Genomic DNA, 144179 nt, shown 5'->3' with positions numbered 1-144179 from the left:
ATCCTTTGCCTTTGCCTTTGCCAATTTCCCTAGCCATAACAAAGCAAATGAACACACACACAAGGAGGTTTTGCCCAGTATTCAACTTCGAATATGTGTCTTTTGACCAGGGCTTTTACATTCCTTGGCTTGGGTTTGTTTAGGGATTGTCTAAAAGGCCTCTTCCAATGACCTTTGAGAACCAATTCTTTACCCTTCCATGCTTATGCACTTCTAGTGTCTTCATTTTTGTGATGGATTGACTTTTCACCCTTTGATTTTTTATCGATAAACCCAAATACAGAAGATTACTGATGATTCCTTGCATTTCTAAGTGAATGAAAAAACTCTTTTCTTGGACCCTCAACATCTCTTTCCACTTCATGTTCTGACTTACCCTTTGGTGAAACAAAATGTTATTGTGGAGTATTTCCAACTTTCAGAGACATGAAATTCTCTTTTTTCTTTAGATCTTTGTTCCTCCTTTCAAGCTTGGAGCTCAAGTTCCTCTGTTATATCTAGGGGTCCTTCTAATTCCATTTGATTTACATATTCTTGCCTCCTATGAACATTTTCCTTTGCTGCTTCCTGAGTTATATCTCCTTCTTCGAGACCATCATCCAAAGAGGCGAATGGGTTCACTAATCTGGGATTTTTATAAGAGTTTGCTTCTCTATCCTACTAGATTGGATTTACTAGATTTTTGCCCAAGGAGGCGTGAGGCTCTCTAGACTCGAGGGCCTAACCTTTCTGAGATGCTTGTCGATTCACACCCTTTCTCTTCCTCTGAGTTTGCCATTGTCGTTCATCTTCTTAGATATTTACAATTTTGGCTTTTTTTGGGTAATTTCTTGCAAAGTGACCATAATCACAATAATGCCTACACTTGAACGAGATTTGATCATAATATATAGGTTGGATAGATGGTCAGCTACCTAGAGAGAGTTGGAATGCTTTATGAATACCTTTCTCTAAATCAACTTCAACACAAATCCTAACACGAGCATACATTGAATCTTTAATCGTTTCCCTATCTATATATTTTCCCAAAGCATTTCCAACATTTCTCAAGGTATCTTCGTCCTAATAGTGAAGAGGGAGATGGGGAAATTTGACCCAAAGTGGAACAATAGATGAGACATCATTATTCGAGTTAAAATCCAATGTCCATCTATCCAAATGCAACCTTCAGTTCCCATAAATATGATCCATTTTGAAAGTTCAAATCCTTATATTATTTGTGCTAAAAAAGGAAAGTGAAGAAGCATTTCCCATGAAAATCGCATTCAATATGTTCCCTTAACCAAGGGCTTCTAGTTATTGTCCACCCATTGCTTAAGGGAAATAGCGAATGACCAAATTCTTATAAATTTCCTACCAAGCCCTTTTCAACAAAAGTTAGAGTTGTAACTCTAGATCTATTGGGATTTACCTGAACCTTCGAAATACATCCCAATCTCTTCACAAATTTCTCATTCATGGTTTAAATCCCTTTCAATCCATTCTGAAGCAGTGCATTGGAGGTAATTGATGTAGGAGAAGATGTGGTGTGTCATTGTAGAGATTCTCAACAAGAGGGTGGGGGGACTGACCCCTTGCAGCAGTTGTCATTATGAAAAATCCTATTTCTCATCTTGTGTCTTTAGAATCGAGGCACACTTCATATATCTCGATTCATCATCAACGATGGAGTCAAACCTATATTTCCCTGTGAGATAGAACCACACGTGAAATTAAATAACATACCACTTCATTGTAAAATTTTACTCATGGGTATCTAGCTCAGCATAACTACAACATGACTATGGAAGTGCATTAAACTTGGATGAGAACAAGGGTGTGATGACCGAAGTTGTGATGAGTCTACTAGGACGAGATGGGAAGATATAGTCATGGACATCGAGTTGGATAGATGAAGCATGCAGGTTTCTTGCAAGGACATTATGCAGGAGCACTCATAGAGATGCCACTTATGGGCATCCAGGGAGAAGTGCCAAGGTAGGGATGTTTTGTGGATGGACTTGTTGATGCAACATGGAGACATTTTACAAATGATCCGATGGGGATGTTGTGCACATTTGTACAATAAGGACATGGTTGGTTTATGAGCAACCTATGAGAGTATTCATACGACCAAGAGGACAGATCCAACTTGTGATGGTACTTGAGACCGACACAAGTGTTCTTACTGAAGTGTTGGATGGAGATGGTTCATGGGAGATCATGATGACTTGAGAGAGTTGCAGCTAATGGAGACTTCATATTATGGTGGTCTTGGAGTATCTAGTTCATTGAGGAGCTGAGGTCAAAGGTGTACTTGACTTTGATGCAGTATGGGATGCATACCTTGGACACATTATGGGGTGCGTTCGTGAGGAGTGACTTTATGGATACGATAGAGATGAGACACTTTGGAGTTAGATGGAATTGCAGCAATGGAAATGCCTTGGTGGGAGCACTTGGGCATGGGTTGAGTTGATGAGACTTAACCACTTTTAATGAACATGATAGTTGATTGGTCTATGACCATGGGCAACACATGGATGAGATGACGAGGCAGGATTAGACTTGCCACTTTGACATTATTGATGGATGGCATATTGCATATGAGATGGAGGTATCTTCATGGACCTCGATATGGCACATTGAGAGTTGGGTTGATGGGAGGAGCTCTTATCGATTTGAGGAGAAGGGTCTCTCACACATGGATGATGATGCTTAAAGGGATGTAGTTGGTTGGTACATCACCACAGACAACACATGGACATTAGCATTGGTGACAACATGTTACAAACAAGATGGAGACTACTTCATGGACCTAGACATGGCTTACTTTACATTTGGATAGAGATAGGATGGATTATTGATCAAGTTGATGTTGTGACAAGATGTTAGAGAAACAACCAATGATAGCATGAGGAGGTGCATTCTCATGGATTGGATGATGGTTGGACTAGCCATCCAACTAGTTTGAGTCATGGGGGTTGACAGTGTACTGAGATATGTTTGAGTTGAGTTGGAGTGTCATGGCAACAATTTACATGATGACGATACATGATGAGTCGACACGATATAGGTTACATGGTAGCATGTAGCTTGAGTTGGAGGGACCAACCTTCCACGATGGGACAACATGTGGAGATTGTGACAAATGTGGTTGATGAACATAGGTTGAGGATACTTGTTCGTTTATGGAGTCATGAGCGTTGATGTAGGTTTATGGGATGGAGAGTAGAGTTGGAAAGGATGGACATTGGATGTTGGAGCTAGCAACACTTTGTGATGTTTTGATGATGATGGTGTTGTTGAGGACGACAACCTTATTTAGAGTGGGGGAGGATGTTAGGACTCTGAGTCAAGATTTGTGCGACCGAGTTGTAGCAGGCATTCCCATGTGCGACGAGCGCCCATGTTGATCAACTCAGGTGGAGAGTGCGTGGTGGAAACGACTTGGAGGACATTTGGTTAAGTGCGATGGGTGAATACACTTATAGTGGGCGCGCCCGTGTTGGGCGAGCACCCACCCATTGCGATGGGCGAATACACTTATAGTGGGCGCGCCCGTGTTGGGTGAGCACCCACCCATTGCGATGGGCGACCGGTGGGAAAAGTGCGATGGGTGATCGTGGAGGCTAGTAGTAGAGCGATCGACAGGTAGAGTGATGGGTGAGTCGAGTTGAGTGTGCGAAGATGGGTGGAAAATCAGATAAGTGTTGGAGCCGACCCATGGGTGCAATGATGCACATGGAGGGATGCGACAGTTCGTTGAAATGGGGTGTGTCGACTTTATATGGCAGGTCGGCCGGGCATACATAATGATAGAGTTGACCCTTGCTTGCCCAAGAGAAATGACCGTTGGGTGAATTATCTTGGTGGACGCACATATAAATAAAAGGTATGGCGTGGAGTTAAGGGACATCATCCACTCATTCGAAGATAAGAAGAACAAGTGCGAAAACAGAAGAAGGGACCCACATAGCGAAGGGGTTGAACATGAGGGCGGAGGCAATGAAGTCTGAGTTCGGGTAGCCATTGGCAGGTAGGCTGCAACAGGGCACGGGCAGGTAGTGTCGCAGGCACTGACCTAGGCAATGTGCTCGCCCAACCAAAAATGCTGCCAAACAGAGTGAACAGAATGTTGCACGATGACAGTTTGGGTGTGGGCACAACTGAACGAGTTGGACACAATAGTTGAATAATGAAGGGGGCGTAGTTGAATGGATGACCTAGGAAAAACTGAATGAAGTGTTGGGCATGGTCAAATGGAGAAGTTGGGCACGACTGAACGACATGGGTAGGGCTGAACGATTGAGCTGGGCACGTCTTAACGGTGAAGTGTTGCACAACTTTAGGAAACACTATATTGGGGTTTCCGATAGATATAGTGCAGACGAGTGGCCGTGCTGCACAACCCAAGTACGACTGTCGGGTGAACTTGAAGGTGTTCAAGTGGCTGCACGGACTTGGAAAACACTTGTAAAATATTGTACTTATACATTATTGAAGTTTATTATAAAACTGTTGGGCATACTTTATGGAAGTTTCCCCTCCCAAGTATATGTGTATACTTGTGTTGTGATTTCCACTACATATTGATGAAAGAATAATTGAAGAAGATAATTGTTGATAAGTTATTTCCACTACATTTTTAAGAACACTTATTGGAATATTGGCTAAGTGTTGTAGTAGTCGTAGACCATGTACTCAAGTATTGGTGAAAATAAAAAGTACGGCAATGCCACACTCGCTTATATGTGATTGAAAGACTACCACTAGGACAGGGGCGTGACAAATGGTATCTGATCCGTTTTCAAAAAGTGGGCTTTGTTGACTGAAGTTGAAGTTTAGGAGAGGCAGAGGCACAGTAGGGTGAGGGCCAATCTGAATGACAAGACATGGCAAGTTGGGAAGAATGCCATGGGAGGCTCTTGTTGACCTTATACAAGTTGAGGTTTATGAAAGAAGAGAACCCACAGATTCAGGGTGAACTTCAAGTCTTGGAAAGGAATGTGGAAGAAGAGCTTCTTCAACTTGGTTGGGCAATGGGGCAAGAAGAAGTTGCAGATTGCGATTAGGAAGAAGAAGCTATGATATATGAGGAAGAGGATGTTGCAGGTGTGTCAATAATGGAGGAGGAACTTGATGAGATGACACTTGACCAAGTTGAACCAGGATTGTAGATATTGCAGACATCGATGGTAGGAGGCACTCGCATGGAGGGACCTCATGATGAAGTAAGTACTGCTATTACTTGTGTTTCAATGGATCTTTTAGAGGATGGGCCATATGTAGGGATGGGAAAAGGAAGTTTGTCAATGCGATGGACAACCTTACCATGGATGACTACGATGAGACCTTGTGTATTGGAGAAGCAAGGAGCATTGGTTGTTGCAGGACTTGATGGGGCAATTTGTGACCTTATGGAAAAAGGTACAAATGCCCGTGACAAGGGAGGAACATGATGAGTTTTGCGATGGATGATTCATGCCTAGCCATGTGGAGAAATAACTAAGTGCCCGGCATGACTCAGGGACAGATTGAAGGAAGGGCACACCGAATTTATGATGATATGATACTTGGGTGGACTTCTTCATGGCTGAGACCAAGAGGCAGCCTTGGTGGACCTTTAGTGGGAGGCAATGATGATGGAAGGAACCTGTGATATGATGTGATATGAGGTTTGAGTGACCAAATGCAATAAACCTGGATGAGAACAATGGTGTGATGATCGAAGTTGTGATGAGTCTACTAGGATGAGATGGGAAACTAGAGTCATCGACATCGAGTTGGATAAATGGAGCATGGCGGGCTTCTTGCAGGGCGTTGATGGTGCTAGACTCTCCAACATGTCAAGGGGATATCCCCAGTAAGAAATACCAATTATACCTCATACCATTTGGTGTAGGAGTCACAACAGTGGGTCGCAAGGTAATGTCTTGACCGCAATGTTGCACAGAGGCAATTAATATAACTCTGTCAGTAGCAAGGGTGTGAATGATGCAGTGAGTCAAGGAATGAGTATGAGAGGTTCCAAAACTTCAAAGGGAGAGGAAGGTGAAGGTGAGTTCCAGGTTGAAAGGAATTAGTCCCAACTAGGCTAGGAACACACAACACAAAGGACATGCACAACTTCCAGCAGAGCAGTCGACACGGATGCGACAGCCACAACATACAAGGTAAGATAACATGAACATCACTCAGAGTGTAGTCCGAGACGAGTGTGACAGTTGATATAACAAGGTTAAGAGAAAGGTATATCTGATGTCCCACAGAGAAGTCGACATGGATAGTGACAACATTAACAACATATGCAACACAATAACAACAAGATTCATATAATTGCATACAAATCATTTCATATACGAGTACATAAGTTAAACAACATATACCATTAAGGCAACTGGAGCAATCCCACTACAATAACAACATATGCATGAAAATGTGTTGGCTTTTATTAAGAAGTGAGTCACAATCATACAATACACCATGTAAACCTGCTAGCCCCATCATTGGAATGTTACAGCCACTTCTGCCTACTCCTCCAAAGAGATGTACTAGCTCTATGCAGTGGAGAAGCTAAGGCGCGTTACAATACTATCCAAGCCTTCTTCAAGATAGTCTTAGTAGAAGCTTGGATGACCAAAAGCCTATACAATGAGTTATGAGGGACTATTTATAGCAAAGGGTGGGGTGACCCTTGACATTCCCCTTTGTGACAGTTCAACTACCCTTATGACTCTTCACCTACTATATTACTGTTACATCCAACTGTTGACATTCGACTTACACTTGTCATGACTCAACATTACAATGCACATGTACTCATGTGAGACAACATGGCTTGAGCAAGGCTTGCAAGACATCACTGACACTCGGTCTGCTATGGTGAGACCAACTCTTTAACATGCTTGAGATCGTGAAGCTGGTGAGATGATGCCAAGCTTGGTCATCCGTGATGGTGTGCATGCACCTCATGTTGACATCTCGCTGAAGCGAACTCTTGCCTCCGTCGCAGTCGGTGCATTGGTTCGACCCCTTCATCCAACTCGTCTGCTAACATGCGCATGGTCTTCTTGGGTACAGTTAAACCAACAACACACTGATGCATAGTGTCTACGCTGATTTTCAAGTGTGTATTGGTGGTCATGCACATCAACTTGCCGAAGTGCATGTTCATCCCCAGTTGGACTTGCTTCTTATCTTTGCCTTGGTGAGTGTGTTGAATGGGTTGGATTTCATGCGTGCGCTCAACGACATGCATGCTATTGGATCCTTTACATGCAGTCAACAACACTGCTCACCATTTTTGCTCTGTGTCAGCTGTTGGGATGGATCCTTAACCTGTACTTGCGCAGTTTCATCCGTCAGTGCATGTTGCGCCCACTGCTGTTCCTATTCCTGTTGCAACTCATTAGATTGTATGTGCAGCTTCATGTTCTTCCTGAGTTGCTGCTTCAGCACATGCAACTCCTTCTTTGTTCCATATTTTGTCTTTGCATGATCTTCATGTCGCATTGTCACTTCATAGCCTGAGTCTCCAAAGTTGCTTTCATTATCAGTGGATCTACTTGATCTTGCAACTTTGCTCCGCCTCTATGTTGTTAACAACCTTCCTCTTGCATTCGCTATGTTCGCTGCATTCGGTATGTTGCCTTTAGTTGTTGTTCATGATGTTGCTCATTGTGATGTTGTTGTTTGATGTCCTTGTCCACGAACAACTTGATGTCTTCATGAGTAGGTAAGCCCATGGACACTTGATCGACTGCATCCCCAAGCGTGCTCTAAACAGTGTCTTCGTCTCTGCTCTCTTGGAAACCATTATACCTATACTACTGAGAGGCAAATGAACACCTGTGATACCTAGAGACATGGCAACACTCATAGCAAGCAAGCTGTCAGTCAAAAACCAAAATGAACATGAGAACTGACTTGCAACATACTTGTGTGAATGATCATGAAGGTTGCGCGATTTCAACCGAGAGGTTGGGAGACCAACCGCCAAGACCGCACAAGGCACAGTCCGGGCTACTGGGAGACTGACTGACTGTTGGAACTGCAAAATGTGCAATCCATTTGAGCAGTTAGTTGTTGGGATTACGCAATGCACGATTCTCGCTAGGAAAGACTGTTGGCCCAAGGACAAATTTGCGCAAATTTTTGGGCCAAGTAGCCACTAACCTCCAGAAATGCGCAATTCAGTCCAGGAGGCCAATGCTGGGCCAGAATGTGCAAATCTGGAGAGGAAGGTGAGCCTTCCTTCTCCAGATTGCATAATGCAGCCTTGGTGAAGGCAGAGACCGGGCCAAGGTTGGCCCGACTCATCGACGGGAAATTGAAATCAAGTAAGTCAATGAAATGCATTGCGACACTAAGTGATAAACAGTGCATGCAAAACATGAATGGAGGATTGAGCAAATAAATCAACGTGCATGTGGGTGAGGTCGTACGCCGGTTGGGCGAACGTCTGTGCAAAACAGTTTCATGCATGCGACAACAGTGAGATAGCAACGAAAATTGAAACAGAGCTATGAGAAGCTAGTATACATGTAAATGACAGCAAGCATTGAAAGAAATCAAGCAAACAGTACGCATACAAGCAAAAACACAAAAAGCGACAAAAATGCAACATAAGGCATGGGAAGTGAGCTTACCCCAAGACAACTGAGCTGAATGTGCTGACTGCTCCTAGATGTGATGTGGGATGTTAGAGCTGCAAGGTTGATGTGAGGAATGAGCTCTGTAGTGTCTGGTTGTTGAGTTTTGATGACATCGAGGTTGTGACATGCATACCACAAATCTAGGGGAAGCGACACTTGGAGGGAGGTTTCTGAATTGTTCCTTGCATGTAACTTCCAACTGCTAAACATAGATCCCTGAAACAAGGGATGCATTTGCATGCTGCCTTGGGAGAAACAACCCATGCATGCAAGTCTATTTTTCTCAGTCCCGGAGGGAACCGGTCAACTCAGCTGCACATGTAAGAGACTGCTTGATTGCTAGAGAAAAATGTGCATTTCTAGTTGTAAGTTGGGCTGACTACCCAAGGGGATTGCACAATTTCTGGGCCCGACAGTTGACTGCTGCTTAGATAGGCACAAATCCTAGGCTAAATGATCTGGAATTTATCTAGGACAAAGAATTGAAGGTATTATAGACTCATGTGCATGGATGTGCCTATGTTACTTTATGCAATGGATCGATAAGATTGTGAAATACATAGACACTGAAGTAGTTAGAGAAAACATAACAAGAAAACATGTAAACACAACAAGTTTAATAAGGAGTTCACCCCACACTCCTGGGCTACGTCTCCTGGTCCAGCCTTCAGTGGTGGCCTCTCTATTATGTTTTCAAAGCAGAGTTTTTACAACAGTGAGCTCAATTTGAGTCTCACTCAACAAATATAAATCAATAGGACTGGACTTGGATCCCCCAAGTCTATGGAGTACATAGACTCTTCTTAATGAAACTCAACCTCTATTGGTCACAGTAGTATGAGCCCAATCTGAGACTCATACATGACAGGCTTATACAGAGGAGTTCGCTTGAACCTCTTAAGCCTTCTCTGGAGCACACACACTCTTTGACTCTCTCTGGCTCTGTCTCAATGTTGCCTTTTCTCTACAGGTCAGCTCGACTTACTTTCTTTGTTCTCTGCTCTTAGCTTTATGCGTCTAACTAACTCCTCTGCTTCTTTATCAGTTCGTGGCTTTAAATCCAATATACTTTCTGACTGTTCGTTTCCGCTTCCTGGATTTCTGGTTCTCCTGCCTCTATCCGTTTGAATTCCTCTATTCTGCGTCATCATCATTACTGTGTAACGCCTTTCAGGGAGGTGGCCACCTGTTTCATAATGAACTGAGTGTCAGTTCTCTTGGAAATGTTTGAACTGTGGCTATTTCTGTTTAACTCCCAGAATGCCCGCGAACATGATTCTTCTGCCAATTCATCATTCATGCCGGACTTCAAACTTTATACAACTCAGCCTGTTTACCCCATTGAATCCGGTCATCCTTCGAATTGCATTTTCGCCATCTCCGTCCATATCGGTGAGTAAGTATCCTGACGTTTACTCGTTTGATGTGAGCGGTTTTCTCTCTCTTCTACCGTACGCATGGCACCTAGTGTGTGGCATCGGGCGGGACTCAGTTGAAACCGTTTACCACTCGAAGCCCTTCCGATATCCTGCCAATTTTTGTGTGGGACCCGCCTCTGACGGAATCGGCAAATTTTGTACAGTTTTTTGACGTTACTGGTCCAGGTCGCTTGGGGCTTTTTCTTCTCTAAGGGGTTTGCCCGACGATATGTGGTTAGCGACTTGTCGCTAATCACATATCAGAAACCTCCCCCGTTTCTCAAAAAGACCTCCCATTTCGCTATTTCATGACAGCGCACATTACCATGGGCCAACGGTTTGCACGCTTGACCGAGGATCCTCGTTGCTCCGCGCTGCTCAAAAATTGCAACTACTCTAAGGGTACTTTTTGATAAGCTCGACCTTTGTAAGTCTCTGAAACTTTTGCATGAATTTTACAGAGTTATGAAAACTTAGAGAGTGTTTTAAGATCCAATTCAGATCACGACCTTCCCACTGAAAAATCTTTTGGACCACCAAAAGTTGGTTTTTAAGCATCAATCAAATGAGGGTATAGATTCCTCGCTTGCTCAATCTCTATCCATATTACACTGCTTGGTTTTGAACCTTTGAGTCCAATCCTGAGGTACTCAACATCCCCTCTGCGGTAGTTCTCACCTTTCTATCTAGAACTGTATCTTCCTGCAACTCATTGAAATATTCAGGCAACAGATCATCAATAGAAGGCAATTGACTCTGCTCTTCAGGATCTTCAATCAATGAGGGTTCAAATAGTCTCAAGCTATATGCATTAACAACTGAGTAGATGTGCATGTAAGCTAGTAAATCAAGGCGAAAAACATTCTCACCAATCTTCGCAAGTATCTTGAAAGGTTCATACCTTATTGGCTTCAGCTTCTTACCTTCACCTTGCATTCTGTCCTTGCTGATATACAGCCAAAATTTTTCACCAACTTGGAAACTATGCTCAATCCGATGCTTATCATGCCTTGCCTTGTACTTGGCTTGGCTCTTTTCCAGTTGTTCCTGTACTGCCTGGTGAATCTCTTGGATTTGTTCAATGAACTTGGTTACCTTGTCCACATTACTATGTCCATCAATTGCTATGTCTTTACCAAAGACAAAATCCAAGGGAGACCTTCGTGTGAAACCAAAACAGGTCTCAAAAGGAGATCTTTGTGTAGAATAATGTTTAGCTCGGTTGTAAGCATGTTGCACATAGCACAAATGTTCATCCCAAAGCTTGGGATGCTTGCTGCAATAGCCTCTGAGCAAGTAGATCACTGTCATGTTGACCACCTCTATTTGGCCATCTATTTGCGGATGAAAAGTTGTGCTCTTCTTTAGTTTGGTGTGCATCAATTCCCACAAACTCGACAAAAATTTCCCAAGAAATCAGGTATCTCTATCAGATATAATGGAAGTGGGTAATCCAAAATGAACCCATACATGCTGGAAGAACAACTTTGTAGTTTGTTCAACTATAATCTGTTTGTTACAAGGTATTAAAATACACATCTTGTTTAACATATCCACAACAACATATAAATAGTCATGACCTTTTCTAGATCTAGGCAATCCTCCAACAAAGTCCATGGAAACACTTTCCCAAGGATGAGAGGGAACTGGTAGTGGAATGTACAAGCCTAGTTTTCTATTGCTGGGCTTGCTTTTAGTACACATAGTACACCCTCTTACATATCTAGAAACTATCTTATTCATTTTTGGCCAATAACAAAATCTTTGCAGCTGTGCAACTGTTTTACTTACACCAAAGTGACCTGATATTAGAAAGTGTGTGCTTCTCGAATTATCTTTACTCTTTCAGTTTGTGGAATGCATAACTTCCCAAAATGATACAAGAGTCGGTCCTTAACATGATAATCCAATTCTTCTACTTGTTTTGCCATGACTTAAAGTTGCGTACATATTTAAAATCTATATCTTGAGCATACTGTTCAATGTAGCTTTCATGTAATACTGAATTATGCTTAAGTATAGTAGATGCATTTATGATTGGTCTGGACAACATATCTGCAACTTTATTGTGTATGCCCTTTTTATATCTGATGACTAGATGAAATTGTTGTAGAAAACCCATCCACCTATAGTGTCTTGATTGCTGCAACTTAGTTTGTGAGTGCAAATATTGAAGTGGTCGATGATCAGTATGTATAATTGTCTCTTTGCCCATTAGGTAATGTTTCCATTTTTCACACTCTATACTAATGCATACAATTCTTTATCATATGTGGGATAAGTTACTACTATAGAATTAAATGTCTTAGAATGATAACATATGGGTTTATCGTGCTGCATCAACACTGCTCCCATGGCATAGTCACTGGCATCCATTTCAATCTCAAATGGTCTTTGAAGATCAGGCAGTGCTAGTACTAATCTTTTCTTTCAAGGTGTCGAAGGCTTTCTGCTGTTTGCCTCCCCACTGAAACACCTTGTTCAATCTTGTTAGAGCATGTAAGGGAGCTGCAATTAAGGAAAAGTTAGAAATATACTTTCTTCAATATTGTGCTGCTCCTAGGAAGCTTCTAACTTCTGTAGCAGATTTGGGTTTAGGCCAATTTACAATGACTGCAACCTTGGAGGGATCTATCTTCAATTCACCACCCCCTACAATATGACCCAAATAATTCAAAGATGTTTTGCCAAATTCACATTTTGAGAGCTTAACATGAAGATGTTCTCTTTTCAAAACATCAAGAGTTTGCTTAACATGCTTTAAATGTTCTTCCCATGTTTTACAAAATATAAGAATGTCATCCAAATATATAATGACAAAATCATCAATAAAAGGTCTGAGTACATCATTCATTACTCTCATGAAAGTAGCAGGAGCATTAGTTAAGCCAAAAGGCATACCCAATCACTCATACAATCCTTGCTTTGTTTTGAAAGCAGTCTTCCATGCATCTTGTTCTGCAACTCTGACCTAGTGATAGCCACTATGCAAGTCTAACTTGGAAAAATAAACAACTTCTTTCAACTGATCTAATAGATCATCTATGCGAGGAAGGGGATAACGATTTTTTATCGTTATCTTATTCAGTGTTCGGTAATCAATGCACATTCTCCATGAGACATCTTTCTTTCTCACCAAGACAATTGGAGACCCACATGGTGATGTGCTAGGTCTTATGAACCCTTTCTCGAGCAGCTCTTGTACCTGCTTCTTGATTTTTGCATTCTCTAAAGCGGACAACATTTTATACCTATGACTGCAATTGTTGTTTCATCTCCTGAGTCTGACCCCAAATCTTTTTGAATAGCTACAACAGTCTTCTTCTTTTTGCCATCGTACTTCTTGGGTTTCAGTTCCAGATGCAGAATCTGGCATTGTTCATCATCATGCCCATCCTTCTTATAGTGAGTGCATGAAGACTTGGTCTTTTGTACAGTATTTGTCTTCCTCTCTTTCCATTTCCGTTTTCTCTTTTCCTTATTCTTGCTTGCAGTGGGTTTTGATGATCACCCAACTTTTGGGTTCACATTCTTACCTCTAGCCTCTAGATGTGTAGCCTGAATAGATACCTCATCTATGCTAGTGGGATTAAACATGAGAATAGTGTGCCTTAAGTAGCTGTGTAGACCACCTATATACTTCAGCAGAGTTTCAGGTGAGTCTAAAGAAATTCCTAGAATCAAAACTCTTTTCCTAAATTCTTGAGTGTAGCCTTGTACACTTTGTCCTTTTGATTGTCGAAGAGTTTGCCAACTCATCATCGCTTGCTGTATATAGGCTAGTGGATAGAATTGCTTTTTAATTACAGAAAAAAATTCACTCCAGACAGAAAGAATTTTACCATGCTTCTTCATGTCAGCTTGTGTCCTGCCTTCCAACCATACCAAGGCAGTGCCTCCAAGGCGTAGGCTGACCAGCTGAATCTTGCTCTTGTCTGAGTCGACGCTCTGCACTCTGCAATACACATCAATCTGTCTAATCCAATTATCCAACTTCTCTGCATTCAACTCTTCATCATATATTGGCAAATCAAATTTAACATGTAATTTAATCAAAGATGTTTTCTTTTTATTTTCAAGGCTACTAGGAGGTGTGGGAAGTTTTTTAATTTCCCTTTGCCTTTAGAGTGGTCATGGAGGAGAGATTCTTCTACTCCTTTATCTGGTTTGGAGTTTTACAAATCTTCATCTCTACCTTTCTTAAATTCCCTATACATTTCCTCTACCATGGCTTTCATGGTCAGGAAACCACCCATGAACTAGGAGTCTGATTCCAAGGGACCTTCTTCTGACATTTTCCTCTTAGGATAGACTCTTCCAATTTCTGGGTTAATTTCAACCAACTCTCCTTCTCCTGATTTAAGCTTTGATCTAGTTAGCATTCAACAACAGAATCCAGCACAAGCTTGTCTAACCTTAGTAACCTAGAGCTCTGATACCACTTGATCTGGAATTTATCCAGGACAAAGAATTAAAGGTATTATAGACTCATGTGCATGGACGTGCCTATGTTACTTTATGCAATGGATCGATAAGATTGTGAAATACATAGATACTGAAGCAGTTAGAGAAAACATAACAGAAAACATGTAAAAACAACAAGTTTTATAAGGAGTTCACCCAAAACTCCTGGGCTACGTCTCCTGGTCCAGCCTTCAGTGGTGGCCTCTCTATTATGTTTCCAAAGCAGAGTTTTTACAATAGTGAGCTCAATTTGAGTCTCACTCAACATATATAAATAAGTAGGAATGGACTTGGATCCCCCAAGTCTCTGGAGTACACAGACTCTTCTTAATGAAACTCGACCTCTATTGGTCACAGTGGTATGAGCCCAATCTAAGACTCATACATCACAGGCTTATACAGAGGAGTTCACTTGAACCTCTCAAGCCTTCTATGGAGCACACAAACTCTCTGACTCTCTCTGGCTTTGTCTCGATGCTGCCTTTGCTCTATAGGTTAGCTCGACTTACTTTCTCTGTTCTCTGCTCTTAGATTTATGCGTTTAACTAACTCCTCCGCTTCTTTATCAGTTCGTGGCTTTAAAGCCAATTTGCTTTCTGACTGTTTATTTCCGCTTCCTAGCGTTTTGGTTCTCCTGCCTCTATCCGTTTGAATTCCTCTGTTCTGCATCATCATCATTACTGTGTAACACCTCTCAGGGAGGTGGCCACCTGTTTCATAACGAACTGAGTGTCAGTTCTCTTGGAAATGTTTGAATTGCCATTATTTCCGTTTAACTCCCAGAGTGCCCGCGAACATGATTCTTCTGGCAATTCATCGTTCATGCCAGACTTCAAACTTTATACAACTCGGCTTGTTTACCCTGTTGAATCTGGTCATCCGTCAGATTGCATTTTGTCGTCGATCTGGAGCCTCTAGATCCTACGGTCTCCGTCCATATCGGGCAGGTAAGTAGCCTAACGTTTACCTGTCCGATGTGAGAGGTTTTCTCTCTCTTCCGCCGGACGCGTGGCACCTAGTGTGTGGCATCGGGCGGGACTCGGTTGAAACTGCTTACCGTTCGAAGCCCTTCTGATATCTTGTCAGTTTTTGTGTGGGACTCGACTCTGACGGAATCAGCGAATTCCATACGGTTTTTTGACTTTACGGGTCTAGGTTGCTCGGGGCTTTTTCTTCTGTGAGGGGTTTTCTCGGCGATATGCGGTTATCGACTTATTGCTAATCACATATTAGAAACCTCCCCCATTTCTCAAAAAGACCTCCCACTTCACTGTTTCGTGATAGCGCGCGTTACCATGGGCCAACAGTCTACGCGCTTGACCGAGGGTCCTCGTTGCTCCGTGCTGCTCACAAATTGCAACTATTCTGAGGGTATTTTCTGATAAACTCAACCTTTATAAGTCTCTGAAACTTTGGCATGAATTTTACAAAGTTATGAAAACTTAGAGAGTGTTTTAGGATCCGATTCGGATCACTAAACATCCTGTTGATGGGAAAATTGCGCAAATCCTGTTGGGAGGGTTGGCTCGCAGGATTATGCAATCTTGGAGCCTAGCAGGTTGTCAGAGGGAATTGCGCAAATCCTAGAGGGAAGGTTGGTTTCCCTCCAGAAATGCGCAAATTTCACTGGGAAGCTGCTCAGCATGCAGCTGGACCAAGTCTGGGTAAGCAGCTCGTGAGGGGAATGGATCGACTGTGATCGAGACGCTGCTTTTGTGCGAGGAAAACACTGAAGCTTGAGTACTTGATGAAGCAAAACAAAGTGTTGTGTAAGGTTGGTAGGGGGGGCTCCAAAACAAGATAAGGAAAAAATTTGGAGGGTGGTTGTAGTCGCTACAACACAGGGACATTATGCAGGAGCACTCATAGATAAAAGTGCATCCAGGGAGAAGTTCCAAGGTAAGGATGTTGTGTGGATGGACTCGCTAATGCGACATGGAGACATTTTATAGATGAGCCAATGTGGATCTTGTGCACATTTGTATAACAAGGCCATGGTTGGTTTATGAGAATCCTATGAGAGTATTCATACGACCCAGAGGACAAATGCAACTTGCAATGACACTTGAGACTAAGATAAGTGTGCTTACCGAATTGTTGGACGAAGATGGTTCATGGCAGATCGTGATGACTTTAGAGAGTTGGAGCTGATGGAGGCTTCATATTATGGTGGTCTTGGAGTATCTGGCTCGTTGAGGAGTTGAGGTCAGAGGTGTACTTGACTTTGATGCAGTATGGGATGCATAACTTGGACACATTATGGGGTGTGTTCCTGAGGAGTGACTTGATGGATACGATAAAGACGAGACAATTTGGAGTTACATGGAGTTGCAACAATGGAGATGCCTTGGTGGGAGCACTTGGGCATGGGTTGAGTTGATGAGACTTAACCACTTTTGATGGACATGATCGCTGATTAGTCTATGACAATGGGCAGCACATGGACGAGATGATGAGGCAGGTTTAGACTTGCCCCTTTGACATTATTGATGGATGACATATTGCAGATGAGATGGAGGTTTCTTCATGGACCTGGATATGGCACATTGAGAGTTGGGTTGATGGGAGGAGCTCTTAACCGATTTGAGGAGAAGGGCCTCTCACACATGGATGATGATGCTTAGATGGATGTAGCTGGTTGGTACATCACCACCATACATGGACATTAGCATTGATGACAACATGTTACAAATGAGATGGAGACTACTTCATGGACCTGGACATGGCTTACTTTACATTTGGATAGAGATGGGATGGATTCTTGATCGAGTTGATGTTGTGACAAGATACTAGAGAAACAAACAATGATGGTATGGGGAGGTGCATTCTCATGGATTGGATTATGGTTGGATTGGCAATCCAACTAGTTCGAGTCATGGGGGTCGACAGTGATATGTTTGAATTGAGTTGGAGTATCATGGCAACAATTCACACGATGACGATACATGATGAGTCGACACGATATAGGTTGCAATGGTAGCATGTAGCTTGAGTTGGAGAGACTAACCTTCCATGATGGGATAACAGGTGGAGACTGTGACAAGTGTGGTTGATGATCATGGATTGAGGATACTTTCTCATTTATGGAGTCATGAGCCTTGATGTAGGTTTATGCGATGGAGAGCAGTGTTGGGCAGCATGGACATTGGATGTTGGAACTAGCGACAATTTGCGATGTTTTGATGATGATGGTGTTGTCAAGGACGATAACCTTATTTAGAGCAGGGGAGGATGTTAGGACTCCGAGTTAGGATTCGTGTGACCAAGTTGTAACAGGCACACCCATGTGCGACGGGCACCTGTGTTGACCGACTTGGGTGGAGAGTGTGTTGTGGAAACGACTTGGAGTATGTTCGGTTAAGTGCGATGGGTGAACACATTTATAGCGGGCACGCCTGTGTTGGGCAAGCGACCACCCGTTGCGAGGGACAACCGATGGGAAAAGTGTGACGGGTGACCGTGGAGGTGAGTCGTAGAGAAACTGATGGCCAGTGCATAGGTGAGTTGAGTTGCGTGTGCGAAGACGAGTGGAAAATCAGCTAAGTGTTGGAGCCGACCCATGGGTGCGACGACACACACGAAGGGATGCCACAGTTCACTGAAATGTGGTTTGTTAACTTTATATAGGAGATCGGTCGGGCATACATAACGATAGAGTTGACCCTTGTTATGCCCAAGGGACATGACCCTTGGGTGAATTACCTTGGTGGACATACGTATAAATAAAAGGTATGGCATGGAGCTAAGGGATATCATCCACTCATTTGAAGACAAGAAGAACAAGTGAGAAAACAAAAGAAGGGAGCCGCATAGTGAAGGGTTCGAACAAGAGGGTGGAGGCAACAAAGTCTGAGTTTGGGTAACCGTAGGCATGTAGGCAGTTCCGCAAGAATTGGCTTGGGAAATGCGCCCACCCGACAGGCAAGGCTACACGACAAAGAATAGAATGTTGCACGATGACAGTTCAGGTGTGGGCGCAACTGAACGAGTTGGACACAACTATCGAACAACGAAGTAAGCGTAGTTGAATGGACGACCCGGGAAAAGCTGAACAAAGTGTTGGGCATGGTTGAACGTAGAAGTTGTTACGATTGAACGACTTAGGCAGGATTGAACAGTGGAGCTTGGCACGTCTGAACAGTGAAGTGTTGCACGGCTTTGGGCAACACTATTTTGGGGTTTCCTACAGAGATAATGCGTACAAGTGGAAGTGCTACATGACCTAGGCACAATTGTCGGGTGAACTTGGCAAGGTGTTCAGGTGGCTGCACGAACTTGGAAAAGACTTGTAAAATATTCTACTTATCATTATTGAAGTTTATTATAAAACTATTGGGCAGACTTTACGAGAGTTGCCCCTCCCAAGTACATGTGTATACTTGTGTTGTGATTTCTGCTACATATTGATGAAAGAATAATTGAAGAAGATAATTGTTAATAAGTTATTTCCGCTGCATTTTTAAGAACACTTATTGGAAAATTGACTAAGTGTTGAAGTAGTCGTAGACCATGTATTCAAGTATTGGTGAAAATAAAAAGTACGGCGGTTCTGTACCCACCTATGTGTGGTTGAAAGACTACCACTAGAATAGGGGTGTGACAAATGGTATCAGATCTATTTTGTAGAAAGTGGGTTTTGTTGGTTGAAGTTTAGCATAGGCAGAGGCATGACAGGGTCAGGACCAAGCTGAATGACGAAACATGGCAAGTTGGGAAGAATGCCATGGGAGGCTCTTGCTGACCTTATAAAAGATGAGGCGTATGAAAGAAGAGAACCCATAGATTCGGGTTGAACTTGAAGTCTTAGAAAGGAATTTGGAAGAAGAGCTTCTTCGACTTGGTTGGGCAATGGAGCAGGATGAAGCTGCGGATTGCGATGAGGAAGAAGAAGCTGTGATATATGAGGAAGAGGATGTTGCAGGTGTGTTAATGATGTAGGAGGAACTTGATGAGATGACACTTGACCAAGTTGAACCAGGATCGTACATATTGTGAACATCGATGATAGGAGGCACTTGCATGGAGGGACCTCGTGATGAAATAAGTATTGATATTACTTTTGTTTCATTGGATCTTTTGGAGGATGGGCCATATGTAGGGATGGGCAAAGGAAGTTTGTCAATGCGATAGACAACCTTACCATGGATGACTACGATGAGACCTTGTGTATTGGAGAAGCACAAAGCATTGGTTGTTGCAAGACTTGTTGGGGCAATTTGTGACCTTATGGCAGAAGGTGCAAATGCCTATGACAAGGGAGGAATGTGATGAATTTTCCGATGGATGATTCATGCTTAGCTATGTGGAGAATTAGCTAAGTGCCCGACATGACTCATGGACATATTGAAGGAAGGGCACACTAGAGTTATGATGATATGATACTTGGGTGGACTTCTTCATGGCAGAGACCAAGAGGCAGTCTTAATGGACCTTTAGTGGGAGGCAACGATGATGGAAGGAACCTGTTATATGATGTGATATGAGGTTTTAGTGACTGAGTGCACTAAACTTGGATGCGAACAAGGGTGTGATGACCAAAGTTGTGATGAGTTTGCTAGGACGAGATGGGTAGCTGGAGTCATGGACATTGAGTTGGATAGATGGAGCATGCCAGACTTCTTGCAGGGACATTATGCGGGAGAACTCATGGATATGTCACTTATGGGCATCTAGGGAGAAGTGCCAAGGCATGGATGTTATGGGATGGACTCGTTAATGCGACATGGATACCTTTTACAAATGAGCTGATGGGGATGTTGTGCACATTTGTACAACAAGGCCATGGTTGGTTTATGAGCAGCCTATGAGAGTATTGATATGACCGAGAGGACATAGGCAACTTGCGATTGCACTTGAGACCAAGACAAGTGTGCTTACCAAAGTGTTGGATGGAGATGATTCATGGGAGCTCATGATGACTTGAGAGAGTTGCAGTTGATGGAGACTTCATATTATGGTGGTCTTGGAGTATATGGTTCGTTGAGGAGCTGAGGTCAGAGGTGTACTTAACTTTGATGCAGTATGGGATGGATACCTTAGACACATTATGGGGTGTGTTTGTGAGAGTGACTTGATGGATACGATAAAGACGAGACAATTTAGAGTTAGATGGAGTTACAGTGATGGAGATGCCTTGGTGGGAGCACTTGGGCATGGGTTGAGTTGATGAGACTTAACAATTTTTGATGGATATGATGGTTGATTGGTTTATGATCATGGGAAACACATGGACGAGATGATGAGGCAGGTTTAGAATTGCCACTTTGACATTATTGATGGATGACATATTGTAGATGAGATGGAGGTATCTTCATGAACATGGATATGGCAGATTGAGAGTTGGGTTGATGGGAGGAGCTCTTAACCGATTTAAGTAGAAGGGCCTCTCACACATGGATGATGATTCTTAGAGGGATGTAGCTGGTTGGTACATCACCATGGACAACACATGGACATTAGCATTGGTGACAACATGTTACAGACGAGATGGAGACTACTTCATGGACCTGGGTATGGCTTACTTTACGTTTGGATAGAGATAGGATGGATTCTTGATCGAGTTGATGTTGTGACGGGAGGCATGAGGAGATGAATTATCATGGATTGGATGATGGTTGGACTGACCATCCAACTAGTTCGAGTCATGGGGGTCGACAATGTACTGAGATATGTTTGAGTTGAGTTGGAGTATCATGGCAACAGTTCACATGATGACGATACATGATGAGTCAACACGATATAGGTTGTAGTTGTAGCATGTAGCTTTAGTTGGAGGGACTAACTTTCCATGACGGGACAACATGTGGAGATTGTGACAGATGTGGTTGATAATCTTGGATTGAGGAGACTTTCTTGTTTATGGAGTCATCAACCTTGATGGAGGTTTATGCGATGGAGAGCAGAGTTGGGCAGCATGGACATTGGATGTTGGAACTAGCGACACTTTGCGATGTTTTGATGATGGTGGTGTTGTTGAGGACGACAACCTTATTTAGAGTGGGGGAGGATGTTAGGACTCCAAGTTGGGATTCGTGCGACTGAGTTGTAGCAGGGGCGATCATGTGTGACGGGCGCCTGTGTTGAGCGACTTAGGTGGAGACCACGTGGTGTAAACGACTTGGAGGACGCTCGGTTAAGTGCGATGGGTGAACACACTTATAACGGGCGTGCCCATGTTGGGTGAGCGTCCACCCATTGCGATGGGCAACCAGTGGGAAAAGTGCAACGGGTGATCGTGGAGGTGATTCGTAGAGCAATAGGTGGGCAGTGCGATGGGCGAACACACTTATAACAAGCGCGCCCATGTTGGGTGAGCGTCCAACCATTGCGATGGGTGACCAGTGGGGAAAGTACGACGGGTGTGAAATTAGCTAAGTATTGGAGCCGACCCATGGGTGCGACGACGCACACAAAGGGACGTGACAATTAGTTGAAATGGGGTGTGTTGACTTTATATGGCATGTCGGCTGCGCATACATAATGATAGAGTCGACCCTTGTTATGCCCAAGAGACACAACCCTTGGATGAATTACCTTGGTGGACACATGTATAAATAAAGGTATGGTGTGGAGCTAAGGGACATCATTCACTTGTTCGAAGACAAGAAGAACAAGTGCGAAAACAAAAGAAGGGAGCCGCATAATGAAGGGGTCGAACAAGAGGCTGGACCGTAGGGCGGAGGCAACGAAGTTTGAGTTCGGGTAGCTGCAGCAAGGCATGGGCAGGCAGTGCCGTAGGCACTAGTCTGGGCAATGCGCCCGTCCAACGGGCAAGGGTGCATGACAGAGTGAATGGAGCGTTGCACGACGACAGTTCGGGTGTGGGCGCAATTGAACGAGTTGGACATGATGGCTGAACAACGAAGTGGGCGCAGTTGAATGGATGACCTGGGTGCAACTGAACGAAGTGTTGGGCATGGTTGAAATGAGAAGTTGGGCACAACTGAACGACTTGGGAAGTGCTGAATGGTGGAGATGAGCACGTTTGAACGGTGAAGTGTTGCATGACTTTGGGCAACACTATTTTGGGGTTTTTGACAGAGATAATGTGGACGAGTTGTAGTGTTGTACTATCCGGGCACGACTACCGAGTGAACTTGACAAAGTGTGCAGGTGGCTGCATGGACTTGGAAAAGACTTGTAAAATATTGTACTTATACATTATTGAAGTTTATATAAAACTGTTGGACAACCTTTACGAGAGTTGCCCCTCCCAAGTATATGTGTATACTTGTGTTCTGATTTCCGCGTCATATTGATAAAGAATAATTGAAAAAGATAATTGTTGATAAGTTATTTCCTCTTTATTGTTAAAAACATTTATTGGAAAATTTACCAAAGGTTAAAGGAGGCGTAGAACGTGTACTCAAGTTATATGGTGCCGCCGCACCGGCCAGCCTATGTGTAGTTGAAACACTGCCACTAAAATAAGAGCGTGACATGGGGTGTTCAATTAATTTGTAAGGGTTTCAAGACTAGCAAAATAGCAAACAATCAATGATTGAAAATTTACAAAAAGGCCATATCTATCGAGCATTGAGCTGTATTGGACTTCCGCCATTTAACGTCCTCACACAAGTAAATGGTCATCGAAAAAACCCCACTTTCAAAGGTTTACATCCTATATAGACTGAAGGGTCATTCTCCTCTGAATTCTGGGCTTGTATCAGAAAGTACGCTAAGACTCAAAGACGAAGTAAAGGAAACAAAATCAGTGTTTTAAATATTTGAAGTATCGACGGCAATGGCTGCACTAACCGGGAGACTTAGAGGAAGCAAGATCACATATTGGAAGCTCGAAAAGTCCATGTTGGTATTGTCCAATCGCCACGGTAGAGCTGAGATCCCTGCCTGCCTTTCTGCAGTTTCAGAACAGTCATCCTTTACTGCTGAGTCTCAAGGTACAACCGATTTATCCAAAACCAGAAGGACTGCTCTTTGAAAGCCTTAAATATTCATTTTAAAACTACGGTTTTATTAAAAAACATGTAATGCACAGTGCCCAGTTTTGATATTAACTTTCTTTAAACGCCCTGTAATATCTATTTGGCTTTAGGAGGTAAAGTGTATCTTCCCACTGGAAACATAGGCCATATGTAGAGGTATTGATTTTAATCCCGCATTTGAGAAATTATCCAACGGGCTATTAGTGAGACATGGGTTTTACCATTTTCACGATTTTAATCCTGCTACGTATTGTGCTACGGAAGAAATATGGGTTTTCGTGATTTTAATCCTGTCATGAACGGCTGATTTGGGTTCAGAGAAGGAGAAATGGAGGTGGTCAGGACTATTGCTATTCATACCAGGAGTTGCTACTTTTGGACTGGGCACATGGCAGCTTTTCAGACGCCTGAAGAAGGTATGAATAGAGTTGGGTATCGTTTGTTATGGAGGAATTGATGCGATTTGGTATACTCGTTTTTAGGGTTGCATTTGCCAAATGTTGACTGTGGGTTTGGTTTCGTGCCGATTATCTTGTTAATGCATAAAATCTAGGCTTATACTGTATCTGACCATGGGGAGCTGATATGAACACAGCAGAATAAACGAGAGAACCGAATGACAAGAGAAGTGTGCCTCGAAACTGCATGCTTCTCTTGTTTGTTCTTCTGTGTGGGATTCAGGGCCTCAATCATATTGGAAGTTGGAACATGAGTAATTATTTCAGTGCTAATGTATAAAGCTTTGGAATTTTGACGGACGCTAGTAAATGCATTCATTTCATGCTAATTTTGCAACAGATGGAGCTGATTGAACACAGACAAAAAAGGCTGGAGCAAGATCCCGTTCTTGTAACTAGTGTGTTGCCAGAAGCTTCCGATAGCCAATCAAAGGAAAAAATAAGCTCTTTAGAGTTCAGGAAGGTGGTCTGTGAAGGTGTTTATGATGAAAGTAAATCAATTTATATTGGTCCTCGTTCAAGGAGTGTCTCTGGCGTTACAGAGAATGGGTATTATGTCGTGACACCACTAATGCCTGTGCAACAGAATGGAAGGTAGGTAATATCATCTACTGGATATACAACGTTCACTTTATTTTATAAGGTTCTCATGCTGGACTTTTGATAATAGCTTTCTATTTCAAGATATTCACAGACCGGCAAAGCTACCTTCTGATTTGTCCGTGTCGTTGCTTCCTCTAGAAGAACACAATCATATGGAATTGGACTCTGTTATCGCTGATTTGTGTATATCTATCAAGTTGCATTTGACTTGAAAATATGGAAACTTTCCAAATCTGTTATGAATATTTTGCATAAATGTAGCAATGTGTATATTTTGAGCCCACCGGCAGGGCTTTTATACTTACATTATTCTGTAACAGTAACAAGCAGTACTTCTGGAGTTTTGATTTCTAGTGTCTGCTCAAGGCTCCGATAAAGGGTTTCCTCTTACCATACGAAGACTGATTTTTGTACTTTACAAACAACTGATGTTTTCAAATTTCTATTACTGCATGAGTAATATTCTCTTGATGTGTTTTCTCATTGTATGGCATTTTGATGTGTTTTCTTGGATGAATTATGCTTTTGGAATATTCACCAATACTTAGAGAGAGGGGGGGGGGGGGGGTTAATCAATATTGGGCACTTTTTACCATTTTAATCATATCATGTAAACATTAACAGTTAACAACACCATCCAACAAGGCATAACATCATACATAGTACACAAGAGATTTTTACGTGGAAACCCAAATAGGAGAAGCACCAACTTCCATGATTCTCCGGCACCAACTGGAAGGAGGCACCAACCCCCTAATTTTATCAGCTCCAATTGAAAGGATGCACCAACACCTTGCAAGCACCATCTTGTTGCATCAACACTAACCTGCCCTAGCACCACCCCGCCACCCTTAAGTGTTCTCAGGCACCAACCTAAAAGATACTTTCAATCTCCGCCTTGCACCACTCGAACACCCTAAAGATAAAAGGATATGATAGATCACATTGGTCACCCTGGTCAGTCACTGCACTTGATCACTGCGATCACTCCACTGTCACTGCTGCCATTTAAACCCTAGCAGCAGTACTACAAGCCACTTTATGTCTGCTCAAGAATCGATGTCTCTGTCAAAACTAGTTAGTAGCAACAACATACACATAACTGACAAACCTTCAGCAGCAGGATATATACGTCATTGTCAACTCTAGGCCCTTAAACAGTCATACATGTACTAGCATCAGATAATACAAACCCCCTTCGCTCACCAAACAACTGCTCAACATTGACACAGTCAAACCCTAGCAGACCTCAACTCAGCCATACATGGTATCAAGTGCATCAGTAGTAGTACATGGCAGCTACATAAAAGCTCTGCAATCCAAACTCACTGACAACTACATCAGAATTCTGACCAACAGCATACATAGCATCAGCATTGCTGCCATACACATTCACAAGCTATGACCAACAATTTATATAAGACTCAGATTTACATCCTTATTCGGCCATACAAACACTAGCAGCCACAGTTAGGCATTCAATCAAGGTCTGGCTTCTCTCTAAAAGACTGTGGAACACTCAGAAACCATCCAGACATCAGCATGTCCAATCAATATCAATCCAGAACAATTCTTGATTTTATCTTTATGAATAACAAAATTTAAAACTCCCTTCGGCTTCACTTGAACATCCCAATATAGGCTAAAGTCATTAGACCCTGTAATATATAAAGGCTTCTCCCAAGAGGTATGTACATTTACATCTCCCAATTTTCATACTTCCGATCTTTCCCATTGTACAACAGAAAATTTCGGGGACTCTCCCAGCTGAGATGCTGCATTGTGCAGCAAATAACTCCTAACTTACGGTTTCTTGAATCTGTTACAAAAGGATCCTCTATACCACGCCTCCTTGAATACAGTTGCTCTATTCCGCTTGTAGAGAAAACCTGAAAGAACTCCCCTGAACAAAACTAGAGCCGTGTCGTTTCGCCTCCTTTTGCGACCAAGCAAAAGACAAGTGCCTATGCACAGAACTTGTCCAGACTCAAGTGTAATCAGAATTTGAACTGCAATCACATAATCTACAAACCATACCCTAAATCAGAATGATTGTTTTGTTCACCATAGAGCTGACACTTTATATGTTATGCTTCAATCCATCAATGAACTTGTTTCGTATGCTAATTTACCGTCGCCTCAGCCCTTTAACAAAACAGATACAGTTACTCTGAACTCCAAGCTTGCAGACTAACCTACGATCATAGTCGACATCACAAGATCCACTAGCATTCACTCATTGGTTACGATTCTGATTGCACCAGCATACTTTCTAGGCCTTTACACTCAGCATGTGTATTTATATTGCACTGAATCCAGATTTCAGATCATGCCACCACACTTAGACTCAGATCGATCCACAAATAACGAGCATTTCATTGCTTAGATCGCTTTACTCAATGCAAATCATAGATCACCAAAATCAAACACTCTCAGATGCCTCTCATTGCATTTGCGCACTAGGTCAAAAATCACACTAATCGACATCTTCACATATCTCAAAACGTACAATCTCCATCATGCTACGATCTACCTTGGCCAGAACAAATTGATCTGGACATCTAGCACATACTTGCTCAGATGATACACACTTAAGATTGTTGTTAGGAAATCAGATCTTAACCACTCATATATACTAGTTTGGGTGTCCTCTTTTTGGGGCCGACTTGCCCTATTTTAAATATTAATCCTTGATAATTGGGGGCAGACCTTATCTTTTTAATGGAATATTTTATAAATTTTAATTCTTCATTTTAGGGCCGAGCTGTCCTTGCAATATTGGATTAAAATTTTATACCACTTTTTGGGACTGAGTATAGTGTTGCCTTTACCACGCATTTGGGGCCTTTGGTCATGACTTTGGGGCTTCAACTTTAGGAGGTCAACCGTGAGGAGCCACATGGCGTGCCACCTACCCTCAGGAAACTGCATGATGAGCACAATCAATTGATGGTGGTCTTGCGTGCAAAATCACTGTCCTTCACATTCATTTGCCTTAGCAAGAGTGGGGCATCTAGACTTGGGCTTCCTTTCATCTTCCAGTGCTTCTTGTCCATTGGCACTTCCAATTATTGTAATCCACATATATTAAAAGCGTTCATGTCAAAGCTTCTTCAAGGCATTGTCAAGACTTGCAAGTCAGATTTCGTTTAGATTTTGTTGTGGTACATTTTTGTTTTGTTGATGTTTTGCTTGTTTGTCCTCTAATTTTTTAAGTTGTTACTTTGGTCTTCCAATTGTAATTTTTGGGTACATTGGATTATGGCGCCTTGTTTGGTTCTTGGCTTGCAAGTCGAATTTTGTTTTCTTCGATTCTTGAGCTACATGTTCTTTATTGACATTTGCCACTTCTTTTGTGAAGTGATTGTCCCTTATCCCAAGGGAATTTAGTTTGCTCAAGTTTCACCATAATTTGATTTATTTGTTCAAGTATATTCATAGCTATTTTTGTTGTTGCTACCATGATTGCTAAAGCTTTTGAAATAACAACTTCATTTTTCTTGATCTTAGCAAGAACCCAAACTTTTGATACCATCTAATAACCCTTTTTTTATGTTATTCCTTGTATCTCTTTAATTCTTGTATGTTGGTAATGTATTCTCTCCTTGCACTCTATTTCTGCTGTTGTTACCATGTTTGCTAAAGCTTCTGAAATAACAGATTCATTATTCTCGATCCTAACAACAACCCAAACTTTTGATAGCATCTAATAACTCTCTCTCTTTCTCTCTTTTTAAATATTACTCCTTATATCTCTTCCAGATGGGGCTATGGTTGCCTTGTTACACTCAAATGTACGGGGCTTCCAGATGGGGCTATGGTTGTTAATTTTAGTTAACAATGGTATGTTCTATGCTTAGCACAATTACTCTAGTGTCCTTTAAGCAACTTAATAACAATTTCCAATAGCAATCACATTAACCATAAAACACATTGACAATAATTGTAGATAGAACAAGAATAAAAGAATGCAAAAGACAAGCTAAGACAAGAGGACACCAAATTTGGCATATGCTAGGAAAAACCCCAAGATGGGGAAACTTTGATCAATTCTTCTTATTATTATATCAAATGTTCAACAGAGAGAGAGTACAGAAGTAGAAATTGACTTTCCAAATCATAGTCAAAATAACCCAATCAAATTTGTAGTCAATAGCAGTCAAATTCTACGCTAACTAGATAGTCAATGTAGGTCAACGCAACAACAAATCATCCTTTATGCAGCTTGGTCATACCTAACCAAACTCGACCTTCTAAGGTGGTCAAAGTCAGCCCAAAACAGTCATGAAAACAACGATCAAACTTGGTCAAACTCTGCGGTCAACTTTTTGGTCAGGCCTGTTGTCAACCCCGCGATGGGTCTGTGGTCAAAGTCAACATAATGCCTTGGTTCTTGTGCCAATAAATGCGTCTTGCCAAAACTGAAATTCTGACCCAAAAATCACAGTCAAATGTGGTCAAAACACCCTTGGTCAACACTGGTCAAACCTGCAACATACTTTGAAATTTCGGTCCTGTAATTCATCTTTTCGCTGCCACATGTGTGAGGAAAAGAGATGCTCAATAAGGTGTACGAACCAATCAAATGAGGAGGGAGAAGAATGTGTGAGATGAGATGATGCCAAATGAGGCTTGAGGTCTCTCATATATACAAGTCGTTGAGGGTGAAGTGACTTGTCTCTTCGGTTTCATTTGCCTACATGATGATGTGGCTGACCTTGACAATTTGCACATGTGTGGGCATAAATTCAAAAACACATTTATGCTTATCCAAATTTAATGATCTTTAAGCCGATTTTGGTCCTCTTGAATAATCGTCTCCATCAAATGAGTCGTCCAAAGTGGAATTTGGTCCTCGTTGCCAATTTTAACACTCCCTCTCAATTAGGGAGAATTCCACCTGCCAATATCTAACCATTGATCATCATGCTATCCTGTCATCATGTACCATCTTTGCATCTCATCTCAACTCTGCTGAACACTCATGTAATAATGAAGAAGAATTGATCGAGAGGGAGTCACAAGACCTTACCACTCTCCACTGACAAAAGTCAGTCGAGGGATAGAACCCCAATAGGACTTTATCCTAGATCAAGTTGTTGAACAACATGCTTCTTAGACATAGGGAGTACGACAATACACGATGCATCCATCTATAGTGCTATGGTCCCTATCCACTTTTCCCAACTCATTGGCCAGATGAGAGGTACTTCCCATGAGTCCTAGACTACATGGGTAGGATGTATGCTGGGGCATCCGCATGAGAAGGTGAACCACTCATCCTACTCATATGCCATAGGAGAAGGTGAACCACTCATCCTATATTGTCATCAATTGTAGGGGAAGGTGAACCACTCACCCTACACACGTGTCATCAATCATAGGGAAAGGTGAACCACTCACCCCACACACATGTCAACCATCATTTGGTATCACAGGGGAAGGTGAACCACTCACCTTGTACAAAGCGCACCTATAGGGGAAGGTGAACCACTCAGCCTATGGTTGCTCATAGCTCCAAGAAGTACCCCAAGTCCCCAAGAGCTCCCAAAGTTAAGTGTCCAACTCAAGTGGGACCCTCATGAGAGGGTCCTTCTACGACTCCAAGTCTCTCTCATAAGGCTAATAATTTGACCTTCCCGAAGGGCTTTGTGAGAATGTCAACAATCTACTCATTAGTCCTGATGTGTTGGAGCCTTATTGCTCCGTGTTGTACCATATCCCGAATAAAGTGGTACCTGATGTCAATATGCTTGGAGCAGTTGTGGAACACGAGATTCTTTGAAAGGCGAAGCCCCCTCTTGTTGTCGCAATAGATCACGGTGGTATCCAACACGTGCTCAAATAGCTCACCGAAGAGCTTCCTCAACTGAACAACTTCACAACAGGCCATACTAGCAGCAATATATTCAGCCTCAATGGTGCTTAAAGCAACTAATTTATGCTTCCTGCACATCCATGAAATTGAAACAGAGCCCAATGAGAAGTAGCATCATGACATGCTCTTTCATTGCCAACCCATTCAACATCAAAATATCCATGTAACCTCAACTTCCTGACAATGTATCTCAACTCATAGTTGATTGTGCCACGAAGATATCTCAAGAGATTCTTAGCAGTAATCCAATGTATGTGATGATGCTCAACCATAAATTGACTCAAAGTATTTACAATGAAGCATATGTTCGATTAGGAGTTTACCAAGAACATCAAGCCCCCCACAAGTTGTCGATACTTAGAAGGGTTTGCCAATTCGGGCCCAACAACGCTTCCACATAGCTTTTTGAAATTGAGTTCCATTGGAGTAGACACAGACTTGCAATCCACCATCCCACATCTCTCTAGCAGCTTCACAATGTATTTTCCTTAAGAAAGGAAAATCTCACTCGACTTTTGCTAGACCTCCAGGCCTAGGAAGTAGTGCATCAGTCTTAGGTCTTTCATCTTGAACTCAGAAGTCAACTCCCTCTTGCATTGATAAATGAGAGGGTCTGCACCAGTCAGAAAGAGATCATCAACATAAAGGACCAAAATGAGAGGCATATCTTTTTCAACCTTGAAGTATAGGTTAGGATCAACATAGCTCTTTGTAAATCCCAACTTCATGAGATAACTGTCAATCCTCTCATACCAAGACCTAGGGGCTTGTTTCAACTGATAGAGAGCTTTCTTCAACCTGCATACATGTTTCCTTCGATCTTGAACCTCAAACCCTTGAGGTTGCTCCAAGTAGGCTTCCTCTTTGAGCGAGCCATGTAAGAAGCCAGTTTTGATGTCCATTTGATGTAGGCTCCATCTTTGGTTGGAAGCGAGAGCAATGATAGAGGTATATCGGGCAACTGGTGCAAATATCTTGTCATAGTCCACTCCTTCCTTTTGAGAGAAGCCTTGAACAATGAACTTGGCCTTATATTTTTCAACACTCCCATCAGCGCCATGTTTAATTTTGTAAAGCCATTTAGAAGTGACCACACACTTGTCCTTGGGTCTAGGCACCATCTCCTAGACACCATTCTTCATGATGGACTCATACTCCTCATTCATCACATCTTTCTAAACATGGTGTTTTGCGGCTTCCTCAAACGTGCATGGTTCTACTTGAACAATATTACTCGTAGCATCCAAATAACCTTGATACTTGTTCGACTTCTTACTTTCACGAAATGTCCCTCTTGGAGCAATATGTCTTTCAACATCTTCGAAAGTATCTTTGAGCCATAGTGGACGTTTCCTTGAGGTAGAGGTATCACTAGGAGGTGGATCAATAGGATCCATCGGGCCTTTAACATCAGGCATATGCTTATCTGTCAGAGGTTCATCTTGTTTTTCGGCAGCATCATCATCGTCCTTCCTTGGGATAGGGAGATCTCTAGCTTTCCCAAGGGCAGTGTCTTCATCAAAGGTGACATCATGACTTACTTCCACATCTCTTTGACCAGGCACATAGATTTTATATGCCTTTGAATTTTCACTATAGATGGCGAATATTTCTTTCTTTCGAAAAGCTTCCAACTTATTCCTTTTCTCTTTAGCACGTGTAAATACACGGAACACCCAAATATTCTAAAATGAGAAACATCAGGTTTCTTATCAGTGAAGACTTACTCGGGTGTTTTGACATCCAAGGCTTGATGCGGGCTCCAATGTTGAACATATACGACAGTGTTGGCATCTTCTCCCCATAAGAACTTTGGTAGGCCTTGAACATGGAGCATAGCATAGGTGGCTTCTATGATTGTTCGATTTTTCTTTTCAACGACGTCATTTTGCTTAGGAGTGTATGGGACAATTATCTCCCTCTTAATGTCAGCATCTCTGCAAAAGTCGTTGAATTAATTTGATTCATATTTGGTTCCATTGTTCGGTCCTCAATATCTTGATCTTCTTCCCTGTTTGATTTTCCACCAATGCTTTGAAATAATGGAACCATTTGAACACTTCATTCTTCCTCTTCAAGAAATAGACCCATGTTTGGCGAGAGTAGTCATCCACAAAGATTGCATAATATGAGTATCCTCCCAACAATGTTACAGGCAACATATTAGATAGGTCAGAATGGACCAATTGAAGAATATTAGTTGTGTTGCTCTCACTAGATGGGAATGGTCCCTTTGTATGTTTCCCAGCTGCACAACCCTGACAAACACCTTCATGGTTCATGTTAAACTCGAGCATACCTGTGACCATCTTCCTTACCCCAAGTAAGGCTTTGTAATGTAAGTGGGCAAATCTCCGGTGCCATAGCTCAGATTGAAAAGAATTATCACTTGCCAAAGCTCCCAAAGGACTTCCTCCAACTTGATAGAGACCATCAACCCTAAATCCAAGAGTAAATGCATTTTTAGGGTTTCTTTGCCAAATACGTACTTTTCCATCAACGAATGCTACCTTGAAGACTTTATCTTCTATCGCAGGAATAGAGACCAAGTTCTTCTTCAAATCAAGCGCATACAATACTTCTTGAAGATGAATTGTTTGACCTTGATTCAAGTGAAGTGTGACAATACCTATCCCTTTCACGGGTTAGGTGGCATTATCTCCAAGTATGATCGTCAAATTAGTCTTCTTTTCAACCAAATTTGAGAGAGCCTCCTTGTACCCAGTGAAGTGCCTTGATGTTCTACTATCAATCAACCAATGATCCAACGTATCCAGAGGAGAGGTAGTAGATAGAGCAGAAATAAGATAAAGTTCATCTTGTTTTTCTACAACATTACTTTCATCATATCTGGCATTTCTTGTCCTCTTGGGAGGTCGACCATTTCCATTTCAAGCAACGAGAGCATTCCTTTTTCCTTTTTTGTTGAACCTGTTGTTCTTTTGATTTCCATTGCCTTTGAAATTATTGTGTTTGTTGTTGTCATCATCCCTTGGAGTATTCTTCTTGTGAGGACACTCTCTAGCATAGTGGCCGAACTTGTTGCAATTGTAGCACCTTCCGTTTCTTCCTTTCTTGAATCTTTGACCTTGTCTCCTTGGACCAACGTTATTCTTCCTCTTTGCATGAGTGGAGAAAGCAATAGGTTCATTTCAATTTGAGGGCTTGTCTCTCTCCATCATCCTAGTCTCCTCTTGAGTGCATCTAGCCAATAATTCATCGAAACCAGGTATCTTGTCATTGTTGAGAATAGTGGTGACAAATACATCCCAAGGTCTTGAAAGACCTCCAAGTGCAATGAGAGTGAGCTCCTTGTTAGCAATAACTTCTCCAATAGATAGTATTTCATTCTTGATTTGAGTTATTCTCATGAAGTATGATTGGATAGACTCCCCTTTATCCATCTTGATATCCTTTAACTTGTTTTTGAGAAAGAGGATTTGATTTGCATTGTTCACTTTGAACATCCCAACCAACTTATCATACATCTCCTTAGATGTTCTCAAATTAGAAATATAGGCAACCAAATGCTTTTGAATGGAGTCAATGATAATTTTCTTAGTTTTGACCTCCTTTTTCTTATACTTTGTCTTAGCAGCAACTGGTGCATTTGAAGGAGGCTCCACCACTTTTCCCTGCACATAGTCCATTGCATCATGCTCTTCCAAACTCAAATCCAAAGTAATCTTCCATGCATGATACTCAGATTTGTCATTGAGCTTATCATCAGTTTTGAAGTAAGATGTAGAAGTCATTGAATCTTGTCCTTTACCAACAGATTTCTTTTCGTGATTGCTTTTCTCTCTCTTGCTTGGGCTTTGTCTTCACCTGGGCTTTGATACCATGATAATTTTAGTTAACAATGGTATGTTCTATGCTTAGCACAATTACTTCAATGTTCTTTAAGCAGCCCAATGACAATTTCCAATTTAGATTTCCAATAACAGTCACAATAACCATAAATCACCTTGACAATAACTGTAGATAGAACATGAATAATAAAATGTAGAAGACAATCCAAGACAAGAGGACACCAGATTTGGCGAATGCCAGGGAAAGACCCTTTGATCAATTTTTCTTCTTATTATATCAAATGTTCACCAGAGAGAGAGAGTACAAAATTCAAAATTGACTTGCCAAATCACACTCAAAACAGCCCTGTCAAATCTGCAGTCAACAATAGTCAAATTGTGCCATAACCAGAAAGTCAATGTAGGTCAATGCAGCAGCAAATCATCCTTTATGCAGCTTGGTCATACCCAGTCAAACTCTGCTTTCTACAGTGGTCAAAGTCAGCCCAAAACAGTCATGAAAACAATGATCAAACTTGGTCAATCTCTGCGGTCAACCCTGCGATTGGTCTGCAGTCAAAGTCAACAGAATGCCTCGGTTCCTGTGCCAATAAATGTGTGCTGCAAAAAACGAAATTCTGGCCCAAAAATCACAGTCAAAACATCCCTGGTCAATGCTGGTCAAACCTGCAACAAATTGTGAAATTTTGGCCCTGTAATTCGTCTTTCTGCTGCCACACGTGTGAGGAAAAGAGATGCCCAATAAGCTGTACGAACCAATCAGATGAGGAGAGAGAAGAATGTGTGAGATGAGATGATGTCAAATGAGGCTTGAGGTCTTTCATATTTATACAAGTCGTTGAGGGTGAAGTGACATGTCTCTGGGGCTTCATGAGCCGACATGATGATGTGGCCGACCTTGACAATTTGCACATGTGTGGTCATAAATTCAAAAACACGTTTCTGCTTATCCAAATTTAATGATCTTTAGGTCGATTTTGGTCCTCTCGAAAAGAAGAATTCAATGAACAATAATCATCTCCATCAAATGAGCTGTCCACAGTGGAATTTGGCTCTAGTTGCCAATTTTAACAGGTTGCTTTGTTACACTCAGAATCTCAGATGTACAGATTACCACATGTGGGTTGTAAAGTACTCCTATTGACACATAATTCTTGCATAGGAGCAATCAATGACACCAATGAAAGATTTAATTTCGAAAAATAACTTTGATTTATCTTGCTTCTTGGCCATTGAACCAGCAAACATAGTCTTTTTTCTGGCTCATCGACATGCTTAGCCAACTTTATCTTCTTATCCCTTTCAGAACTGGACTTTACACGATCCATTTTGGATCAAGATTGCTCATATCTGCTTGTTAGAGTATGAAAGGGCAAAAGTTGTATATCCAATAAAACTTGTAAACAAATTTTAGGGAATCTTTATGGTTACATGGTTCTATTTGTGTAACTTTCTGGCCTTGCAGGACAAAGAGGAACAATGGAATTCAGGAATCACAGGTTCTTTAATATAATATACAGATTATTGAGTGTTTTAACTGAAGAATTTCTAAGTAGATATAATGATAAATAACTTTATAAGATCTAGTTGTCAAAACGAACTGTTGATATTAAGAAGTTTTTCTAAACACAATGGCAATAGAATGCTATGTCTTCTATGGTAGTTTTAAATCTGGTCATTTTCCGTATATATAAATGGTTGCTGTATTTTCAGAACTGAGTTATAAAGAAGCCCTGTGCTAGTGTGCAGATACCTGTACTGGTTAATCGAGGATGGGTTCCACGCAGTTGGCGAAATAAATCTTCTGAAAACTCACTTAAAGCCACGTCACATGAGAATATGACCTCATCAGAGAAGGATAAATCTAAAGGAGGCCCTTGGTGGAAATTTTGGTTAAAAGAACCTGCTAATGTGAAGGTCTGTCCCTTGGACATCATTCTGGGCAAAAGTTTTCAATGTTTACCTAGTTTATCAAGCACAATATACTTACATATACTGATATAAAGGGTTTTATTTGAGAGTTGGTATAGTCTATGCTACTTCGATTTTCCTTGTCCATACGAGTCTTTGGATTAATGCTGACCATCTTTGAAAAATTGTAGATTAGGTTATAGGAGTAGGAGCTTCTTATTGTTGTTTCTGAATTCTAACTATTTATGCCCACCTTTCCAAATTAGGATGTGGATTCTTATTTTAAAATGGTGAAAGTCATCGGGGTGGTACGTGGAAGTGAAAACCCAAACATTTTCATGCCTCTGAATGATCCTATTTCTGGCCAGTGGTTTTATGTGGATGTGCCTGCTATAGCTCGGGCAGTTGGACTTCCTGAGAATGCACTTTATGTAGAAGAAATTGAGGAAGCACATACTGCTAGCAACCCATATCCTCTTCCCAAGGATGCTAGTACTTTTGTTCGGTACTCAGTTATGCCGCAGGATCACCTGAACTATGCACTGACCTGGTATGTTTTGAAAAATTTTAGTTCTTCCGAAGACTCATTCCTCTTACAATTTTTTTTAATATCTTGGATATAAATTACTAAGAGCTAGTCCTTTAGATATGTTCTTAGATCTTTACTTGTTGCTGGTAGCATAGCTATTGGAACTACTTCTGCACTCCTGTCTTTTGTTTTACGCTGGTGTTAATTTTTGTTTCTCTGAGCTTGTTCTTCATTGATTTTCTTCATCTCCTAAAATTAGGGTTTCCTGTTGTTTAGGAGCATATATTTTTAGACTATGGTTGGATTAGTGCTTAACCTTTGTTTATTTCATTTTTCTATTTTTAGGAATTCTATTTTTAGACTGTAGTTGACTGTTTGACTAGTGATTAGTAGTGTTTTAAAAACTGGCCTGGTCTGAACTGGAACCGGTGAAACCGGCCAGTTGGACAGGGCACAGAAGCTGCCAGTTTGTACCAGTTTGGTACCAAACCAGCCCCAACTGGCTGATCTTGATTTGAATTGGTCAGGTTGATCCAGGGTGCACTACAGGATTGTAGAAGATTTTGAATACTTGTTCAATGTTCTGTTGTGAAGAATTATTACACCAGCAAATAATGGAGAAATATCAACAATACAATACAGTCACTAGCTCAAGTCATTTTTATTAATTAGGCCAATATCTACATGTGTTCGAGAGCCAATGCTTGAATAAATCATTATCTTCAATTTCTTAACAACCTGTTCCTAAATCTCTCAACTATAATTTCTCTATCTTGAGCCAATGCTTGAATAAATCATTATCTTCAATTTCTTAACAACCTGTTCCTAAATCTCTCAACTATAATTTCTCTATCTCAAATTAAACATTCGATATATAACACAACTAACAGTAATTAAATTTGGAATATGACAACTGAATCATTATTCCAACATTTCTCCCCCATAATGATCACTAAGAAAAATTCCAAGATCATCTTTGAATTTGCTGAACTTATTCTTTGGTAGTGCTTTTGGTAAACCGTAAAGTTATCTGCAACCTGTTCTTCTGTTCCGCAATACATGATCTTGATCACACCTTGTTGAATCAAATCTTGAACAAAATGATATTGAATATCAATGTGCTTGGTTTTCTTTTGAAAAAGTTGGACTCTTGGTCATTTGAATAGCAATTTGACTGTCACAAATTAACTGAGGGGGTTGCTTTTGCTGCTCAAGTAGATCCTCCAAAATTATCCTTAACCACACTAAGTCACAAGTTGCTATTGCTGCTGCTTTATACCCTGTTTCTGCTGTGAAGAGAGAAGCTGTAGGTTGCTTTTTAATACTCCAAAAGTAAATACTGCTAAACCCATGTTGAATGAACACCTTGAAGTTGATTTCCTGTCATCCATGCAACATGCCCAATTCGAGTCTGGATAACCAATCAACTTGAAATCCTCTGTAGATCTGTATACTAAACCATAGCCAATAGTACCATGCAGATATCTCAATATTCTCTTAACTGCTTTGCAATGCAATTCTCAGGATTTTGACATGAATCTTGATACTATATTAACTGCAAATGATATATCTGGACAAGTTGTTGTTAGGTAAATCGTACTTCCAACCAATTAAAAATATAGAGTAGCATCAGCTGGATTGGAGTCATCATTTTTGTATAACTTTAACGTGAATTTCAAAAGAGTTGTGGAGTATACAGGCTCAGTAAATAACAATAATATATATATATATATATATATATATATATATATATATATATATATATTTTATTAATAAATTGAAGGATGATGGTTTACACTGAGGGTCCCTGGCTTATATATTGCCATGGGTACCCTTTCGAGAAAGGGCATGATCTTATGATGGTGCCCTTGCGTCTTAATCGACCTAAAATTACCCTAATTAATTTTTACATAACATTTCCCTCCTTTTGAAAAGAGGCTTTGTTCTCAAAGCATATGTAACGTCGGTTGTTTTTGGCAAAATGCTTCTGTCTCCCAAGAGGCTTCTTCTTTTGGCAAATTCTTCCACTTGATCGGGTATTCTTTAATTACTCGAGATCGTAACTTCCTTTCTCGGGTGGTAACAATTCCTTCTGGATCTAAATGAACTTGCCTTCATCATCTAATATGGGAAGCATTGTCTGTGTTGATTGGTGTTTGCCCAATGCCTTTTTAAGATAAGATACATGTAAAATGTTGTGAATTCAACTATTATCCAAGAGGCTTACGCTGTATGCCACTTGGATGATCTTTTTGTGATTCTAATATGGTCCATAAAACTTTGGTGCCAATTTGTTTTTTCCTTTTTGTTTTAGGGGTAATTGCTTGTAAGGCTGAAGTTTAACAAATACCCATTCTCCAACTTCAAATTCTCTCTCTGTTCTGTGTTGGTCGACCTGCTGCTTCCTCCGATTTATTGCAATACTTAGATTTTCTTTTAATGTTTGAATTTTTTTTTTGGGTTTCTTCTAATTGCTCCTTAACTGTTGGAACTTTTGTCTTGGAAATGGCCAAATCCTTCCATTTAGGAGGTTCATATCCGTACAGAGCTTGAAATGGGGTCATCTTTGCGGAAGTGTGATAAGTTGAATTGTACCACCATTCAACGAGATGTAACCACTAAGCCCACTTATTTTGTTTCTCTGTTGCATAACAACGAAGGTAAGCTTCTAAGCACTTATTGACAGTTTCTGTTTGACCGTTTGATTGAGGGTGATATGCAAAACTCATGTCGAGGTATGTTCATTATGTTTGAAAATCTCCTTCAAAAATTCCCTTTAAACTTGCCATCTCTATCACTAACAATGACTTTAGGAAATCCATGTAGTTTGTAGATATTCTTGCAAAATATCTCGACGATCTCTTTTGCTGAATCTGATTTCTTCATTCCTATGAAGTGTGCATACTTTGTGAGTTTGTCTACTACCACAAGAATTTTATCTTTTCCGTTTGACATGGGTAATCCTTCAATAAAATCCATTTATATTCCTTCCCATTTTTGGTTTGGAATATCTAAAGGGTGGAGCAGACTTGGGGTCATAATGTTCTCACTTTTATTTCGCTGACATTGATCACATTCTGCTACATATTTTTGAATATCATTTTTCATTTCCTTCTAGAAAAATGATTGACGTGCATTATAGTAGGTTTTAAAGAAACTTACATGTCTGACTAACAGTGAATCATGGGACTCTTTTAGAACCTTGACTTTAAATTTGGAATTTGGACTTAGGTAAATCCTTCCCTTGTTCCACTTTTGTTGTTCTTCAGAGAGCGTTTTTTGTTGCAGGAGGTACTGGACACTGTTATGCTCTGTTTGTATGGAGAACTTACTTCCTAAAAGATGTTGCCTCCACTTGGCTAGTGCATGCATAATAGCGAGCATTTATTTGTTGTATGTAGACTTAAGACGTTCTCGCTTATTGAGCTTCCTGCTTTTGAAAGCTATTGGATGACCATCTTGCATCAATATTGGTCCTATACCAAAACCTAAAGCATCACATTCAATTATAAATGGTTTTGAAAAATCATGAGTTGCTAATACAGGTGCATTAGACATAATTTCTTTTAAGTCTTCGAAACACTTTTCTGCTTCATCATCCCAACGAAATGAATTTTTCTTTAGAAGGTTTGTCAGAGGTGCAACTACATGGGCATAATTTTTAATAAACCTTCGATAGTACCCAGTTAACCCTAAGAAACCCCTTAACTTGGATATGTTAATTGGTTTGGGCCACTCTCTTATAGTCTTGATTTTATTAGGATCTACTTTCACCCCTTCCTTGGATATTATATGTTCGAGATACTCTACTTCCTCTTTCCCGAAAGTGCACTTGGATTTCTTGGCATAAAATTGATGCTCTTCTAATACAGTGAGAACTTGCTCTAAATGTTGTAGATGCTCCTTCCATGTTTTACTATAAATTAGAATATCATCGAAGAACACTAACACAAACTTCCTTAGATATGGATGAAATATCTCATTCATGGTGGCTTGGAATGTTGTTGGAGCATTAGTTAGACCAAAAGGCATTACCTTAAACTCATAGTGACCTTCATGTGTACGGAACACAATTTTTGCTATGTCTTCCAACCTTATCCTTATTTGGTAGTACCCTGATCTCAAATCTAATTTTGAGAAGTATTTAGCTCCATGTAGTTCATCCAACATTTCATCGATAAACGGAATTGGAAACTTGTTCTTAATCGTTATCTTGTTTAGCCCTCGGTAATCTACGCATAGCCTAAACGATCCATCTTTTTTTCGAACTAATACAACTGGAGCAACATATGGACTTCTACTTTTTGTGATAATGCCACAGTTTAAAAGATCCTGTACTAATCTTTCAATTTCGGTTTTTTGATGATATGTGGATATCAATACGGTTTGATGTTGATGGGATTTGATCTTGATTTGACTTCGATTGTATGCTCGGTTTTTTGATGATATGTGGATATGGATACGGTTTGATGTCGATGGGATTTGATCTTGATTAGACTTCGATTGTATACTCGATTTCTCTTTTAGGAGAAACTTCATTGGAAGGTCTTGGAACACCTTCTCGTTCTTTTGAATTAGTTCTTGAACTTCAGGTGACTCTTCGTTAATCATATTTGAAGTTAGCATTTCTAATTGATGACACTACACCAAATACGCTGGTGCTCCCTTCTGAATCATTTTCATCATCTGGGATGATGATACAATTTGATTCTCAGGGGGCTGGAACCCATATAACCTCTATTCTTGCCCTTCCCATTTAAATTTTATAAATTGTTTTTGATGGTTGGCAGAGTAAGTGCCTAGGGTTTGTAGCCATTAGATAGCTAGGACCACATCCACTCCTAATGGTACAATGTAGAACGAAGATCCTAGATTATAGTCTTGAATCTGTAATTTAACTTTATGGCATTTCTTTACTTTTTCAATTTTCTTACCATCAGCTACCATAACCTTCATGTTGGGCATGGGAAATGTGAAAATGTTGAGTCTTTTCGCCATGGTTGAGTCCAAAAAGTTGTGGGTGCTACCGGTATCGATCAGAACCATTATATTGCTCTTCTTGATATGTCCTTTTAACTTTAATGTCTGGGTCTGTGATATACTTGTCATGGCCGATAATGACACTTGTAGAATACTTGTTATTTGGTTATGGAGAAAAGTGGAGAATCTTCAATTCCTTCTACGTCTGATTCTTCATTGTCTGAATCATTGGTTGCTTCACATGCATACATGTTCTTGGTTTCTTTTCCTTTGGCACATCTATATTTAAGGTCCTATTTTTCGCCACAACGTCTGCACTTACCTTATTTCATTCTTTGCATTTCCAAATTAGTTTTGTCTCCTTCACGAAGATGTGGTGGAACATATTTTGTATTATTCGTGTTCGCAACTTGGGGAAATCTTCGTTTCGAAAATACTCTTCCAACCTTTGGCCACTGCATCTTTTCGTGCTTCTTTTCAACAACTTTTGCTTTATGTCTTGCCTCTTCTATAGAAGTGATGTCATGAAGCTCAAGCTCAGCTTGGAGATGGGGTTTGAGTTCCGTGATGTATGACAGAATGAGACGAGTTTTTGATAATCTAGGTACTCGTGTAGCTAAGGTTTCCCATTCCCAAGTGTATTCATCCACATCTCCTTTTTGTTGCAGTCTGGTGAGTGCTGAAAAGAATTCTTCTTCTTTGACACCTTGGAACCTCTTAAAGAATGCATTTTTGAATTTCTTCCCACTGATAGCAAGTGTCGTCTTCTTCCACCACATATACCAATTATATGCTTTGCCTTCCATTTGCATGGATGCATGCTTGATCTTTCATCATCATTGTCAATACCGTAATCTCGAAATATTCTTGTGCTTTATTGAACCATGCAACACTGCATTTCTCGGTATCGTCAAATTTGGAGAGCTCAAGTTTTGCTCTTCGTTGATATATAACTACTGGTGGAGTGAAGAAAGGGTATTGATTCGGGAACTGCGTATTTGAGTATTGATTCCAGAGCTGCATATTTTGAAAATTCATGTTACTATTTTGTTGATTAGGCATGGGAGATGCCTTTGGAGACTCAGTGTTTGGATGTGAGTATGATGCGTTTGATGTATCTATAAAATTTGGATGTTGAGTAGCTTCATTATTTTGGGGGTATTGGATTAGGAGTGATTTTCAACTTTTCACAAATACAACTCAACATCGCCATTGCTTGATTATGATTTAGATACACCTTATTTGAAAGGATTGCATGATCTTTTTTAAATTCATTATGGTTTTGCTCGAGCTGACTCTCTATTCTCTTTGTTGTATCTTGGAGCTCCTTGATTTCATTGGAATTCTCAAGGCCAATCAATTTTTTACTAAAATCAGCCATCGACATTGATGACGACATTGATCAGGAGGAGGTGGAGTATACTTATCCAACTTAACCTTTTTTCTTAACTTGACCCTAATTTTTTTTAATATATATTAAATATTTTTGATTTAATAATCTAATATATATATTATTGGATATATAGTTAAATTATATAATATTTATATAAACATTAGTTAAATTTAATTAAAATTTATATAATGATTATATAATAAAGTTGTATTCCATAAATTTGAATTAATCGAAATGGTGGTCAATGGATAGACACGACCGGAGGGTCAATGACCACGTCTGTTGGCAATCGGACATGGGGCAGATGAAACTACGACTCAGAATAGCGACGGAACTGACAGTGGACTGATTGTCGGTTGCGGCAAGAGTAGAACAATGATCGGTTGGTGGAGGACAAGAATGATGGGAGGATAATGAACACAAAGCACTGGCAAACAACAAATATATTTGAATGGCAGAAACACAGTCAACGCGGTTCAGAAGGATCGATGATGGTCGACGGTATTTACACATTGAACATAGACAACACAGTTCACACAGGCAGGAGGAACATTGGCTTTGATACCAGATGGAGTATACAGACTCAATAAATAACAATAATACATATATATTTTGTTAATAAATTGAAGGATGATGGTTTACACCGAGAGTCCTTGGCTTATATACTGCCATGGGTACGATCATGCCCCTTCGTCTTAATCGACCTGAAATTACCCTAATTAATTTTTACATAACAATTTGTTGCTAGCTTTTTAACTCAACATGTTGAACTTCTTCAGAATATCCCAAGTTCTTAATGGATTTGAGATATGGGGACCAAGCTTATTGTAGACAAACTAGACTAGGGTAGAGAGAGTACGATGCATCCTTAGATCTAGGTGGATGATTTTGCAGTTCACCATCCAGGTAGAGTTTGGCATCCACCCTTTCTAGCTCAAGCTCATTTTCCATTTGGTTTCTTTCCTTCATAGAATCCAACCTCTTCTTAGAGACTCTGCCATTAGGAGAGAGACGTAACCCTACCTTGCACCTTGCTCCTCAAAGGCTCTTGCTTTATGTCCTCCCTTAGGCCTAGTACGAGGTTGGATTTTAGAGGCTTCTTAACTTCTCTAGTCGATTACTCTCTCCCTAGTGCGCCTTCCCCCATTTGGATTCTCCCTTGGTGCATTAAATCATCTCTTTTGGATTAGGCAGGGACTAAATCAGGCTATCAGAGAGGATATCTACAAATTGTACATTCTAGTCACTTGGACCTTATGTCTAATGAACCTGGACTTGAAGATGTCCTTCTATGTAGAGTAGTAGCACCTTTTGGAGTTATGTTATGACATCATTGTATGCCCCCCTTATATGCGCAAGTGTTGGGTGCTCTTGCTCAGGATCCTTTTGTTGATTTTTCAAGTGCAGCAGATACAAGCACAAATTTCTAAAATACTGATAATTACTTCTAATGATGTAGATCTTCTTTTTAACAATTCCAGTTTATCGTTAAGCAATTACACTTAAGAAATTCAACCATAAAAGTGCAAGGACAATAGAGATTGTTGAAAATTTGGTAGCTATGGTCGGTATTTTCATTGGCAAATCAAAGGAAGAAATCCATATTTTTCATGTCGACCATGTCGGCCTAAAATGCACAAGTCGGCCCCACATGATGAATGGGTTTGGCCCCAAGGTCAAAACCCTCCTCCTAAACCACATATAAATAGAAATTTGTTGGAGCTCATTTGGCATCTCACTCACTCATCACATCTGATCTGAAATTACAAGAAGTTCACACATGTGAAGGAGACAAGGAGTATTTCTGTTTTGCGCTGACCAACCTTCTATTCTTCTGTTTGATTGGCGTTGAATTGGGAGAGTTTGCTTCTATTTGATTGAAATTTTGATTGTTTGAGGAGGCCAAAAAATTGTTGTGATTTGTTGACCTTGTTTGACTGAAGTTTTGCTCTTGTTCTAGCTCGTTGATCGCAAGTTAACCTTGAGATTTTGACTCGTTCGTTGACTATGGTTTTGATTGAATTTCGACCCTCTATTATGAGCTACCTTAGGTTGAAATTCAACCTCTTTGTTACAAATTTGGACTTTGACCAGAGTGGACTATTTTCTCTCTTCGTTGACTGGTTTGACTTGTATAAATTGAGGTTAGAATTTGGAATCTTGTTTGGAATATTTTGATGAACTGAATTCTGTCTCTCATAAGCAAGGACTTGTTGGGTTTTCCACTTGTGGGTTTTGCTCTGGGTGCTAGCCTAAATATTGGTAAAATTTTGTCTCTTATTTTACTGTTTATTGTGATCTCTTTTGCTCTATTGAAGAAAGTGAATGGCTGAAATTTTTCATGTATAACTGCTTAATGATTGGAATACTATAAGAAGACTAATTGTAACATTGGAAGTAGTTATCGGTTTGAAAAATTGTACTAGTCTTGACTGCACTAGAAATTCAACAAAGATTGCAATGCACAAAGAGAATAGAATATTTACCCTGGGAAAACCCACTTGGGGTAAAAACCCAACAACCTTTTCCTTAGAGAACTTATTCAGTTCAAAAAGAGATACACTTAATGCTTCTAGTCAACTATGAGGTCAAATGGACCAACAATGCTATGGTCAAACCTGGCCAAGCAACCCTCTTGTCAAGTCAAAATTTTGCCCTCTTTGATCTGCCTAGGCCAAATTTCGACCTTTGAGAATATGCCCAGAAGCTTAGCCCTGCTGCCCAGAACAATTTGCCTAGAATTTTGGCCTTGTTGCGTAGAAACTACTACCCAAAAGTTCGACTTGTTGTCCAGAAGCTACATAGAATGTCACACGTGTGAAGTCAAGAGAGAGATAGATGCTAGAGATGAACTTGTCCTTCTTTGTTCTACTTCGTCCTTCTTCTTCTTCGCTGAGATGCCCAAAATATTACTTGTCTTGTGTGAGGTCGAATGGTGCCTTGTGGAGGAGGTCGAATGCTCTATATATAGCGTTCTACTTGTTCGAATGGTTGTCTCTTCACTAGGGCCGACTTGTCTTGAGGGAGGGTCATCTTGACAAGTTTGGAGCAAAAAATTCAAAATTTAAATTTCCAAATTTTCTCTTTAAAATCCGACATGAAGAACATGTCTTATAATAATTCTTTCAAGGTCTTAACAATGAAAATGACATGAAGAACATGTCTTACAATTACATTATATATTTCAAGGGCTAAAATATAAATTATGAAGATCGACCACAACTACAAAATTCAACACCCTTTGGGACAACTTTGGGTTGGCCCCCATTGACTCCAAATAGAGACAAATCACCATATACCATGATTTGATAAGATTTGCTAGGTAAGTTAGTTTTAGGAGCTAGAGATGGAGATGCACTTTATTTTTTGATATCCCATATACTATGAGGCCAAAGGATGCTATGTTGAAAATTGACAGCGCAAGGATGAATTTCCTTAAATAAAATATCATTTTTGAGAATTCTGAAATAACTTTCTAAAAATAGAATGTTATGTCTAGCTTCTCAAGTATGACTTTCCAAAAATAGTAAATCACCTTGCATCTTTTGGTAATCAAGTATAGTTGAAGGAAAATCACTTATCATTAATGAATCCTAATAGTTCAATCTCAACTTAATCATCAATATTATTATTATTATCCTTTATTATACTAGGATATTATTATTAAAAGGAATTACAAGTCACCTTACCTTCATCACTTAATCGCTTCACACCTCTCCCTTTGAGGACTCACATGGAACTACGTAACTCTTTCTCTCTTAATGATACATTACACTCTCTTACACACTCATTAAAGACATGGCATATTCCTCTTACACTCATTAAAATCAAGTCATAAAAGATTCCTCTTACACTCTATTTAATGCATATGTTACACTCTCCTTAACTAAGGTATGCATACCTCTCTTAATGGCATAAGTTACTAAGACATGCATACCTCTCTTAATGATATATGCTACTAAGGCATGCGTATCTCTCCTTAATGGCATGAGTTACACTCCCCTTAGTGGTTCCAAGGCATGCGTATTGCTCCTCCTTTATGACAAGAATTCGTTGTTCTTCTTATATATGTGTCTCATGTTTTCTCACCTAACCACTACTACTTGTGCATTGTGAAAGAAGAATTCGAACTTGAGAGAGAGAGACTTAGAGAGACTTGAAGAAGATTGTGAGAGAGAGAGACTTGGAGAGTAAGGGCAGAACACGGTGAGCCAAGGTTGATTCAATGCTTCAGTGTTTTAGTGTTAATTCAATTGAAGGGAAGGTTTATTCAGTTTTGCATCTGCTGCGGCTACCGGTGATCATCATGCTACAACTTGTCTAGATTTGGGTAAACTTACTCATTCTCTTGATCTCTCATTGTACCCTGTATCTCTGTTGAACAATTGATATCTAATAGAAGAAGAATCTAGTTGGGCTTTCCCCTTGTGGGTTTTGCCCTGGACACTGGACCTTCTCATTCTGTTCTTGGCTGTCTTCTATTGTGCATTTGGTTTATGTTCTACCTACAATTGCTTAACTAATATTGCAGCAGAAAGAATTTTTTTGAATAAGTAATTGTTTCAACATAGAACATCAGAATTTCATCATGTTATCACTGCCTCTATAGGGACTTGGGGGGCTCCCTCTTTGCTTTCTTCCAATACCAGGACCAAAATGCTTAGCCCTGTTCATTGGGGAGATCTTCTGCCATAAATCTTAGCTCTTGCATGCCAAGATCCAACCTAGGATGACTAGATTGATCACGTCATACTTACCTATTGATTTTTCATATCAGAGCAACAAACGATAGGTAGAGTTCCACAGTGCACCGGATAACCAAATGGTGGGACCATGGGTTTCTTCTCCTTAGCTTCCCCCTCTTAGAGGCCAACCAATATTATTGAGACCGGCTCACCAGTACCAATTCATACATTAGGGCACACGTACTTAGAGCATTGGAGAAATCACCTCTAGACAGATTAAAAGTACAATATCTCCTGCCCATCAGACTATATACTAGACCAAGAGGAGCAACCATAGATCCATTTGGAATTTCCTTTTTTCGAGTTCGGATGCGAGAAGTATCCCTCACTCGTACATACTCCACCTGATCATACAACTAGAACCCCCGATGGTTCCAGATGACTTCAACAATGAGCAAATACCTTATTCATTGCCCTCTTCCTTGATCATCAAACTTGGGAAAACTTGACATCATTGGCCCCATCGTCTGATCTCTCTCTCACTTATTCTGTCTTGATAGGTTCGTGTGTTGTCCAAACTCACTTGGTGTCTTGTGATCGTGTCACATTTTTATATGTATGTTTTTGATGTTATCCTTGTGTAGTTTTCTTTCTTTATATTGTTTTCTGCATTTCTAGGAGTTGCGTTGGCACTCCCACATTACATTCATATTGGTTGTACTCTTCAATCCCATTGACCTACTTTTGTGGTCGTTCGTTAGAATAATATAATTATATTATCTTTTCTTATCTCTACTTTGGGTCTCATGAATAAATCAACATAGCTGGTAGAAAGTTCAACCAAGGTTCTCAACCATTGAATCCCTCAAACTACATCTACTCCTCTAATAGGAACATCATACACGGGGTTTGATAAGTTATAATGTCCCATACTAAGTTTTATATTATGGCATTTCCCCCCACAATAAATATTGCCCCCATTAGCAACCAATACTTGAAAATTTGTCATGGGATACCATTAACCCACAAAGTTGCCTGCACGGTTGGAGAGTTACGATCCAATTAGCTGTCATGAAGCTAGTTTCAGTGATACCTACATTTGTTTTGATAGTGGTTAGAGTTTATTCCAAAGGCATTTTTACTAGATTTGGAGGAAGATGCTATTTTTTGTAGTTTTCCTATTTTGTAGTAGCATGAGTTCCGAGGCTTGCATGTTAGAAATGATCACGTATTACCGGTCCTAGTGAGCTCATGATGCCAGTGAGATTTTTATAGGTAACGTGTGAGCATTTTCATGGCATAACTAATTTTAGCAATTAGGGTTTCAAGGTTCATGTGTTGGTTTTGAGCATATATATGGGTTCCTTGTAGAAAGGCAAGTTCAATGAGACTGTTTTCATTGACATGCAAGATGTTGCTATTTTTAGATTTGGGCTGCTACTTTTGGCATTGGCTATATTTAACAGTTTTATTTGTGGTAGGGATGGTGTCTGGTCTCATGATTCTAATGTGCAGTAATGAATTGGTTTTGAATTGAGTAAATGGAGGGGTGTTCTCAATATGACACATGTTAGCCATTGGTAGGGTTATCACTTGAGGCAACGCCTAGGTCAAATTTGTATGAGGTATGTCAACTTCCAAAATCTAACTCAACCGCCTTTGCTATATTTGGCATTTTGCTAAGTTTATCTAGCCTAACACATATCCCCTACTCATGGTGTTATGAATATAATTCATAAGAAGTGACATAAATAAAATTAATGTAAATATTAAATAATCAAATATTAGTTATGTTAAATAGTCGTTAAGTTAAGTGAAAAGGCACGAAAGGACACTTGCTTATGTATATATAGGCTGGTCCTCATTGTAAACATTCATCACATATACATTTTATATATATTAATAGATTATTATTATTAAATACCTTGTGTATTTTTACATTCAAGTCTACAAGCTATCAGTTTTTATGCTTCGGTGGTATCATAGCCATGGCACACAATATAATCATGCGGGTCTTTGAATGTTGTTCGCCGCACAATGTGCCATTACGTTCACGTTCTGAATATGTTGAGCAGTTTAGTGAAATTCAAGAAGCATTCCAATGTTTAAAAAAATCATATGCAGAAGTTAAAGCATGTCAAAAGGAAATCAATAATAAGAAAAATGATCTAGATGATGAATCCAATGAAGCTTATACAGATCAAGATGATGATGAGTCCAATGAAGCTTATTCAGATCAAGGTGAGGATTCAGATAAAGATGATCTTGATGTGAATGAGGATGATCTAGAACAAGATAATGATTACGATGAAACTAATCTTGATTTGGATGAGAGTGTTGCAGAAGATTCTCGAGCCAAAGATTCAGAAGAATGCCCCATGTGTCTGCTGGAAGACAGGATTGTGAGGTCGCTAAGCGTGGCTAATGTAGAGAGTGAGGCGCCATAAGCAATAACCTCAAATTAGACAATCTTTGCAAATTACTTGAGCCCGAATGAGAGAGAGGTTTCTAGATCCCAAGCAAGGTCAGATGTTAAGAAATCACAAACAAAAGGTACCTAAAATGGTTAGTTCTCAAAACAATCAAAGAAGTGTATAGTACAAAAATGAAATCTTTTCATTTGAAAGAGGAAAACAACAAGATTTTACTGACCTAACAAAGTTACAGAACTCTAATCAAGATATCATATCTTCAGAAAATGTGGTGAGTTCTAATAGTAAATGCGAATTGGGATTGGCTGTTTTTGATAATGGAGAAAAAGGTGTGGATGCAGAGAGAACCAATGGAAGAAATGAATCCATAGATGATGATGATGGGTATTCCATGGCCGTTGGAGAAGGCAAACAAAGAAACGGTTATTTAGAGCAACTTATAGAGGACGCAAATAAAAAGTGCAATGCAGCTCGATCCCACGTGATCGAAGTACCTGGCAGCGATGAGAAGATAAAAGATGACATTCTCAGGTGGTGTAAGGTGTATTCATCTGCACACAGTGAATGGTGTGTTAGGTTTGAGGTTGAACTCACTGGAAGTCGTTTTGCCTCATTGTTTAAGCGTTGTATTGTTTGCCACAAAGGGCTCCCATTCACTGTCTCTAGGCTGTGTAGTTGTGCTGATGAATTATGCCTGTTCAGCTTCGAAGTTTTAGGGCTAGGAGCTCAGGTACTGCAAGAGCTGGTCTGAATGCCACTAGAATTGATCGATTTAGAAATTTCCCTCGCGTCGGTTGCGGCAAACGACTATCGTGATGTGTTTGAACCATTCCCTCCTTTTATCTTGCATCAAAGGGAGATCCGTCAGTGTTCAGAGGTCTTAAATGATAACGACATTGAAAACCCTAATGACAACCCTACAAGCATTCTAACTCCACATTTTCATTGCTCTGACGTTATTCTATATATTGAAGGATTTCTAACTCTTGAGTTTTATTCAATGATCCCATTGTTTTCTTGGTTAATCCGTAAGATGGGGAAGAGTACCTCTGGATTGGCAATTACTGAGAATACCTCTGCCTCTGTTGTAGAAACAGATTATAATGAAACACATAGTAGACCAAAAATTGAAGACATAGTAGCCAAAGTACAATTGGAGGTGGAAACGTTAGAGAAATCTTCCTTCTTCCAATATTTTAAGCGATAAATGCGACACCCCAAACTGGTTGAACAAATAAAAAGGGTGATAGCCACAGGTCCACAACATTCACAATTACAACTGGTTCTCTATGGCGTTGGAGGGATGGAGCGTGTACCCGGGTGCCCAAGACTAGTGGAAGTTTGCCACACGCAGTTAGCATTTGTTATTTTATTAAGAGACAAATTTCCATGGGTGAGGGATATCGTGGTGTACAATCCATCGGTGCCTCCTGTGCAGCAAAAAGCTATCAATGCCTTGAACTACACTTTTCTGTCTGTTAATGAATATGGGAAACGGACAGTGGAGAGCCCCACCTTATTTTTCATGCCTCACTGCCCAACTGGTTTAGTTAACAATGTGTTGTTAGCAAACTGGACACCTTAGAACTTGCTACAATGTATGCACGCTACACACTGAACGTTTGTGCAGGCCCGTGCTCCCTTGTTCGGATAGCTGTCACGAATGCGTCAAATGGTCAACGAAGCATCGTGACTGTTGTCGATTCGGTGTTGTAGATTCGGTAATGTAGTAAGGCGGAAATACTTATAAGGTAATATACATATAATGTTATATGATAATAAATATATATTATAACTTTATAATGTATATATCTATAATAATAATAATAATAATATTATTGTTATTATTATTTAAAAACAAAAGAAAAAAATTATATATTAAACAAAATTATTATTTAAAAAAATAATAAAAATATATATATATATATATATATTATTATTAAAAAAAATCAATATTAATATAAAAAAAAATAAATTCCAAGGGAATATTATTGATGAGCTACATGACGAAACGATGCCCATATTATATATATCGAGACGACAACATTAAAGCTTTGAGGGCAAAGCTTTCGAAGGAAAGGGCTATGTTATGAATATAATTCATATTCATAACAAGTGACATAAATAAAACTAATGTAAATATTAAATAATCAAATATTAGTTATGTTAAATAGTCATTAAGTTAAGTGAAAAGGCATGTCTAAAAAACATGTCCAGTCACGAAAGGACACTTGCTTAGGTATATATAGGCGGGTCCTCATTGTAAACATTCATCACATATACATTTTATATATATTAATAAATTATTATTACTAAATATCTCGTGTAAGAGCTTAACTTACCTTAGTAAGTAAAGACCAAACATTTTGGCACCGTTGCCGAGAAAGTACACTTAGGCACTCATCTAATGTATATAGATCTAGAAGGATCTAAGGTTCTAATGATAGCCTAGTGAAATGAAATTAACAATGCTCTCTTACAAGAGGTCCTTCCTTGTCTTTTCAAACACTTAAGCATCAATTTAGATGAAAACAAATCTAATGAAATTCTGATTGCCTAGGTAACAAAAACAGAGTATTAATGACTGGTTAAAAATCCTATCATTCCCTTACAAGAACATTGTTCAATAGAATCCTTTCTAATCCTTGGATCATAACAATTCAAAGCAATTTCAACACCTAACTAATCCAAGCAATAAATAAGATAAGTAACATTGCAAACCAATGACAGTTGAATCCCTTACAAGAATCACTTATCTAACTGCAAATTGAATTTAACAATTACAAATCTGAATCACTTGGAAATCAAACCATGAACTATCTTTGAAATTAAAGCCAATAAGCAAATATTGAAATTATGTAACAACAACCATATATGTCAATCTTCAAGATTAGTATTGGTTGAGTCCTTTTACAAGGCTTTTTTCACAACGAATGCAAATCCTTTCCAATTAACAACTTCAATCACATAATCTTCCTTATAGCACATAGAATAACCTCTGAATTTTAAATCTATCTATGCAACTAGTAAAGAACTTGAAGACAGAGTGTACCAGTGTAGTGATGAGGGCCCTTTAACACTTCACAAGCACACTGTAAAACGATTCAGAAGAATATGACTATTGGATGTGAAGCCATAAACTCAATAGTGAAGTCTGTATTAAGTCTGGAATTAAAAATGCATAAACTGTACTTTCATGCGTCCAAAATCTAGTAGAAACATAGTTTTTCCTCCTAGGTTATTTATCACAAATCCTATAACAAAAGAAACTATTCCTGCTCCATATTATCCTAACAGAATTCTATTAATTACATCCAAGAAGGTCGAAATTGGATCAGTTCCTTCATTTATGCAAAAATTCTCAAAATAGAAATTATTTTGTTCACAAAATCTAGAAATTCTGGTGAAGTGGCTAGGTTTGACCAACGTTGAATGGACACCTATTTTCTTCAAATTCGAAAGTGGATAGGTAATCCACCATCCGTGTACATTTAGCTTCATGCCCACAATCTTCAAATTCACCTACTTGTAATGCAACATGTCAAACCATGGAGCAATTACAGGGAGTTACATCTTGTAATTTTCTGGAATATGTCATTTTTAACCCAATAACTTCAAAAATTAATTTCAAGTTAAAAATAATGATAATGACATCATATCATTTAATTTCTAAGGATTATAGCTGGAATATGAAGGTTAGATGGTCAAAAATGATAATCAAAAGAGGATTTTTGAGTGAAATGGACAGTCTTTACTTACTAAGGTCAGGTTGAACTCTGCAAAAAGAACCTCCACTTGTTCCAATGCGGTCACAAAAAGAGAGTCAAATTGATGAACAAGAAAAACCAACACGCAACAAACAAAATGACCCAACACAAAACAATCTAGAACATGGTCAACAAATCAAAACACTACAATCACCTCCGTTTCCAGAACGATTACGTCAACCAAAATTACACACACCGTTGCCACAATTCGATGTTCTTGATGAATTGAGAAATGTGTATGTCAAAATGCCATTACTCTAGGCAATCAAGGATATTCCAATTTATACCAAAGCCATTAAAGAGCTCTGTCTCAAAAAGCCTGCAAAGAAAAGATTTGATCGACAAACAATACATGTTATTGGCAATTTAGCTGGCTTGATGTCAAATATCATTTCCATGGAAAAATACGTTGACCTAGGCATACCTAGAGTCACAACAATTATCAACAAAATTTCAATTCCAAACACTCTGATTGATTTAGGAGCTGCAATAAATGTAATGACATTGGACACAATGAAAATTTTGCAGCTAACAAATTTACAGTCAACCTCGATTGTTTTGGAATTAGCAGATCGCTCTAAAGTCATTCCTGAAGGGATACTGGAAGATATAATTGTTTCACTGGACTCTTGGGAGTATCCAGTTGATTTCTTAGTACTCCAGCCAAAATCAAATTTAGGAGGACACCCACTCATACTTGGCAGACCATGGTTGGCAACTGTTGATGCATTCATTGGGTGTAGATCTGGTAACATGATCATTTCTAGAGGCACGGAGAGAAAACAACTTACCTTGTACCCATCAGCACAAGCTCCAACAGTAACACAAAACCTATGGCTTGATGACAAATACAATGATAAGGAAGAAATATATTCTGTTTTAAGCATCAATCAAATGTATGATATCGGGGAGATTCTACAGAACCGGTAGAAGGGCATTCCAATTTAATTGACAATGTCCTGCACTAAAATAGAGACACACATAGTACTCAGGCTCAGGTAGTTTTCTTATCGCAATTATGATAAAATTGTTTTACAGCATAAGGAAAATGCCGTAATTTTTTTACAATCGTAAATTCTTCTTACAACACAGGGTAACTGGAGGTAAAAAAAATTTCTCTCATGGCAAACAGAACAGAGCTAGAACAATTTGACCCTTCCAAATTCCATAAGGACTGCATAGACATTTTTAGGGCAAAACAATGGCTGACATTCCTAGAAAAATTCAATGGGCACAATGAGCTAACAAGGGCGTTTGCCTCTTCATTCACTAGAGAGAGGGCCATTGTAGGGAACTTGTCTTCTAGGGTCTCAGAAGACACAATTGCTCAAGCAATAGGCATAAGCCCAAAAGAGGAGAAATATTTTAAAACAAAGCAGTTCAAGGAGAAACATGGACACATTTCATATCCAGAACAAGGGTATCATCAGTTAACTGGAAATCAGGGATTCCTAGGAGTTGGCTCATTCATCCATGGGATGAAATAGTTTATGTCATTCAAAAATTAATAACCTGTGAGGGAAGATACAAAATTGTATTTCTTTATCATATCAAACTGTTAATGCATCTATGAGGGGACTGTGTTATAAGTTTGCCTTATTTTCTTTTGCAAAGCTTAACTAAGATGTCTAAGACCATACAAAAACAAAGAAAAAACAAGGATAGGAGTTTATATCATTATGGCTTGGTAAAAATCTTGATTGATTTTGAACTGCAAAAGATAAGTGTGACATGGAAGAAATTCTTGGTGACTAATGAGTTTATAGCAGATGAGGAGCAAGCAAAGCAATGCAATTCACAGGAAGAACAACAAAATTTAAAGGAAGGGCAACAAAATATAGAACTATTGATTGATGTTTGCTATAGAGGAAGACTTTTCATAGTACAGACAAAGTAACTCTGTTCTACCAGCGACAGTATCAAGACAAGAAGAATGGTAAGAGAGGACGCTAAGAAAGTTGAATAGGATAAAATTTTTACTACCTACAAAAGGAAGTCTAGAAAGACTAAGTTTGGCCAGAAAGCAAAAATGGTGGAGGAAGATGACATTCTACAACAACCCCAGTATGATTACATACAAGGATCGGAAATAAAAGACAAGGAAAAGGAACAACAAGAACATAAATTCTCAGGAAAGAAGAAAAGGAAGCTGGAAAGGAAAGTTGAGAAATTATAGTGGCAGCATATGGAATCAGAAGTTTTGGAAAGAGTGGTGAAAAGAGAAAATGAAACACTCAAAATACAAAGCAACAAATTTCACGATGAGAATGAAAAATCGAAAAAGAAGGTTAAGAAACTCAAAGCTTATAAAATGCAAATCTGTAGGAAGGCCTATAAACTTTACAAGCAAAAGAAGGCAATTAAAATCAAGTATCAAATCTTGAAGACAGAGTATGAAGCCCAAATGAACATCAACGCTTTACTTCAGGCAGCAGAGGCAGACGCAGAGGCAGAGGCAGAAGGCATAATTTGATACGTTAGAATTCATTTGCATAAGGGTATGCGAAATCCTGAGTTTGGGGGAATGTTGGTATCAAATTATGACTGTCCATTTCACTTAAAAATCCTCTTTTGAGTATCATTTTTGACCATCTAACCTTCATATTCCAGCTATAATCCTTAGAAACTAAATGATATGATGTCATTATCATTATTTTTAGCTTGAAATTAATTTTTGAAATTATTGTGTTAAAAATGACATTTTTCAGAAAATTACAAGAAGTTGTAACTTCCTGTAATTGCTCCATGGTTTGACATGTTTCATAACAAGTTGGCGAATTTGAATATTGTGGGCATGAAGTTAAATGTACACGGATGGTGGATTACCTACCCACTTTCGAATTTGAAGAAAATAGGTGTCCGGTCAACGCCAGTCAAACCCAACCACTTTAGCAAAATTTCCAGATTTTGTGAACAAAATAATTTCTATTTTGAGAATTTTTGCATAAATGAAGGAATTGATCCAATTTCGACCTTCTTGGATGTAATTAATAAAATTATGTTAGGATAATGTGGAGCAGGAATAGCTTCTTTTGTTATTGGATTTGTGATGAATAACCTAGGAGGAAAAACTATGTTTCTACTAGATTTTGGACGCATGAAAGTACAATTTATGCATTTTTAATTCCAGACTTAATAAAAACTTCACTATCGAGTTTATGCCTTCAGATCCAATAGTCATATTCTTTTGAATCGTTTTACAGTGTGCTTGTGAAGTGTTGAAGGCCCTCATCACTATGCTGATACACTCTGTCTTCACGTTCTTTACTAGTTGCATAGATAGATTTAAAATTCAGAGGTTATTTTATGTGTTGTAAGGAAGGTTATGTGATTGAAGTTGTTTATTGGAAAGGATTTGCATTCGTTGTGAAAAGAGCCTTGTAAAAGGACTCAACCAATACTAATCTTGAAGATTGATATATATTCTCGCTGTTGCATAATTTCGATATTTGCTTATTGACTTTAATTTCAAAGATAGTTCATGGTTTGATTTCCAAGTGATTCAAATTTGGAATTGTTAAATTCAATTTGCAGTTAGATAAGTGATTCTTGTAAGGGATTCAACTGTTATTGGTTTGCAACGTTACTTATCTTATTTATTGCTTGGATTAGTTAGGTGTTGAAATTGCTTTGAATTGTTATGGTCCGAGGATTGGAAAGGATTCTATTGAGCAAGATTCTTGTAAAGGAATGATAGGATGTTTAACCAGTCATTAATACTTTGTTTTTGTTGCCTAGGCAATCAAAATTTCATTAGATTTGTTTTCATCTAAATTGATACTTAAGTGTTTGAAAAGACAAGGAAGGACCTCTTGTAAGAGAGCATTGTTAATTTCATTTCACTAGGCTATCATTAGAACCTTAGATCCTTCTAGATCTATATACATTAGATGAGTGCCTCTAAGTGTACTTTCCCGGGTTGATAAAGGAATTAAGAGCTTAACTTACCTTAGTAAGTAAAGACCAAACATTTTGTTTTACATTCAAGTCTACAAGCTATCAGTGTTTATGCTTCACATGGTGTGAGTTCCAAATTTACTAGTGGTGATCCTCTACAAAACTTGGAAACACTAATTTACCTCGGTATTTGTGCTAACTTTGGACGTATAAAACCTAGTTTGACTTGTGCCTAAGTCAACTACAAACCTAATTTCTTTTGCTATAATAAAAAAACCTAAGTCAACCTCCTTTATAATTGCAATTTTGGTTGAAAGTTTGCATAAGCAACAGTCATTCAATCGAAGTCGATGATGGTTTTATTCTTAGTGGCATGAATTTTGAGGTTGAATTATCCATTGAAGTGCATGCACTTTTGTTTTAAAAGGGGAAATTCAAGGTTGGACTTTGATGATAACCATATATGTGGTTGTAGCAGTGCTATAGTGAGACCATAATGCAAAGGCAAGGCTTGAAGGAAAGAAAGAAATGTAGAAGACCAAGATTAGTTATTTAAGAAGTGTCAACAAATTGATTCTTCAATCTAAGAATTGCCTCTGTATTGGTGCTAGTTATAATTAAATCATCCACTTAGACAACAGCAATGAAAGTATCACCATTAATGTGTATTACATAAAGACTGTGGTTCTCTTGTCTTCTTTGGAGATTGAAAGGGAATAAGTTAAAACTAGGTTCCTCTAGAGAAACTTGATGAGAATCTTGTTCAAGATGATGTTAGAGCCACAAAACATCAAGAAAATTTTGGTGAAAGTTTCATTAAATCCTAATTCTTCAACAAGTACAAGATGGAAGAAGATACTTACAATAAATTAACACATATCATCAAAGAATTATCGATAATTATCCAAGAGAGAGAAGCAACCAACAACATATCCTCCCCAATAAGTTCGCTGCACTAGTGCTCCATAATGCATGGGAGAGATTAGAGAAGTAGTGTGAATTGATATCCAAGTGTGTGACAATGATTCTAAGAGAATTCCACCTCCTTTAATATGAGGGCAACCAATTCGAATTTCTCTCAATTTAGTTTAAAAGCCTTAAAATAATAATTAATTGTAATTACAAGTTGGATAGATCACAAATGGACCCTTGAAGATAGCCAACTCAATGATAAAACTTAAAAATAAGGCTCAACTAACCCACACGTGTGAGCTAGAAACTTTGGGTGATGTCATCCTTAAAAAATGGGTGTCTCTCATCAAAAGCTGCAATGGATGCCTCAAAAGGGTGCATGTCATACCAAAGGTCACATTTCCTCATCAAATGGTGTTCAATCATCTAGCAAGGCTCCCTTATGAAAATGTCATCCATAAACTTACCCACGTCATCAATCTAAGCATCATGAAGGGGATGCCATGGATCTAGTGTATGATTTTATTATTCATAGTGTTGTACCATCCTCGCTAGAAGGTTCCCATGTCATCTTCATCATCAAATCTCCTAAAAAATAGGGCAATGTCCATCAAGTAAGTGAAATACTAGCTTGGGGGCATCTTGTCAACTCTGGGGTACGTTAGCTCTCAAGGCAACATCTTGGCTTTGGAGGGCAGCTTTCAAGGAACTGGAGGGAGAGAAGAGTATCAATTGAGTTGGTATCTGAAGGTCAATGCTCCTCAATAAGTGGTCAACGTCCTATGTCAAAGTGCCTTATGGAGTCATCAAGTGGGGTTAGCAATTTGAATTTATCAAGGGAACAAAATGAGATATGGATATATAACCAAAACATAGAGATACAGTGAAACTTGACTTCTATTAATAAATGGAAAATGTTGAAACTGTATAAATGCAGAATGAAAACAAACTAGCTTGAATGGTGGTAACTTATCTCTGAGAAGAGATGTGATGGCTACATGCCTTCATCAAACTGTTTAACAATGAGGCTTGAAGGCCTTTTTATAAGAAAGAAGGAAAGAGAAACATCAAAACATCCAAAAACTGAACCCTAGGAGATAAAGCGCCAAAGTCTTGTGGGCCTCGATGGGGTAAGTTGGAATGTCAACTTCCTGGGGTTGTAACTGTTGAAGAATGTAACTAGGTTCGGTTTTCCTAATTGTACTTAAAGACAAAATTATTAGAATAATGCTATTTTAGTGTTTAATGCTCATTTATGTAGATAAGATCGTCTGTGATCTTATTAGCAATTTCTTATTAGAAACTTGTTGTTTCTGTAAATACATTTGTATTATTTATTGAGCTTCATTGCTCATTGTAATTCATTCATTGATTATGGTATCAGAGCTTGGGTATTTTTTTTCGAAATAATTCTTCATTGTTTGAAAAATTTCGTGCTTCATTTCGAAATTGCTCTCTAGGAGTCTGAATTTTTTTTACTGGGTGTCACAATTTCTGAGCCGTAATTTTTTTTTTTTTTAATTGGGCGTGATCACAAATGATTTCGATGAGCAGCAGTTGATCCCATGATATGCCATTTCTCTGCTATCATTAATTTAAGGGACGAGGGTAGGGAAAGATTATTGTTGATGAAATTGGGGGTTTGATAGATTTGGATTGATTATATTTGGAATTCGGAGATCTCTGTCTGTGTGTCTGAGTTTGTTGGGTCTCTGTTGTTGCCTGTCTGGTTGATTGATTTAGCAAAAATGTCAAGTGTTTCTGCAGAACAACCAGCGTATTCCATGGGGCCATTGCCCCGGTCGTTTTTCAGTGATCATTCTTCTGGTAGCCATGGCGATGATTTGGTTTCTTTCATGTCCCCTGGTCGCAGTGGTGGGTTGAATTTGAATGAGATTCAGTATTTTTCTTCGTCGCCAACTTCTTCAGATTGCATGAATTCTTCGTCTTCAAGATTCGTAGCAAGTCGCGGATTCGAAGACAACATAAGTGCTTTGAGCTTTCTGGATTTTCCAAACATGAGCTGTGGCTATGAGAGCAATGGAGATGCTGCGGCTTTTGTGCAGAAAGATGCGCGGGGCGAGATGCAGGGAATTCGTCTTAATAACGCATTTGTGGGCTCTAGTTCGCCTCGGCTAGAGGGTGTGTTTTGTGCCCTGCAGAAGTATTTGCCTTCTAATAATGAAGATGAAGAGTCTTTCCCTGCTGTGGATGCTTATTCTTGTGACGAATTCAGAATGTATGAATTTAAGGTCCGGCGCTGTATGAGAGGATGGAGCCATGACTAGACTGAGTGCCCCTTCGCTCACCTTGGTGACAAGGCAAGAAGACGCGATCCTCGATGCTTTCATTATTCTGGAACTGCTTGCCGGGACTTTCGAAAAGGAACCTGCCGTCGTGGGGATCCTTGTGAGTTTGCTCACGGTGTTTTCGAGTGCTGGCTTCATCCTGCTCGATATCGGACCCAACGTTGTAAATATGGACGAAGCTATAAGCGCAGAGTCTGTTTCTTTGCTCATACTTCGTAGCAACTCCGCATGTTGCCAGGGCTTTCATCTCCCAACAACATTCAAAGAAGTAGTACGGCACTGCATGTTGCTTCTGTCGTGAGTTCGAGTTCCCCCGGCAGATATTTGATATCTTCCTCGACTTCAACGTTGGTGGGGCATTCCTAGTCACCTCTGCATCTGTCTCCACCACTGTCTCATCAGAAAGCGAATGTTGCAGAACATTCCGAGCAGAAGGAATCTGCCCTTTACACCTTTATGGCTAAAAGGTCCTTAGATCATGCCCCGTCTTCTGCCTGGTACATTGACTCTGGTGCATCACGTCATTTCTCTCACAGGCGTGACTGGTTTACTGACTTCTCATCTTTCAGTGATTCTGTGGTATTCAGCGGAGGTGAAGAGTACACAGTGGTTGGCAGAGGTACAGTTCAGATCCAGTCTGATGGGCGCACACTCATCTTCCTGAATGTGTACTATGTTCTTGGTATGGAAATTAATCTGCTGTCTGTCAGCCAGATTATGAGGAACTCTCCTCAGCTTGATGTGGTGTTCTGTGCGCACAAGTGCTCCATTATTAACAGGGAATCTCGTCTTACGGATGCTGTTGGCCTAGACGATCATGGCCTATATAGGCTTCTTGACACTGGTGATTCTCCAGAAGTGGCTCTAGCATCTCGTGTTTCTCCCATCAACACTCTGTGGCATCAGAGATATGGGCATCTAAAACATTCAGTATCTCTCACAGCTATCTCGGGAGGGACTTGTGTTAGGGTTACCTAATATTCAGACTCAGCATTTGGGAGTGTGCGGCGCCTGTCAAGCTGGCAAGCAACATCGATCTTCATTCAAGGATGGAGAATCTTGGCGCACATCTAAGGTACTCCAGTTAATTCACGCTGATATTTGTGGTCCTATGAATACATCTTCAGTTACTGGTTGCAAATATTTGTTGCTTATTGTAGATGATTTCAGTAGAAAGATGTGGGTGTACTTTCTAAAACATAAATTTGATGTATTTAGTATCTTTCAGAAGTTTAAGTCCTTAGTTGAAAAAGAGTTGGCTGTAATATCATAACTCTTAGGACAAATAACGGGGGGGGAGGGGGAAGGGGGAATTTTGTTCTTCTGCTTTCTCCAGCTTCTGTGATACCCATGGCATCAAACGCCAATTAACTACACTCTACACTCCTCAGCAGAACAGTGTTATCGAACTTCGCAACAGTATGGTTGTTGAAATGGCTCGTTCCATGCTACAACACAGGAGTGTTCCAAACAAATTTTGGGCTGAAGCAGTGTTTACTACTGTCTATCTTCTTAACCAATGACCTACTCAGGCTATTAAGGGGAAAACTCCAGAAGAGGTTTGGTCTGGCCGTAAACCTAAGATCAGTCACCTCAATGTGTTTGGCTCGGTTGCATATGTTTGGATTCCAGCTGCTAAGCGCTCTAAGTTGGATTCGAAAAGCCAGAAACTCATGATGATAGGGTATAGTGATCACCACAAGGCCTATAGGCTGATAGATATAGACACTGATCGTCTTATCTTCAGTCGGGACGTAGTATTTGATGAAGACAGAGGGTTCTTTCAGTCTCCTTCTGAGCAGTGTTATGAGGATCAGCCTCACAGTGTTCTTCTTCCGTTAGGTCCACCTAATGGGAGTGATGCTGCAGCATCAGTATTTGATGATGCACTACTTGAGTTCCCTCCGGAAAATAATCCTCCTCTCGCTGCTCCTGTTGTTCCTGAGCCTCCTCCACCTACTCCAGATATTGGTTCTTCTACTCTCTGGCCTAAATGGTGGGCTAAAACTATTGGTGATCTCCGGGATAATGAGCTCCTTGAAGGTAGAAATTCCAGAAATAAGAGCAAACAACAACCTACAGTAAATTTTGCTCTTATGGCTAACCTACATAGTGTTTTTGAGCCTCAAACCTATTTAGAGGCTAAAGGTATACCTGAGTGGGAAAAGGCTATGGAAGCTATGCTGTCGCACAGATTGTCTAGGCAGCGCGACAATTCTCAGACCGGGGGCTGTCACCCTGATCCCCAATCTCTCTGTTTAAGCCGTCTCCTTGAAGTAGGCTAAGGGGGGTAGACCCTAAGACCAACTGGGAATCAGCTGGCTTGGGAGACACAGCAGGGGGAAACAAGCACTTGATCAAGTTTAGAATTTGATTAGATCTTTAAATGCTTAAGACCAGTGCCTCATGGAGTTAATGAAAACCAAGTAATTAATTAGCTGCTGCTGCTTATGAAGTAATTTAATGATTGCTTGAAAATATTTACAAAATATCCAACATGTAACGAGCATATTATAATCCAAGCAATGATTAATTTCATCAGATGTAAGATATTCAAGAGATGCACAAAGCTCTAGCAATTAAACTTCAAAGGATCAAAATTCATTATTCAACCTTGAAATTCAAATGCTAAACAGTTCATAAAATGATTCACCACTTTCAGATAGCTAATCTTCAGATAAAATCTAAGTGCATTTAACTATATAAAAATGAGAAATATTAATCCCACATTAAAATTTTTAGCCTTGGCGGAAAAGATACACCAAAATTGTAAATGTGACAAATCTTTGAGTGAATATGCCAAGACTAAATGTGACAAAGTATTTCAATTTTTTTTTTATTTTTAACAAAATAAAAACTAAATTCTAAAATAAAACCAGACAAAAACCTAAAAATATATATATATATATATATATATATATATATATATATATTTTTGTTTTTTGTTTTTTTATTTTATTTTTATTTTTATGATTTCTATATTTTTTAATTTTTTATGATATAAAGTTCTAAATTTAAAATTAAAATATAACAAAACTAAAATTAAAATCTAATCTAAATTAAAGCCTAATAAAAAAACCTAAAAGGGACTCCTTTATGCCTTATACACACACACACACACACACATATATATATATTTTATTATGATTTTTGAAATTTAAAATCAAAATCAAATAAAATTTAAAATCAAGATCAAAATAGAACAAAGCTAAATGAAAACTAAACTAAACTGAATGAAATAGAAAATAAAATAAAATATAATTAAACCTAAACTAAATTTAATTTTAATGAAACAAAAAATATATACACCCTAGCTAAACCAACACTTATAATGAGAATACATATTAACATAACCCTAACCATGAAAACGAAAGAAGAAAAAATCGAATGTTAAAATGCGGTGACCCCAAATCTTACCCACGCATGTCGTTTCACTATTTTTTTGTGTTGTGCGTATGCAGGTGATGGCCAACGGAGGAACAACATGCGGATGAGGAGAACTGAGAGCTGTGGGTTGATTGTTAATGGAGATGCCGCAAAGAAAATGGGAGCGGATCCAAGGAAGTAGCAGGTCAAGAGAGGAGGGCGAGGCAACGTGAGAGAGTTGGGTCTGCGGAAGAAGGTGATGGCAACATGGAGATGGCGCTGCAACAATGAAGGATGGCAGAAGGGTAGAGACACGTGATGGAAAATCTGTGGATAAGGAAGGAGGAGCGAAGAGCTGGGCAGATGCTCAATGGCAGAGACGACTTGGAAATGATTGGATATGGCAGCAGCAGAGGGTTGGTCAGTGAGGAAGGCGTAGTGAGAGCTACGTAGGATGATTGAGGTTGTATGCAGCTAGGTGGAGAGAGGGTTAAATCAATGGTTGCGTTGGTCAGGCAACGATGGATGAGCTTGGGCAACGGATAGGCAACACGCAGGTAAGAGAAATGTGCTGCGTGCTTGAAGGCTCTTTCTTTGCTTTTGCAGGTGGACGGACAGTGGAAGAACGCTGGGAGAGAGGACTGCGATGAAGGCAGTGAGCTTATGTAGGCAACCACGATGAATGAAAGGGAGAAACGCCTGAGCTAGGAGTGGTGGCTGCGAGGTGGAGCAGCGACAATGCTGAGAATCTGCTTGCAGGTTGGACGCAGGGAGCTGAGCAGTTCGTGAGGAATACATGGATCAGGTGGAGAGGCAGCGTAGAGCTGCAATGAAGCCGCAACAGCGTGGTGAGGTGAGTTTGATGGGGCAAACATCCTTGCGGGAAACTGAGGCTGCCAGAGTGTTTGCTGGCAGCAATCAAGCAATCACAGCTTACTAACAAAATTTCAAAAAATTCCTGTAACAAAGAAGCCCTGGAAACCCTTGAATTTCTCTAGAAAACTTAAAACAAATTTTAAATCTTGTGAACCCTTATAATTTTTTTTTGGATTTTCAAACCCTTGAACAACAGAAACGTACACCTGCATAAAACTGGTTCTGAAGAAAATATTCCTACAAGAGATGATCCTGATGCCAGATCTTACCCTCCAAGGCCTAGATCTGGCTTCAAGATTGAACTTGACCTTCAGATCTGCAACCTGCAATGACAAAAACAAACACCCAGAAACAAAATATGCAAAAAACAAAATTAAAAACCCTAAAACCAACTAAATAATTACAGTATTCACGGTTTAAAGGCTCTAAATAGCAAGATTTGTCAGTATGCCACATAAATATATATATATTTTTTAAGATTTTAAGTTCGATATGAGGTGCTTCAAAAAACCCTTCATGCATCCGCAATAGAAATTCTAATGATAAGCCCGGGATCAAAACCAGTGGGGCTCTTCAGAAAATGCAATTCGGGAGTTGGCTAGTTCAGCTGAGAACTTCCCTGAACGCCCAGTAAACTCAAAATCAAGGATTTCCTGCACAACTTAATTCAACCATTAACAAAGAGGGAGAAAACGATATTAAAATCTAGATCTAATGGAGATACCTGCGATCATATTCAGAAATTTAACTACCATTCAAACCCTAGCGACTAAACAAGATACATGTGTATAAAATCACTCTTCATAAAGCTATCATCAATGGCTGAAATTAAAATCATGCACAGAAATAAAACATCTTACAACATTTCCGGAAGAGTAACACCAGCAAGATTTCAACCCCAAAGTCTTTCTTTGTTGCACATGAAAAATGACTACAAGGGAGCTTTCTTTAGCACAAGACTCACAGATCGAATGATCTCAAATGATCCCTGACACCCTATTTAAAGAAAAATTTCCCAATGGCTAGTTCGAGTGATCCATGTTAAAGTGATCTCGACCGTCGATGAGGATCAAGATCTTTTTTAATTTCATCCGTCAAAATTTTAAATGCATTTTAATATATTAATTTTTTTTTTTTGCATTTATTTCCTCACAACTTTGATTTATTATTATTTTATTTAATTTTTAAATTATTATTTTTTTAATTAATTAAGTATTATTATATTTTATTATTATTTTTATTGGATCCTCGAACTTAGCCTTTGGAAAAAATTACCTAGGACATAGGACTTAGGACTTATGTGGGGATAAACATTTTCCAACCCTCAAGACACTTTACATCATGATTTTTACATTTTTACATCTCAAGGGGGAAAACCCATTTGACATAGACCCTCATAGACCACCTGGTTCTGCGACACAAATATAATCTAGCAGATCAAGCAATTTGTAATAACATAACCAAATAGTTAGGATTATTCCAAATCACTTTTACATAGACTTCCCTTGATCTAACACACTAGGACTTCCCTAAGGTTCTAATGACAAAATCCATTCCGGCTTTGGAGTTAGGCTGAAGGAAAATTCTACCGACCATGGGTCAGTGAGACAAAAAACCTTCCGGAACATATATCATCACTAGAAGATTAGGTTTACCTAGGCAAATACATACATGACATAGATTTGCTAAGATTATTTACAATTTACACATGCATATTGGGTTTACAACATAACATGATCGGGCTGATGATGACAGTTGAATGGCACGGACAAGTTGATTAGGTGCTATCCCTTTTGCAATAAAAATGGGGTGTACTGCTATGGGTAGTTGACACGTAGTGGTCAACATCTGGCTCTACTTGAGGACATGTTGCTGCACTATAGGAATGTGAGAATCCAGAATCTGCATCCACCAACACAATAAAACATAAGTAGTGTCCATCCAAAAATCATCATATAACGTTGAGCACAGGAAATATATAAGCTCTTCATTATTAACAATCTAGTAACACGAAAAGTAAATCTAATCCTAAAATAGAAATGAAATGCTGAAAAGACAAGGAGTAGGGTTAGAAATACAGAGGATGCCCCATGGCATCAGATGCTTTCAATATAGTGTACACTGAGCATTTTCCTGCTTTAAGGCAAATCTGTTGGCTGCTTCTCGGATGTGCCATGGCCAATTCTGCATACTGTAGGACTTTTTCATATCCGAGAATCAAGCTACTTATGGCTATCTGATGCGTCAAATCGTCTTCTCGTTCTCTTTCTCTTACGTTTTTTCTTTGCGGAACATTCTGCTTCAAAACCCTCAGATGAAGTATATAAGATATGTGTGAGATGTCTTTCTTCATTTTGCATCTGATCTTTATTGTTTTCAATTTTATTTGGGTCACCTTAAATTAACCACCTTTCAATTGAACCAATGACCTCCTCATAATAAGATGGAGCTTGTTGCAGCGAATAAGAAGACTTCTGATCTGTCGATGTTTCCTGGTTTCTTTCATCCTCTCACCACTTTTGAAATTTCTGTACCTGTATTGTAATGGCATCCATCTGGCTAGAGTGTTCAACCTTCATAGCACTGATTTCTGTGGCATGGTCTTCTTCCATATCTTTTATTACTATATCGTTCTTTTCCTTTATGGTCATCAAGCAATGCTGCATAGAGTTTATCTCTTTGTTATGATTTGCTTTCATGGTAGCCAACTGATTATTATAATCGAATGTCATGATAGTCATTTCTTCATCCATAGTTAATAACTTGTTTTGCATAGAATTAATTTCCCTATCATGATTAGCTTTCATGGTTTCCATTTCCTTATCTCGCTTTTCAAGGTAGGTGTATAAAGTTCTCATATCATTGGCATAATCAGTTACAATTTTTTGTTGATTTATCTCCATATTTTTTACCAGCCACAATAATTCTTCTATAATTTGCTTTTGATTTTCCCTTTCATTGTTGACATGATTTTACAATTTGTCCTTGCTTTTCCACTATCATGGATTTGATCTGCAATAGTATAGGTGGATGGCACATTCTGATATGAAGAATTGTCTTGAAATCTTTCATCGACAGCTGGGCCCTTCATAAGGTTACTTTCATTCTGTTACACAATTTTAGGGGCACAAGGCAAGCTATCTTGATAACCATATCTATCTTTAAAAGCGTTGACAATGTCTTGTAAAGAAGTGAAAGAGTCTTCAGGACAATTATTAAACCAATTCAAAGCATCACCCTCTAAAGAAAAGACAAAAAGACGCATTTTGACATCTTCATGATTATACTCAGGAGGTCTACAATATATGAACATTATATGAGAAAAACTGCATAGATGCTTTCTAACAAAGATTGAATCACCACCCGAGAACAAAGACAATTTAGAAATGGCCATCTCCGAAGAACATCAGTAAAATGACACGGGGTAAACGAATAATCCATGCTAAATAATGAGGGACCAAATGGATGATAGAGAGAGATCTCTGCTCGAGAAGATCAAGAGATGAAAAAGTGGAATCGCCACTTGAACATGAATCTAACTCTAGGATCTAAAAGGCAACAAACAACCAGATATAAGGGAGGCTTTTTGTCTAGGAAAAATAAACGAAAAGAAATTGAGTCGCCACCCAAACAAGAAACGGATTGAGAAATCTAGGTGCTAAAGGTACGATTAAACGATATGAAGAAAGATAGGGTGATGAAAAGATCAAATGACGCCAAAAAATGCTGGCCATTTGAAAGGCTAATGAATGGCGGAAAAGATGAGATGATGCCAAAAAATGTTGACTTTGCCGGCTCAAATGAATGATAGAAAGATGAAAGTTGAATGATGAATGTCGAATAAACCGAGGACAGAAAAAACTTTATCCCCGGCAATGGCGCCGAAAAATTTTGTCACTGCCGGCTCAAATGAAAAGATGAGAAAAGAGAAGGATGATGGGGAAATGTCGTTGAAATGCCGAGAATAATCGATCCCCGGCAGCGGCGCCAAAAAATGTTGTCGCACAGATTGTCTAGGCAGCGTGACAACGCTCAGACCAGGGGCTGTCACCCTGATCCCCGATCTCTTCGTTTACGCTGTCTCCTTGAAGCAGGCTAAGAAGGGTAGACCCTATGGGATAAAGGAAGACCAACTGGGAATCATAGTAGGGGGAAACAAGCACTTGATCAATTTTAGAATTTGATTAGATCTTTAAATGCTCAAGACCAGTGCCTTATGGAGTTAATGAAAACCAAGTAATTAATTAGCTGCTGCTGCTTATGAAGTAATCTAATGATTGCTTGAAAATATTTACAAAATATCCAATATGTAACGAGCATTATATAATCCAAGCAATGATTAATTTCATCAGATGTAAGATATTCAAAAGATGCACAGAGCTCTAGCAATTAAACTTCAAAGGATCAAAATTCATTATTCAACCATGAAATTCAAATGCTAACCAGTTCATAGAATGATTCACCACTTTCAGATAGCTAATCTTCAAATAAAATTTAAGCGCATTTAACTATATAAAAATGACAAATATTAATCGCACATTAAAATTTTTAGCCTTAGCGGAAAAGATACACCAAAATTGTAAATGTGGCAAATCTTTGAGTGAATATGCCAAGACTAAATGTGACAAAATATTTCAAAATTTTTTATTTGAACAAAATAAAAACTAAATTCTAAAATAAAACCAAACCAAAACCTATATATATATATATATATATATATATATATCTATATCTATATATATATATATATATATATATATATATATTTTCTTTTTTTTCTATGATTTTTATATTTTTTATGATGTAAAGTTCTAAATTTAAAATTAAAATATAACAAAACTAAAATTAAAATCTAATCTAAACTAAAGCCTAATAAAAAAACCTAAAAGGGATTCCTTTATGCCTTTTTTTTATATTTATATATATATATATATTTTATTATTATGATTTTTGAAATGTAAAATCAAGATCAAAATAGAACAAAGCTAAATGAAAACTAAACTAAACTAAATGAAATAGAAAATAAAATAAAATATAATTAAACCTAAACTAAATTTAATTTTAATGAAAAAAAATATATACACCCTAGCTAAACCAACGCATATAATGAGGATACATATTAACATAACCCTAACCATGTAAACAAAAGAATAAAAGATCGAATGTTAAAATGTGGTGACCCCAAATCTTACCCATGCATGTCGTTTCACTATTTTTTTGTGTTGTGCGTATGCAGGTGATGGCCAACGAAGGAACAACACGCGGATGAGGAGAATTGAGAGCTGCGAGTTGATTGTTAATGGAGATGTCGCAGAGGAAATGTGAGCGGATCCACGGAAGTAGCAGGTCGAGAGAGGACGGCGAGGCAGCGTGAGAGAGCTAGGTCTGCGGATGAAGGTGATGGCAGCGTGGAGATGGAGCTGCAACAATGAAGGACGAAAGAGGGGTAGAGACGCGTGATGGAAAATCTGTGGATAAGGAAGGAGGAGCGAAGAGCTGGGCAGATGCTCAATGGCAAAGACGGCTTGGAAATGATTGGATATGGCAGCAGTAGAGGGTTGGCCAGTAAGGAAGGCGTAGTGAGAGCTACGTAGGATGATTGAGGTTGTATGCAGCTGCGTGGAGAGAGGGTTAAATCAATGGTTGCGTTGGGCAGGCAACGATGGATGAGCTTGGGCAACGGATAGGAAACGCGCAGGTGAGAGAAATGTGCTGCGTGCTTGAAGGCTCTTTCTTTGCTTTTGCAGGTGGACAGATAGTGGAAGAACGCTGGGAGAAAGGACTGTGATGAAGGCAGTGAGCTTACGTAGGCAGCCACAATGAATGAAAGGGAGAAATGCCTGAGCTAGGAGTGGTGGCTGTGAGGTGGAGCAACGACAATGCTGAGGATCTGCTTGTAGGTTGGACGCAGGGAGCTGAGCAGTGTGTGAGGAATGTGTGGATTAGGTGGAGAGGTAGTGACGTAGCGGAGAGCTGCAATGAAGCCGCAACAGCGTGGTGAGACGAGTTTGATGGGGAAAACGTCCTTGCGGGAAAACTGAGGCTGCTAGAGGGTTTGCTGGCAGCAATCAAGCAATCACATCTTACTAAAAAAATTTCGAAAAAATTCCTATAACAAAGATGCCCTGGAAACCCTTGAATTTCTCCAAAAAACTTAAAACAAATTTTAAATCCTGTGAACCCTTATAAAATTTTTCCGGATTTTCAAACCCTTGAACAACAGAAATGTACACCTACATAAAACTGGTTCTGAAGCAAATATTCCTGCTAGAGATGATCCTGAGGCCAGATTTTACCCTCCAGGGCTTAGATCTGGCTTCAAGGTTGAACCTCACCTCCAAATCTGCAACCTACAATGACAAAAACAAACACCCAGAAACAAAATATGCAAAAAACAAAATTAAAAACCCTAAAACTAGCTAAATAATTATAGTGTTCACGGTTTAAAGGCTCTAAATAGCCAAATTTGTCAGTATGCCACAAAAATATATATATATTTTTTAAGATTTTAAGTTCGATATGAGGTGCTTCAGAAAACCCTTCATGCATCCGCAACAAAAATTCTAATGATAAGCCTGGGATCAAAACCAGCTGGGCTCTTCAGAAAATGCAATCTGGAAGTTCGCTGGTTCAGCCGAGAACTTCCCCGAACGCCCGGTAAACTCAAAATCAAGGATTTCCTGCACAACTTAATTCAACCATTAACAAAGAGGGAGAAAACGATACTAAAATCCAGATCTAATGGAGATACCTGCCATCATATTCAGAAATTTAACTACCATTCAAACCCTAGCGACTAAACAAGATACCTGTGTTTAAAATCACTCTTCATAAAGCTATCATCAATGGCTGAAATTAAAATCATGCACAGAAATAAAACATCTTACAACATTTCCAGAAGAGTAACACTAGCAAGATTTCAACCCCAAAGTCTTTCTTTATTGCACATGAAAAATGACTACAAGAGAGCTTTCTTTAGCACAAGACTCACAGATCGAATGATCTCAAATGACCCCTGACACCCTATTTAAAGAAAAATTTCCCAACGACTAGTTCGAGTGATCCATGTCAAAGTGATCTCGACTGTCTATGAGGATCAAAATCTTTTTTAATCTCATCTGTCGAAATTTTAAATGCATTTTAATATATCAAAAAATTAAAATTTTGCATTTATTTCCTAAAAACTTTGACTTATTATTATTTTATTTAATTTTTAAATTTATTTATTTATTTTTTAATTAATTAATTAATTTATTATTATTTATATTTTTTTATTATTTTTATTGGACCTTCGAACTTAGCCTTAGGAAAAAATTACCTAGGACCTAGGACTTAGGACTTATGTGGGGATAAAACATTTTCCAACCCTCAAGACACTTTACATCACGATTTTTACATTTTTACATCTCAAGGGGGAAAGCCCATCTGACATAGACCCTCGTAGACCACCCAGTTTTGCGATACAAATATAATCTAGCAAATCAAACAATTTGTAATAACCTAACCAAATAGTTAGGATTATTCCAAATAACCTTTACATAGACTCGATCTAACACACTAGGACTCCCCTAAGATTCTAATGACAAAGTCCATTCCGGCTTTGGGGTTAGGCTGAAGGAAAACTCTGTTGACCATGGGTCGGTGAGACAAAAAACCTTCCGGAACGTAGATCATCACTAGAAGATTAGGTTTACCTAGGAAAATTCATACATGACACAGATCTACTAAGATTATTTGCAATTTACACATGCAGGCTGGGTTTACAACACAACATGATCGGGCTGATGATGACAGTCGAATGGCACGAAGACACTGATAAGGTGCTATCCCTTTTGTGATAAAAAGGGGGTGTACTGCTATGGGTAGTTGACACGTAGTGGTCAACAAGCTGAATTCCATAGTCTTCAGAAGAATCACACTTGGACTCTTTCTGATCTTCCCGCAGGGAAGAAGCCCATTAGTTGCAAATGGGTGTATAAAGCGAAATACAAAGCTGACGGAACCCTAGACAAGTATAAGGCTCACCTTGTTGCTCGAGGGTTCTCACAGAAGGAAGGCATAGACTATGAGGAGACCTTTGCTCCTACAACCAAGATGAGTACCATACAACTCATCCTTGCCTTAGCAACTTAGTTCAGTTGGAAAGTCCATCAGATGGATGTAAAGAGTGATTTTCTGAATGGTGACTTACAGGAAGAATTCTACATGACACAGCCTCCAGGATTCAAGGTTGCTGGTCAAGAACAGAAAGTCTGTAGATTAGTCAAAGAACTCTATGGTCTGAAACAAGCCCCTTAGGCTTGGTACATGAAAATTGATAAGTAACTAACAGATCATGGCTTTCAGCGGAGTCCATCTGATGCAAACCTGTATATCAAACATACTGGTGATGATATTCTGTTTGTGGTTGTCTACGTGGATGACCTTATCATTACTGGTAGTTCAACACATTTGATCCATGGGATCAAACAGGATTTGTGCAACACTTTTGATATGACAGATTTGGGAATTCTTCATTACTGTTTGGGGGTTGAATTCTGGCAGATTGAGAACAACATCTTTCTCTCTCAGTCCAAGTATCACATAAGTCTTGTGGACAGGTTCAGAATGCAGGATTGCAAACCTGCCACGACTCCTGTGGAACTAGGGCTCAAACTTTCAGCTCAGTCATCCTCACCACTTGTGGATGAATCTTTATTCAGGCAATAGTGGGCAACCTCATCTACCTTACTGCCAGGAGACCTGACATCAGTTTTGCAGTGAGCTACATTTCACGCTTCATGACAGCTCCTAAGGATAATTATTAGATAGCAATGAAGTGTGTGTTGCGTTATGTGAGTGGCATTCCTGATTATGGACTTTTGTACACTCGAAGTTCAGATCCTACACTCAATGGTTACACAGATTCCGATTGGGCAGATGACTGTAAATCTATAGTTGGGTACGTGTTTAGTCTGGGATCCAATGCTGTCACATCGACTTGTAAGAAGCAGCAGGCAGTGGCTCTCTCCTCGACAAAAGCAGAGTATTGGGGAGTAGTTAAGGCATCTTGTGAGGCAGTTTGGCTTCGACGTATGCTTGCGGATATGCATGTTTCCCAGGCAGGTCCTACTTCCTTGTTTTGTGATAATTAGGGAGTGCTCAAACTTGCTAAGAATCCAGTCTTTCATGAACGAACAAAGCATGTGGAAACCCATTGTCACTACATTCGACAGCTTGTTGAAGACAGATCCATTCAGTTGCTGTATGTTCCCACCACGGAGCAACCATCAGACATCTTCACCAAGCCCCTTGGTCCTGATAATTTTGTAAAATTCAGAGGGTTTATAGGTGTTGTAAATAGATTGAGCATTAAGGGAGGGTATTAGAATAATGCTATTTTAGTGTTTAATGCTCATTTGTGTAGATAAGATCGTCTGTGATCTTATTAGCAGTTTCTTATTAGAAACTTCTTGTTTCTATTTCTTAGTAGAAACTTGCTGTTTCTGTAAATACATTTGTATTATTTATTGAGCTTCATTGCTCATTGTAATTCATTCATTGATTAAAAATGTAATATATATTTGTATTAAAAAGCAAACAGTAAACTTATTATTATTTTAATTGACTTGTTAAAGCATGGGTTTCATGCTTGGGTCAAATGTATAGGTCAAGCCTCCATTGTAGGCTTTAGGTTATTGTCAAAGTCAATTTGTGAAGATTCCTCCATCCATCAAAGTCTCGTCACTGTTGAAAGAATCCTCATCAAATCGGCTACCCTAAAAAAGATCACATGTCGGCTCAATACAAGGACACTGCTCTTCGAAGTCACATTTCGGCTCAATACAAGGACACTACTCTTCAAAGTCACATGTCGACTCATTTTCAATATGAAAACAACTATAAATAGGAGGGTGCACCGCTCCACAGTTCGGACAAGAAGTTCGCATTATCTCTGCAAAAATGTTTGGTCATCACAGGAGTCCTCTCGGTGCAAATCACAGTAAGATAGTTTCAGTATTACTACAGTGAAGGAGCTTGGATTGGTTGCTGATATGATGAATGAATAAACTTCAGAACTATCATAGTTTCGGGCTATTACAATGAATACGTTTCAGTGTTAATGCAGTTCGATGATATTACAGTGGTTCTATCTCGGTGCTACCACAATGGGTATATCTCTGTGTTATTACTGTGAGGAAGTCTCAGTGCTTCAGTATCTTGTGGACAACCTTCAGTGCTATCTCAGTAAATTAAAATCGGTGCTACCACATAAGGATGGTTCATATATCATTGTTATCTCAAGATACAAGTTCGGTGCCATTGCAAGGATCAAAGTGTGAAGAAGAATGACTGCTACAAGAGAAATAAAATGACAAGGTTGACTTGATGGATGGAGATAGTCTTGAGTCTAAGTTGTAAGGGTCTTGGTCGTCTCATCTTGAATCTACTGAAGGAAGAATTTTCATTTGGTTTTCCCCTAGAATGGGGTTTTGCCCTGACAACGTGCCTACATCTTGTTCTCTTCTATTTGTTGCTTGGCATTAGTCTTGATGATAAGCAAAGATAATTCAAAAGAACTAATAATAATAATGAAAAACATCACAAGATAATGTCATAATAAGAGAAATCAATTAACTGCCACCCTTTGGATTTCTCAACATGGTATCAAAGGTATGGTCAAGGTCAAAAGGCAGTTTGAAGACCACTTATACATATTTGAAATTATAGTGAGCTAGTTCAAGACACCTTGAATAAGAAGAAGGTTCGGATGTCTCAATGATGGGTTCCAATATGTCACAGTAAAGAAGTTTGAATCAATCTCAGGGCAGGAGTTTTCGGTGTAAATCAAAGTCACAGTATAAGAACACAACTCGATAAAGCTCTCAAAGAAGAATTCAGATCTTGGTATTAAAAGAATGTCGAATGAATTAATTAATTTTGAGCAAGCAGAAGCTCAATAATAATACAATGAATGTACAATAATAGAAACATCAAGTTTCTATGTAGAATATGGAAACAATCAGTTTCATCTAAGAAACTGCTTAAAAGAATAAAAATAGCAGAGTAGCTAAAAGAATGAGTATTAAATACTAAATAGGAATATTCTAATACCCTCCCTTAATACTCAATCTATTTACAACACCAATAGACCCTCTGAATATTACAAATTTATCAGGACCAAGAGGCTTGGTGAAGATGTCGGCAGGCTGCTCTGTTGTGGGAACATATTGCAACTGAACTGAGCCGTCTTCAACAAGCTGGCGAATGTAGTGGCAATGAGTTTCCACATGCTTTGTTCTTTCATGAAAGACTGGATTTTTGGCAAGTTTGAGCACTCCCTGATTATCACAAAACAAAGACGTAGGCCCTGTCTGGGAAACATGCATATCTGCAAGCATACGTCGAAGCCAAACTGCCTCACAGGATGCCTTAACTGCTCCCCGATACTCTGCTTCTGTTGAGGAGATAGCCATTGCCTGTTGCTTCTTACTAGTCCAAGTAACAACACCTGATCCTAGACTAAACACATACCCAGCTGTAGATTTACGGTCATCAACCGAACCGGCCCAGTCAGAATCAGTGTAACCACTGAGTATAGGATTGGAACTGCGAGTATATAGGAGGCCATAATCAGAAGTACCACGCACATATCGTAGCACACGCTTTGCTGCTATCCAATGATCAACTTTAGGTGCTGACATAAAACGGGAAATATAGCTTACTGCAAAACTGATGTCAGGTCTGGTGGCAGTAAGATAGATGAGACTGCCCACTAGTTGCCTGAATAAAGTTTCATCCACAGGAGGAGAGGATGACTGTGATGAAAGTTTGAGCCCTGTTTCCATAGGAGTCGTGGCCAGTTTGCAATCCTGCATTCTGAACCTGTCCACAAGATTTTTGGCATACTTGGACTGAGAGAGAAAGATATGATTTTCAGTCTGCCAAACTTCAACCCCCAGACAGTAATGAAGAAGTCCCAAGTCTGTCATCTCAAAAGTTCTGCATAAATCTTGTTTGATCCCATGAATCAAATGTGCAGAGCTGCCGGTAATGATAAGATCATCCACATATACAACCACAAGCAAGATATCATCACCAGTGTGCTTGATATACAGGTTTGCATCAGATGGGCTCCGCTGAAAACCCTGATCTGTCAGATACTGATCAATTTTCATGTACCAAGCCCGAGGAGCTTGCTTCAATCCATAGATTGCTTTAGCTAATCGACACACTTTCTGTTCTTGACCAACAACCTTGAATCCTGGAGGCTGTGTCATGTAGACTTCTTCTTGGAGATCACCATTTAGGAAAGCACTCTTTACATCCATCTGATGAACTTTCCAATTGAACTGCGCTGCTAGGGCAAGGACAAGCCTTATGGTACTCATCTTGGCTGTAGGAGCAAAAGTCTCTTCATAGTCAATGCCTTCCTTCTGTGAGAACCCTCGAGCCACAAGACGAGCTTTATACTTGTCTAGGGTGCCATCAGCTTTGTATTTCACTTTATACACCCATTTGCAGCTTATGGGCTTTTTTTCTGCAGGAAGATCAGAAAGTGTCCATGTGTGATTCTTCTGAAGACTCTGGAATTCGGCTTCCATAGCCTGTTCCCACTCAGATTTACCCTTAGCCTCTGAATAGGTTTGAGGCTCAAAAATACTGTGAAGGTTAGCCATAAGAGCAAAATTGACTGTAGACTGTTGTTTGTTCTTATGTCTAGAAGTTCTACCTTCAAGAAGCTCATCATCTCGGAGATCACCAATGGTTTTAGCCCACCATCTAGGCCGAAGAGTAGAGGAACCAATATCAGGAGGAGATGGAGAAGACTCAAGATCAATAGGAGCAGCAAGAGGAGGGTTATTTTCTGGAGGAAGCTCAGATAGAGTATTATCAAATACTGATGCTACATCATCCCTTCCATCAGGTGGACCGACCGGAAGAAGAAAACTGTGAGGCTGATCCTCAGAACACTGCTTAGAAGAAGAAGATTGAAAAAATCCTCTGTCTTCATCAAATACTACATCCCGACTGAAGCTAAGACGACCGGTGGCTATATCTATCAGCCTATAGGCCTTGTGATGATCACTGTAACCTGTCATCATGAGTTTCTGGCTTTTGGAATCCAACTTAGAGCGCTTAGCAGGTGGAATCCAAACATATGCAACTGAGCCAAATACTTTGAGGTGACTGATCTTAGGCTTACGACCAGACCAAACCTCTTCAGGAGTCTTCCCTTTAACAGCCTGAGTAGGTGATCGGTTAAGAAGATAAACAACAGTAAATACTGCTTCAGCCCAGAATTTGTTTGGAACACTCCTGTGTTGTAACATGGAACGAGCCATTTCAACAACCGTGCGGTTGCGACGCTCAACAACACTGTTCTGCTGAGGAGTGTAAGGTGTGGTTAATTGACGTTTGATGCCATGAATATCACAGAAGTCAGCAAAAGCTAAAGAACAAAATTCCCCCCCATTGTCAGTCCTAAGGGTCATGATGTTACAACCAGATTCTTTTTCAACTAAGGTTTTAAACTTCTGAAAGGTACTAAGAGCATCAGATTTATTTTTTAGAAAATACACCCACATCTTTCTACTGAAATCATCTACAATAAGTAAAAAATATTTGCAAGCAGTGATAGACGCTGTATTCATAGGACCACAAATATCAGCATGAAGTAACTGAAGTACCTTAGATGCGCGCCAAGATTCTCCATCTTTGAATGAAGACCGATGTTGCTTTCCTGCTTGACAGGTGCTGCATACGCCCAACTGTTGAGTCTGAATATCAGGTAATCCTAACACAAGTCCCTCCCGAGAGAGCTGAGAGAGATACCGCATATTTAGATGCCCATATCGCTGATGCCATAGAGTGTTGATGGGAGAGATACGTGCTGCTAGAGCCACTTTTGGAGAGTCACCGGTGTCAAGTAGCCTGTATAGACCATGGTCCTCTAGGCCAACAACAACTGTTAGACTAGTCTCCCTGTCAATAATGGAGCACTTGTGTGCACTGAACACTACATCAAGCTGAGGAGAATTCCTCATAATCTGGCTGACAGATAGCAGATTAATTTCCATACCAGGAACATAGTCTACATTCAGAAATATGAGTGTGCGCCCACCAGACTGAATTTGAACTGTACCTCTGCCAACTACTGTGTACTTTTCACCTCCGCCAAATACCACAGAATCACTGAAAGGTGAGAAGTCAATAAACCAGTCACGCCTCTTAGAGAAATGGCGTGATGCACCAGAATCAATGTACCATGCAGAGGAAGGAACATGATCTGAAGACCTTTTAGCCATAAAGGCGTAAAAGGCAGAATCTGTCTGCTCGGAATGTTCTGCAACATTTGCTGTCTGATGGGGCCCTCCCTGTTTCTTCTGTTCAAAAGCAATCCTCTGTCGGCAATCTTTCTTCATGTGACCGAACCTGTGACAGTAATTACACTGCACACTTTTCTTCTTAGCAGGATCAAAAGGCTGAGAAGAGCCTTTCTGCTGAAAGGACTGATATTTTGCAGCAAATGCATTTTCCGAGGACACTGATGAAGCACCACTACCAAACTGCTGTTTCCACCGATCCTGCTGCAGAAGTTTGGTGCATAACTCTGGAAACTTCAGATCAACATTTGTGGTGGTAATGTTGACTGTTTCTATGAAGTGTTCATAAGATTTCGGTAGACTTTCAAAGTAATGACTACCATATCTTCTTCCTCCATGGTCCGACCAATGGCTTCGAGCTGATCTCGAATGTCTTTAATTTTGTTGAGATGTTCCTGTAAAGACATATGTTCGTCCATCATGATGGAGAACAACTGATTTTTGAGAAAAAAAGCTCTGCTTTTGTCAGATGTCTCGTGCAGTTCTTTCAACTGTTGCCAGATCTCGGCAACTGTCTTGCCAGAAGAAATCTGTGGTAATTGATCATCAGCGACAGAGAGCTTGAGAAGCATAACAACCTCTCGATTTCGATCATCAAATTTATCTTGATCGGTACCAGCTGTACCGGGACGAAGCTCTTTGCTCAAAATGAGCTGATCAAGAAGCCTGTATTAAAAAATGGTCAACATTCTTTGTTTCCAAATGTTATAGTTGCTGCCATTAAAGCGTTGATTTCCTTCTAACATCAGATTGGTGAGCGTGGCCATTTTCCCAAAGACAATACAGAAGTCTGACACAAATTTTAATGTAGCTGCCCGCTTATCCTGGTGCAAATCAAAACAGAATTTGTTCTGCGAGACAGGTTTAAGAAAAAAAATAAAAAAAAATATATATATATATATATATATATTTACCCAGCAAAAACAAATCTCCACAGAAAAATGAGCGCTATATTTTGAACCAGAAAAAAAAATCCTGGGTGGCTATTTTTTCTAGATAAGACGAAACTCCAATTGTCTGATTTTTCACTTAATTCATGCAACTAAGAAACAATATAATGACCAATATGTGGACTGAAAAATGAAACCACGTGAGCCGTCGTTTTGAAATTTCTCACACAGCAAAAATGCGAGGTTAGGCAGCACGTATACACATAAACCCACGCTGCACACAGATTGTGTGTCGGAGAATACTGCCGCGGCTTCAATTTGCCTCAAATTTTCACTGTCTCTGCTACGATTTACCACGATCCCGCTTTGGTCCCAATCCCGTCAAATCCCGATCCCGATTGACGTCCCGATCCTGCTTTGGTCCCGATCCCGTCAAATGGACGGACGAAGAGATTGACTTTCCTGGAATTTGATCTGAGAGCAGTCGTCCAACCTTGATGTTGTGAACAGGGGAGGTGGCGTGGAGATCTTGCTGCCCTATGAGAACACGACAGAGACGCAGGAAGAACCGACTGCGATTATCCAAACAGAATCGGTACACCAGCAAGGGAAGGCTAAATTTTGTTCTAAACCAGATCCAAGAGTTTCTTCAATTTCTAATTCCTCAGAAATGCTTTGAACCATATCGGCTTCTAGACATGAAAAATGATAATGTAGGAGAAGAATCCATTTCTGTATCGAGATAGACGACTGTAAGCTTTTATCACAGTAAGCAAAGTCGAGGCTAAGACTCAATGAAGACTACCTGGCTTACAGAGGGCTCGACCTTAGAAAGGAATGAAAGAAAGAACTCAAGAGATTAGGATGCAGAGAGAATAACTGTTCAAGAAATCTCTTTTTCTGGCTCCGATACCATAAAAGAATGTCGAATGAATTAATTAATTTTGAGCAAGCAGAAGCTCAATAATAATACAATGAATGTACAATAATAGAAACATCAAGTTTCTATGTAGAATATGGAAACAATCAGTTTCATCTAAGAAACTGCTTAAAAGAATAAAAATAGCAGAGTAGCTAAAAGAATGAGTATTAAATACTAAATAGGAATATTCTAATAGTTATATACAACAAGCAAATGAGAGCTATAACTCGAATTACTTCAGGTTCCCTAGAATACCGAAGTCTATATAGTAGGACTGAAGTGTTTATGAATTACATAAAAGCATGATGACAAATTAGAAGGCTGCCTCAGAAACTGAAATATAACCAAATCTACATTGTTGACTGTATGCTGCCATGACATCAAGGACCAAAACTTGATAATATTGAAAGACTTCGCATTAGTTATTGTATAGGAATTCAGATCAATCACAGTAATAAAGGACCAAGTCATATCCTTGCTGCCACCAAGGACCATGGTATGTCTATGTTGTCACCACAGAAATAAAACTGATTGAAGTATGACCGAAGCAAGGAAAGGAACTCGATATAGTTACCTGTGACCAAGGACAAAGCCATCTCCACATAACTGAAGAATCTGAAGTCTGTTCTAATTCAAGTCTTGATGAAATTCATGTAAGTATTGTCAAGATGCACATGCAACTCTAATGAGTTATCAAATCAGAGGTATGTAATCACAAGGTACGCATATAAGCTTTTAGATTTTCAAATGATCCTTGTTTATAATAGTCTAGGATCAAGAGTGTACTCTCTAGATAACATATTAGAACCTTAATCCTCTCCCTCTAGGATTTACAAGTAATCTAGGATTCCAAGTGAAAGAAAGAATAACTTTTCATAGAATTCCATCCTCCACGGCTATGTATGAAATCTAACTTGAGAAATCAAATCACGTTCTTGGTAGCACATGTTTTGCTTGTAAGTATATATTATAGGTATAAAAGATCACGACTTAGTACAAAGAAGAGACTTCAAGGAATCCTTCCAAGGTTTGATAAGGAACATCTCTAGGTATGTCTTAAACTATACATCTTATAAAATTCTCTTAAAGGTATGTTCATCTTATTTTTGAAATTTGCATTACATTACTAACATTGTTATGTCTAGCTGTCTTGAATCATAATGCTTCTTGTTTTGGGTGATTCATCACTTGATAAATCTACCCCCTCATATTCTTAATTAACTTTATAGAACCCTAGACAGGTTCTTTGGAAAACCCTAACCTAAGGGTATGTTGACAATGAATGAAACCCTAATCTACTTAGGGTTATTGATGGAGTCTAAAGAAATTGCTATTATGTTTGATATATTGATGGTGTCATGTTTGGGGTTTTGGTATGATCATGAAAACCCTAACTTGTTAAGGTTGAAATGATGTTGTATGAAATCCCGAACCCTTGAAGTTATGGTAAAGCAGGGATTGCTATGTTATGAATTGAAACCCTAGATCCTTAGGGTTTGGTTGGATCTATCAACAAAACCTTTGTTATGTATTTAAAGTAAGATCCTAGGAATGAAGCCCTAGCTATGTATGTGTTCATTTGGTTGAAACCTTAGCCTGGTCAGGAATTGTTGAGAGACCAATGGATAGATTGCTCTGGTCAGGAATCTAGTCCATGGCATTGTGGTGCCTAAATTTCTTCGAAGATGATGTGTTTTGAGATCTTCCATATAGCTATATGGTTATATCTAAATATGAATACCTCCCTAGTTAAGAGGGAGAGTTGAAGAATGTAACTAGGTTCGGTGTTTATAATTGTACTTGAAGTCAAAATGTAATGTATATTTGTCAAAAGAAAGCAAATTTATTATTCTTATTATTTTAATTGACTTGTTAAAGCATGGGTTTCATGCTTGGGTCAAATGTATAGGTCAAGCCTCCATTGTGGGCTTTAGGTTATTGTCAAAGTCAATTTGTGAAGACTCCTACATCCATTAAACTCTGCTTGCTGTTGAAAGAATCCTAAAAAAGAACACATATCGACTCAATATAGAGACACTGCTCTTCAAAGTCACATGTCGGCTCATTTTCAATATGAAAACAACTATAAATAGGAGGGTGCACTGCTCCATAGTTCGAACAAGAAGCTCACATTATCTCTGAAAAAAGTTTTGTCATCACGTGAGTCCTCTCGGTGCAAATCACAGTAAGATAGTTTCGGTATTACTACAATGAAGGAGCTCGGATTGGTCGATGATTGATGAATAAATAAACTTTAGAACTATCACAGTTTCAGGCTATTACAATGAATACGTTTCGGTGCTAATGCAGTTCGATGATATTACAGTGGTTATATCTTGGTGCTACCACAGTGAATCTCGGTGCTACCACAATGGGTATATCTCGATGTTATTACAGTGACGAAGTCTCGGTTCTTCAGTATCTCGTCGACAACCTTCAGTGCTATCTCAGTGAAGTAAAATCGGTGCTATCACACGAGGATGGTTCAAAGATCATTGCTATCTCAAGATACAAGTTTGGTGCCATTGCAAGGATCAAAGTGTGAAGAAGAATGACTGCTACAGGAGCAATAGAATGACAAGGTTGACTTGATGGATGGAGGTAGTCTCGAGTCTAAGTTGTAAGGGTCTTGGTTGTCTCATCTTGAATCTATTGAAGGAGGAATTTTGACGGGGTTTTCCCTTGGAATGGGGTTTTTCCCTGGCAGCATGCCTACATCTTGTGTTCTCTTCTATTTGTTGCTTGTTATTAGTCTTGATGATAAGAAAAGATAATTCAAAAGAACTAATAATAATAATGAAAAACGTCACAAGATAATGGTATAATAAGAGAAATCAATCACAATAGCTCATAAAAAAGGTTTATCCGAGAATTGCATTTTCCAACTGCACTCTTATAGAAAAATTTGAGATCCTGTAGCCCTCCCAGCTTTAGTTTTCTTTGCATGAGTTAAATGCTCAGAACCCACATAAAGATGTTGATATATATAAATTGTTTGCAAATTTAAAGAGAAACAAAATAGGCTACCACGACTTCTTTTCAATTTTCAGTAGATAGGAAAATAGAAAAGCATTCACACATATAAGACACTAGAATTTTTGGTCAACTTTGACCCTGGAAATACCCACAAGGGGAAAACCAGTCATATGGAGTTATATTGCTAATCTTAGAGAAATGATTACAACATAAATAATATATGAAGGACTCATCTCTCCTTTAGAAACTTGTGCCAACTTCTAGAAATTTGGGTCACTTATGACTATTGTTATAGACTTCAGTCTTGAACCTTAGACCACTATCAAGTGTGTTCGAGTCTCCTCTGCTTAGAAATTTGAGCCACAAGTTTGACACTTCAACCTTTCGTTCAAGCGCTGGTAACTTTTGATATATCCTTGAATTTTGAGGCTATACACAAGAATAACTTGTTGGATAAAGTTGTCATTGATGTCAATTAGATGGCAACTTGGGTGCATTGTTGAAGATGAAACCCTAGCCTTGTTGTCAAACCCTTTGCTTGTTAAAGAACCCTAAGGTGAAATCCTAACATTGTGAAGAAACTCTAGGTGCCAAATCCATAATGTCCTAACCCTAGCATTAATTTGATGGCAACCCTAGTTGAAGCATGCCTTGGATGTCCCTAACCCTAAAATGCATATTGGAACTCTAGATCTCCATAAACCCTTAGAATGATGAGGTGGCAAGCCCAAACCCTAATTGAACACAATGAAACCCTTGATGATGGCAACCCTAACTTGTGCAAAGAAGCCCTTGTCCTAATATGTTGGAACCCTACCTTGCTAAGCCTAAGCCTATGCCCTAATCATCTATTCGCTACTCCTAATGCACATAAGAGCTTTAGTTGGTGCTTAAAATCCTTGCTACAAGATGCCCTAAGAACATCCTAAGATACCCAAAGAACATCTTTTGAAATCCTAAATCCGTGCATGAAAATGACTAATTCAATTAATGCCCTTATTCCATAAAAGAAATTTCTTAATGGGGTTGTTATGAAAAAAAATGTATACGATGAAATAAAAAATTAAATTGCTACCATTAGAGGTCATATCTTGAAGGGATGACTACATCAGCTTATAGAGGAGATTTGTAGCTTTCCAATGAGTATCTATTTGCCCCCTAATTCCTTGTCATTGATGAGAAATTATGTTTTGAAGACCAAAACTTGTCAAAAGTTAACAAAGTCTGCTAGCCGACTTGAGTAGGCTCATCATAACTCTTCATAAGTCGTGTCTCTTCACAACATGGAAAAACTACCATTTATTGAGAACTAAGATCATCCAATCAATCATCAATTCGGTGGAGATCAAAAGAAGAAAAAGTGAACTACAACAGAAGAAAGGAAATTCGGATATTTGGTTTTGGGCCTATCTCTGAAACACCTACAACACTCTGATTGTTAGATCTGTGTAAGCCGCAGGAGGAGCCACGTCAGGCTTGTGTAGGCTGCAAGAAGGGCCACAGTATTGGCCTGTGTTAGGACGCAGTTAAAGGCCTGTTTAGGCTTGTTTGAGACAATATTTAAAGGACTATTCTGTGCCCTTATTTTAGGAACAAAATTCGGATTTGCAGGAAAACTTCAAAACTCAAACCTGTGATACCAATAAACCTCAGACCAATGGGAAGAATAACAAACCTGTTTCATGCATAAATCTTGGACCTACTACAAGCATAAATAGCTCAGAATTGTGGCAGAGGAGGTTGGAATTGTGACAAACTTGAAACAGTGTGTGGACGACTCTTGAGGAGAAACGAAGTCTGTTTTCTTGAAGAAAATCTTGTGGTCCTATTAAAAAAACTTAAAGGTGACTCAATTAAAAAGACAAGACAACAAATCTGGAAGAATACTTTGAAGCAGTCTTTGAAGGAAGATTTGAAGAGTATTGTTGGGAATCCCTTGAAGCAAACTAGAAGCATCATTTGGAGGATATAGTCTCAGCATCAAGGAAAACTTTTGAGCATTTGTTTTTGGGCTATCTTGTGAGCCTGATTCACTCAGATTTGTGGGGTTGATCATGGCATCTTTTGAGCAGTCTAGAAGCATTTGTCAAAGACATCTTACAACAGTGTTCTAAAGGGGGCTCTTATTGAAGCACAATTCAGGCTTGAGCATTCTGGAGCAGTCCCTTGTTTGGAAATTCTTGTAGACCTTTGACTAATTATACAGATTTCAAGTTTGTTCTTCTTGCGTTACAAAGCTCAAAATGTTAAGGGTGGTGTGCGAACCTATTAAAGATTCCTTTGGGGTAACTTATTTGTGGGCATCTTGAACCTTGAGCAGACTTGTGATGTGAAGACCTTTGACCATAGAAATTGTAGACATATCCTCAGTCTTGGAAGAGCAACCTTGGTATCTTGTGAAGCAGCTTCCCTGTCATTTCTAAAGCAAATATTGAAGATATACTTTGAAGAAGTTTTGGGACTTTTCTTGAGCATTGTCGAGAACTCTTGGAGTAGTCTTACTGAGCAGCCTTGAAGCCACCTCGAAAAATTTTGGTGTTGCAAGCATTGTTTTAAAGACATCATTATTGAAGATCTGTTGAAGACACTTGTAAAATCTGATCTTGGAGGCATTCTTGGAGACATTGATGGATGATTGAAGCCCTCATGGAGTAACCTTGGAGAAGACCGATTGTATATCTTGAAGAGTCTTGGAGACACCTTTTGTGATGATAAAGTTGTCATTGATGAGCTAAGTGAGGGCATTGTTGAAGGGGAACTTGAAGACTCTGGTAGGGCTTGTTGCAGAAGATATTGGAAGCCTTGAAGAACCGTTGAACCCGTATTGAAGATTTGAAGTAGTGGGTTGGAGCCCTAGAGGATTGGAGTCCTCAAGAAGACCAAGTTGGTGCTTGGAAGATTGAAGATTGGAGTCTTCATCTAGGGTTGGAGCCTTGAAGCAATATTGTACTTGATTCGTTGTAAAAAGGATTGGAGTCCTCATCAATCTTATTAATAATTTTTATTTTTATTTTTATTGTTCATTTTGTGTTCTAGTTTATAAGTGATCTTAATTGGCATAAAAAATAACAATTGTAAAAGAAATATCGATTCACCCTCCCCTCTTAGTGTTTCCCACATAACTATCTCTAACAGTGTGCCACTAACAACACTCTTCCAACCTTGAATTTGTAGCCACTAACATATTGATTCTCCTTGTATGTTGGCCTGTTTCCTCACTATCAAACTCAAGCTGGAATCACTTGAAATTGCGGGCCAAAATCCCCTAAAAATGCGGCCCAGTCTCTCCTCAAAACTCGAACCTGAACCTCCTAAAATTTCGCCATGAAATTTGCTATGGGGCTGCTACAAGCCTTGAGCTTTAGTGCTAATCTTTTTGCTAGGAAATTTGAGCTTGTAGTTGACTTCTCTTACTGTAAGTTTATCCTCTCCTTTAGCAATCTTCAACTATCATAGCCTTTCCTTGTTCTTTGCCTCCTTGCTCTCTTCTCCATCAAAATGCTCATGAAGAATGATTGCTTTTTCCTATTTCCCTTTTTAGTTCCTCATAATGAGGAGAAATCCTAACCCTTTTGATCAAGGGCTGAGATTAGATCTCAACCCTCTAGATCAATGGTGGTTCCTCACTTGACCCCCCTTTTTATGTGTCCCCCCTTATTAACGAGTCGCCCTAGTCACTTTATAACTTTAAGTTGTACCTTGTACCTTTTTCACATAAAGTCACTTTAAAAACATAAAGTGACTTTAATAACATAAAGTACATAGTACTAAAGTACCTCATAAAGTCACATGACTTTAATAACTCATAAAGTCACTTACGAAAAAGGTGTTTTAATGTGTTTTCCTAGGCAAAAAGACTAAAGCTATAGGAAACACCTTCTTGATACCTTTTTTCAACACTCCCTCCTACCGAGGAAGGTGTTTCTCACCACATCCATCTTGTCTCTAAAATACACATGCTTTTCCCTCAGCAATGACTTGGTGAGAATGTCTGCAACCTGCTTCTTAGTGGAAATGTACTCAAGCCTCGCTGCTCCTCTTTGAACCCAATCCTTGATGAAGTGGTACTTGATATCTATGTGCTTTTACCGATCATGAAATATTGGATTCTCCGTGAGTTTAATGCAATTTTGATTATCGCAGTATATCGTAGTTTGTCACAACCTTTGACCAAATAAGCCACACATCATCTTGCGAAGCCAAATAGTCTCGCAACTGGATTGACTGGTTGCAATATACTCAACTTCCATTGAACTCAGTGCCATTGGTCTCTGCTTCATGCTGAACCATGACACCACTCCCAAACCCAACATGAAACAACATCCAGAAGCACTCTTCCAGCCACTAGCACTGCTTGCCCAGTCTGATTTTGTACAACTTGTCAACTTGGCTCCATTTGCCAGGATATAGTCTAGACCATAGTCCACTGTGCCCTGTAGGTAATGTAATGCATGTTCCGTAGCCACCCGGTGCACCCTCCTAGGCTCCATCATAAATTGACTCAACGTGTTGATTGCAAAATAGATATCTGGCCTAGTGTTGACCAAATACGTCAACGAACCAATCAATTGACGGTACATAGTGGGGTTCACTAACTCAGAGTCTAAAGCATGTAACTTCTTCCGGTTGATGATCATCGGAGTAGCCATAGGCTTGCAATCTTCCATACAAAATCTCCTTAGTATGTCCCTTGCACCTCTGCCTTGGCCCACGAAGATATACCCATCCTCCTGCCAAACCTCTAACCCAAAAAAGTAATGTCAAACTCTAGAGCAAGGTTCCTCTTGCAGTGTTGAATGAGTCTCTCCTCTCCTGTAATAAACAAATCATCCACATACAAAACCAGAATGAGTGGATCCTCACCAACCATAATGAAATATAGGTTTGAATTTGCATCACTCTTCTGGAAACCCATCTATTGCAAGTAAGCATCAATCCTTTCGTACCGTGTTCTCGGTGCTTGCTTCAGTCCATATATGGCTTTCCTAAGCCTACGCACATGAGACTCTCTCCCATGCACCTCAAGGCCGTGTGGCTGCTCAATGTACACCTCCTCCTGTATGACCCCATTGAGAAAGATGGTCTTCATTGTTGATTTTTGTAACTATGGTCGGTCTTCATAATCTATGCTCGGGTCGTTAATGAATTTGTAAAAGCATATTTTAAATGCTAAGATTCAAAAGAAAAATATTTTTTATCAAGTCCATTTGGATGTTCAAAAGAAAGAAATTTGAATTTTTCTTAGATATAATTTGTGGTCTTCTCCTAGTCAAGTCGGCCCCAACAAAAGACATGTCTATTTGGCCTCCAGGAAAACTATATAAAGACCATACTTCATCCCTCTTCAAGCCAAGAAAGAATCACAACTTTTGATGTATTTTCAGATAGTTTGAGGTGGCGAATATCTTATCTTTGAGGCAACTCGTATAACATGTCTAAGGCAACTCATATAACATATATGAGGCAACTCGTGTAGCATATATGAGGCAACTTATATATTGTTTATGAGGACGCTTGCTTAAATATTTTGAGGCCGATGAAGGCTTACTCTGAGGCAGTAAAGAATTTCATCCTTGCGTCCAACAAAAGGCCTCTTTTAAGCCAACAAAAGCTAGCAAAGTAGAGTTTTTGAAACAAGATCAAAACATGTTTTCTGGGCTAGATAGACTTGACTAGGAGGATGGACCATGGGTCGGGTTTGACCTGGTTGTTGACTTATATGTGTCTCTTTTGAATTGATGAATTCCCTATTGAAAAGGTTGCTGGGTTTTTCTCATGTGGGTTTTCCCAGCGTAAATCTCTGTGTTCTTTGTGTGGCTATCTCTTTATGATCCTATTGCCTTATTTGTTACATGGTTGATGTCTTCGGTGTAATTTACTTAATGATGAAATCATACATAAGAATATAAAAATGAATTAAATTATGAAAAGAAATTATCAGATTAGAAGACTATTGTAAAATCAACATTCACATCCATTTGGTGAATCTTCCGCCTCATCTCAGCTGCTATGGAGATCATTGCTCTAATAGAGGTATAACGAGCAATTGGTGCAAAAGTCTCCTCATAGTCAATTCCCTCTACCTGTGAGAACCCCAGTGCTACAAAACGAGCTTTGAACTTCTCCACGCTACCATCTACAACTTGTTTGATCTTGTAGAGCCACTTGGAATTCACGACTGACTTCCCTTTAGGTCTCGACACTATCTCTTACACACCATTCTTCATGATGGAGGCATACTCCTCCACCTTGGCACCCCTTCAGATCTGTTGACTCACAACCTCCTCGTAGCTAGCTAGCTCAGTGTCCACAACATCCGCTATATAGCCAACCAACCTCTATGGTGCTCAACGCTTCCTCACTGACCACTTGGGTTTCCGCACTGTCTCCTGTGCTTTCTTCAGGGTCTCACGAAGCCATCTTGGCTTCCTCTTCCCTAAAGTAATCTCCTTAACTGGTATGGGAAAATCTTGCCCTGGAGCCTCTCCTCCCGATGAGGATGTCCCATATGTGGTCTGAGGTGTACCTGTACTTTGAGATCCTGTGGCCGGTGATCTTGTCACCCCAAAAGTAGGTGATCCTCCTGACCCTGGTGTACCAACTTAATATCTTGATACCTATGGTGTAACTCCTTGCTGAGGAGCCTGCTGCTCTATTCGATCAACCTCCCGAGACATCCTCAAGGTCCTCTCCTCAAATCTCACATCTTGCCTCAGGACAACTTTCCACTGCATAAGATTGTATATGTGGTAGTTCTTGTTGGTCTCATTGTAACCCTCAAAGGTACCCTTCTTTGCTGTGGCTTCTAGCGAATGTTGCGAATATCGCGATTGAGATTAGATTGGTGAGGGTCCAAAATCGGGAAAAAATGGCAAAAAATTGGCAAAATTAAAAAATACAAAAAAATTGAAAAATACAAAAATCAAGATTTTTACTTTTTGGGAAAAAATCGTCAATTTAATCGGCCGATTTAATCGTTTGAGGCAAAAAAATCGCGATTAAATCGCTTCGCAACACTGGTTCCAACTTCATCCTCTTCTTCCAGGGACGTGAATGGTGAATATGTAAGGCACCCAAAAATCGTGATGTGCCCAATCTCAGGCTACTTCCCAAAAAAGGACACCTTAGGAGTCTTACTCTCCAAGACTCTGTGTGGACTCCCATTCTGCAAGTACACTGCAGTGTTACCGTTAAAATTGGCAACTAGGGCCAAACTCCATGTGGGTCATCTTATTTATGCTAGCTGATATTTTTCTTGGATTCCTCTCGTCGAGAGGTGTAGGATTGATTTAACGATCATCCGATTCCGACATGTATTCATGGAGATATGAATTTATTTATATTTCTTGACAATTTGTCAAGGTTGGCCAGCAAGTTAAAGTGTGTGGCACACCCCCAACTTGTCCTCCACGATTCATATAAAAGGAGGACCTTGTGGCATTATTCCACTCATCTCACCATCTCATTCTTCTCTCTCCTAGTCTCTTGGGTATGCGTAGGAGGAGGAAGGCACTCACACGTGGGAGAAGGAAGGACGCAGATTAGGTTTAGGGCATGCGTAGGAGGAGGAAGGCACTCACACATGGGAGAAGGAAGGACACAAATTAGGTTTAGGGTAGCGTTGACCTAGGGCTGAACGTGAAGGACACAGATCAAGTTTAGGGTAGCGTTGACCTAGAGCTGAAAGTGAAGGACGTAGATCAGGTTTAGGGCAGCGTTGGCCTAGAGCTGAACGTGAAGGACGTAGATCAGGTTTAGGGCAGTGTTGACCTAGAGTTCAACGTGAAAGACGCATATCTGTTTTATGCATGTGTTGACCAACATAGAGGAAGGTTTGACTGCATTCTTGGGTTGGGCAACCTCTCCTAGGCTAGCTGCATTGCTGGGCAGCCAAACGCTGGCTTGTTTGACCACGGATTTGACTAGCATTGATTGGTTAGGGCTGACCGCAAAGCTGCAGTTGTGTTGACGACTGTTTGACCACATTTTGTGGACTGTTTTAGGCTGCTTACTATTTCTGTTGGAGGCCAAGTTCTCCTTGGTTGACTTGAGGGCAAATTGGAGCTGTTTTGACCAGCTTTGACTTTGCTGGTTGCTGTTGTATTACCGCTGATATTGAATCACAAATTTGTGATATTGTACTATCTCTCTCTCTGTTGAATTATTGAAGAATATAGAATAATTGATCAAAGGGTTTCCCTGCATTTGGGTTTGTCCCTGGCTAGCCGCCACATCTTGTGTCTCTTGTCTTGGCTTGTCTTCTGTCGATTTATATTTATGTTCTATCAACATTTTACTTATATGTTAATGTGATTGCTAACATTGGGCTAATAAGAAGAAATTGAAGTAAATTGCTCTAATCATAGAACATACCATAATTTAACAATTACACACCTCGACCCTTTAAAAGGAAGGTAGCTTTTGATTATGTAACATAGCTCTTGTCGCATCCACGATGGTCGGCTTCTTCCTCTCCGCCACCCCATTCTATTGGGGGTTATAAGGAAATATGTACTCACTCCTGATGCCCGCACTCCTACAAAACTCCTTGATCTCCTTGGAGGTATTCTCGCCCCTATTGTCTATCCTCAATACCTTGATCTTCTTCCTTGCTTTGTTTTCCACAAGAGCCTTAAGCTCTTGGAACCTCTTGAAGTCTTGATCCTTGGTCTTCAAAAAGGAAATCTAGGTCTTCCTAGAGTAGTCATCAACGAAAGTCACATAGTACTCATATCCACTGAACGATACGTGAGACAAAGGACCACACACATTAGAGTATCAAATCCAGAGTACCTGCTACCATGTTGTCACTGCTTGGGAAAGGTGTCTTAGTGTACTTTCCCAAAGTACACCCCCTGCACACATCATGATGTTTATGCTGAATTCAGGGAAACTTGTAACCATCTCCCTTAGCATCTTGAATGCTCCATGGTGCAAGTGGGCTGTCCTCTTGTGCCATATCTCGCACAACTCATTATTGTTGGTCTGCGCCGCTAAGGCTCTACTAGGTTGAAACATAAACCTGTAAAGCCTCCCAGTAAGGACTCCAAACACTCTAGCAGAAGTGATACTAGATTCCTTGGGATATATAAGCACCTATCCTCCTTGGAACACCACTACATAACCATAGCCTGTTAACTTTTCTTAGGGCTATATTGTTCTTTGCTTTGATAATTGCATTTAATTATTTACATATTAAATTCACCCTACAACACCATAACATGATTCAGTTTTACAACATCATTCAACAACATATGGAACTATATAGAAAGAACAATATCATCATCAATGCAGCGGAACATAAAGGAACAATAGAAGAAAATGCATTCACTCATAGAGACACCAAGATTGGTTGGAGACTAGGGCAAAACCCACTACGAGGAAAACCCTTTCAAATTTTTCTTCTTATTAGATTGTCATTGAATGTTTCAACAAAGAGAGAGTACAATGATCCATATCTTTGACCATGAACCTATCCAGCGAAATAAACTAAACAACATCCATGAGATGAAACCAACAATGCTAATAATCAAAACCCTAATTCAGAAGCCTGCGGTCAACTGTCACTGTGTGTGGTCAATTGTCGAATTCTGTGGTCAACTAGATTCAACTGAAAAATCAAACCTTAGTTTCCAACTACGCAGAGAGTGTACGTGCGTGCGGCTGAAACCCTCTAACCACACTCATGAGTTTGCGTTCCTGCGGTTGCAACCGAAAAATGCCTGTTTCATCCTTCCAACTAGAAACCAAAACCCTATATTTCATGTGTGAGCTTCAGACCCTGCAATTTCGGCCTTGTACGAACCAATCTACGCGAACCACCTCAGACCTGGGCTAGCCAAACTAAAGAAAGAAGAATGATCATGATGATATCCATATGAGGATCACTTGACTTGTATTTAAATTTTATAGCCATCCATGGGTGTCCAATTTCTCTTTTGGGTTGACCTGTCCCTATCCTTTTGTGCACATGTAGGCTTTTCTTAAAAAATACACTTTCCCTTGTCCAAATTGAACGCTTCAATAGTCAAAATTGTTCCTCTCGAAAAGAGGAATCTAGTCCCATGATTGGAATGTCACCAAGCTGCCAAATTAACACTCCCTCTCAGCTAGTGAGAAATTCCAACTGCATCATGTAATCATCAAAAGTATCCTGTCATCAAATCATATCTTATCTCAAGTATCTTGTCATCAAATGTCGTCACTACTTATCTTTGATCTTTTTTGCTTATTTGCTTATCTCTTGATTCTCTGCTCATATGCTGAACACTCTCGAATCTAAAAGAAGAAGAATTTGACATCGGAGGGTAGCCCAAGCTACCACCCTCTATCCATTGGGGAGCCACTACTACTACCCAGAATCACTGCCAGCGGGGAGCCCAATGCTACTACCTAGGAAGCATCAAAGAGCTTATCATCAGGGAGCCCAATGGTACTACCCGGGAAGCATCGGAGAGCTTATCATCAAGGAGCCTTGCTCAACTTGGAAATGAATTGGGGAGCACATCTCAACCTGGAATCCAATGATAATGAGGAAGGTCCTATGGGACACTCTCACCTCATGTCATCTCATCGAGCAATAGGCGAGATACAACTTACCAAGCAAGGATCACAACCATCCCATTGTGCAATCAATGGGCGAGATACCACTTGCTATATGAGGTAAGGATCACAACCATCCTATTGCTTGCTGATCTTCCCAACAATGACCCTAAGGAGTCATGTGGTAGAACACCTGCATCATAATCAACTTAGTAGAGAATCCCAATTTACCAAAGATAAGGATCACATCCCCCCAAGCTCTCTCTCAACTCGTTGGTCAGATGGGGAGTGACAATCCCAACAAGCACGACTTGTGGGTATGATGCCAACTAGGGTATACTATGCATAGACCAAGATAGGCGAGCAACATCTTCCACCCTATGGGTAACAGATAGGGCTAAGACCCTATTGTCCAGAGGTCCCTCGACCCCAGGAGCCCTCCATCTCAATTCCACACCCTAGGAGCTCAAAAAGGGGGGTTGATCTTTTCTTAGTGTCCTCGATCAACCGTGCTCTTTGTAGATCAGAAACATATCAACGTGCTCATATCTTTTACCAGCTTAAGCAACCCACTAAAGAGTTCAATCATAATGTCTTAGTAGCAACAGTCTCCTGTTCATGTAGGACATCAAATCAAATCTTATATTAGAACAAATATATCACAAAAGGATACCTTATTCATCCTCCCTCTCATAGAGCCAACAGCCACAAGCCTAAGCTTGTCTCACACAACAACACTGTCTCAATATATGAAGATATCTTAGTCCCAGCTTTAAAAGAGATTCTTTGCCAATATGATCCCACTCTTTATTATCGCAATGTATCATTGTCACATCCAAAACTTGTTCAAAATAACTTTCCAAAGTTTTTCTTCAACCTTTCTCAAAACTAGCCTTGCTAGCAACCTCGTACTCAACTTCGACCGTGCTTAAAGCTACAAACTTCTTATCCAAAATATCATGGCATATCTCATACTAAAGCAACACCCAAATGTGCTCATCTCATCAATAACGATCCCATACAACATCAATACATCCATGCAGTCATATATCATTGGAACAATATCTCGGACCAAACAATTGATCATCCCATGCAAATATCTTGAAGGGTGCTTGGTGGCAACCCAATATGTATGAAGCAGCGCAGTCATGAATTGACTTAAGTTGTTCTTTGCAAAACATATATCTAGATGGATGTTACAAGGAACATCAATGCTTCAATAAACTGTTGGTTTCCAAGTCAGGTCCAACAATATCTCTTTATAACTTCTTGAATTTCAATTCCATCAGGGTGTCCAACGATTTGCATTCCCACTCTCTAAAATTTCTTTAATAGCTTTGCGATATATTTTCCTTTTCCAAACTTCATCATGCCAAGATTCTTCATCTCGAACTTCAGAGGCCAACTCCCTCTTACTTGAATCATTAGAGGCTCATACCTGTCAAGAATATTTCGTCAACATATAAAACCAAAATCAGAGGCATACCTTGGACCACTTCGAAGTAGATGTTTGCCACATTTTTCAGGCTTTAATAGGTAACTGCTAATGCAGACATACGAGGCTTGGGGAGCTTGCTTCATACAATAATACTTGACCAAACCAACATGTCCAGGCTCACACAAATCAATACTGTGCAATCAAGTCAACTAAGTCAACTTATCAAGCCTTAGATGCCAAATCAAAACCAATATCAAAGCCATAAAAGTTTTTGCTAGTATCACCGTGACAAACTCTTTGGACCAGGTGTCAGGTAGAGCTCACATCCAAATACCAAGTTACAACCTTATCTATTGTCATGTCAACAATTGTTATTTACCAAGCAATATCAAGCCAAACTTTATCAAGCCATCCTCATGATCATAATATCATTCCTGTTACTAGATGCAAATGCATACATTCTTTGTGAGATCATTGCATATTGAATCACAATTGTTTACACTTCAACCATTGTGTCAAGACCAATGTTAATCATTGAGAGTCACTATGCCCATACTGTCATGTCACATCAAGGTAAATCACTATTGTCTAGTACCAAATCTAATCAAAACTTTAACTTGTTATCACTGTGAATTCAATCAACCCATAAGCCAAAAGATTTCTATGAACTATCGGCATCATGTGAAAATTCCAATACAGCTCATCTATATTAAACAAATAAGTCTAATCTTGTCAAACCCTTGCAATTGTTATCAAATACTGACATATACTAACTTCAGTGATCACTCAAAAGAACATACTGAAATGCAAATTCCAGCCCCCTGCAAACACAAGTTTAGTTTACACATTCACATTTTATATAGTAAGTCAAACATTCAAACTTCCCTGCTCATAGGACTTTCTATTGACTGCTCCATATATGTAGGATTGTCAAACTCCTGGTACGCTCCTGGTCTCGTGCATTAGGCTTCAGTTTTTGTGTCCTACAGGCACAACTACACCCATAGGCCTTCTTTTGTGAGGTTGGGAGGCTTACAACCACACCCTTGAGCCTTGTTTTGTGTGGTTGGGGCATAGAGTAGGAGAACGCTTCTCTGCTAAAGTCATAACCTGCCAAAACCTTTTTCCACAACATCATATGTTTATTCATGTCTAGAATCCTTCCTCCAACAGTCAAGTGTCTTATTTTCAAATAATAATAGGTGTTAAAATCTCATGAAAAGTTTCTCCCTCTAAATGGGAAGCCACTTCAGTCATCATCATTCAAAACATCAACCTGTCTATCATAATACTGTCATGCATTAACAAAATTGTTAGATCATCAAATTATATCAGATTCTTAAGCATATATACATCATAGTCATAACATATTAGCATCAACTACTTCATCATCACATATGAACATGACATCAAACTTTCATCAAGGGTTAGTGTCATATAATTAGGACAACTGATAAGTGTATCATCATACTTCAAGGATCTATATCAAGTTAGGGCATCCATTCATATTTTCTAAGCTTTAAGAAAAACAAGGTCAACAAGAAGATCTTGAGTATCCATCTTATTGTTACACTTTTATCATTAAGGTTTCCATGCTTATCACAAACATTATCAATAGTATCAAGCTACCATATATAAAAATCAATGTGCTAGCCTGATTTATGAGATCATGAAATCCATCATGTCTAAAATGAAAGATGCTTGCCAAATATCAAGAGCACCAATATATATCACATGTACCATAAATCAAATGTACTTTCATATTCATATGAGTCATTCATGAAGGTGATATTCCCATCATACCTTAGGGGTTACCTTGCAGCTGAAACAATATATTATACATACCTTATAACATTAAGATATGTTAATTTCTCTTAGGGAAATATTGTTCTTTTCATCATTCACATATAGATTGAATTCACCCCACAACATCATTACATCATATGTCTTTATATAGAAAGAACAATATCAACAATAATGTAGCGGACCAATAAAATGAACATAAGAAGAAAAACATGCACAGATAGGGACACCATGATTTTGGTCAAAGACCAGGGCAAAACACCACAAGGGGGAAACCCTTCTAACTTCTATTAGATTTTCATTGAAAGTTCAACAAAGAGGTACAAAGTACAAATGTCCATGAATACATAACACTGTCTAGGATCTATACATCTTGTTCACAACTTCGTTTGTGAACAAGATCCATTGTTAATGCTTCTACTCAATACTGTCATCGATGACCTTCCATGCTTGATGTTAGGGTTGCTATATATAAATATTATCACTGCTAATGGAAGGGAATGATGTCATACAAATCGCTGAACCGAAATACCAAATATACTACTGTCACGTTAATGAAGCAACTGTGCTTTCACACACACAACTGTGATACCACCATACATATACAAGAGGTCAACTATGCTATTGTAAGCCAAGATGTGTATTGCAAAGATCAACTATACCACTAAGATGGTATACCATTGTGATGCCAATATAGCTACCATACTAAGACACTGAGATGCCAATATCGCTAAGATGCTAAGTGCCAACATAACTATGATACCAAATAATACAATTGTAAATTCAAGTATCAAACGTAACTGACTGTATACTACAACAATGATGCCAAACATAACTGAATATATAATACCACAAAGATGCCAAATGTAACTGAATGTATAATACCCTAGTGATGCCAAATATAATTGAATGTATAATACCATAGTGATGCTAAACGTAATTGAATGTGTAATAATGCCAAGTGCCATTGTGCGAGTGCCAAATCATAAGAGAGTGCCTAACCATAAGACCGATATCCATAGCCATACGAAGAACAGAGAGCGAGGTCCATAAACATACTAAGAACAAATAGCGAGGTCCATATCCAAATTGAGCGAGAGATGAATTTTTAAGGGCCAGAACTGTGATGTGCGAAGATCTGTTTTGAGATGCCAATATACAGTGCCATCTGTAGTCAACAAACTGAGCCATGCGAAGATATCGTACTGTGCCATGAAAAGGCAGAAGTGCCATGCCATTGAGAGAGAGAGAAGAGCTATGCTTATGCGAGAAAGAAAAGAGCCAAGCCATGCAAGAAACAAACCCCGAGCCACCTAAGACCCATTCTAGATTTTTCAGATCAAAATTTGCATGCCCTTTTGAGGATCAATCCTAATGGGTATTTATAGTCGTTGGTGTAGATGAAGGGACACGAACCTTGGAGGAGGCCAGCATGAGGTTGCCTTTCAAAGTGATTTTAAATTTCAAATTTAAAAAATGTTTACCTGCAATAAGTTGAGCCGAATTGAAAATAGAAAATAATTCATTTTAATAATAATTTGAAGTCAAGCGAGGGCTAGGGAATTTCTCCTTAGGTGCCAAAATTAACAAGATACCTTTGCAATTTGTATCACTTGTCACGGGCAACTGTAGCTCTTCTCTTCCTGCACTAGCCATCTTTTCTTGCACCTTGGATGATCCTTAAGAAGGATCCACTTATCACATCTCATCAAGAGGTTAGAAGTATCCAAATATTCAAATATACATGTAGGAATTGTAATCAATGGTCAAATCAATAAATCTAAACAAAAGTAAAGACATAAAGAAGCAACATAAATCGAAAAAGTACTTGTCGTCAATGAGAGGTGATCATCTCCATCTTGAACCAACCTTTAAGAGTCATGATTGTCCCTTGTCCATATAACATTGTTTCCTTCATTATATCCATTGACTTAATCAATAACCAAGGCCTACTTGAGACTTAGCCCAACGAGGGTTACATCAACCCTGTCACAAGTGATAGGATATCTTTGCACTGATAATGCTAGTGTTTCTAGATTGCATATCTCAAATCTTTGTCATAATCTAGGGTTTCTTCCAAACCCTAACCTCATAATATCCATCAAACCCTAATAACCAAATTCCCTAGGGTTTCCTTCAAACCATAGTATTCTTTTAGGTCTCCTCCATCTCTTCTTGCTTCCATCAAAGGTGTCTTCATGGGGGTGATCTTAATGACTTTTCTTCAGCACAACTCTAATACCATGTTATTTTTTCTTAGGGCTATATTGTTCTTTGCTTTGATAATTGCATTTCATTGTTTACATATTAAATTCACCCCACAACATCATAACATTATTTATTTTTACAACATCATTCAACAACATGTGCAATTATATAGAATGAACAATATCATCATCAATGCAGTGGAACATAAAGGAACAATGAAAGAAAAAACATTCACTCATAGAGACGCTAGGGTTGGTCGGAGTCTAGGGCAAAACTCACTACGGGGAAAACCCTTTCAAATTCTTCTTCTTATTAGATTGTAATTGAATGTTTCAACAAAGAAAGAGTACAATGATCCATATCTTCAACCACAAGCCTATCCAGCAAAATCAATTGAACAACATCCATGAGATGAACCCAATAATGCTAATAATCAAAACCTTGATTCAGAAGCATGCGGTCAACTGTCACCGTCCACGGTCCATTGTTGAATTCTATGATCAACTGAAAAATCAAACCCTAGTTTCCAACTGCACAGAGAGAGTGTACATGCGTGCGGCTGAAACCCTCCAACCGCACTCATTAGCCTGTGTGCCTGCGGTTGCAACTGAAAAATGCATGTGTCATCCCTGTAAACCCTAGATCTCACCTTTGAGCTTCAGACCCTGCAATTTCGGACTTGTACGACCTCAGACCCGTGCGAGCCAAACCAAAGAAAGAAGAATGATCATGGTGATATCCATATGGGGGTCACTTGACTTGTATTTATAGCCATCCATGGGTGTCCAATTTCTCTTTTGGGCTGAGTTGTCCTTGTCCTTTTGTGCACATGTGGGCTTTTCTTCAACAATACATTTTTCCTTGTCAAAATTGAGCACTTCAATAGTCAAAATTAGCCATCTTGAAAAAAGGAATCTAGTCCCATGATTGGAAGTTGTCACTGAGCTGCCAAATTAACATTGTTCTCAATACTAGAGACTAAAATCAAGTTCTTCTTCAACCCTGGAGCATAAATGACATCCGTCACTTTCAAAGGTGGGAATGACTCCCTGTAAAAGGATACCGTCCCCACTCTTGCTGCTTTGACTTTGTGGTTATTTCCAAGCACCACCTTCAAGTCAATATCATTCTTTGTGAGACTCGTGAAGTGCTCTATCACTCAAGTCATATGGCAAGAAGCTCCATTGTCTACCAACTAACACCAGAGGATGTAACACTAGTGGCAAGACTCACCACTAAAGCAATCTCAGTGTCAAACTTGGTGGAAAACTCATCCACCTTTGCTGAAGCTGCATTGCCCTTCTTCTTCCCCTTCTTATTGGAGCACTAAGAGGCATAGTGACCCATCTGCTGACATGCAAAGCATCTCACTTTTCTCATGTCCTTCTCTTTAACCTTTTTCTTACCCTTCTGCTGCTTGGCCCCACTAGAAGATCCCTTTTTGGCCTTCTTCTTGCCCTTAGCTATGAGGGCAACATTCTTCTCCTCACCTACCCCACCATGCTGGCTGCCACTCTTGGCACTACTCCTGGATGAAATCATCCCATATTCTCCTTCAATCAGGAAAATGCTCTTTGGCAACAATGCCATCCATGAATCCATCCCAATACTTGGGAAAACCATCCAATAACTGGTCCTCAGGGATAATCTCTCCCACTGCAGCCAACTCATCTCTCACCTGTGTGATCTTGGTGAGGTATGAGGGCACTGTGCTAGTCTTGGGTATCTTGGTGTTTCTTAACTTCTGATGCAACACCATCTTCCTATTCTCATTGGAGCTCTAGTGAAGTGTTACTAGGGAATCCCACATTTCATCAGAAAACTTCTTTCTTGTCACATGAGGGAATAGGTGGTCTTTAATAGCATCGAGAATGATTCTCCTTGCCTTCACATTCCACTTGTTGAAGTCTGCCAATTGAACTGGGTCAGTGGGAGGTTGTGCTGCATTCTCTACAATATCCCACACCTCAACTTCCTCAAGCAGCAACATCATTCTCTTCTTCTGCGGGCCAAAATTCTCAGCCCCACTCAGCCTATCTTCCACCCTCAAACCAGTAGCCATCTGACCTCCAAATCAACACTGCGCCTCAATCACTGAAAAAATAGAGGGACAGACAACCTCCCTCTCAACCACTGTTCTCTGGTAATTAGGCAGGTTTTAGTTTGCTGTAGGTTCACTGTTTTAGCAGAAGGTATGCTTGCTGGTATGTTTTCTTGTCAGCCGAAGGTTCACTGCTGTAGTTTCATAGCTCTGCTACCATGTAGAAAAATTTGGGATCCTGTAGTCCTCCCAGTTTCAGTTTTCTTTGCACGAGTTTAATGCCCACAACCCCACATGAAGATGCTGATATATATAAACTGTTCGCAAATTTAAAGAGAAACAAAACAGGCTGCTGCTACTTCTTTTGGCTTTTCAATTGATAGGAAAATGGACTAGTCTTCACACATACAAGACACTAGAATTTTTGGTCGGCTTTGGCCCTAAAAAGGCACACAAGGGTAAAACCAGTCATAAGGAGTTACATTGATAATTTTAGAGAAATGATTACAGCATTAAATAATATATCAAGGATTTATCTCTCCTATCGAAACTTGTGCCAACTTCTAGAAATTTGGGTCATTTATGACTACTGCTGTGGACTTCAGTCCTGAACCTCGGATCACTGTCCAGCACGTTCCGGCCACCTCTGCTCAGACTTCACTGCTCAGAAATTTGAGCCAAAGGTTTGACACTTCAGCCTTTAGTTCCAAAGTTGGTAACTTCTAATATATCCTTGAATTTCGAGCCTCTGCACAGGAATAGCTATCTCTGACCACGTGTCACTAACAACACTCTTCCAGCCTTGAATTTGCAGCCACTAACAGACTGATTCTCCTTGTATTTTTTCTGTTTCCTCACTGCCAAACCTGAGCTGGAATCACCTGAAATTGCAGGCTAGAATCTCCTAGAAATGCGGACCAATCTGGCCTTAAAATTCGAACTTGAATCTCCTAAAAATTTGCCCTGAAATTTGTGCTGGGGCTGCTACAGGCCTTGAGTTTCAGTGCTAATCATTCTACTAGGAAACTTGAGCTGATAGGTGACTTATCTTGGTGTAAGTTTATCCCCTCCTTTAGCAATCTTCAGCTATCATGGCCTCTCCTTGTTCTTTGCCTCCTTGCTGCCTTCTCCCACTGTGATGTTCCCAATTTTTGTGAGTGCAAAATTCATTAAGGAGTTTTGCCAATTTTGGTGATATTAAATAAAAAAGGAGAAAATATAATTTTGAGGGAGAAAAGCGGAAAATATTATTTTAATGAAGAATGACGGCAATTAATATTTTTTATTATTTTATTGGAGAATGGTGGCTGTTGTCGCACAGAATGTCTAGGCATCGCGACAATGGCTCAGATTGGGAGCTGTCACCCTGATCCCCAATCTCTACGTTTAAGTTATCTCCCTACAATAGGCTAAGGGGGGTAGACCCTACAGAAATGGAATGAAGGAGAACTAGTTGGGAACCAACCAGTTCGGGAGACACAGTGAAGCGACCAAGTACTTGATTAAGATTTAGCAAGACTTATAGGATTTGATTAGATTTAAACAATTGATACCAGTGCCTTATGGAGTCAACAATCTTGCTAGGAAAATTAGGACCAAGTAATTGATTAGCAACTGCTGCTTGGATGAATAACTATCTTATATGAAATGCAGATCCTAAAAATAATGTGAGATGCAGGAAACTTGGTTAATTTTAGTTAAATGCCTATCTAAGTTTTAACCCTTCGATCCTTTCTATATTGAGCCTGATTTCGTAGTAATTGGCAGAGAGAAGATAAGGTGAAGCACACTAAGGTGTGATTAACGATACCTCTGTTGAAAATCTAACATACTCGGTGCCTCCGGCCCTGTAGAGAGCTGTGGGTCTGACAACTGCAAGGTCACCGTTTTTAGTACTATTAAAAGCAGGCTTTTCAAGCAAAGATGGATGGGTGCCTATAGCTTGGAAGTAAATTTTAATTATGCAGAACTAACCTAATATGCAAATGCACGAGATGATTAGAAGATGAGATGAAGTTAGATTCAAGGACTAAAAGTGCTTATGCTACTATCTGCTTCAAAGTTATATATCAAAGCCCTTAATTTCCAAAATGAATGTTCACTTCACTAGACAAAGATTGAAAGATACATTTCTAGCAATATCACACTTAAACCACAAGCTTGCTTCAAATCTTTTTAATACAATTATAGCTTAGAGAACAGAAGCTTCTTCTCAATTTAATATCAATACCTTGAGCCTGATTTCGTAGTAATTGGCAGAGACAAGATAAGGTGAAGCACACTAAGGTGTGATTAACGATACCTCTCTTGAAAATCTAACATACTCGGTGCCTCCGGCCCTGTAGAGAGCTGTGGGTCTGATGACTGCAAGGTCACCGTTTTTAATACTATTAAAAGCAGGCTTTTTAAACAAAGATGGATGGGTGCCTATAGCTTGGAAGTAAATTTTAATTATGCAGAACTAACTTAATATGCAAATGCACGAGATGATTAGAAGATGAGATGAAGTTAGATTCAAGGACTAGAAGTGCTTATGCTACTATCTGCTTCAAAGTTATATATCAAAGCCCTTAATCACCAAAATGAATGTTCACTTCATTAGACAAAGATTGAAAGATATATTTCTAGCAATATCACACCTAAACCACAAGCTTGCTTCAAATCTTTTTAATACAATTATAGCTTAGAGAACAAAAGCTTCTTCTCAATTTAATATCAATGCCAATAGATGCTCAGAAATACTCGAAAGATATGCAATTTACCACAGTTCTACGAAATAGTACTTGATAATTACTTGAAAAATTCACCAAGAAATATGCAATAAATATCCAATAATTCAAGTAATTCAACAACACTTAGAATTACTTTAATGATGAGCAATCTCGATAGATGTCAAGCATAAGAAAATGCTCAAAACCTTAGCATGCACAATACTCTAGCAATTAAATTTCAAAATTAAATACCATTAAGAATCATGAAAAATGATTTTTCTTAAATGACCCTAATCCAGAAAAATTTCATGTCTTCCTATAGTCAACTTTAGAGATGATTTAAAAAATATTTAAATGTATTTTGACTATAGAGAAATTTAAATATTTTTTACCACCACAAGATTTTTCCCTTTAAGATTTTAAAGTCCCAAACCCCTAACAAAAGAAAAACCCAAGAAGGAACTTTAGATTGAAAATTTAATTATTCCTAAGGCAAATTTTATGTACTAAGGCTCATGAAACAAATTTAATGTGGCAAATGATTAGTTAAGTTTTTTAATGTGACAAATGTATAAAACTCAAAGGATTTCATGAATTAAATTTTTAATGGGCCGAGGGCCACATAAAAATTTAAAATTTTAATGCAAGACCACAAAGTTCGAGGGTTAGCTAGCAGGTTCGAGGAGCTGCAAGGGAGAAGAAAAGGGACGGTTTGAGATGGAAGAATGAGGGTTGCGGATTAAAAGAAACACAGGAGAGGGAGACAAAATGAAAAAATGCAGGCAAGAGTAAGTGAGAAGAAGGAAAACGAAGAGAGGGAAAGAAAAGAAAAAACGTAGGATGGATATTAGAGAGGGTTTCTTGTTCGAGGATTAATGGATGAATAAGTGGAGTCGCCACCCAAACAAGAAACCAACTGAAATGTCCAGGTGCTAAATGTTCAGATGGAGAAGATGAAAGGATTAGTGAGGTGATGAAAGATAAGGTGATGAAAAGATGAAGAAATATAACAGTGTCAGAAAACGTGGCGCTAATGGGATAAGAAATGATAAAAGGCTGAAAAGATGGAGATGAATGTCGTAAAGCCAAGGTTTAATAAATTGGTCCCCGATAATGGCACCAAAAAATGTTGTTGCACAGGATGTCTAGACACCGCGGCAATGGCTCAGATCGGAGGCTGTCACCTTGATCCCCAATCTCTTCGTTTAAGCTGTGTCCCTACAACAGGCTAGGGGGGTAGACCCTATGGAAATGGAATGAAGGAGAGATCTAGTTGGGAACTAACCAGTTCAAGAGACACAACGAAGCGACCAAGTATTTGATTAAGATTTAGCAAGACTTATAGGATTTGATTAGATTTAAATGATTGATACCAGTGCCTTATGGAGTCAAAATCTTGCTAGGAAATTTAGGACCAAGTAATTGATTAGAAACTACTGCTTGGATGAACAACTATCTTATATGAAATGCAGATCCTAAAAATAATGTGAGATGCAGGAAACTTGGTTAATTTTAGTTAAATGCCTATCAAAGTTTTAACCCTTCGATCCTTTCTATATTGAGCCTGATTTCGGAGTAATTAGCAGAGAGGAGATAAGGTGAAGCACACTAAGGTGTGATTAACGATACCTCTCCTGAAAATCTAACATACCCGGTGCCTCCGGTGCTGCAGAGAGCTATGGCTCTGACGACTACAAGGTCACCGTTTTAAGTACTATTAAAAGCAGACTTCTCAAACAAATATGGATGGGTACCTGTCTCTCTATCGACCAAGCTTATGCTTGGAAGTAAATTTTAATTATGCAGAACTAACTTAATATGCAAATACACGAGATGGTTAGAAGATGAGATGAAGTTAGATTCAAGGACTAGAAGCGCTTATGCTACGATCTGTTTCAGAGTTATGTATCAAAGCCCTTAATCACCAAAATGAATGTTCACTTCACTATACAAAGATTGAAAGATAAACTTCTAGCAATATCACAACTAAATCACAAGCTTACTTCAAATCTTTTAATACAATTATAACTCAAAGAGAACAAAAGCTTTTTCACAATTTAATATCAATGCCAATAGATGCTCAGAAATATTCGAAAGATATGCAATTTACCACAGTTCCATGAAAAAGTACTTGATAATTACTTGAAAAATTCACAAAGAAATATGCAATAAATATCCAATAATTCAAGTAATTAAACCACACTTAGAATTACTCTAACGAAGAGCAATCTCAATAGATGTCAAGCATAAGAAACCCTAACACACAAAAAAAACCCAAGAAGGAACTTTAAATTAAAAATTTAATTATTCCTTAAGCATATTTTATGAGCTAAGGGTCATGAAACAAATTTAATGTGGCAAATGATTAAGTTTTTTAATGAGACAAATGTAAAAAACTCAAAAGACTTAATGAATTAAATTTTTAATGGGTCAAAGGCCACATAAAAATTTAAAATTTTAATGCAAGAGCACAAAGTTCTCTTTTGATTTAATTCTTTAGAAATATCAAAGCCATATTAATAATGAAAATTGATTTTTTAAAATTTTTTATTTTTGTTTCAAACAAAATCATAGTGTCGTAAAAAAATTCAAAGCCAAAAGGAAAAGCAATCAAAAATAAAAAACAAATTGATTTCTAAAAAAAGAAATCAAAGTCACACTTCACAAATTAAAAACTTTAAAGTTATATTTTTTTTCAATTTTAAACAAAAAAATCAAAACAAAAATAAAATGAAAAGCAACCGAAGAAAATCGATTTTGATGTTATAAAAAAAAGTCTAACCCTAACGAATTATTAAAACATAAAAAAGTAAAGAAGTGAAATTGTTTTGCTTGTGTGCAGGGTCGATGATGACAACGAGGATGGAGCTCGAGGAGGAGGAGAGGGAAGATGCAGAGCAGGTAACAAGTGAAGGAAGCGCAGATGAGATGGAAAGTGGAGTTCGAGGATGAAGAGTAGTAGGTCGAGAGCTTGCGGGCAACAAAGAGGATAGGAGAAAGGAGGACGCAGGGAGATCCACGACAAGGGAGCAACAAGCAAAGACGAAGGGACGTGAATGGAGCCGCGCGGAAGGGGTAGCTAGCAGGTTTGAGGAGCTGGGAGGGAGAAGAAAAGGGATGGTGGGAGATGGAAGAACGAGGGTTGTGGATTAAAAGAAACACAGGAGAGGGAGAAAAAAGGAAAAACGCAGCCAGGACTCAACAAGAAGAAGGAAAAAGAAGAGAGGGAATTAAGAAAAAACGCAGGTAGTGAAAAAAAATTCGAATTTTTTCTGAGAGCAGAAAAACGCTGCAGAAAATGGTAGCCGAAAAACCTTTAAATTTTTTTCCAAAAAATTATATTTTAAAATGATATATTAATGCTTCAAATTTCCTCTCACGAAAACTCATGAAATCCCTAGATCTAAATTTAAAAACCCTCAGACTGAATATAATTTTAAATCATGTTCTTGCCCTCCAAGGTCTAGATTTGGCTTCAAATTAAACTTCTCTTTTAGATCTGCACCTTCAAAAACGAAAACAAAAATACCGAGAACCTAGATATACAAAAATAAATAAAACCCCAAAACCCAAGTTGGAAAATTTATTCCAGATCTATATAAATTTTTTACAGATCTATGCACAAAAGTTGTAGGTCTATCAAATCCAAGGAGTATGAGTCCAATTCCATTCCCAAATTTGATAATCTATGACTCTTATTAGCTAGATCTATCAATTTTTCCATAAAATATTTAAAAGATTTTGAAAATTTTGAGAGGTACTAGCTCAAAAACACCCTGCAAAAAAATTAAAAATTAATCTTAATATAAATCCCGAAGCTTATATGAGGTAGGTTCTTCAGAAAATATATGCTGAGAGTTGGCCGGTCCAATCGAGGACTATCCCCAAATGCTCAACAAAAAACTTGAGAGATCTCTTGCAAACACTAGATCAACCATCAAACCAAGTAGAGAAATAGAACAACAATGAAATTCTGAAGAAATAGAGATACCTGCTACTTCGATCAAAATTAAAAATGTTATCCTAGATCCAACAAACTGAATAAGATACCTGGTTTCAGATTATTCTAAGAGAGCTATTGATTGATAGTTTTCACATATCATTAAACAGGAATTAAAACAATGTTACCATAAATTCATGACGAGGAACGCCATCGTATGTTGAAACCCCAAAGACTTTTGCATTAAGTTCAAAAAAAGTATACAAGAGAGCTTGAGAGCTTAGTACACGATTCAAAGATCGGATGAGAAGACACACTGACACTGCCCTCTAATTTATAGGTAAAATTTCGAACATTTAGTTGGCTTGATCTATGTCAAATTAATCTTGACCGTTCATAAAGATTTAATTAATCTTTAATCATCACCGTCGAAATTATTTAATTTTTGAGGAGAAATCGAATTTATCATTTAATTGATTTTTAATTAACTCAAAATTAATTATTTTGAGTTAATTTCCTCAAAATTTTGACTTTGACTTAACCACCCAGGCCCAAGGGTCCAAAATTTCTTGATTTCCTCAATATTCCCTTGGCCGGAGACCTCTAAAAATTAATTTGTTTAAAACCCACGAATTTCACCATTGGAGAATTTAATTTTATCGAGGACAAAACTAATTAAATTTCTGGCTTAGGATTTAATTTAATTTTGCCATAAAATTTATTTAATTGACTGACGCGGGGATTAATAATTTTCACAACCCTCTAATACTTAGCCATGGTATCTAATTATGAGGGACCATGCATTGAATATTTTTTACATGAAGATTTTACAATTTAATATATGAAGGGGGAAAACCCATTCGTCATAGACTCTCAACATTTACCCATTTTTGTGACACAAAATATGATCTAGTAGACCAAGTAATCTGTAATAAAATAATCTAGCCAATTAGCTAAGATTATTCCCAAATTACTTTTGCAAAGACTCGATAAAAAACACTAGGACTCACTTAATATCTTGGTGACAAAATCCACCCTAGCTTTGGGGTGAGGTTAGAGGGAAAAACTTTGCCGATCATTTGTGTCTCGGTTGGTGATGAAATCTGAAAGACGCGCACACTCGAACAAGATAGATCCCTTTTGCGAAAAAGGGGGTGTACTGCTATGGGGTCGTTGACACAGAGTGGTCAACAACAACAAAATAATATTTTATTAAGAAAAGAGGCAAATTATTATTTTATTCAAAATGGTAGCAAAAAGTCTCTTAGTGGAAATTGGGGACCCACCAATAAAATAATAGGAAAATAAGGAGGATCTAGAAGCTAAATGGAGGCTCTATGAAAAATTATATGAGGGGGAACTCAATTGCAATTCATTCTATTCCTCTGATTGCTATTTGACATTGAGAAGAAGCTCAAACGAGTTTCAAGCGAAACTCAATAGCTAATTTTGTTGGACTTCAAGTGCTACCCTAGTTAGCTTAGGGGAAGATTATTTCAGATCTTCCATTGGGGTTAATTGGTTTGTTGTTGATTCACCACTTGAAGATCTAATGAGATTTCATTGCAGGAGACTGAGTTTGGTGATTCAATTATAGGACTATTCCTCCTACACCAAGAGGCTGAAATTGTATATCCTTTCCTAGGAGGATCGAGAACTAGTTGGTACATCAAATCTAGAGCGTGTTCCTTGTGCCATTATCCAATTCCCTCTAGGCTGAGCACCACCTCTCAACTAGACAAATTGCAGGAGACTATGAGGCCGAGTTGGTTATTTTGAAGACTTAAGATGGATGCATAAAGAAAGCCAAATTTGCTAGCACATCTGGGGGACGATTTGTTCTACATAAGACTGTGTCCTTCCTTCTAATGAGACGAGGGTTTAAGGGTCAATTCCTTTGCTAATTTCCTCCAAGTGTCTATCCACAAGTGGTCAAATTATTGGTGCACCAACAATAAAATTCATAAGGCCGAATTTCTGAATGGTACAAGAGGGCCGAATAATGGAGGAGCTGAAGTGATGGGGTCGCATTGCAGTAGCATTCATGCCAATATTACCCAGCGCTGTAGCAGGCATCTTTATATATTTAATATTTATCTCTGTTTGTAAGGGCTGAATTATTTGGAGTGTGCATCATTGTTTTAAAGAACCGTATGGTATTCTTTTCAGGGAAATTGGTGCCAAGGACTTATTGTCATTTCAGATCTGAAGATCCATCTAGAGTGTGCATCGTTGGTACCTGTAGCAACATAATTAGGAAAGCCGAATTGCATATGACCTGTAGGAGCCTACTTGTAGAAGCAAAGTTGGTTTCAAAAACATTTCCAGCTTTGTCTGTTGGTGTCATTATTGGATCAGATTTATGATCAGCGATATTTGTGATCACCAGAGGTCAAGGAAAGTCTGAATTTAGAGGGGGACTGCTGGCTATTTGATTCAGATTTGAAGCTTATTCTTTGGAACCATATTAGGCAGACCAGTGGTAGCTTATTTGGGCACACAAACATCTCCAGAATGGCCCATTTCAGATCTGTGCACTAGCACCAGTCATAAATAAAAGGGATCAAATTGCAGTCTTCTATTGTCCTGTAGCAGCTCATTAAAGAAAGCTGATTTGGTAATGTGACTGTAGCAGCTTATTTGGGAAGGCCAAATTGTTTTAAAGGATTCTCGAAGACAAGTTGGATTAGCAGATGTTTTTCCCAGGTGTAAGCCTTTCATTTGCCTTGTAGATTCGACAGATGTGCTCTCAATAAAGATTAATATTTGCCCCAGAAACTGTTAAGCTGATTTGGTAATGTGACTGTAGCAGCTTATTTGGGAAGGCCGATTTGGTTTAAAGGATTCTCGAAGACAAGTTGGATTAGCTGATGTTTTGCCCAGGTGTAAGCTCTTCAATTGCCTTGTAGATTTGACAAATGTGCTCTCAATAAAGATTAATATTTGCCTCAGAAACTGTTCTTATTCCAGATTGCTTATGAATTGCTTAACAAAATCTCTCTGCTTCCTATTGAAATGAAATTTTTGGGTTTGTCATCAAATTGTTTGTGAAAATGTGTTAAACATTTTCACAAATGTGTTGAATATTTTTGTAAACATTTGCTTGGAAAGACCTTTAGTGTGCTCTAAATTAATTTGAGAATTGTTTGCTTGAAGTCATCACCGCTGTAGCTTAGCACTTGTTTTGGTAACTACTGGAAATTTTTCATTAGGAATATTATAGTGGTATCAGAGCATGATCTTGGGCTGCTGTGGGGGAAGGGGGCAAGGTCATGGAGGTGTTAGACATACATGCTCAGTGATTGGTTTTTGGACGTTCTAATGTTGCAAAAAGGGATCATGGAAGAGTTGGTGAGATAGAACCAACGAAGGTTGGGGCAGAACAAGGAGATTCTAGAGCTCATGCAACAACTGGTGGGCATATGGATACGAAATATGCAGGGCACCAGACCTCCTCAAAAGGAGTGGACAAGACAGGGACAATCAGAGGGTGAGACCAGGAGGCGCTTTTGTTGGTGGAGACCTAGCTTTAGATATCAAGAGCTTGAGGAGGTTGAGCATGAGGCTAAGGGCACGCAAGATTGTGAGGAGCACATAGATACACCCAATGTGACGTAGGAGTCACCCTTGTTGGAGATTCCTTTGATAGCTCCGGTTGACACATTGGTGGAGATAGTTGAGCACACTCTCGTAGGGCCATCCGTTAATAACCCTAAGAGAACTTTGTAACAAAACTTGTAGTCTAAGACATACATTGAGTTGTTCTTTAACGAACCATGTAGCACTTCAGTTCTCGAAGGGCTTCCTTTGCAACAAGACTTCTTTCATGATTCAAGTCTTTCCGTTGAAGTCTCCTCCACAACCTTGTGCATTCTGCAAGTTATCTATTGGTAAAATGGTGAAGACTCAATTTTAATCCAATCTTTTAGAGGGATACCTACAACAGTTCAATTTTTTTTGAAAAGATATATTAGATCTACAAACTCTAGAAATCAAAACATAAAAGAAAACATTGCAAAACTTAAAGTAGGATATGCAAGGGATAGTATCCCTAAGAATCTCTAAAATAAATCTGTCTTTAGATTCTTCAGTCTTATTCTTCTTGGGTGGGGCTTCATCGACAACATTTGCATGTTCTCTTTCCGTCTTCTTATTTCTTGGGTTCTCGGGTTATTGAATTTTGTAGTGTCCCATCTTATGACAATTATAACATTCAATCTTTGATAGATCAACCTGCTTCTTTGGTCCTTTGAACTTCTTTTATGTTCCCTTCTTCTTGTGATGAGTAGAGTAGGCATTAGAAGTGAAGAGTTGTTTTCTTCATCTTCTTTCTTGTCACTTAATAACGAGATGCGGGCTTCTTCTTGACTTCATGCATTCCACATTTGTTCAAAGGTTGGTGTGTCTTTCCTGATGCAAAAGAGCTCCAAGATTTTGGTAGACCTAATAGAGAAGCAATCATGAGTTGTTTTTCTAGTACAACTTCATCTATAGCTTGGAGTTCATCTCTTATTCTAGAGATCCTTACAAAATATGATGAAACAATATCATCTTTAGTCATCTTTATTGTTCTTAGTTCATTGTTGAGACTAGTTATCTGACCAATGTTCTTGATGGTAAATAACTTGAAGAGGGCTTCATACGTTTCTTGAGCAGAATCTATATTGGATATGTATGGGATTGGATTGTTCTTTACTCCATCTACTATTAGATTCACAGCCAAGATGTCGGTTTCCCTGAACTTCTCCTTTCTTGCATCATCTGTAGGTTTCTTAACTTTTCCTTGAACAAGTTTCAAAACTTTATGCTTAGCAAGAATGATATCTATCCTATTCTTCCATGACTTGTAGCTGGAGGCTCCTTCTAGCTTGTTTTTTTGTCTTCATTGAGGTTGTCATAGTCTCTATATATAACAAGCTTCTCTTCTTATATTGTCGTTTTCTTAACTCTTCTTTCAATTAACCTTCAAGCTGCCATTTCCTTCCTTCTTCACCTTACCTATGATACCATGTTAGAAAATGAGAAAGGAAGAAAGGTTCTCTTATGTTGATAATTACTTGTGATATTCTTGTAGACTTATTATCTTCTTTATGTTCTTTTCATTAAGCAATCATCAAATCAAAACATGAAGATTAATGACACCAGATGTAGGCACTTAGCCAAGGTTAAAACCCTTCTCTAGGGGAACACCCTGTTAAACTTTTCCACTAATCAAATTGAGATAGACCAAGACCTTAGACCTTCCTCCTCCACCAAGTCAGCCTTCCAATACGATTCAACAAACTTCATTAGTCTCTTCTAGTTCAACGGCTACAACCCAACAACAATCCAAAATTTCGACCCAGCTACAATATTGCAATTTCAGCGCTTCTAGCAACCCAACAACTTTGCATGTGTGAGACAAGGAGAGAGAAAATTCGACTTCTTATGCTTGACAAAGACTTTTTCTCCTTCGCTAGGGCTTCCTTCCTATTCCTTGAATTTCACACCCTTTTTTGCCTCCAACTACAGATCGAACTTGTTGTGTGTGCTCCAAATGAGTCAAGTTGATGCCCTTTCATAGTGGATGATGCCTCCCTAATTAGGCCGAGTTTTCAGGTTGAGGCCGACTCGGTGGAGGAGGCCTAAATGACATATTTTACATGAAAATAATTTTCTTCTTTGATAGATGAAGCCCAAAAAAAGTCTTTTACATATTGACAAAGACAAGGACTCTTGACATAAACCCTAGAAGCCTACAATGGAGGCTTTGACCTAAAAACATTGACCCAAGCATGAAACCCATGCTTTAATAAGTCAATTTCTTTTATAATAAAACTCCTTTTTCTTTCTTTTGACAAATATATTACATCATGACTCAAATACAATTATGAAGACCGACACTAGTTACATTTTTCAACACTTTGGCCCAAACCTCCTATTAAAAAGGTCAAACCCTAATCTCAAGTGAAATCTCTGACCTCAATGGCTGAGATTAGATTTTGACTCACTGAGATCAACAACTATGACTTAATCTGTTGATGACTTATTTTCACTATTATAAAAAGGTACCCAACAATTAAATTAAATTGCCATCTAAAGTATTGACTTAGGAAATTCATTAATTAACTGCTGTAGGAGATAATTCAGGTGACTCATTGCATGTAATGGCACTTGATCCATGCAGAATCACCTTTCAAGCTACCATTTCAATTTTCAACAAAGCATGGGAGCAAGTGTAAAACCAAAAGTGGTCTATCATCCAATTCAACCTATGATCCATACTAGAATTCCGTTGAACATTAAATGAAAGCGCTTGAATAGAAAAATGGTTCATGTACCTTACAATAGGTGACCTGCGTTCATCGAATGCGCAGGCTAGATGAAAGAAAACACTGATTGGAGAGTGTATGAGAGGTATCTAAGTCTAGCTATCTGTGGATCATAAAAAGGCTGCTTGTTGACAAGATGAAACAACACGATAAAAGTTTTCTCCTAGGGGTCACTCACATGGGTGGTTAACAGGTGCACACGGTTGGAAAGTTGCAGTTGAAGTTGCCATATGATCTGCTAGCTTATTCAACATCCTTGGAACTGCAGTGATACCAAATGTGTCAAAACATTCAATTCAATTTCATCACACAGTGTGTCCCTATACCTTTTCAATCAAGGATTATTTGCTTCACATAAGTTTTCTACTTGGTTCACCATAATCGCAGAACCCCTTTTATCTTTCAATACCTTGGATCCCCTTTTCCTTGCCTGCACAAGGCCTAACAACAAGGCTTTGTATTCAGCTACATTGTTAGTGCAGTCAAATTCCAAGTGGAAAGAAAAAATGGGAAACAATACCTTTGGGGGATATGAAGATAACCCCTGCAACAACTCCAATCCTAGACTGCGCACCATCAAAGTGCATGGTCCATCACTGATGTGCCATAATGTTTGCAAGTTGTTGAACAGTTGAACTTGCTCCTCGTGGTCATCTGTAACCACGTATATTTCTAACTTCGGTTCTGAAAATCTAGGATATAAAGGTTTGTTGTATAGTTGTGGATTTTCAACATGATGCAACCTTTTCTTTTTCCAGAACAATCTCATCTTATGCCTCATAGTGATTAGGCTATCTGGATAAGGCCAGTCCATCTGGATGCTGTCCGCAACATCAACTGACCAATTCCTTAAGAGGAACATGCTCTACTTCACAGTGTACTCTATTATAACCACATGCAAAATCAAAACTCTCTCTTGTAAACGAACCTTGAAATATTTGATAACCCTGCAGACCTGTACTTCTTGTGAATCCATAGCCTGCACATCCCTCTAAGGCTTAGTGATGTTAAATCCCAATCCATTCATGATTTCGAAGGTCATTATGTCAGTGAATGCTCCTGGATCCAACATGCAATTATGTAATATCAAACCTTCAATGAGCAATGGACACTTGCAGGTGATCTTATAATAGAATCTCTTGAACCCATAAATTGATTTATCGTGATTCAATTCCCTTTGCCTGGGCATGTGGATCAAATCCACGAGAGGGGCCAGAATCTTTATCTTTGATAGCTCAATCTCCAAGGAGAAACTTGCCGGATCATGATGGATTGGGTCACGCACTTGAGGAGTATCTTTCTTTGCTGATGGTCCAATTGAAACTTTAACCTTCCATGCATATGTTTTGGTGATCTTTGCTACCATGCATGCGACTTTTGACTCAGTTTTCTCAATGTGCACTGGAGTTAGCTCTGCATGAATTAAATTGTTCTGGATCTAAATGAATGACACCTTTAGAACTTAACCCTTTGCCACCTTTTAGACTCGGAAAACTTGGGGGCTGCTAGTTTCTTCCATCACAGATAACATATTCAGTGTGTCTTCATGCTGCTTTTAGGATTCATTGGATTGATTAGGAACAAATACATACGTTGTTCGTGCAAATACGACATATCCTTCCTCATTGGGTGTTACTCACACGCTGTGTAGTAATAACTGGATTATCGGTAGTCTACAAAATTGTTTCCCATGATAATTATCAGAGGTTTCTGTACATCGGGCTTCTTCACATGCAAGAAAAGGCTTATGTTGGAAGGGTCTTTGATTCACATCAGTGTTCCGCTGACTCTGCATGTTGTTTTCCATATTCACTACTTTGTTGTTCACATCATGCAATAGGTCCACAATCTTAGAAAGCAATTCCTCTTTTTTGGCTTCTACTTCTTCCTTGAGTTCTTGGAGTCCTTTGGTTAGTAGAACTCGGACTATCCTTGCTTGCAAATAAAATAATATTGAAAGAGGTAATTGAACCTTTTGAGCTGACAAGATGTTTTGATAGCAACAGCCCATGCAATGTCCAAATCCCAATTCCTTTCCCCTAAGCAAAAAGGCAAAAGATCCATCAAATGCTTTAAAAGAATACAATAAAGCCCTGGTAGGATTTGATCCAACATTGTATAAAGTTTAGAAAATCACGTGTTGAACTCAGACACTATTTCATTTTCTTCCTTGTGGATGGAAGAGAAGGAATTTAACAGGACAAAACTGTCTTGGTTGTATACCCATTTCTTAGTGAACTGTTGTAGGAAAGAGTCACTTCTGTGAATGGAACTAGTTTTAAGAGCCTTATACCATGCTTGTACATACCCTTCTAGGGCCTACATGAACATCTTCATGTTCGATTTCCAAGTCACCCACAAATTTCAGAAAGCATTTAGGTGGTCCTCCAACGTTAACAACATTGTCCCCTACGAATTTGGGAAGGTGCTCATGATATTCCCCGATAGGCAAAGCATGTGGTTATCCCTGTATTTGAGTTAGATCCAATGGAGCATAAACAGTAAGGGAAAACTGAACTACTTGACCAGCCATAACGTGAGCAGGATTCAGAATTGTAAGAATGGAAGATGAAGAGAGGGGGAATAGTTACCAGAATCGATGAACTATTCAACAATGCACTTACCATTGTTTTGCTGGGTGTGGAAAGTGGAATAATAACCTGGGATGTCAATACAAGAATGAATTAGACAATTATGATCCGTGGAATCCCAGGTGTGTCTGTTTGTTTGTTCCGGAACAAGTGTTCAGGCTCGTCAAGGATAAAGACAAAACAAAACTTGGGATGGATCAGACCTCAGATATTTTCTTGACTTATCCAGTATGGATTTGACCCTGCACATGGCCACGTCATTGGGTGAGTTAGAAAATAAAGAAAATAACTACGCTCAACCAGGCATTGGGATAGTGGAAGATTAAATTGCTTCACGACAATAATGGCAATTTGTTGGCTCAAATTTCTGCACTGTAGGAAAGGAGCAATGGAAACTAGTGTAACATTTAGGAAAATCTACCCGATGTGTCACTAATGGATCCCCTCTTAGTTTCGATTTGTGCTTGCCAACCTAAGGGGTATGTCCCTAACTGTTCATGTATTGCAATTAATCTCGAAATCAGCACATGAAGTTCATTTAACAGTGCAAAATATATTCTCTGGCATGTGATTAAACAGCCAAAGGGATTATGAAAATAGTTTTGAATGTGTGGTGGAAAGTTTCCCTTACTCAACATAAAATGATGAGAAGCAAATGGGAAGAAAGCGCATATAAATGATAAATATTATCAAGATACATAGCTAAAAAGAATTTATCACAAAATACTAACGAACTTCAAGGGCCAAAAAGAAGCACAGTCAAGTTTTATTCTGCATTAGTCAGAATGTTGATTGTACCATAGAGGCATGGTACGTAACTGTTCCAATGATGAGATCTTGCACAAAGTAGAGATGTTGCTAAAGAAGAAAATCCAACCCTCATACCATTGTGGCCTTCCCTTTTTATCAAAATATGAAGTCGAATTAGCCATGCATGAAAGATTCCCAGGCGATGTGCATAATGAGTTAAGGTGAAGAGAATTTGAACTCTAGTTGATCTGGATGTATGACTAGCCCAAGTGAACCATCTACCTCCTTCATCTTTGCCACCTGTAGATGTGCATCGATGAATTAATGACATAGGGAGAGAAGAGACTCGTTCATTTGGCTCAAGTGGAGATATTCATTGGTGAACTGTTGATGAACTGAAGAGAATAAACTCCTGCGCTTTGTTGACTAGGCGAAAGGCTGAGTAAAATGTCCCAGGCGCTTTGAGTTCAACTAGAGGATTGTTGAGTTGTCACAAGATGAAGTGAATCCTTGAGTTAGTTTGAGTGAAGTTACTCTCCGTAAATTGATGAAGAACTGTTGTAGAATGGTCATGTGCTTGGGTTTTCTTGAGATGCACATTAATTAATTGAGGACAGAAGTAATGCACCAAAGTTGAAGTGAAGAGAGGTAGTCATGCGCTTAAGTGGATTGGATGAGAGGAAAGAGTGGACATGCAAACTAGTCCAGTGGAGTTTTCTCCCATGCACTTTGGATGAACTGAATCAACTGATGGTAAACTAGGATGAGATGGCCATGCAAGTGGCTAAGTGAGGATGGTTTGAGTCCAATTGAAGTTGAACTAAAGAGAAAAATGCATGTGCTTTGTTTAGTGGAGATGCTCTAGCCTCTGAGTCAAACTGATGTCAAAATAATGTGAAGTGGAGAGGGAGACCACATGTGCCTAGTTAACTCAAAGAGAGTGCCTTGTTAACTCCATGCATGCATGCGACCTAGTTAACTCCCAGAAAGTGTAAACTTACTCCTAAAATAATGCATGCATTTCAGTGGTCTCCGGTTGACTCATGCAAGTGTCCAGTTAACTCATGAACACACCCAGTTTAACTCAAACACTTGTCACCTCATGCAAGTTTCATGCGTGCGTGCAAATCCTGCCGGTTGCTGCTCCAAGAGGTTGACACATGTCAGTATTTTATGCTGCCACTATCCTCTCCACAAGCTGCCACATGTTGCCCATGCATGGCCACTGCTAAAAATGGAAAGTCTCTGCGTGTCCACAAGATCATACTCGTCAAGCTTGATTCTGAAAGAGGAGTCCAAATATGGAATCAGAATTGTCACCTGAAAATAGCTCATCGGAATTGTGAGCTTGCAAGGATTTCAAATACACCATCATCTCTGACATGCAAGTCTCTAAATTGGAGCGGCAGAGGAAAGTATCATGCATGTAATCTGGAAAAAGCTCAATGGAATCACAAACTCATGAGGACTCCAAATATATTATCAATATGGTCATGCAGACCTGAGAACTCTGTCTTCTAAAATGTAAGAATACTGCCAAGTTCCAACTATTATATCTCTCTCCAATCTGATGAAAATCCTGTGCGATATCTGTCTCTGGATACCAACTCTGAACTGAGACCAGATCACTGAACTATCCTGCATCTGAACTCTGTGTGAACCAATGTTGACTCAGGAAAACTATCTGGAAGCAAATTCTGAGCACCAGCTTGATGAAATAAGCTGGCCCTTAACCCTCAAGCTTGCAAAGGAGCAAACATGGGGGTTAACAGGATAGCGCGCAGGACCTTGCTCAAGATTATCTGGCATAGTCCACTCAATCTCTACCATACTCGAGAGAACATTCTTGGAGTCTGCATCGGTACATTTGCGGTGATTGATCATGACAGATGGCCTTCCCACTTCTACTTGTGCAGATTAATGGACTCTCAACTCTTGTCCTTTTCTTGCATAATGATGTATTTATTTTTTGTCCTCTTTAGGGTTTTCTTTCTTGGTTTGCCCCTGTAGTCTCTATTTCTCTTTATTTGTATTTCTTTGTTTTGCAAGTTGTGTTTCACACTAAACATCACTAATTTGATGACTTGTCCTTTTTAGTCCAATTGACCTATTTTGGTCACTTGTGGACATCAGTAAGATTCCCTCCTTTCTTTCTTTTTGACATAGAGCGTTAATATCAAAATTTTAGCAATAACTTGTTCTTCAGATAAACGCAAATTATATGTTTTCTGTTCAATAAACTGAAGACTAACAGTAAATGTTGTTTTTTCAAGTTTATGTTTCTTTTTGGTAAATTTTAATTTAGTAGTGTGTGTTTTTAAAGGGATTTAAGTTTGGATATGTGCATGATGAATCCAACACATATTCTGACTAGATCAAGATTCCAGGCTATATCTGGATCTTACTTCTATTATACTGTATGCAATATGAGTGTCTACCAAGAATATCTTCTTAAAATTTAAGGCTGAACAGTGAGCGTCTCTTTACAAGTATCCTTTTTAGGGTGGTCCTTTGACATGCTATGTGGCTCTATCGAGAGGAGTTGTATGCGAGATCATCAAATGTGGAACTGATGAAACTGTAATCACACGGCCCTAATTTACAGGAGCTCTGGGCAACTAATACAATTTAGTATCTGTTCTTGGCATTGTTCTATAGTCATCAGATTTGGTATATCTGCTTTTGTAGGTATGCTCTCTCTGCTGCAACAACTTTCATGGCTAAAAAGAGATTGCAGAAGAAGAAATTACCGAGATGATTCAGGTTCACACCCTTAAAGCTTCATTTGGAAACAGAATTGTGGTTAGGTTGCTGTGATGAACTTGGTAAGCACCAGTTTATTCTTCTGATTTTGTTATGGGATAGAATTTCAGATGTTGATTATAGATTTTATATCAGAGGTGGAGATGACAACTTGGCCAGATGTTTTATATGGGCAGATACCTTTCAATAAACTGGCATTAAATTTTGAAGTTACAGAAGTTGTAGTCATAATGATCTAATCTTATCATTAATACAAGCTTTATTTTTCCATTCTTGACATTGAGGAGGAGGTCAGTCTTTATCAAAGAGAGGCAAGCTTATATAACTTGTTTTCAGAGCCAAATGCTTGCTTTAATTTGCCTATGTCTCAGATCGGGCTAGTTTTACTGTCCATGTTATAGCTGTTACCGGGTTTTCCTGCAAGATTAAAAGTTAAAAGTTAGTTTAATCACTCTAATACTTTTACCTTTTGATTTTGTTGCTCTAGCCTTACTGTTTTATTGGTATTTTCTCAAGGCTGTCATTTACCGTCTTTTATGCACCAGAAAGGTAGGACCAGTGCTTGATTTTGTAATCATGTTTCTCACAGATGACATGGAGAGAGCTTTAAAAAACTCTCATAAACTATTCTGTGTCCTTCTGCAAATGTCAGAATAAGTTTTCCGTCATTATTTTTTCAATTTTTTAAAATTGAATCGTGCTGCTTTTTGTTGAAATGAAGGATTTAACTTTCCTTTTTTGCAGCTGATTATTTATTGTTCTTTTTAAATATTGAAGAATTTTGTTTTTGTTGTTTACTTATAAAATAGTAGTTAAAGTTGGCCTACTAGTGTACACTGAAGATAAGTTTCTAGTTGATATTAGTTGACTTTAAATATGCTATGGAATTTGAAAAATTGATTACATTTTTTCTTGTTATCAAGCAAAACTCTTCCGGATAGGTCACATCAGTATTTGGATCAACGCATTACGAATCCTTACTAAGATTCTTTATCAGGAAAATAATGGAAAGTGAGATCAACAGACCACATGGTTAGAGTAGAGATGCAACGGTAAATTCAATTCAAAACGGCTGTGAAATCAAATAATAATAAAATAAATTAGAACGTTATGTAATATAGGAAAATAAACAATAAAATTAAAAAGGAAACAAATAGAAAAAGTTTCCGTTATTATTAATATTTCTAAATCAAATAATAGATAAATTTAGTTAGAAGCAACCTCAAAAATATAAAAATATAAAAGAAAAATTCTAAGAAATAACTACTGCAATTTAATATGACAAGAAATTATTATTTATTTCAATAAAAATAATTATATAAATAAATATTAAAGGAAGATTTTTTGATAAAATAGATAATATTTAAAATAAATAAATAAATAAATTTAAAAAAAAAGGAGGGGGAAAAGCCTAGGAATATAGGGATGAAATCCATGAGCTACTGATCTTCCATCCATCATCCCTATTTAGCATATGAGACCTTTTCTTGATCTCGATAGCTTCCCTTAAATTTACGAGATGGAAATGAATAAACATATGTGGTGTGTAGTATTTTCAGCATGTTCAGCTATAGCAGAGGAGTGAGCCCAGTGTCTTAGGTCAGCCGCGTGCTCTTGAATCCTCTAATTTATGGACTGACCTGTTTCACCAATGTAGGGAATCCCACATCTTTGTAAAAAATCTATATTCTGCATATAGGCCTTGAACTTGAGTTTGTCCTTCACCATCTTATCTTCTCCCTCTGAGTGACCTCCATTTATAATTGTCAAATTATTTCTGTTGGCCTCAGGAATCAACCATGATGCTGTTGCAGCCTCTTCAACACAACATATTTCAACATCACCATCATCTTCCTGATGGTTCAACAAATTGTCTGATCATTGTCATCATAATCATAATCATAATCATGTTTCAGAGGATCACCCCACCGCCATCTTCATTCAGCAAGCCATCTTCATTCAGCAAAACATTGCAGTCCAAGTTGTCATTATTGGCATGTCCAGCTGTATTATTATTGAGAATATTAGGACACGTAAAATAGAATAAAATGAGCTCTGTCATGCCTGCTTCCAAGATGATTGGCAGCGTATATCAGTATCACAAACTACACATAACGCTGTTACATCTGCCTTGCATGTAACCACAACTAGGACCTGCTCACATACTTCACAAATCCAAACTCTTTCATTACGCACCACCATGAATTTTAACATCACAGACTAAGCAAAGCTGTGTAGTATGAGCTCTATGACCTAATACAATGATAAGTTATAAAGCGTACAATCTCAATCGATCTTTTACGGGAGTTTATTTTCTGGGCAGAAGTAGCGTTTTATTGTGATGATCTATTTGAGTGATTTCTGTACTTTTAATCGGAAAAAATCAACTTTTTCCCATGATAATTTTTATTTCTAATTTACATTTTTTGAATTGATAATTTCTTAAATGATTGGAGTATTTTAAACTGTTTAAAGTCAGTGTTTTCTTTATTTTCAACATTTAATGATTTTAACGTCTTAAAATTTAAACTTATTAAACTTTAATAGTGTAATAGTGCAAGTTAATTGTCCAATAGGTTGTCAAAGCATAAAATCCTCATCCTAGTTTATATATATGTATGATCTATTTCAGTGATTTGTACTTTTAATTAGGTAAAATTCAACTATTTCCCATGAAGTAAAGTTTTGTTTTGAATTTACATCATTTTAATCTTAAACGATTGGAGTATTGTATATAGGTTAGTTTTTTGTTTTTTCTTCCCTTTTTTTCTTCTTTTTTCTTTCAAACTTGTAACTTGTAATGATTTAGCTTATTAAAATTTAATAATTTATTTTATTTTGAGTAGTTTGGCGAACCATTCACTTTTCTAGTTGTGTGGGTTCAAGTGTCTCGAGAGATATTGTAACTAATGGAAACCGGTTTTGAAGTTACCTATTCTCGAAAAATTCTATGAACAAACTTGTGGAGTAGCGATGGGTTTTCCTCTTTCTTGTATAGTTGCCAACTTATTCATGGAATATTTTGAGACCAAAGCTTTGGCCTTTGCTTAATTCCGCCCTAAGCGTTGGAAGAGATTCGTTGACGATACATGCGTCGTTTGGCTCCATGGTCGTGAGAAATTAGATTTGTTTCTTAACCATCTCCAATCTGACTCTATGAAATTCACGATGGAAGTTGAAGTAGATGGTTGCCTTCCTTTCCTTGACATTCTCCTCTCTAGAATTGATGATGGTTTTGTGTCACCAATTTTTTCGCAAAAAAACCCATGAAACAATATCTTTATGCCAGCTTTCATCATTTTTTGGCGCAAAAATTGGAGTTCTTAAAACACTTGCCACCTGCGTTCTAAGGATTTCTGATGAGAATCACTTGGAAGAGGAAAAATCTCTTCTGGAAGTCTTTGAAAATAATGGCTATAGCAAGCAACAAGGTCTTAGAGCTTTTCAAAGAGCCAGTGAAGAATCGAGGATTAAGCTTGCTCGTGATGATTAAATCTCCAATGTGCAACTTCTGTTCATCTAGGGGACCACTGATAAGATTGTTCATATTCTTAAAAATAATAGAGATTTTGCTACCTTCAAACTCAATACCATTAGAAATTCCCTTAGATCTGTTAAAGACCCTGTAAACCCTCAAGACATGAAAGGAGTCTACTCAATCCTTTTTTCCTGTGGGATTCCCTACATTGGGGAAATTGGTCGATCCATTAACCAAAAAATTCAAGAGCATGCAACAGAGATTAAACACAATCGTTCTCGTTCCTCAGCTTTAGTTGAACATGCAGAGAAATCTAAACACCATATATGTATTGAGGATTCCTAGGTCATCGCTAGGATTGATCACTTTCATCATAGGAAGTTAAGAGAGGTCATTGAGATTGAGAAGTATGCAATTAATCTCAACAAAGACGATGGTTGGAAATTAAGTAGGGGTTGGATTCTTACTCCTTAAGTGTTTCATTTTTTTTAATATATATATATTTCAATTATGAGTTTTATTCTCTAATCTTTTTTACTTTCTCTTTATCCTAATAAAATACTCTCATATTTCAATATTAAATAATAATATTTAAAACTAATGGAAGAATAATATTAAACTTATTTTTACTAATTAATATACATATATAAATATATAATTATTATTCTATAATAAATATTAATTTAATCCATTTTTCTCTCTCCCTAATTCTTTTCCCCTTCTCTTTATTATTTTTGTTTTTAATTTTATTTTTAAATAGCTAGCTAATAAAAAAATAAAAATAAATAAATAAATGATATTAATATATATTTTTTTCAACTTTGGAACCAAATGCAAATGCATATCTACTATTTAAAAATTTGAATAGATTGATTTTTTCACCTTTGTCGTAAGGATAAACCACATTAGATGGCTGAAAAAGTTGACCAAACCTTATTGATGTAATTAATATGAAAGACAATCTCATAATCAATATTGATCACAAAAGTCTAAAATCAAGCATATATATATATATATATTACGATTTTTGGAGAAATTTGTAATTTTAATTATGCTTTTTATTCTATAAATAGACAATAAGATTGATGCTCAAATATGAAATTTTAATAAATCATGCTACATTAAATTGAATTAGAACTAGAACTTTTAATTTTACATTTTTTTGGTGAGTTTTGTAACTTCAATTGAAACCGAGGCTATATGATTGTATCTATAATCTAAAATTTTAATCCCTATCCAATTTAGGAAAAATGGATTAAAAATATACTAAAGAAAAATATAACTTTAAATTGGATAAATGGATTAAAAATGTACTAAAGAAAAATATAACTTTTAATTTTACAATTTATGATGAAATTTGTAATTTTAAATATTTAAATTATGTTTTTTATTGCATAAATAAATTTAATACTCTCCTTAAAAAAGCCCTTTAAAATAATATGATTTGTAACTCTATTTTACAATTTCAAGAAATTTCTATCTAATTAGGAACAAAAATATTAGGAATATATATATAAAAGTCTAAATAAATTTAGAGAAAATGTTTAAATGAGATGAACTTAATCATAAACACTAAGATTTTTGGGTACTAAATTTGATTAGATGGGTTGTGATTAAATAAAATGGTTTATTTTTAATATTTATTTTAAAAAGTAATTAAGGGAAAAGTAAATGATTTTTATATAATTATATTTAAGAAATATCAATAATTTATACATTAAAACTATTTCTTTAATTATATTCTCATTATTTATAATTTCTTTAAATCTCAACTTTTGTGAATTATTTTTCAAAATTTTGTACAAGATTAATTACTTCGCATTTATTTCTCTAATTGTTTTAGAACATAAAGACAAAATTTTCCAAATCACATTCTTTATAAAGTATTGATTATTGATTATTATTTTATTATTTTAATTTCTTTCTAACGATGTTATTAATAAATATTTTCCATTTGTGTTTTTTTGCATATTAATTTTTTAAAAATGAAAGTATTTACTTATTTTTATTAAAAGAAATAAAAATTGCACACTATAAGGTTATCTAAACATAATAACAAATTAGATTTAAAAATGAACTATTTTCATTTTCAAATTTTAAATCTCAACTTTATAAATTACTTTTTAAAATTCAATACATAATCTTCAACCAAAGTCTAATTACTTTGCAATTTTATAACTATTTTAAAATTTAAAGATACAATGTTCCAAAAACTAGAGACCAATTCACATTCTTTATAAAGTACAATCTTTTACATTCGGCTCAATAAAAAATAACATTATGAAGTATTTTGAAGCCACTGGAAATATTAAAAATAACAAATACTCTAGGACAACCAAAATTTAACAAAAAAATAAAATAAAGGACCCTTAAAAAGCTTATAATAAGACCAATAGTAATTGTTAAATAGTACTCATTAAAGAGAAGAGACAAAAATGTAAGTAAATTATCTTTCAAAAACTTACAACAAGACCAATAGAACTAGACAAAGATGTAAGTAGAGGGCCTTTCAAAAACTTACAAGACCAATAAGGTTTGTGAAAGAAAGGAGACAATTAATTCATATGACTTGAAGGTTAGTCCAAGTTTCATAAGGGTTAATCTTTTGCACAGTGGCACAATGTTTACACATTTCACAAATGTGTTAATTTCATTTGTGAAGTTATTATGGAATTATTATTATTTTTGATTTATAGCCTAAATATTTTTTGAATTATCTTAAGAATTCATTTTATCTTAGTAACAATAACTTCTGCGATCAATTACTTATAGCATAAGAGGTAAGTACTAAGCAACAACGTTGCATATTACACTTGTTATATTATTATTATTACTCCTTTCTTATATATACATAACTTCATTTATGTAATACTTATAAACTAATATATGCTATGCTCCTTTATTAGTTAACTTGTGCACTTAAATTTTAAATCCTTAATAATTAAAGTATATGTTTTCACATTGGAGATTGGTGGCATTTCAATTAGGTTAATAATAATCCTAAAATTCTATGCATCTCTTATAGTCTATAAAAATAAGCATACGCAATCATAGAGGTGGTTGGTAGTCAGTTGGTAGTATGGAGATTGGAACACAATTGTGTGAGACATGAGTGTTGCTACAACTTATAACTTGGTAAATAATCCACCGAATGAAGAGGTAGCAATGCCCTTGAATGTCAAAACCATGATTATGAGGTGTCTACATGTGCTTTCCCCCTTTTTTATTTTTGTTTTAGTCATTTTTATGTTCTTTATAAGAACTAGTGGATTTGTATTAATTAGCAAAAATGCATCTCAATGCAAGAGTACAATAGGTAGTAACAACCTTTAAAAGAAGCTATACCCAACTGATAGGCTCTAAAATTGTAACAGACAATTCTTAGTAGATATTAGGCAATTTCACAAAAAACCTTACAATATAGATCCAAGGATACAATCCTAGAACATAGATACAAAAGAAAATCATTAAAATAAACCTATGGAAGGTGGGGAGCTTGTAAGTTACATAATTCTTGAAGAAAATTTAGGGGCTACTATATTGAGGTTAGGAGAGTGGAGTTCGCCTCTGGCGGGGTAATTGAGCCAACATTAATTGGGGAGGAGTGATGCGTGAAAGTTGAATGATGACCAACACTGATATTTGAAAGCATACCCCAAATTGCATCGATTTTATCCTAGACTTGGTGGATTAAATATTGTGTTAAATTGTTATCTCCATCATTATTTCCAGTCCAGATTCTAGGCTGGCCAATAACTAGAAGATAGTGGAATGAGTGGAGGCCAGGATATCACCTTTTAGTTGGTCCAGGGTGAACATAAAGACATGGAGGCTATGTATAGCCATGAAAACAAAGCAAGCTAGTGAGCAAAAAGCCCATGGTGGAAAAGGGCCAAGGGGAATTGAGGGCGTAAAACAACAAACAAACAAAGGTGGTAGTAATGAAGAATAACAAAGAAATTGAAACCTCAAAAGACTTAGATTGGAGTGAATAATTACATGTACCTTCCAAGGCAACACACATATATGATCATGATTGATTGACCAAATGACCATTTGATTTGTCTTGAAACATGCATTAATGAGTATAACATTTGTGTGAGTTGACAAGTTTGTAAACTTGTGAGGCAGAAGGAAGTTGACAAGTGAGATCCTCTCTTTGTGGGGCGCATCACCAATTGACCTTGATCTCGTGTCAAGGGTTCGAGTGTGAGCACACCTGTTGTGACTTGAAAGATGGTGAACCACGATAGAGTGGGTTGAAGCCAAAGGAATTTTTGGTGGAGTATCATAGCGATACCTAATTGGATGGTAAATATCGCCCACGGCTAAATATGGGCGAGACATTGATAACAAACACGTAGCACAAGGGAAAGATGATAAGGATTTTAAAAAGCGTGTTGAAGAGTGCTTGAAATTGCAGGGAGGGAAGTAATTGGAGGCCAATAATGCATCTTGGTAGGATGCAAAATGGCTTAGGTTGGTCCACTGCTAGACTTGAGGTGCGAAACAACATGGGCCATTGTATTGGCACAAGTGCGTGTGGAGTACTGCTTGTTGGTTTTCCACTGTAGTGTTTGAGGAATAAAACATGCACCCATGTGATAGGTCATTATGCACTTTTACACTCGTGGTTTTGGTTGGCAAGATTTCCATTTGACCCATCTTGAAACACATACCAATGAGTCTAAAATGTGGGTGAGTTGGTGGGTTTGTAAACCTATGAGGCAGAGGGACGCTGATGGGTGAGATCCCCTCTTTATGTTGGGTATGTCTTATATTCTTTGCACGATTAGCAGCGCACACTATTACGTTGCATCAGGTGTAGTGGGGGTGGTAGCCCCCTTGCATAGGGTTCGAGGAAGTGGGCCATTTTTTTTTTTTGGTGGAACCACCCATGGTTTTATGCATGATGGTTTTGCCCAAGGTATTTTGTAGATTTGATCAAGGGTACTGTTCTAATCCAAGGTTAATGGATTGGGGGTTTATTGATGCTTCAACATGTGTATGATGTATTATAAAATTTAAAAGAATATAATGAAAAATCAATCTCATTTTCCCGATTTTGGGTTCGAGGAGAAAAAATTATGTGTATATTTTTTATTCTTGCCCTTGTATATTTTATAAGAATTCATTTGCAGGTAATTTCTGTACAGGGTTAAAACCTTCACTTTGTGTGCTGCATTACGAACTAATCTTGAGCTTGTGCAAAGGGGTTGAGTTTGAGCATACCTATTGGGACTCGAAAGGCGATGAGCTATGCCTAAGGAGGGCGAAGCCAGGGGAAAATTTGATGGAGGGTCGTAGCAATATTGACGTGAAATTGGTTATCTAACTTGGGTGTAGGGATAAAAGACTAATCAAACCATTTATTTGTTGGTTTCCAATGAAGTTTCCTTCAAGATAACAAGAGCTCATGTGCAAGTTTTATTGGGTAAAGCAAATGAATAGAGGCATTGAGGGCATAACACCCTTGACCTATTAATTTTTTTAATTAGGGACAATTGTGTGGTTGCTTTGTTGATCTATGCCATAGCCTTGAGAGCTCTAAGTAGACCATTTTTGGTAAGAAGTGTTGGAAAAATTGTCATCGATGTTAAAGGGTGAATGGGCCAACATTTGTTTGGTGATTTGCATGCAAAAATTAGGTGAATATGGATACAAGGATCCTCTAGATTGGTAGTGCTTGTCATGCCATTTTGTTTGATAGGTGGCATGCCTTGTGGGTCCTTTTGGTTGGAGAGTTTATGACATTATGACTTCATTGGAGCCAGAAGAAGGTCAACATTATCATTTTAGTTGACCTAAACTCATGTGTCCTAATCAACCTTGAAAGGAGACTATTTGAAAGAAAACAAATGATTTTGAGTATCTTAAACCTCCTCTAAATAGGCGGTTCACTTTCTCTAGGTTGACCCTGTAATAAATAGGTTATTTCAAAATAAAATTACTTGTTGCACAGGTCGGGTCCTTTTGAAGGCTTCTCCAAAACTCATATAAATACACCCAAATTATGGGCAATTGAGGCAAGAAAATTCACTGATATGAGACAATAATATCCGAGGAGCAATCCGAAGCTAAGAGAAGACATAATCTAGGATATGAAGCACAATGTTCAAGGTTAAGGAATCAAATTCTTCAAGTACTTTTTGAGTGTTAGGTCCCTACAATACTAGTGTAGCTCCTACATCATTATTGTGTGCACCATAGACGCCCAATATTGTTATTGTTGTGCCCTTACATTATTATTGTTGTGTAGACCCTAATTATATTTTGACCCTTTAGGCTCCTATATATACCGAGGAGGTCTTGTCATTTGAATCATCCAAGAATTGTTCATTTGAAGTGGATTTTTATTTATTCGTTGATCTATATTTTCTTATGCTTTTGTGCTATTTTTAATTTGGATACATAACATTTGGTATTAGAGCTCTTGATCCTAGGGTTTTGCTGCTTCAAACATGTCATCTTGGAATTTTCGCTATAACTTTTTTTTATGTGAAGATTCACATTGTGAAATTGATACCACATGAAGGTGGAATATCGATGAACATCTAATTACAATTTCAGACATTGGTTTGCTATATTTTTGGAGATATGGTCTAGGGAAGTTAGGGTTTCTACATGCTCCAGAATTCAGTCTCAAACAAGTGTTCCAGGGAAAATCGTCATAAATTTCTCTTCTAGTATCAGAATTTAATTTTGTAAAAAATGACTGAAAGTACGTGGAATTTAGTTTCTTGGGTATGAGTTTCAGGGCCAAAGGTTAAACAGTGACACATGGCATTCAATACAAGTTCGATCTACTGAACTAGTACATAACAAGGTCATTGTGGAAGAATTGACATAACTTTATCTTGAAGAATCCAATTTTAGTATAACTGGCGAGGTTGGAAAGAAGACACAAAGGGATACCACATGACACAATTTCAGACCTTGGGAGGCCGAAATCATAGATATGCAACAATTTCAAGGTTAGATTTATTAAAAAGCTCAAAATCAAGCTTTAAAAGGTGTGTATTTTTAAATTTGCATTACTTTTGTTTAAAAAATTAGTTTGAAGTGATTAAAAGGGAATAGTGAAGCATAGATATCATTAAGTGATTCCAAAATCCAAAAAAAAAAATCAACACCAATTAAGCCCTCTGAAAACTCTACTATGACGCATGAAGAAGAAGAAATGCAACATGATATATCACAATTACGAGACTCTGGAAAATCTCTTGAAATGTAACAACTTGAATTAATTCTCCTAATTGATTAAAAATTTATTATTTTTCTTATTGATATGAAATTAATCGCACTGCAATTTCTTCACCAAATAAAATAAATGCCGTGGAAATAAAAATGCTGGAAATTGAGAAATGTTAGCACACACATAAAATATGACAATTATTTTTGGACAATTGTCCTAGGAAAAACTCAATGTGGGAAAATCAGTGCAGCAATTGAGGGTTTTTATTATTATGCAACAGTGAAATTCTAAGTACAATAAATTAACGCCAACCTGACATTTCTATATGAGAGAAATAATGACAAAATTTACTGAGGGAAATTACCCTCCTCTCCAAGCAATCCCAATAACTAACTCCCTTTGAAAAGCTAACCATCCAACCCTTATGTAGACCCTCATGCGTTGGCCTCCACACATATCGCTGACAAACCCTATCAAAACAAGTTGTCCTGCCTACTGCTGCTCTAGAAACGATCCTCCTAACCTTCTAGAATACTTTCTCGACCACTAAATGATGAATTGAACTTCCCCACAGCTAAATTGAAATGCTCCTCTTAAGGCACTATGCAACCCTTCACAACCTCTTGGAGAATAAACTTGTCGTCCTCTCCCAACTCTCCAGAACTAGAATCCTCCTCCAGAATAACTATCTCTGACCTTTTGCATCTGTTCTAGCTTGAACTCTATTCCTCTTCTCGATCTCTGAAGTTGGATAGCTCGACCTGCCATGGAACTCACACTACTAGCTTTGACTCTATTTGTTTCTCCATCTACCCATCAACCTCCTCTTATAATCTCCAGTTGAGACTCCAACGACCAAGATTAAAACTTAATCGATGACTAACATCATCTCCAAGTCGATCTATGTGAGTTTTAAAAGAATTTTCACCTTTCTCAATTAATTACTATTAATTAATTGATTTCCTTAAGTTAGACTTAGGCATTTTTTTTAATTATTGATCAATTAATTTAACTAAGTTATCTCTAGGTGGAATTTTCAAAAACGGTTTCTGGATTTTGGAGAACTCATGTTTTTTAGCCTCTCCACAAAGTTTGAGACCATAACACCATTCAATGCTACAATAACTAACACTTCCTTTTAGTGAGGAAGGTGTTCTCCAACTTTGTCTCCATAACATCCTCCCACCATGCTGATGTCTAACAATTGTCGCTGCCTGCCATTGTCCATCAACCACTGCGCTAACACTAATTCATTTTCTATTGGATATATTTGAACCATGTTGCATCTGTGCTATTGGTGACACTGTATTGTACAACTTGTACTACTGCCAAATCTGCATCTGCATTGCAACCCATCTAATATCCCCTCTCACTGTTGTTGTTGCTACCGCAACTACTGCAACTGATAAGCATCCGAAATGATGTGTCCTCGCTACGGAAAAATGTTCTCCACTATACCAATATGCTTTATGAAATGTACGAACTCAGCTCTCCTTAGAGCTTTTGTGAGTATATTTGCCCCTGCTCTTATGTGGGAACATACTGTAGCTGGATTTCTCCACTTTGTACACAATCTCTAATGAAATGACATCAGATATTTATGTGTTTCGACATGTCATGGAACACTAGATTTTCAAGGATCTTGATGCAACTTTGATTATCACATTAAACACTAGTCGCCTCCAATCTCTGCTTGAACAAGCTCACCAACAACTTCCTAAGCCATATAGCTTTGCATGTGGCTATGCTAGCTACCATATACTCTACTTCTACAGAGCTCAATTCTACTGACTTCTTCTTCCTACTGCACCAAGAAACCATTCCTGATCCAACACTGAAGCAGTACCCTGAAGTACTTTTCCTATCCACTGCACTGCTTTCCCAACCTGCATCCATGAATCCACATAGTCTGACATCATCTCCTCGGGTATATTTCAACACATACTCTATCATGCCACACAAATACCTCAAAATGTGCCTCACTACTGTCCAATGCACTCTCTTAAGCTCTACCATAAACTAACTGAGTGTTAACTGTGAAGCAAATATCTTGCCTAACATTAACCAGATACATGAGAGAACTGATGAGCTATCTATACAAGGTGGGGTCAACATCCTTGTCCTATGATGCATCTATCTTCTTCCAGTTGGTGATATTGGGCATCGACATGGGTCTACAATCTTTGATTTTGAATCTATGTATCATATCTCCCTTGACCAAGGAAGATCTCCCTGTCCTTCTACCACACTTCCAATCCCAGGAAATAGTGCATCAACCCCAAGCCCTTCATGTCAAACTTTACTGCTAGGTTCCTCTTGCAGTCTTCTATGAGCCCTGTTGACCCTGTCAAGAAGAGGTCATCCACATACAAAACTAGGACGTGGCTCATCCTCTACCATCAAGTCATAAAGGTTGGGATTTGCGTCACTCTTGAGAGCTGCAAGTAGCTGTCAATCTAGCCATACCACGCCTTGAGAGCCTACTTGAGGCCGTATAGAGCTTTCTTCAGCCTTCCCACATGTGTGTGCCTCTGATGTGTCTTGAAGCCCTCTGATTGTTCTATGTACACTTCTTCCTCTATCACCCAATTTAAGAATGTTGTCTTGATGTCCATTTGGAGAATATGCCATCTCATCTGTGCTGCTAGGGATATAATTGATGGAATAGAAGTGTATCTGGCAACTAGGGTGAAGGTCTATTCGTAATCTATCCCTTCTTTCTATGCATACCCCGTTGCCATGAACCTAGCCTTATACTTCTCCATGCTGCCATTTGCAACGCATTTGATCTTGTAGATCCATCGAGAACCTAAAACTGACCTGTCCTCAGGCCTTGGCACCACCTCCTAAACATTTTTCGTCATGATAGAACCTTACTCCTCTACCATGGAATCTATCCAAACCTGATGTTGCACGACCTCCCAATCACTAGAAGGTTCTACAACTTGTGCCACCAAAGCTTGGTACCTATCAGGCTGTTTTCACTCACTCTCTCTTCTTTGTCCTAGGAGCTCCAATAAAATCCTTTGCATCTCTTAATGTCTAGCAAAATTCCCTATTGGTTTAACCACTGGTGATGGGAGATTCAACCAACACCTCATCCTACCTCTATTGCTCCATCTGCTGTGAATTCACTGGATCTCCTGAATTTGAAGATATGCTAGTACTAGCAACTATACTAGATCCCTGCGACTGTCCTACTGGCAGTTCCACCAGTTGCCCCTGTCATTGCCTCTGCTGCTGGACCAGTGGAGCTTCTATTGGTTCACTCTAATCACCTACTGACATTTCTCGAGACTTCTTGAAGGCTCTGTCCTCCATAAACTTCACATCCCTTCTCACTATGATATTCCTACTACCAGGAGCATAGATTTTGTATGCCTTAGAGGTTTCACTATACCCTATGAAATAACCTCCCTTTGTAGTCTAATCCAACTTGTTGCACTTCTCATCTAGTACATAACAATAAGCTATGCTACTAAAGGTTATGAAGTGGCTGACCCCTGACTTCTTCCTTGAGAAGACTTCTTCTGGTGTTATCTTCCCCAATTCCTTGTGAGGAACACTATTTTGAATATACACAACCATGTGACATGCTTCTGCCCACAAGAACTTGGGAAAACCTTGATAATATAACATCTCTTTTGTAGCCCTAACTATAGATCTATTCTTCTGCTCCATTATGTTGTGGATTGTATGGAGTTGTCCACTCCCTTCTGATGCCTTCCTTCACACAAAACCCTGTGAAGTAGCTATCTGTGTACTCACCTTTGTTGTCTTAGCAAAGTGTCATGATCTTTCTTCCTATCACATTCTCCACCAGAGTCTTAAACTCCTTGAAGTGATATAAGACCTCATCCTTGGTCTTCAAGAAATAGATCCAGGTCTTCCTGGAATGGTCACCAATGAATGCAATGAAATATTCGTACTTTCCTAAGGATCTAGTGGACATAGGGCCACAAATGCTTGAGTGAATAAGCTATAACACACCATTGACTTGTTGTCACTCCTTGGGAATGCCGCGTTAGCATATTTCCCAAGCACGCACCCCTTGCACACATCATCATGTTTCGTGCCTAATTCTGGATTACATATCACAGTCTCCCTGTTTCCAGGAAAACTAGTGTCTTTTCGATCTGCTAGTCCCACTAGGATTGGCAGCTATCCTAGTAACAAACAATCAAAGTAATTTGTGATTTCCTCTATGTATGATAGATAAGAGAGAGGCAAAGGGACCAACCTGGGTCTTCCACTTAACTCCTTGTTTGATCTCTCTCTCCCTTGACAGAGCTTGCAACTTCTCTCCATACTTATCCCGCTTGGAGAGTACCTGTAGAAACATAGTAACAAAGAACTATCAAAGCATTTCGATCTATTATATCATAAGCAATGCAGAATCAGAAATACAATGAAGATACAATGGCATTTACAAATAACAACATTCACAAATACACGATTGTATGGAGGAAAACTCAAAGAACTTTATTAAAGTAGAAGGGAGAATTACAACCCAGCTGTTTGATCCAACATCATCCTCCCAACATCAAAGCCCTCTTCACCTCATAAAAAGCAAAATCACCCAACAATACAATGCTCTTTCTCAAAGACAAACCATCAACACTTCCTTACGAATTACAAAATTCCCGCTTCCAGATCTCTCAGATGAGGGATCCATTTATAGATGTGTGCAAGGGTGTGAGTCATCTCTGGGTTTTTGATTAGTGTCATTCTACTTGTAGTTCTTGGTTCCACTTGGAGATTTCTTGGATCTCTTACTCATCCCTGGGCGAATTCAGAGAGGCAAGTGTCATAGGAGAAGTTTCTGAAAGATTCCATGAGCATCCATTTAGAAACTGTCTCGGACATTTGTCCATCCTCGCTCATCGCACCCCACAGAAGGCCTCTTCACTATGCATCGCATCTGGCTAGTGTAGAAGTCAGTGTGCATCGCACCTTGATAGTGGAGTCAGTATGGTCTAGTTTTGGCCAGTTCTGAGTGGTTTTTCAGGTGGAACTTTTGGGGAATGATTTAATCAGTTTACCATGATCCTTTAGGGTATGAAACAACACTTTTAGGGGTTAAATAGCCCTTGGTTTATCAACATATGAGATTGGGGTTGCAGTGCCCAAATATGTCTATAATAGTTGCCCCCTAAAGCATGAAGTCGTAAATCTTTTAATGTCGAGTGAAATGCTTTATCATGAGGATCTGAGGTATTCGAACTAGAAGGTGACCTGTATAAGATACAATACAATACATCATCATCATATTATTTTCATTATCTAGCTGAGGTGGGCATTCCCATGCTCAGCTTTATAAATTTATTTTCATGTACATAAGACAGATAATTGTCTGCAGTTGCAGACTGGTGATTCTTCATATGAAGAGTCATCTTCCTTGGCTTAAATGACTATCTGTGTAGCTTTTGTGTACATTTGATGTCTTTATATTCCTGAATATATCACAGCCCAGATGGATGAAACTAGATCCAGGGTCTTCAAAACTCGTTCAATCTTCGCTCGATGTACAAGTTGATCCATGTGAAAAGATGTCCTGAAGTCAAACATGGAAAGATATCGCCTGATTACCAGCCAATAATGTAAGCTGTTAACAGGTGCGAGAGGAATCACTGGTAATGATAATAACCCTCAAGGTACTACAGTACAATTCGCGTGTTGTGAATATATGATCCGATGTTGAACACCATGCAAAATCTTTCGGTCAAAGGCCATTGATGTAAACCTATCGCCGGAAGTGAGAAACTTGCCATTGAGGCATGCAAGCTTCAAAGTACTGAAAGGGTTGTTTCTAAGTCAACTTCTTGGATAATGAGCTGATGTTGACAAGAAGTGACCCATTGTAGGAGGGCCTTAATGTATCCTACATCTACGACACGAAACGAAGCAAATGATTTTCTGGAGGTGAACACGATTTGATGATACAAGGTTCAGGAATGGCGGTCATGAAAAATGGAGGGTGAAGGTATTGTAGTGGATGAGGCATTAACTGGGTGGTGAATTCTCTGAATGACTTTTCTTGAACATATCGGTGACACTGAGATGGATTGGTAACGTTAACCCCAAAAGATGGATGGTATGGAGGACTAATGGCGATATGACCGGTGAATGGAATAACCCAACCCGACTCAATCATGGTGATGGAGTGAAAGTGTCATGTTCAAGAGCGACTTGCTACCAATAAAATTCTTCAAGTTTTCTTCTCTTTTTCCCTAGTCATTGCTAACCAGTACCTCTTTATTTTTGTCAAGCTTGAGGAGGATAACATATGCTTGTTCTATAATTTGCCCTTCGGGCAAACTTGTCGCTATGTTTTAGCGAGCCTAGCGACAGTGAAACTCGTTCTTGTCTGGGTGGACAAGTCTGTCGCTATTGTTTTAACAAGTTTAACGACAAAGATAACTTGGTACTTTCAATGTTTAGATAGTTTGAAAATGGACGAAAAGGAAACTCTAGCAGTTCTTTTTCGTAGCGTTATCCCTTAAGTCCGAAAAAGATTAAAATAATACAAAAGGGATGATTTTTCGATCACTTTAGCGAGCCGAAAAAGACAAGTGCTCGATCTTTTTTGTGAGATAATCGCTTAGGTTTGAAAAGATTAAAATATACAGGAGGGATGGCACTTCCAATCAATTTAGCGAGTTGGAGAGGCCGATAGCTCGGTAATCTTTTCATATATAGCGAGTTTGAAAAGAGTTTAAAGGAGACTTGTTTTTGAGGAATGAGTGGCGTTTAGGGTAGCAACTGGTTCCGGGTAATCTTGGAACTTCTCAAAACATGGTGATGTGAAGAGGGTGGCTAACAGGACCACTCATTGCAACCGTTATTCAAAATGGTAAACAATCAAGTGGAAGCGTATGATCGGCCAAAAGGATAGAGGTGATGGAAGGAACACAACCAAGGTTCAAAAGGCTGATATAATGGCTATCCTAAAGGTTATTTACCGGAGGTGGGTTCATTTTTTAACAAGCTTGAACTCTGGGGGAACATATGCTCAGTTGGCAGGTTTTTTTTTTTAACGAGCTTGAACCTTGCAGAAACATTGCTCATTTTCCTTTTTATGTAAGCTAGAAATGACCAAACTACAAAGCTAAAAACACTAAAAAAGCTAAGGAACTACTGAAGTTAGGTAGGATGGTTTCATCAACAGCTTAGAAAAAACTCTTCCTTTGCTTCGTCTGTGGCGCAGACATTGTCGGACCAATCACCTAACCTAAGAAGTTGAAAAACTAAAAAAACTAAAAAGCTAAATAGCTAAAAAACGCTAAAAAGCTAAAAAATGAAATTGGTCGTTTTTAGCTCACATAAAAAGGTTTGCATGCCCCCAGGCATCGAGAAAATGAGAGTCTCCAGGTAACCATATGGAAGTCACTGTGGTTAAGCAGGATTGTTTTGTCAATAAAGCCGACGAAACACTCCCTTGGCTTTATCCATCAAATAGACAAAGTTGAATGGTGTGAGATATCACTTCCAATCACATAACCTATAGGGAAACCTATCTTTTCAGCTGGGTTCGTCTCAAAATAGACAAGGGTGCATGCCCCCTAAACTTCATTACATTCACCAGACTACTTGCGGTAATTAGGTGGATGGAATGAAGGTTGAAGAGACACTCTTGACGCATAAAGACCATTTAGAGATGATGTTTGACTTGAAGCTGTGTTTGAATCGGGAAATGAAAGATGGTTAACATTGACAATTTTGCCTTCATGTGGGAAACACATCACTCGAAAGAGTGTGGAAACAATAGCTTCCATGCTATAAACATAGTCACGTCCAAGGAGTAGATTGTAATCTAACGGTCCTTGGACTACCATCACGTTCAAGTGAATAGTTTTCCTTCTCAAAGTTATCTGCAACTTAGGAAGGATCCCTAATGGTCGAGCGGTTCCTTTGTTAAAGTCTGACAAATTCTGTGTAATAGGCATAAGAGATGGCGAACTAAGCGCTTTCCAAACAGTTGAGGAAAGGATACTCACTGAAGCCCCTTCATCTATGATAGTGCCAGACACGATCATTTTGTAAACTTGTACTATGATCCGGAATGGTACATTAGAAGGAAGGCGGGATCTTGCTAGTCGATTCCAATCAAAGGAAGTAACCAGATTGCTTGGAGGGGGTACCGAATAAATGGTTGAATTAACCCCTTGAGTTGCGGGAATTGGGGGATTCTCTTCCTGTTGTGAAGGAACGGGCGGATTGCCCCCAAGTTCATCGGACTCTAAAGTGACAAAAAGAATTTGAACAGTATCGTTCTCACTCTCTTTGGGAATGATATCATCTGAAGGTGGACCTTCTGAAGGTGGACCTTCTGAAGGGAAAACTGGGTCGACTGCCATCTCGAACTGTTGACTTTGGTCCTGTATGGACTTAGAAGATTCACTTTCAACGATAGGTGTTTCGATCGACGGTTGAGTTATGTCAGTCGCATTTCCAACTAGTAAAGGACTTGAGGTGAGTTTCTTGTATCCAAATGGAAATCGTTGCGGTGAAGCAGGATAGTTATGCAAGAATCTTTTGGCCTCATCCAAAAAAGGACAACGGGGAAGGTGATGGTCCCCTTCACATAATCCACATGGAGTTTTGACCTTTCCTTTCTGTCCAGGAATTTCATTTTCACTAGTTGATGGTGTGCTGTCAACATGATCACCAGAGGTTGATGACACCAGACGGTGCGAACGGGGAGACCATTCTCTCAAGATCCGTGAAATGCAAGGACAATCTCGATGAAAATGGTTTCCTTTGCAAATTACACAAGGATATTTTGGAGATTTAGTGTGCGGATTTTCACTAGATGATTCATGGTTGCCCCCTTGCTTAACTGACTTCTTCTTCTTCTTCTTCTTCCCTTTCTTCTTTTTCTCAGCTACTTGGTTACTAGTATCACTATTTTCACCAAGCGAAGGGGAAGAAGGGGAGGGAGAAACAAACAACGAAGGAGGTGAAGGGTCAACTTCAGTATTAACTGGTTGCTGATTCGATTGTTGAGGAATCACATTATTTTGAACCACAGAGGTTGAGAAGAACCATATTGCTAGGCCAATAGTCAGACCTAGTAGAGATAATGTGGCCATATGAGAAGCACCAATATCTCCCCAAGAAGTAAAGGGACTAGGATTCCCCTCGAGAGGGATTCCTTGATTGGTGGACTCCATTATCTCAAACCTAAGATCAACGAAGGAAGCAGGGATGTTATTTCGAATTTAATAAATTTTAAATGACGCTTTGACACAACTTTGCTTTTTCAATTTTTAAGAGTCGAGTAAAAGCTAAAGATGACTCTAGTCCCCTTCGATTTTTAATGAGCCTGAAGTGACAAGTGCTCATATGGACCTTTTCTTTTAAGGAGTTGAAAAAGAATGAAAGTGACTACTCTGGAAATCTAGATAGAGGGATTACCAAACCAATCAAAAAACTGCAAAATACACCTTAGTGATAAATTAAAGAGAAATTACCAAGGAATTATGTATGGCATTCAATCTTCTCGAATGTTATGTTTAGTGCATTGTGATCGATAAGGCGACAGACACAACTTCCTATGGATAAATTATATAAGTCTATTTTGGTCTCCCAATATATACTCGACGATACGGAGAGCACAAGTCTGTGCTAGCACTTGTCGTATCAAAGGGGAGGAATCACCCAACCTTTGATGAAAACGATAGTTACTAGATTTTACGACGCCAGAACACGTCTCTAGCTTAGACCTCTAGATGTGTTGCGTTAGGTTCCAAAACGTTGTTAAGTTCATTGAAATTTATTTTAGAGTTGATTTTGCTTAGAAGTTTGCCTTTCAATGGTTCACCGCATGATGTATATGTAAAATTGCTAAAAATGCAATCGGAAATGATAAACAATCGTTGTTTATTTTTAGCAATGAAAATCCTAGCTACTAAGGAAAGAAGATTACGATTCTTTCAAACAAAGAGCAAACAACACACTAAATGCACTTTTCCTAAATCATTTTTCGCACACAGTCTAAATGCAAATGCAAATGCATGTATTTGTTTTTCGTTCCCTTAATGTGAGAAATGCAAAAAAGGAAAACTAAGTATAGATCTGAAATATTTTCTTCAAAGCGACATTTCGACAATTTCTTTTTCAAAATGAAAGGAAGACTTAAACGACACTTTTCAATTTCGAATAGAAGATGATTTCGACACTTCAAATATCAACAAATCAAATCAAATACATGACAAAAAGTTCAATCGACTATCTAGAGAAGGAAGACTTTACAACACTCCTCTTTTTGACACAAAAACGACAGTTACGACACTTTTTTGCACCAAAACGACATATCGATTTAAACAACTTTTCGACAAAGGATTGCAAATGATGGACAAATACATAAAAAACATTTACTAATCCTAATCAATGGAGGCTGGTCTATGTAATGCAAGGAGGCTTCAGCAATGAGATACTATTCATAAGCAACAAAACAACTAAAGAGAGCTGAAAACAAGGACAAAAAACCCAAATTTCAAGGAAAGAAATAGGATTACTCAGTCATCGCACCTGTGCTTCACAGAAACAGGGATGCATCTCACCTGCTACACTCGGGAAGTGCGATGCATACTGGCTTCCAGTGACAGACAGTGCGATGGGCCAGGGAGTGCAACTGAGATGGGTTTTGGCTCAAATTTGCAGCTGATTTTAGTGAGTTAAGCTGAGCTATTATGGACAGTAAAGAGAAAAGTACAGGGGTATGATCTTGGGAGGTTATTGAGCTACCAATAGGGCATCTAGAATGCTTGTAAGTCAAATGTTCAAATCATAAACTAAACCGGAGATTGACTGAAGCAGCATTCATCTACTTTGCAATTGCAGAGCAAGAGCAGTTCAAAGGCTATCTGGCTAACTTAAAGCTCCTTCTATAGTTTATAAAATAAACAATCAACAACAGACAAACAAACTACTCGATCCCCAGCGGAGTCACCATTTTGTTTCCAGGAAAACTAGTGTCTTTTCGATCTGTTAGTCCCACTAGGATTGGCAGCTATCCTAGAAACAAACAATCAAAGTAATTTGCAATTTCCTCTATGTATGATAGATAAGAGAGAGGCAAAGGGACCAACCTGGGTCTTCCGCTTAACTCGTTGTTTGATCTCTCTCTCCCTTGACAGAGCTTGCAACTTCTCTCCGTACTTATCCCGCTTGGAGAGTATCTGTAGAAACACAGTAACAAAGAACTATCAAAGCATCTCGATCTATTGTATCATAAGCAATGCAGAATCAGAAATACAATGAACATACAATGGAATTTACAAATAACAACATTCACAAATACACGATTATATGGAGGAAAACTCAAAGAAATTTATTAAAGTACAAGGGAGAATTACAATCCAGCTGTCTGATCCAGCATCATCCTCCCAGCATCAAAGCCCTCTTCACCTTATGAAAAGAAAAATCACCTAACAATACAATGCTCTTTCTCAAAGACAAACCATCAACACTTCCTTACAAATTACAAAATTCCCGCCTCCAGATCTCTCAGATGAGGGATCCATTTATAGATGTCTGCAAGGCTGTGAGTCATCTCTGGGTTTTTGATTAGTGTCATTCCACTTGTAGTTCTTGGTTCCACTTGAAGATTTCTTGGATCTCTTACTCATCCTTGGGCGAATTCAAAGAGGCAAGTGTCATAGGAGAAGTTTCTAGAAGATTCCATGAGCATCCACTTAGCAAACTGTCTCGGACATTTTTCCATCCTCGTTCGTCGCACCCCACAACCTCTTTAGTATGCATCGCATCTGGCTAGTGTAGAAGTCAGTATGCACCGCACCTTGACAGTGGAGCAGTCAGTATGGTCTAGTTTTGGCTAGTTCTGAGTGGTTTTTCAGGTGGAACTTTTGGGGAATGATTTAATCAGTTGACTATGATCCTTTAGGGAATGAAACAACACTTTTAGGGGTTAAAGAGCCCTTGGTTTATCGACATATAAGATTGGGGTGTCGTGCCCAAA

General features: G+C 38.6%; 1 protein-coding gene across 2 annotated transcripts; it reads left to right on the top strand.

The window, feature by feature from the left end:
- The first annotated feature begins 22989 nt into the window (after positions 1–22989).
- Positions 22990–121982, top strand: LOC149242025 (surfeit locus protein 1-like). 2 transcript variants are annotated; one of them, XR_016246614.1, is made up of 7 exons: positions 22990–23418; positions 23782–23879; positions 24262–24515; positions 35957–36131; positions 36392–36675; positions 121449–121585; positions 121659–121982. XR_016246614.1 is itself a non-coding variant. In XM_089374121.1 (6 exons), exons 1-6 carry the CDS (start codon positions 23262–23264, stop codon positions 121516–121518), a joined length of 1038 nt encoding a protein of 345 aa, XP_089230247.1. In that variant the 5' UTR covers positions 22991–23261; the 3' UTR covers positions 121519–121982. The 2 variants fall into 2 exon arrangements, 1 of the variants encoding a protein (XP_089230247.1); XM_089374121.1 differs by having other exon boundaries at positions 22991–23418; positions 121449–121982.
- Positions 121983–144179: the final 22197 nt, after the last annotated feature.

The sequence above is a fragment of the Pinus tabuliformis genome, chromosome 8 (assembly GCF_031772625.1).
Source record: "Pinus tabuliformis cultivar Carrire ecotype Pingquan chromosome 8, CPIR1, whole genome shotgun sequence".
Lineage (NCBI taxonomy): Eukaryota > Viridiplantae > Streptophyta > Pinopsida > Pinales > Pinaceae > Pinus > Pinus tabuliformis.
The sequence above is the reverse complement of the archived record's forward strand: the minus strand, read 5'-3'. Positions and strand labels throughout refer to the sequence as shown.

Coding starts and splice junctions, on each gene's coding strand:
- LOC149242025 (XM_089374121.1), top strand. CDS start 23,262: ATGGCTGCACTAACCGGGAGACTTAGAGGAAGCAAGATCACATATTGG. Junction 23,880..24,261: donor TTTTCAGACGCCTGAAGAAG/GTATGAATAGAG, acceptor ATTTTGCAACAG/ATGGAGCTGATTGAACACAG. Junction 36,676..121,448: donor CTGAACTATGCACTGACCTG/GTATGTTTTGAA, acceptor CTGCTTTTGTAG/GTATGCTCTCTCTGCTGCAA.